Source organism: Pinus tabuliformis, chromosome 3_2, assembly GCF_031772625.1.
Source record: "Pinus tabuliformis cultivar Carrire ecotype Pingquan chromosome 3_2, CPIR1, whole genome shotgun sequence".
Lineage (NCBI taxonomy): Eukaryota > Viridiplantae > Streptophyta > Pinopsida > Pinales > Pinaceae > Pinus > Pinus tabuliformis.
Genome location: NC_142302.1, coordinates 640,788,179 through 640,932,357, shown reverse-complemented (window position 1 = coordinate 640,932,357; position 144,179 = coordinate 640,788,179). Strand labels below are relative to the sequence as shown.

The 144,179-nt window shown below is 37.4% G+C and overlaps 1 protein-coding gene across 1 annotated transcript; it reads left to right on the top strand.

Annotated features, from left to right (window-relative positions):
* The first annotated feature begins 81,622 nt into the window (after positions 1 to 81,622).
* On the top strand, positions 81,623 to 140,808 carry LOC149182242 (uncharacterized). Its single transcript, XM_089414500.1, has 3 exons — positions 81,623 to 81,671; positions 81,880 to 82,126; positions 139,818 to 140,808. Exons 1-3 carry the CDS (start codon positions 81,623 to 81,625, stop codon positions 140,476 to 140,478), a joined length of 957 nt encoding a protein of 318 aa, XP_089270626.1. The 3' UTR covers positions 140,479 to 140,808.
* Positions 140,809 to 144,179: the final 3,371 nt, after the last annotated feature.

Below are 144,179 nucleotides of genomic sequence, written 5' to 3'. Positions count from 1 at the left end.
CTCCCAGGATTGAATGAACTTCGGATCCTCCTAATAAAGCATTTCACCCGATAAACGACCTCATACTTTAGGGGGCAACTGTTATAGACATTTTTGTGCCTTACATCTATAAGCATGAAATGTCCATAATTCAAGGGATCCAAAGTCCCTAAAGATGTTGTTACAGCTCCTAAAGGAACAAGGTCAACCAATGACAGCTTCTCCCAGAAGTTCTCCACCAAAAACCACTCAGAAATAGTCAATTCAGGATCAATTCAGAGGCTCCACTAGCTGCTTGCGTTGAAATGCAGAGTCTACACTGGCTAGGTGCACTGCAACGCAGGTGGAAGCACTACTAGGGTGAGCTGAGCGGGAAATGACAAATGGCAAGCTCATTCAACGAGGTGGAAAGACCATGGAAGCTTCCAAAATATTCTTCAATGACACTTGCCTCAATGAATTCGACTAGTGATGAGTAAGAGGTTCTAAACCTCCAAGTGGAAGCAAGAACTGATAGAGAGAAGCCACAAGTCAAAACATAAGCTGACTCATCCTCTCTGCTTACATCTATATATGGATCTCTCACCCAGAGGTTCAGGAGGCTGGAATTTTGTACTTTGCAGAGAATTGCTGTTGGTTTGAGATTGAGATTAGTACATTGGGTGATTTATGCTTTGTTGGAGGAAAGGAAGGGATTCCTTTGCTGGGAGGTAGATGCTGGATCGGAACTCACTTGGTTGTATCTCCTCTTGGACTTTATTATCATATCAATAAACTATTTGAGTTTCTCCTACATGTTGTGTACCAATGATGTTTTGTTATGCTTACATGTTTAGCTTAATCTGATCTTGAGCTTTTTATGAATGTATATCTGTATCTTTGTGTAGTTTCTCTCTCTTGTGATCTTGCAGGAATTCGGTGAAGCTGGGCCGGTGAAGGAGCAAAGAGCTGGGAGCTACTGAAGAGAGGAGTGATTTGGATCGACAAACTAGCAGAAGACACAGGTTAGTTAGATCCTTCTTCCTCATTTACATTTCATAAAGAAGAATACTCAATTAGTTTACCTCGTTTGTTGCTAAGGCACTATCACACCTTAGAGTGGGATAGGGGCATTCCGAATTGGATACTTTTCCCAACAATACTCACAATATGTCCTTGTACTCCAGTTGAAAACCAAGCACAAAAACATACAAAAAATCCTCAATGAAGTGTTGAAAAGAGTTTCTCTCACGAGAAAATTGAGAAAATAGATTCTCTGATAAAGTAACAATTGTTGTAGATAAAACTAGAAGGCTAGAAAACCTTTGACTAGGCTCTCTCCATGCTAAAAAGTGCATTCAACTTGCTATAAAACTATGACTATCTCTAGCACTAAAGGACTTGATTCTGCAAAAATTCCATGATACATTGATCAAATCAGAAAATTGAGGATACCATTGATTCCACGACACTCAAAAACCCCTATTTAGGCTCTTATTGAGCTCAAAAAGGTTAAAAATTGACCAAGACATGCTTTTCCAAGCAAAGCTCTACTATTTTTCCTGGAAATTGGCAAAAAATTCTAATTGCGTGACAATTTTTCCCTTTACACAGTTTGTCGAGTGATAATTTTTCCTGGCAACAGAAAGATTCATGTCACAAAAGGTGCATTTTTTTGCCTGTTTAAATTCACTAATAATCCTTAAGAGCCAAATTAGGGTCATATTATGTTATCTAGCCAGGGGCTAGGGATAATTGCCCGCCCACACTGGTTTACCTCCTATTCTATCGAGATGGGGTCACATGTGGTTCAATATGGCTGGGGGTCGGGACCAACTATCTTCCCCCACCGGCTTTGGCTCTGCTGGTGGTCACATGGGTTTTGATGGAACTAAGGGCTAAGGCTTATCCACCCGACCCTTTTGTCTAACCCTCCATGCGTTCCTGTGGTGAGTCCATATGACCAAGGTTTGGGGCTTAGTCCCTGACCTCTCCATTATAACTCCCCCACTTGGTCCTATGGTGATCACCGAGATCAGGGGCCAAGATTTGCTGCCCAACCCCTCGTCCTAATTGCGTCGACATTTGACTTTAAATTTAACTAACCTCCCGTTATAGTTAAGAACTAACTCGGTGGTGTAATGGTAAAGTTAGAGGTTGGTCTACCAGAGGTCTAGGGGTTGAACCTCGCCGAGGCCCTTGGGCCCATTATAAAAATTTTAACCAACCATAGAGGGCCATGTGACACCCTTCAATCGGGCCACGTGGAAGCCTCTTATTGGGCCACCTCAAAGCTAACCACTAATCAAAATGAGCCACCTGCACTTGTACGGTGATGCCATGTGTCAAAACCATATTGGTTCATCGTTATCCATACCCTACACAGTCAGTTGATGACGTTAGCCGTACAGAGAGCCCAATCAATCTTGTTGTTGACATTTTAGTTGTTGGTCAAAAACTTTAGATTGCCATAACTTCTTCATATGACGTCATATTGAGGAGATTCAAGTGTTGTTGGAATTGGGATGATGAACACTACAACTTAATGTCAATTTCGAGAGATTGTGAGTAATTTAATTTTTGAGCCTATTTTTGATCTCTAGATCATACCTCCCCATTGGGAACTTTTGGAACTCCAAAATTCTATCTCCAATAAAAAAATAAGTGAGGAAAAAGATCATTTACTTTCTCTATCTCAATCCTTATTATGTTTGAATTGGTGCCTTTGATATCTAATCAAGGTACTCCACCTTGCCTTTATGTGAAGTATTGTGGCTTGCTGCAATTTTTCTAAACATGCAAGAAAAAAAAATTGATGGATGGAATTTGAGCATTCTGTCCAAAACCATCATTCTTTGGCTCAAACGAAGTTCACCTTTATGAACCCAAACTTCATTTTCCACCTGGAAATCATAAGCAACTCAATGCTTTCCATGCATTGATTTTTACTTTGCTTTGTTGTCCTCAAGCTACACTTGTACTCTTAGATGCATTGGTTGCATTTGTTCAATGACATGCTTAGCTTTGTCCACATTATCATGGTCATCTTCTGCACAATATTTACCAAAGTTCAAATTTGAAAACAAGGTCACATAGAAATACTTGTATAAGTGATTTCTTGACACAACTATAGACATACTAGATGAAATACAAATACTCATCCCAAAAGTCCAAAACAAATGGACTCATCATCAAGCCAAAATAACATAACATGCCAAAGAAAACACACTTGTTGTATATAAGTGATTGTACATTACTTCACTTTACAAAGTACCCAAACGGGAATATACAACAAGTAATTACAATTTTACAAAGCAAGCAAATTGTACAAAATAGTATACCCATTCTTTGCCTAACCAAGCTTATAGGTTCTCTTTCTGCACCTGCTTTTCTTCTAAGGTTGTAGAAAATCTATGATAGGTTAACTCGATAATGCAATATAAATCAAAGCAGAATACCATAACCTACTTCTACTATCAATTTGTGGAATCTTAGAGATTGAGCTGAACAATATAACTAGAAGAAGAAGAAACAATGGCACAATACACATGAAAATACTTTGGGGAAAGTCTCAGATAAAACCCCACACTCTTGTATTATCATACATGGTGGAAATACATAGGAATTATGCAAAGCCTTAGCTCTCACAGCTTGCCAACTCTCAGTACAATCCTCACAGATGCTCAGAGGCAATCTTGGCTTCTCTCCAGCCTTCCTCTCTACCCTCCAAGCTCCTATTTCCTTGTGTTGTTCCTTGTGGATGATTCACCTATTACCAAGTGGAAAACCAAGCCTTCAAAACTGCGCAATCCTCAAGGATGAATCCTTGACTGCATGCATGAGTTTTCTCCATGAGGAAACACATGCAACTGATAGTACATTGTCCTTGAACATTAATCTCAATTGGGTCTTTCTCATAATATACATGCATGAGTTTCTGATGAGGGAATGTTCAGTTAACTGGAGTAGCACTAGTTGATGGCATTAATGCATCAAATGGCTGTTAACTCACTATTAATTCATCAAACAGTTTGGAACTAATTTAACTGGAATTAACTCAGTAAACTGAGTTAACTAATTACAACTAAAATATAACTCAATCTTATCTCCTTAATTTAAGGGATAACTATTGCATGACTTCAGAAAGACTTCTAACTTGAATTTCTCCAACTAATTAGTTTAAAATAAATTAATTAATTATTTCCAAGTAGCTATTAAGACTAAATTCGTTTTTAATTCGCAATTTAATTCAAGGAAAAATTAAATTGGAATATTCTTGTTGCCATATTTCAACACTCCCTCTCAACAATAAAGGGATTATCTGCCACCCTGATCTTGTCTCTACAGAACTCGAATTTACACTTTGACAATGCCTTTGTCAAAATGTCAGCATCTTTCTCCTTTGTCGAAATATATTGCAACAACATGATCCTCCTCACTACACAGTCTCTCTTGAGTCGAAACACATGTGACTCACGATCGAAGGTCTCAAAACCTTTCGGCTGCTCTATGTACACCTCTTCCTCAATCTGGCCATTGAGGAATGCAATCTTCACATCCATCTGATGTATCTTCCAACTCATCTGTGTTGATAGTGCGAACATAGATATGATATATGAGTACCTTGTGATAGGAGCAAAAGTCTCATCATAGTCAATCCCCTCGACCTATGAAAAGCCACGAGCAATAAATCTTGCCTTATGCTTCTCCACACTACCATCAGCAGCTTGCTTTACTTTGTAAAGTCAACGAGAACTCACAACTGACTTGTTCTCTAGTCTTGGAACCACGTCCCAAACACTGTTACGAACTATGGAGTCATACTCCTCCACCATAGCATCAACCCAAATCGACTGCTGCACTGCTTCCTCAAAGGAAGATGGCTCGGTCTCAACACATTCCCCAGTAAGGGCCATGTATCTAGTGTACTTCTCAGGTGACCTCCTCTGTCTGCGCTGAGAAGATGGTGCTCCCACATTCTCTCTCGCATCCTCCAACAATCTGTTAGCTTCTCTTGTGCACTTTCGTCCATCTCTGGAAGACTCTGCTTGAGTGGATGTCTCCACTCCTAGAACCTCTGCATGTGGCTTCTCTGCATCAGTCTGAGGCTCCTCCTCCTTAGGAACCAACAGTTCCTCCACAGCCTATAGTTGGAGCTCCCTCTCAACGAAAACTCGCATGGCCTTCTGCTCATCAAACTTGATATCTCTGCGAACCACTGTCCTCCACCTGGTAGGCAAGTACACCCGATAGTTGTGAGGTGTATAAGTGTACCCCACAAATATCCCCAACTATGATGTCGGCTCAAGCTTCTTCTGTGCATCCTTTGTCACATGGCAATATGCCAATGAGCCAAAGATCCTGAAGTGACCCACATCTAGTCTCTTACCAGAGAAAGCTTCCTCTGGTGTCTTCATCCCAAGTATGTGATGTGGGCTTCTATTATGAAAATAGACCATTGTGTTGCATGCCTTAGCCCACAAGTGAAGTGGTAGGCCTTGGTCAGGTAGCATTGCCCGCGCTACCCCTACAATAGTTCTGTTCTTCCTCTCGGCCACCCCATTCTGTTGTGGGTTATGAGGTGCCGTCAACTCTCGTTTAATTCCTTCCATTGCACATAAGTCCTTAAACTCTTGAGAGACATATTCTTCATCGTTGTCGCTTCTAAAGGCCTTGATATTCTTCCCTTACTCTTTCTTGACCAAAGCTTTGAACTCACAAAACTTTGTGAAATTTTGGTCCTTCTTCTGCATGAAATAAATCCAGCATTTATGAGAATAGTGATCAATGAAAATAACATAATACCTTTGCTTTGATATGGATGCCGTCGAGAATGGTCCACACGAATCAGTATGAACTCGCTCTAAGATAGCCTCTGCTCGACTGGCTCGATCATGAAAGGAAGACTTGGTGTACTTTCCCAAGCTACAACCTTTGCATGTGTCAACTTGCTCAAGTTTACCTTTGGGAAGTCTTGTAGATATCTATTGCATTATCTTTGAAGCCCCATGATGCAAATGGCCCAACCGCCCATGCCACAAATCGCTAATGTCTTGGATTTGCACCAATTCTTCTTTCGTACTCAATGCTGCACAATCATCTACCTCTAGTTTATAGAGATTCTTCACCTGAATCCCTATCCTCTTGGTCTGACCCGTGGCTATGTGTCTTAGGAATGCCTTTCCTTTACTGAAGACAACATCGTAGCCTTTGTCCTCCAACATCGTGACCGATACCAAGTTCTTCTTCAGTCCAAGCACATACATCACATCTGTCAAGGTGAGAGGAGCTCCATGCTCCCTCTGAAAAGCAACCATGCCCACTCCTAAAACACTATACCTTCCGACGTCACCCATATTTATGCGCATCTTGAGGTCTTTCTTCTCCAATGCACTAAATAAATTTTTATCTCTGGTCATGTATAATGAGGCTCCACTGTCAAGATACTAGACACAACCCATCATCGATGACACCATGCATGTGATGAGGGTAAAGTCCATTTCAAATTGAGAGGCTAATGCCTCACCTTCCGATCCTTCCGAGGATCCCTTCTTGGACTTCTTCGATGGGCAATTAGTCGCATAATGTCCCATCTTGTGACAATTAAATCATCTTACTTTAGACATGTCACCCTTCTTCCCTCCATGAGAAGAATTAGATTTGAAATGGGAAGCCTTCCCCTTCCCTTTCCTTGCCTTACTTTCTAAGGCCAAATTTTCTTCATCATCATTCTTGGATGAAGAACCATCTCGTGTGCTCCTCATGATATCCTCCTGCATAAGATTTGACCATAGTTGTTCCCAATCCAACAATTTCTCCCTTCCATTCACAGAGTCCTGGTAGCTATTCCAACTCTTTGGAAGGCCAAGGAGAGTGAGGCTCACCATATCATCATCAGCAGTAGTTATTCCCACACTGCCAAGCTCATCTCTGCAGGTGGTGAGCTTGTTCAAATATGTGGAAATAATATCACCCTTCTCCATCTTGATTCTTCGAAGCTTATCCTTGAGAGCCAATTTCTTCTGATTGTTACTGTTCTGGTAGAAGTCCTTCAATGTCTTCCACATTGAAAATGGAGTATCCTTCCCATGGAGACTCGAGACAATATGGTCTCGAACTCTCTCAAGGATGATCCGTCTCGCCTTTTCCAAACACTTCTTCCACTTAGCCAACTCTTGTGCATTACTTGAAGCTGGCTTTGGGATTTCTTGATCAATGAATTTCTTCAAGCCATTGTCTTGTAATACAACCTCCATACTATCTTTCCATGCTATGTAATTCGAGCTACCTTCCAAGGCATACTCGAGTCTCAAGCCATAGAACGCCATTGGCCAACCTTGAAGTATGATATGAATTCAATTTGCACCCGCAACCTCGAACTTCAAACTTCGAATTCTGTTCTCAGTATACTGTTCACAGCTCTGATACCATGTAGAAAATATGTGATAGGTTAACCTGATAATGTAGTATAAATCAAAGCAGAATACTATAACCTACTTCTACTATCAATTTGGGGAAGCTTAAAGATCGAGCTGAACAATATAACCAGAAGAAGAAGAATCAATGGCACAATACACGTGAAAATACTTTGGGGAAAGTCTCAGATAAAACCCCACACTATTGCATTATCATACATGGTGGAAATACATAGGAATTATACAAAGCCTTATCTCTCACAGCTAGCCAGCTCTCAGTACAATCCTCATAGATGCTCATAGGAAATCTTGGCTTCTCTCCAACCTTCCTCTCTACCCTCCAAGCTCCTATTTCCTTGTGTTGTTCCTTGTGGATGATTCGCCTATCACCAAGTGGAAAACCAAGCCTTCAAAACTGCGCAATCCTCAAGGATTAATCCTTAACTGCATGCATGAGTTTTCTCCATGAAAAAACACATGCAACTAATAGTACATTGTCCTTGAACATTAATCTCAACTGGGTCTTTCTCAGAAAAGACATGCATGAGTTTCTAATGAGGGAATATTCAGTTAACTGGAGTAGCACTACTTGAGTGCATTAATGCATCAGCTGACTGTTAACTCACTATTAGTTCCTCAAACAGTTTGGAACTAATTTAACTGGACTTAACTCAGTAAACTGAGTTAACTAATTACAACTCAAATATAACTCAATCTTATCTCATTAATTTAAGGGATAACTCTTGCATGACTTCAGAAATACTTCTAACTTGAATTTCTCCAACTAATTAATTTAAAATATATTAATTAATTATTTCCAAGTAGCTATTAAGACTAAATTCGTTTTTAATTCACAATTTAATTCAAGGACAAATTAAATTGGAATATTCTTGTTGCCATATTTCAACAAAGGCTGCTTTAGGAACTACATCATTTCCACTTTACCACCTGTCACTTTCTTTGGAAGGGATCACATGACCTCTTTGTCCTTCTTGGGATGAAGTTTCAGATGGAATTTCCAACACTTTTCAATATGGTGCCCATTCATGCTACAATGGGTACCAAACTGTTTACACTTGCCCATTGACAAGGAATTCTTCATAAATGAGAGAGTTTCATCATATCTTGTCCCAAGGATTTGTTCCATTCTTTTGAACTTCGCCTTACCTTGCTTGATCAAGTGCTCAAAAAATATCTCAAAATTCACAATTTTTCGGATTGGTGTGGAACCTAAAAAATTGTGTAGTACTCGTCATCCTAAATCCAATGCAACACGTTTTGGGCGAAATGGACACCGTATGCTCGCAGAATCATGTTTTGTTCACTGTCTAAAATAGGGGAATTTTTGCAAAATGTGATAGCTCAGTCAGCGGTCTGTATTACTGACGTGGCGGTGACTATGCAAGTTGAGGTGGCAGGTTTGATTGGTCAACAGGCCTTTGGTGAATCATGTTGTGCCAAGTGGCACGATCTCATTGGGTGCAGTTGGAGGTTTTTGATTGGGTGGTTGGTAGCCAACCATGCCCCCACACGTGGCCTAGCCAGAGGTCGGCATGTGGCATCCTGGGGGCCACCAAAATTTTGGGTCAAGGTACAGGCAGTAGCGACAGGAGTCAAACCCTCGACCTACAAGTATTAAGACAAGCCACATAACAATACGTCATCTGATAAGTCTTAACCATCATAGTCAGCGGCATATATTTAAACCTTATGTGCACACCAATCCAGGAAAGGGTCAGCCCTTCTACGTGCCACCACCACGTGACCACCAACAAACAGAGCGGGGGGGCTGACTGGTGAGGGTGGGCCATTGGCCTTAGCCCCAGGCATGTGGCCCCCATGTGGCCACAATTTGCAGGATTTAGGGGTTAGAGGACATTTATAATGTCTGACAATTTTGCTCGAAATTTGGAAAAATTGGTGCTCCATTAGCGCATTTTGGGGTGAATTTGTAGGATGGTGCCAAATTTTGGGGAATTTGTGGTGCGATTAACAAAAAGACTTGGATAAGTCATAAATTCTTCAGTTTTTTACCAAATCAGGAGCAGAAAGAGACTACACAAACATTTTTGGCCATTATGGAGCCATTGGAACAAGTTTCAGAGCTATCGGAGCATTGTAAACTGATGTATTCACATTTTTTAGCATAATAGAGAGGGCCAAACTATTGGAAGCTAGACCAAGGAGACGTAGCCCAGGAGGGGTGAAATCCTTCATCATGTGCTGATGTGATACTATTTTGAGAAGCCCGTATCTCTATGAAAAAAAAACTATCTTCCACATACATGAAAACAAATACCATTTGTTCAAAGATAGAGTAGAATATATTGTGAGAGACCATGGGAAGAAACTAAATCTGTCACTTATTAATGCAGGGGAGATGAAAAGACTAGTGAATTCGAGCAAGAATTTTGTGCTTCTAATGACCAATCCCAAGGATGATATTGATAATGAAGCTTTTCATGGTTGTGACTAAAGAATGAAATCTAAATTAGTTGATGTTTTTAACCAATATGATGATATGTTTCAGGAACCACAAGGATTGCCTCCCAAGAGAGGAATCCAACATGAGATACAGTTGCAACAAGATAGTCCTCTTCCTAACATTGGCATGTACAGGATGACAGTGATGGAAAGTGCAGAAATTATAAAGAAAATTGAAGAATTGTTGGATAAAGGGATCATCAGGCCATGTTCTTTGCCATGTGGATCACCTATTACTTTGGTGCCAAAGAAGGATGAAACATGGCACATATGTGTGGACTTACGTGCATTGAACAAGATTACGGTAAAGAATTGTTACCCACTGCCTAGAATAGATGTTTTACTTGATCAATTGAAAGATGAAAAACATTTTACTAAGTTGGACTTAAGGAGTGGCTGCCATAAAATTGGAATTGCTAAAGAAGACATGTGGAAGACAACATTCAAAACAAAACAAGGTTTGTTTGAATGGCTAGTTATGCCTTTTGGTTTATGTAATGCTCTTGCTACTTTCATGTGTGTGATGAATGATGTGTTGAGGCCATTTCTTGATGATTTTTTTATGGTCTACATAGATGACATCTTAATTTTCAGTAAATCTCATGATGAACATGTCATGCATGTGAGAAAAATACTTGATGTCTTAAAGAAAGAACAATTGTATTTAAAGATGTCAAAATGTGAGTTTGGAAAAACTTCTTTAGTTTACTTGGGTCATATTGTTGGAGGAGGTGAGTTGAAAATGGATCCCTGCAAGGTTGATGTCATTTTGAATTGGCCAAGGCTCAAGACAGTTGCTGAGGTAAGTAGTTTTTTGGGAGCAGCCCAATATTGGAGGAAATTCATTGCTAACTTTTTTTCTATAACATCTCCTTTGCATGCATTGACTAGTGCGAAAAATGTTTTCTAGTGGGGAGGAAAACAACAAAAGGCCTTTGATGCATTGAAGGAAAAGATTAGTTTAGATCTAGTACTTTCACTTCCAAACTTGAGACAAACATTTGAGATCTAGACGGATGCTAGTGACTATGCCATGGGTACTGTCCTCATGCAACATGGTAAGCACATCTGTTTTCATTTGGAAACTTTCAATGGTGGAGTGATTAATTATCCTACAATGGTGGAGTGACTAATTATCCTACATATGACAAGGAATTGTATGCGTTGGTGAAAAGTGTGAAAAAGTGGAAACATTTCTTGATGGGTAAGGAAACAACCATTCACATTGATCATCAACCATTGCAATACTTGCAATCTCAATCTAAGTTGCAGCAATCAAGGCACTTCCGATGGATGGGTTTTCTTCAACAATTCAACTTGGTAATAAGGTATAAGAAATGTATCTATAATAAAGTTGCTGATATGATTTCTAGGCCTATTATTAGTGCAGCTACTTTACTCAAGCATAATTTTGTTTTGCATGAAAGTTATATTGAGTAGTATGCATTATACAATGACTTTCAGGAGGTTTATGCAAGCTTGAGTCAAGGTAACCAAGTAGAGGAATTGGATTATCATTTGCATGATAACTTGTTGTACCATCTTGGTAAGCATTATATTCCATAGGGAGAAAGATTTAACATCATAATAGAGGCACATACTTCTCTTATTGCTAGTCATTTCAGTGTACGTAAGAAGGTGGCACATATACAAAGGTATTGTTATTGGCCTCGTATGCTTGAAAGTGTGTCACATTTTATTAAAGGATGTTCATTATGTGCAATCAATAAGCCTAGCAATAGGAAGTTAGGATTGTACGCACCACTTCCGGTTCCTTCATGAATGTGGGAGAGTGTTTCTATGGATTTTGTAGGAGGTCTTCCATTGTCAAAAAGAGGTCATGATTATTTGTATGTAGTTGTGGATAGGTTCAACAAAATGTTTATTTTTATGCCATTTAAAAATAAAATTACAGCTGAACAAATTGCTTAGTTATTCTTTTAGAATGTATGGGTGCATTTTGGATTGCCCTTATCCATTGTTAATGATCGAGATTCCCTCTTTGTTGGGAATGTTTGGTCAAGCTTGTGGGGATTCATGGACACCAAATTGAAAAAGAGCACAACATTTCATCCACAAACAAATGGTCAAACAGAGGTGGTGAATAGGACAGGGCTACATCTTTTTTGTGGGTATTGCAGAGAGCATCCTAAGTTGTGGGATGAACAATTGCACTACATTCAATATGCTTACAACCAGGCCAAGCACTCTTCAACTCAAACATCACTATTTGAAGCATGTTTGGGATACTTGCCTAAGTCTCCTTTGGATTTTATTTTTGGAAAATATGTTGCTATTAATGGTCATAGTGACATAGACAAAGCAATAAGGTTCATTGAACAAATCCAATTGGTACACCAAAGAGTTCAAAAACAGTTGGAAAAGAGCCAAGACAAGTACAAAGCAAGGCACAACAAGCATCGTGTAGATCACAAGTTCTAAGTCGGTGATAAATTTTGGCTTCACATTAGCAAAGAGAGACTCCAAGGAGAAGGTAAAAAGCTAAAACTAATTAGATATGGTCCATTCAAAATTTTGGAAAAGATTGGTAACATTGCCTTCAAGTTGGATTTGCCTTCATATATGCAAATTTATGTTGTTGTTAATGTTGAAAACTTAAGGTTGTATGAGCCTCCTTCGATAGAAGATCAAGGAGAAAATGTCCAAATTCCTTCCATTGAGGATTTTTCTCCTGAATTCCTTGATGAACTACAAAAAGACATCATCCTTGATAGAAGAATAAGGTCTTCAAAATGAGGGAGTGTGGACTACCTACGAATGGGGCTAAAAGGAACAAATCCTTCAAATCCAAATGGATCGAGATTGGAAAGGTGAGGGAACTATACACTCACATGCTGGAAAACTGAAAGTGATATTTTGGGGTCAAAAAGGCTTCCAGTGGGGAGGAATGATAAGGTGCTAAAAAAAATAGCTCAAAATTCAAAGTTGTAGGATCGGTGTGGAACCTGAACAACTGCATAATTCTCGTCATCTTTGAACCCGGTACAACTTGTTTAATGCGAAACACACATCGTATGATCCTAGAATCATGTTATGTTCACTTTTCCAAACAAGTGAATTTTTGAAAAACGTGACAGCCGAGTCAGTAGTTCGTACTACTAATATGGCGTTGACTGTGGAGGTTGAAGTGGTAGTTTTGATTGGTCAACGGGCTTTCGTCAAATCATGTTGTGCCAAGTGGCACGATCTCAATCTTTGAGTTGTATATATTATTATGAATATTCTAAAATATTTTGTGAATGTTAAATCTTTACCATCTACTTAATATTTTTTATAATTAAATTGAAATACGAAAAATCCTATTTCAAAATTCTATGTAATAATTAGATAAGTATAAAAAAAACTATGGTGTTGTTAATTTTTATTAAACGTTTGATAAATAAAATTTTAATATACAGTTTGAATGCACGTGTAAAGCAACTCCACCTTTTATTGTGTTGTTATTTTTAAAGTTTTGACTCGATAATTTTACGTCTACTTTTGGTTATTAAAAGTAGAGATAAGAAAGGATATGAGTTGCTCATTGAGAGATTGAAAATTCCAGGATTTTGTGTTCCATTTGGAATTATTAGGTGGACATAGAAAGGACATAGAATCTTTTTTTATTAGTCCCTGTCATCCAAGCATGGACTATAGTAATTGGAAGCAAAGAATATAGCATTATTTGAGCTGCTTTTAATCCCCGTTCATTAGCTATAAACAAAGTTTTATTCCCCGCTCATTAGCTATAAACAAAGTTTTGAGAGAGATGTTGATTTTTCATGTTATTTGGCCTCTTCCCAGAAAACCGAAGCTAGAGGCCAAACAAATAAGCTAATCTAAAGCAAAAACAATAGGTTATATTTTTTTTTTTTGATATTTTCAAATTGTTAGTCCCTGCAACCTAAACTAATGTTAGCATTATTGGAGGGCATTAAATGTTATCTCAGCATCCAGGAACACCTTGGTATATACCAACATATAAGCACAGCAGGTCCCTGACCTGCTGCAACACATGGCGATTTCACCCCACATCTATATTGCATGTGAGTGCATGTTTGTCCGGTGGCAAAGGCAGGTTTCAGTGTGACGGTGAATCACAGGAAGGGCACACAGCCTGCAACAACCCTGAGGCACATTAAGGTCAGTTCACTGAATTGAGATGGTGAATCGACACAGTCACGGTGTTGTTGTTGGCGAGCTGCGAGTTTCCCTATTTGCAGCCTCCGTCGTAACTTCCGTCTGTCCAGGCAGAAGCGTAACTTCCATCTGTCTAGGTAGAAGAGGCAGAAGCATAACTTCCATCTGTCCAGGCAGAAGAGGAGGTTTCTATCACCTTTCGTACTGAAGACGTGTCTGGGAGCATGCTGAATTACATTTCAGAACGCCACGGCTCCCCTTCCATCCATATAAGCCTGGGTTTATTCAGTTAAGGATCACTTGATTTATGGAGTTGCCAGCCTTGCCATGCCCGCAACAATATTTCATAGGCAAATAAAGGAAGGAAATACTTACTAGCGCAGAAGGCCATGAGGTTGAACCGCCAGGCAAATCTTTAAGGCTGCTCAATCCTTCTGACTCAATCAATACTTCTGGGCTAGACGTCAAGGCGCAACTTCTTCCTCATTCATTGGGACTAGGCAGTATGCTCCTTTCGCTTCCTTGCTCTACTTATCCTCACTTTGCCTTTGTTCATCTGAGCAGAGCGTGTATAGAGATCTTCTTTGTAGAGAGCATAATGGATTTAGGGTGGTATTTGTTGCTGTCTCCAATCCCTTCTGTCCTTTTTTCACTTCTGTTTCCCTGTCCCTCTAGCTTCGAACCTTAATGCATGTCTCTCTCTTTTCCTAGGGGCAACTTGTTTCATTGAGGATCGATCCGAGTGGAAGCCCACCTCCGTTGCCTGGCTAGCGTTCATAAGAGAACCTGGCGCATATATAATATGGTGTCTTTGTTCCACATCTTTCTATATTAGGCAAAATACATAAGCAAGGTTTGGTAGCATTCGGTAGCAAGGTCTGGTTCTCTCTATCATGTCTACTAGAGACGAGACGAATGACTGGTTCCTGGGATTCTGAAAACGAGACGAATGAATAGTTCTGGTCCCTAGGATTCTTAACCTTTCCCTCCGCCCTCTGCACAACCTAGTTCGTTCAGCTCAGCCCATCTTGCCTGTATCTATCTACTCATCCGGGAGTGTTGGCAGCTGGATGAGACAAAGCGCAGAAGGCCATGAAGTTGAAACTGGTGCACGTGCAGTGGGCAGTTGGATTATCCTTCTGCCTCCTGTATTGACATATGACCATGATACAATGTTAAGTGGCATGGTTTAGGCCCTGCATGCTATGCCATGGAGAAGGAGGTGAGGCATGTGGCGCTCATGGGAGGGCCCACATGGAGGTGTTTTTATTTTTAGTTTTTTAAGAGCTTTGTTTCCTTTTAATGCTAAATTACATCACTAATATACCCTCTTTGGTCATTGCAGGTTATACTTCTCTTACTGGTGTACAACGACCTGGTCAGGGTTAGCTATCGCTGCTTTTCGGTGCAACTGAATATATCTATGTCATGTTTTGGTCTCTGTCTCGTTTGTTTATGTCCGTGTATGGAAGTGCTTCCCTTGTGATCCGGGTGAATTATTTGTGGTTGCTTTCTTGTTTGTGCCTGTTTCATGTCATACGTCTTGTGTGTGTTGTATATGTGAAATTGTAAAGTTCTAAAGGTTGGAGGCTGAATTGAATTTGAATCTCCGGGAGCTTGAATTATAATTGTAAAGTTCTAAAGCTTGGAGGCTGAATTGAATATGAATCTCCTGGAGCTTGAAATATAATTGAAGAAACTGAATGGGGAGTTAAATCATGCCACCACGCTGAATGCCAATTCCTAATATATTCCATTGAGGTATTTTATTTATTGTTCATTTTCTTATAAATGTTTTCGTAATCCTTGGACTCTTGGCTCAAACCGCCCTCTCTTTATTTTTGTTCTTCATCCAGATTCTTATTAAGAAAATGTTTTGTATGTTATGCATGGTCATGCCAGCTTGCCACTTTATTTGGTTGTATTTTTCTTATATTCAGGCAATTCATGCCCTGCATATTGTCAAGATATATTGTAATTAAGCCATACTTCTTGGCTCACAGTTTTTCAGGAAGTCAGAATGGTATTTTTTTTGGTTGCATAATTTAGTTACTCTGTCTAAATGTATACACTTGGCATCACTATTCTTTTGTTTTACTTTTGAAGAGAGTTACCCCTTCTGAGGGTTTGTATTCCTCTGTTACTGCTATATATTTTGGCTTAAATGATATAAGTGAGTGGGTTCTCTCAGTTATATTATAGTTCTCTGTTTGTGTACTATACCGTATAAGATTAGAAATTTATAATATATTAATCTCTTATTTTCCTTTAATTAGTTCACTCTTGTATCGTGATTTGATTACCAAGAATTACCTGTTTCATAACTATTAGCAGAGTTTTATGATTTTGGGGCCTAAATGTTCTTTTAAATCTAAGAACCGTTGTGTATATGGGATTGATGTTGTTCCTTTTTGGCTATAGGGTTGAACATTGAGCCATGTATCTCTCGACCAGGTAAAAGACCCCTTCCCTTCTTTTTTCTTACAAGTCCTTAAAGTTTGATCCTGGCTTTGTAATGACTTCAGAACTCGATCAATTATAGTTTCAAAAATATTATTTAAGGCCCTTGAATCTACAAGCAGCATTAATACAGTCCAAGCTGATGGGGAAGATGACCAGGGAGCAAAAGAATAAGTATAAATAAAAGCTTACTTGATCAATTATAGTTTCAACAATATTATTTAAGGCCCTTGAATCTACAAGCAACATTAATACAGTCCAAGCTGATGGGGAAGATGACCAGGGAGCAAAAGAATAAGTCTAAATAAAAGCTTGCTATAACCAGTCTCCTTGGTATAAAGACATAGCCCATTTTCTCATCACAGGCCTTTGCCCACAAGGGCTTTACAAATCCCAGAGAATCTCTTTGAAGCTCCAGGCTGCTAGGTATTGCGCTGTAGGGACTGAGCTTCACTGGTATTGCCATGATGACTTTCCCTACTTGGAGTCCATAGTGAATTTATAAACTCAGTTACTATTTTCTTATCGTACTTCAAATAAATCTAAGCTTAGAACCATTTCTCCATGTTGTATGCCATTAGACATCCAATTTTCCAGGCACCATATATTCCTGGAGAGCATCCACAGGTGTGCAAGCTGTTATAATTTCATCCAGTACAAGTGCGATCTAGTGTCATGGGCTCTACCCAATACATTGAAGGTTTTATTTATGCATGTTTTGCTTTGAGTCGCATTTTACTCCTTTGCACATATTTTGATTTGTTTTACATAACTCCGGGTGAAAAGAAAGCTCTCTGTGCACTCCTCCTACTGACACCATCACACCAGGGCAGAAAAGAATCCTACCCCACTCAATGCAGGGACTTGCTGCCTCGTAGCTTCCCTTGTTTTGGAGCATAGAATCTTTTTTTATTTTGTACTAATTTTTGGAGCGGGTGGAAATAGACAATGCAATAATATTTAAGATAATATTGAAATTTTTTAGTGTCATTATTGTTATAATAAAATTATAATGGAATGATCTTTCAATAATTGAATTTATTAATTAGACACCAAATACTCAACCATATTTACTTATTTATTAATATATGTTTTTTTAAAAATATTATTTATATTTATTTACCATGTTTTAAGTAATTATAACAAAATTTATTATGTTATTTTTTTTAACTGAATTTGGGTGGGACTGTAACATTCATTCCTCCCAATCATCTAAGATAAAATTTAATTGAAAAATGGATATTATTTATTTAAAATTTGGATATTATTATTTTAAGTTTCAACTTTCATTTAAAAAAAAATCAATTTAAATTACAAAATAAAATTTAAAATTCAATTTTCCCTAGTGAGGGTGGAAAATGAAGCAAGTTAGGGGTTGGAGGGGCGAGCCTACCACCCCACCACCTCAGGGTTCATTACCCACAACTAGAAGTGTGTGATGCTTAACACAATATTACTAATATGGAGAACCAACTACATGGTTTCATTCCTACTATAGTGTATATTGTTCAATTTTCCGAACCATGAGGCGTGGGGGAGGGGAGACAGACTCTTTATGGAGGTGAATCCATTTCCTTGGAGATTTTACATATGATTTTATGATTTGGAACTTGTTTGGCCTTGCTATTAAGTCTAAGGAAGAATGGGCATTCATTGGTGTTGCGTCAGTGAGTGGCTCCTAGACATGGAGAATATTGAAGGTTGATTGTAGAAGATCTTCAGTAGGGTGGGGGATCCTATCTAGTGGCATATTCAAATAAATTAGCCATGCCCTCCGAAATTGGCTTCCACATCGAGATTTATCATTACTACGCTAACTCTTCATCTATAACTAGAGTGGCTAGCAGCTTGGGATACATTATCAGTGGTAAATTTTATGCTTGTTAGCTTCTATTCTACCCTTTCTAGAGTTCATTTTATGGTTTTTATCTCATGCCTATGGTTAGTTCTCTCGAGAGTCTCTGAAAACTCTTCTTGCAGAGAATGACTCAGAACTTGTTGATTAGTCGAACTTGCTAGCCTCCTTTTACCTTTTTCTATTTTGGTTGTGGTGGATTTTATTGGGAAAGCATGTTTTGGGCACTCTTCCTCTTCTGGTCCGTTTTATTAGTATTATGTTTTTTCTCTAAATCCTCCCTCTACAATGAGTGATGCCTAAAATCTAGTTTGTGTTGCTATTCTATCTTGGTCATCATACATCGGCAACACATGTGCAACCATCGAGGTGTGGGTGGTTTAGGCCCCTAAAGAAGACCTCGTGCCTAGGCATAGGCAGAGGAGGCCCTTACCATTTATAATTTGGCTTCTTCCTCCGAAATTCGGATGGAAATTTGTTACCTTAAATCCTTATCTGTTGTTGATCGGCAAGCCTTCTCAGATTTTGATATTATTGATGAGGTTTCTTAATGGGTTCCTAACCATATCCATATTAACGGATGACAGAAGAAATACCTTACAACTATAACATTACATTGGCACTTGAAAACCATCATGGGTCATGTCTTAAAAGAAAAACAGGAGAAATAATACAACATATTTACAACATTGAAGGATATCAAATGTGCTTAGTTGTATCAATGTTTTCACTTGAAGCTATAAATCCCAGGATAACTCACTTGGAGAACCACCTTCAATGTGGAGAGAAGCATACAACCCCCTTGGGCTCCAGCTCTAAGAAACCTACCCTAGTGACTTTCGTCTAAATGATGTTTTTGCTATGTACTCCTGTAACACTTTCGTAGTAAGTATGTTTTAGATAAGACTATTTGTTTCCAAAATCTATTAGGGTTTTCTCAAAATTTATCGTTGATATGTTATTAATAAATCTGGTTTCCCAGGCGGTAGATTGAAATCAACTATAAATGGCTCAATTCAACCATGAATATCTAATTGATGTATTGATATTTTGTTTTTTTGAGGAAATGCAAAATTACACAAAAAAATTTAAAATTCAATTTCCATTTTTATAAAATATTTTTTAAAATGATAGTGGAGGCAGGTGTGGGGGTTTTCTTTTGCCCCAAAGGAACTTAAGGGCAATTCACATGGAAACTAAGAGTGCTTTCTAATAAATTGCTAGAGGCACACACTCTTCTATAAGGAATTATTGTCACCAAATCTATCATCCAAGTCATTTCCTTGTCCTTGGATACTCTTTAGTTATAATGAGGCACATCTACAAGGGATCCAAATTGAAAGATTTAAGGCTTGAACAATCTTTAGCAGAGTTTTTATGTTAGTGAGAATTTTGGACTGTAAGGTAGAATGGATCTTTGTTAAAAGCCAAAATAATAAGTTTACTAACTCACAAGCCAACTTGGTCATTAATCTAGTAAAAGAGCGGGGATATTTATTCAATGGATTACTTGTCAACCAACCTAGACCATAATCCTTACTGAGCACATACTTACACTCGGGGGGGAGGGAGGGGGGGCAGGGGTGTTAAATTAGTATAAAACAATATATTTTTTATTTATTCAAATATTCATCAACCATAAGAAAAAATCCACATATGATATCTATTAATTGTAGAACGTGGAACATGAGATTTATGTGGAAACCATTTCTATAAAAAACCACAACACTTCACTTTATAATTATTTCTAGGAAACAACCTATTAGAGACACCAATCCTCATTTGTATAAACCTTAGTAGGAAGCAACTAAGTCATACATATCTTTGGAGATACCATGTGCCAACACTAAAAATATTCATTGGCACCAACCAATTGGAGACACCAATTCCCACCACTACAAATATTCATAGGCTTTAACCTACTAGAGACACCAATCCGCAATGCTAAGCCCCAAATTAGGAAGAGACACCAATCCCTAGTGCTAATCACCAAATTAGCAAGAGTCACCAATCCCTTTGTTTGAGCAACAACTCTTATTCAGTGTGTTCTCTCAAAATCAGACCCTGGAAGGCTGCTGACCAGGAAGACCTTAAGTAACTATTTCAAACCTACTTTAAGCCGAGGCTTAGCCTCCCCAACCTGAGAGGGCTCTGTCAAAGGATTAATGTTTTTTATTATGATTAAGATGGCTAACTCTTGTGAAACAAAGATAGAAAAATGTGAGTGGTTGAAACACAGTTAGAAGGTATCCATTGGGCCTATGGAGTCACAATCGTTTCAGTATAACAATGATATCAACCTTACATAGAAGTCAGGGCATTTAGATTTCTACCATTCAGAACACACCAGAAACATATAGGGCACACAGTTTATAAATATGTGAAGGAAATTAGAGCACATACAATGATTTCTAAGTAATCACACACCTATACCACTGCGAATATTGAAGAGAAGATAATACACAACATTCTGAATAGTAAACTCCTTCTGATTCCTGAGAAGTAAAGTCAAGTCTTGTATTACTAAAACAGAGTCATATACATAGCACAATAGTTCCAATTTCTCTGAAATTTTCCAACCCTGAGTACATTGTTGTTCCTGCTATATATAGAATTCTTTACAAGACTGAGATTCCTCCTCCAGCATGAGGGGAACTCGAAGTCTGCTTGCTATGACACCTATTCAAACTTTAACTACTTATTAAATGTAACAAACTGCTAACTAGACGTTTTAGAAACCTAAGACAATTCGGAGTCTAACTACAGATCATGCTGGTAATAACATTAATTACAATCAAATCTCGTTCTCTCACATGTGGTCTCCTTCAATTTAGTTGTGGTGGATGTTCGAAGCTCCTTACTGGTCCTTAATGTTTTATCCCTTTACTGCTGCTGAGAAGTAGGAAACTGTCCTGTTTTTATGCTTTTGGTTTCCTCAAAGATATTCGGAACCAACTAACCATGTTGATCTTCTTTTAATTACCCAGCCATCTATTTGAGTGCCACGTTCCTCATGTGTTGTAAGCTTGACCCATATACATGTGTGATGACAAAGCCCTTTTTAAAGCTGATTGAAAAGTCATTTACAATACTATCATTTGTATAACAAAAGGTTTAAAATTCATATAACTTCTTTCCATTTGTTTTCCCGTGGCTGGTTGCTTGCATATTGTAGATGATATTTTCTGAGCTTTCCTTTCAAAAAATTCCCCTTAGTCCTTCAAAATTTTGTCGATTGAGCTTTAATTATGCCGCTACAGCAGTTTCGTAGCACGCTACGAAACTGCTGTGCATTATGCGTTCTTTTCAGCAGTTTCGTAGTGCGCTACGAAACTGCTGTGTAATCACAAAACACATTTTAACACCAAAATCTAACTGAATTGAGCCTCTTTTATCTCTGGATATCCTTCCATGAGACTTCAGCATAATGAAGGTTTGAAATACTGGCACTGCTCAATCTTCGATCCCTGCCTCGCTTGAATGGTTGCCTCACTTGATAACTGCCTTGCTTGATAACTGCCTCGCTTGATGTACAATGCATTCAAATTGAACGCTTGTAGATTTGTTCCTCATGCAATGAATACAATCATAATTATGACTGTGAATGTCTGTCTCTTCTTGAAACTTGCAATCCAAGTGTACCAACGTACCTAACGACTGTAATAATGAAGATAAGCGGTTGGACATGATATGTGAAGTGTATAAGCTGATAGTGGATGATGCAAACATAATTGAATTTGACAGATCTGACAGTTAAGAAAGATTTTCTACGGATTGCACGAATCTCTGATTTCGTAGCGTAGTCAGTGTAAAATCTGGTTTATGCGCTACGAAATCACCTAAAGCATGTTGCACTGCGAAAACACCTAAAAATGATTTATGCGCTATGAAATCATCTAAAGATGATTTAAGCGCTACGAGATCATCTAAAGATGATTTAAGCACTACGAAATCATCTAAAGATGATTTAAGTGCTACGAAATCACCTAAAGATGATTTATGTGCTACGAAATCACCTAAAGATCTTTGTAACACATAATAACCTTTGAACAAAGCTGACACATGGAAATTGTGTGAGTTATGAGACCAGTGATGAATGAGAATGAATAGTTGACCTTTATTTAAGCATACCATCAAGACTCCTAAGACTCAGACTCTAAGGAAAACAAAAATCAAACCTAGACTAGCACCAGACCTTTACCATCAAACTAATGTGAGCAATTTAATTAGAATTCTTAAGTGATAACAGTGGCTCCACTTGGGATAGTGTGCTCCTGTAGTACACTAAGAACTCGCAGGTCCAGTGCTTCATCCATTTTATGACAAACATAGATCTGCTTGACGAGCATCTTTTTCCAGCTTCTTGGGCCTTCACCTTAGTCTTAAGCCTTCTGTTAAGCTTGTCATTATTTGCAACAAAAGAAAAACTGATAAAACGGGTATATACAATGTTGTGAGAAACTGATAGTATTTCAAACAATGATAATGCTTTAAGAACCTGCCATTAACAGGTCCTCCAGCATATGGTTTTCCATCAATTTCTTTCAGAATGTAAGTTTTGTTTCCATGGAAAGAAGAAATTTGATACGGGCCTTTCCACAAATTTTCAAATTTACCGCGCTTACCTTTCTCTTCGATTCTTGCTTCCCATTTCAACACTCTATCATGGATCTGAAAAGTAACTTTGATCTTCTTATCAAATTTTCTCTTGATTTTATTCTGACTTTGTTGATGACTGTCATACACCTCATTTCTTTTCTCCTGTAAGGCTATCAGCTGATTGATTCTTCTTTGTACAGCATTTGGTTCCTCCTCTAATCCTTGAATTAGCTTCATTACAGGTACTCCAAGTGATGTTGGAAATATGGCTTCAGCACTGTATACTAACTCATATGGCGATGTTCCAATGGATCTCTTTGTACAAATCTGGTTAGCCCACAAAGCATACTTCAATTTCAAATGCCAAGCTTTCTTGTTTTCTTGCAGCACCTTCTTGATGATCCTCACAAGGCTTTTGTTTGATGATTCGGCAAGGCCATTTCCTTGCGGATAATAAGCAGTAGAGTGTCCAAGAGAAATGTGATACTGATGGAAAAAATTAATCATCTTCTTGGACTTAAAAGCTTGAGCATTGTCAGTTATAATCTTCATTGGGCAACCAAATCTTGATAATATATTATTTTCTAGGAAAGAAATAATCACTGAATCATTTGCTTGCCTTGTTGGGATCACTTCTATCCATTTGGTAAAGTAATCAGTGGCTGTGAGAATCCAGCGATGCTGACCTGATGAAGGAGGATTAATTTCCCCTATAAAATCCAATCCCCATTGCTGGAAGGGCGCTTCCACATATATAGGAACCAAAGGAAAAGGCACAAGCTTCCTCTTTCCTTCAAATGCTTGACATTCATGACATGTAGCTACCTTTTTATAGATATCTCTGAACATAGTTGGCCAAAAATATCTAGTCCTCAAGACCTTGTTTACAGTAGCTTTCCAATAGTGATGTCCTCCACAATCTCCCTTATGGAATTCATCTACTTTATCAGCTTCTTCTTCAAGGAGACAATTTAACAATATCCCTCCTGCATCTTTCCAAAACAAATTTTGGTCATACAAAAAATATCTTAAAGATTTCAGCTTGACAAATCGGGCTTTGGAATTTGAAAGATTAGAAGGGGCTTTATTATGCTGCAGAACAAATGCTACGTCCTTGTACCATTCTGAAACCAAGAATTTTTCATTTATTTGGACCAACTCCTCTTCATTTTCAGAAATTTCTGAGATCTTTGTACTCAAATTAATGTCAAGACAGTCCAAATTTGATTGTGTCAGCAACTTGGCTAAGCCTTGACCCTTTACCAATTTGGTGGGTTTAATTTCAATGTCATACTCTAACAATTTTGCTATCCACTTGCCCCTTTTTCCATCCGCATGAGCCTGTGTTAGAATATCCTTTATAACAACATTTGGAACATAAGCAACAATGTGAGAATGCAAAGCTTAGATTCTGAAATCCTTTATTGCTTTCACCAAGGCGTAAGCTTTCTTCTCTAGGATATTTTACTTCAGTTCAACATTAGCTAATGTCTTGATAAAGAAAGAAATAGGTTGTTCAGTACCTTGATTTCCTTTTTGCAGCAAAACTCTAACAATTGTATCCTCAGAAGCAAATGTAAAAATAAGTAATTCCTTGGTAAAATCTGGGCTAATAAGTATTGGTGCTTGTGTGAGTCCCTTCTTGATCTCCTCAAAATATTTCTTTGCTTCGGCTGTCCACTTAAAGTCTACTCCCTTTTTCAACATCTTTGTTATATTCTTGACAACTTCAGCAAAGTTAGGAATGAAGCGTCTAACAAAGTTGACTTTTCCAAGAAAGGATTGAATCTCTTTCCTACTTCTTGGCAGATCTAACTTTTGAATTGCACTAACTCTATTAGGATCAATCCTAATTCCTTCTTCAGAAATGATATGACCAAGAAGTTTGCCTGATGTTAAAGCAAAAATACTTTTAGTGGGATTAAGAGAAATACCAAACCTTCTACATTTCAACAAAACTCTTTCAAGGTGCTTCAAATGATCTTCTTCTCTCTTTGAAAAAACTGTGATGTCATCAAGATAAACCACCACTGATTTGTCCTTTTCCTCAGCAAAAGCAATATCCATTGCTCTTTGAAAAGTGGCCCCTGCATTCATGAGACCGAAAGGCATCTTGGCATACATGAATGTTCCCCATGGCGTTGTGAAGGCTGTCTTCTCTTGATCATCTGGATGCACAAGAATCTGATTGTACCCTGAGAAACCATCAAGCATAGACATCCTTTGTGAACCAACAATGTTTTGTAGAATCATATCCATCTTGGGAAGAGGATAATTATCTTTCAATGAAGCTTTATTCAGATTTCTGAAGTCTATACAAATCCTGATCTCACCACTCTTTTTTCTAACTGGGACCAAATTAGCCAGCCAATTTGAGAATCTGATTGGAACAATAATCTTAGCATCAAAAAGTTTTTTCACTTCCTTTTCAATCAATGGCATAAGGAGAGGATTAATTCTTCTTAACTTCTGCTTGAAAGGTTTTTCATTCTCCTTAATAGGAATGGTATGCTGTATAATTGAGGAATCATATTGTTTCAAATCAGCATAGCTCCATGCAAAAACATCAATGAACCTTTTCATCATCTCAACATATTTAGCCTTCATATCAGCTGAAAGAAATTTCGAAATCTTAACCATCTTAGGTACAACTGAATCCCCTAAATTGCAGCTTTCTACTTCCTCCTCATCAGCTTGTAATTTTGGAGCTTTGAACACATCATTTTGATCAAACAATTTCTCAAGGGGAATGAGACCCTTTGGAATTAAGTTGTTTTTTAATTGTAAGACTTCAGACTTCTCCTTTGATTCCACAAACATATTTTGCTGATCCATTTGAGTGCTCTCAAATTCTTCCTTTAACTCAATGAAATTCTTTACCTGTTGATCATCCTCAAAGACCTGCCAATTAGTGATGTTATCTGGTATAACTGGTCGATGACGAACCTCCACCTCATACTTTTCAGAAGAGTGCATAGGAATAATAAAAAGACTGGCAGAAATAGCAAGAGAATCTGCAATAGAGTTTTGGTCTCTGGTTTTGATAGTAAAAGAATAAGCCTGAAACTTTTCCAACATATCCAACACTAAGTTTCTATATGCCCTCATCCTTACATCCTTGGTTTGATAAGCACCTTCCACTTGTTTAATTACCAATTCAGAATCTCCACAAACAACAATGTTTCTAGCCTTCAACTTTAACAAAGCTTCTAAGCCCAAAATCAGAGATTCGTACTCGGCCATATTATTAGTGCAATCAAAATTTAGCTTGTAGGAGAGAAACTTACTTTCATTATCAGGACTTGTGATCCAAATCCCAGCTCCTGCCCCTTCTCTTCCTGCTGATCCATCAAAGTATAATGACCACCAACCTATTGTGTCTTTTTCATCTCCTTGCTGATCTCCTTGACACTGATTTTCTGAAAGCCTCTCTTCTGATTCATCTCCAACTGATTCATTGAAAAGAATGGCTGATCCGAGACCAGTATCAAATGAATAAATAGGAAAGTTTTGAGGTTTATCTTTACTGCTTACCATATAAGCCATTCTGGTCTCTCGATACAACCTTCTTTGCTCACCAAAAACAGGGATAGTAGCATAGGTAAGGTCCATCTGCATCGTGCCTTTGATCTTTGCTGCCCACGATCTTGAAAGAAGCATCCCAAACTTAGGTGGGATGTCGGCCACAACAATTTCCATGATAGTTGTCTTTGCTGGAATTTGTGTGAGCCCCACAACGACATCTTTAATCAAACCAATGCATTGAACTCTTTTTGAATCAAAGGAAAATAAATCCTTATATGGTCTAGTTACCTGTAATCCCAATCTTTCCATGATCACCTTGGGCATAAGATTATGAGATGCCCCTGAATCTAACATAGCATTATGTAAGGTCATATCATGAATGCTTATGCTTATGTAGAAAGGAGGAAACTCTTCATTTTGTTCATCTTCAAGTCTTGGACCCAAGTAAATAATAGGATTATCTTCTTGCACATTTAAGATATCAGCTACTCCTGGTTGTGAATTAAGCATTTCAACAATCTTACTTCTGTATTTGTCTACCTTGAGAATTTCACTAAAGGGGACTGATATTTTGATTTTTGCAATCTCATTCTCAAGGTTAAAAACAGAAATAGTTTTCTCAATTTCTTTAGTAGGGGATGGAGCTTGAATATCCTTTTTTCCAGGTGGAGAATCATTTTTACCTTCAACAACCTTTGAGTTGTCTTTCTTGTCTTCAACAGCCTTTGAAGCATCCTTCTTGGGCTGTGCTTTGCTCGCTATAATGGGCATGTTTCTATTCCTGAGATTGTACTGCTTTTGCATCTCAAAGATAGCATGCTGATAGCCCTTTAAATAATCTGAAGGTTCCTCTCCTTGTTTAGTCATACTGGACTCATCATGTTCTTCCTTAGTCAAGAAGATACCTGGCACTTCTTCATCAAGACAATGGATGGACTCCTCAGGAATTTCAGGTTCATCTTCTTCATCAACCAAGTTTTGCTGGAAAGGAGGTCTTACTGGAGGATCAGGCTGTTGATTCCTATTGTCTCTTGGCCTTTGCTGATTTTGAGGTCTTCTGAACTGAGGATTTCTAAATTGAGGTTCCTGCTGCGCTGGAGGAGCAGAGGTATTCCCAAGAGCCAACCGATCCATCAGTTTTTCCATGGTCTTCATCATTGAATCAAACTTATCTTCTGGAGCTGAAGTGGAAGGTTTCTCTTCTTCTTTCAATTTAGCTTTTTCCATCTTTGATTTTTTGGCAGCAATCATGTTTACTTCCACTTTAATTGCATCGTTTTGGATGTTAGTAAGAGTAGCAGAATCCCTTTCTCTAAGTAACAGAGAAAAGTCAGAATCAAATGCTTCGGCATATCTCAGTTGTGTCAAGGCTCCAAGAGGTTTCAAATGGACTGGAATGGAATTGTATATTTTATTAAACCTCTTGGATAAGTTTTGAACGGTTTCATCAAGTTCTCTTCTAAGATTGTTGTATTCAGTAAGGGCTTGGACATGATTAGTTCTGTTTCCCCACTTCCTTAGAAAACTATCTTCAAACTCTGCCCAACTGTGAATGCTTCCAGCTGTAAGAGCTTTAAACCATTTTCTAACCTCTCCAATGAAAGTTTGTGCAAACAATCTTAGCTTTACATCCTCATCATCAACTTCCTCTCTGTCAACAAAATCATTGAATCTGTCTACATGTTCTTCTGCTGTGATTTCTTCATCCCCACCCCATGTTGGAATTCTAGCAGCATATTTGCTGGGAAGGTCATGTAACACAGCAGGGAGGGCTAGTGGAGCATACCTAGCAGGTATGGCCATAATTAATGGAGGAACAGTGATGATAGGTACTGAAGGGATAGATGAACCAGAACTGATATGAGGTGGATTCCCTGGTGTCTGAGAACTACTAGGACTAGCAGAGGCAGAGGATAAGGTGCTGATACGGAAAGGACTATTTGGACTTTGCAAACCACTGACAAATGTACTCCAATTTGGAAGGGGTAGACCAATTTTAGATTTGAGTAAGACTTCAAAAGGATCAAGTTCTTTGAGTTTATTTAAATCTTCCTCTTCTAACAATAATTCAGAAGTAACAACCTCCCAAAATTCCTCCTTATCTTTTTGTGACACTAAAGACGAAGTATCAATTCCTCTTTTTTGTAAATCTAAAATAATTCCAATGAGTTCTTCTTCGTTTTCAGACCTCAACAACACCTCATGAATCTTATCATCAACAATTTTGTCCTCAGGACTTCTTGAAAATTCAGAGAGCAAAGATTTTGAAAAAGATGGAGTACCTGGTGTTTCAGTAAATCTTTGTCTGCTCCTTGAAATGGTGTTTGGATTGTCCACAGGAGTAGGTGGATCTGGGTCAGGATTGCTCCATGTATATCTCCCTCTCGAAGCCACCTTTTAAACTTTTGAAAATGTATGGAGTCACCAAGGTAGATTGCAGCCTCGAAAAGTCTTCTGAGCTCCTGCTACCTTCAGAAGTTCAGTCTCTTGATTTCGGGAATGAATAATCTTCAGACTCCCGACAGATGCACCAAAATGTTATCTCAAAATCAGACCCTGGAAGGCTGCTGACCAGGAAGACCTTAAGTAACTATTTCAAACCTACTTTAGGCTGAGGCTTAGCCTCCCCAACCTGAGAGGGCTCTCTCAAAGGATTAATGTTTTTTATTATGATTAAGATGGCTAACTCTTGTGAAACAGAGATAGAAAAGTTGAGTGGTTGAAACACAGTTAGAAGGTATCCATTAGGCCTATGGAGTCACAATCGTTTCAGTATAACAATGATATCAACCTTACATAGAAGTCAGGGCTTTTAGATTTCTACCATTCAGAACACACCAGAAACATATAGGGCACACAATTTATAAATATGTGAAGGAAATTAGAGCACATACAGTGATTTCTAAGTAATCACACACCTATACCACTGCAAATATTGAAGAGAAGATAATACACAACATTCTGTACAGTAAATTCCTTTTGATTCCTGAGAGGTAAAGTCAAGTCTTGTATTACTAGAATAGAGTCATATACATAGCACAATAGTTCCAATTTCTTTGAAATTTTCCAACCCTGAGTACATTGTTGTTCCTGCTATATATAGAATTGTTTACAAGATTGAGATTCCTCCTCCAGCATGAGGGGAACTCGAAGTCTGCTTGCTATGACACATATTCAAACTTTAACTACTTATTAAATGTAACAAACTGCTAATTAGATGTTTTAGAAACCTAAGACAATTCGGACTCTAACTCCAGATCATGCTGGTAATAACATTAATTACAATCAAATCTCATTCTCTGACATGTGGTCTCCTTCAAATTAGTTGTGGTGGATGTTCGAAGCTCCTTACTGGTCCTGAATGTTTTATCCCTTTACCGTTGCTGAGAAGTAGGAAACTGTCCTGTTTTTATGCTTTTGGTTTCCTCAAAAATATTCGGAACCAACTAACTATGTTGATCTTCTTTTAATTACCCAACCATCTATTTGAGTGCCACGTTCCTCATATTCTGTAAGTCGGACCCATATACATGTGTGATGACAAAGCCCTTTTTAAAGTTGATTGAAAAGTCATTTACAATACTATCGTTTGTATAACAAAAGGTTTAAAATTCATATAACTTCTTTCTGCTTGTTTTCCCGTGGCTGGTTGCTTGCATATTGTAGATGATCGTTTCTGAGCTTTTCTTTCAAAAAATTCCCCTTGGTCCTTCAAAATTTGGTCGACTGAGCTTTAATTATGTTGCTATAGGAGTTTCGTAGTGTGCTACGAAACTACTGTGCATTATGCGTTCTTTTCAGCAGTTTCGTAGCACGCTACAAAACTGCTGTGTAATCACAAAACACAGTTTAACACCAAAATCTAACTGACTTGAGCCTATTTTATCTCTGGATATCCTTCCATTAGACTTCAGCGTAATGAAGGTTTGAAATACTGGCACTGCTGAATCTTCGATCCCTGCGTCGCTTGAATGGATGCCTCGCTTGATAACTACCTCGCTTGATGTACAATGCATTCAAATTGAATGCTTGCAGATTTGTTCCTCATGAAATGAATACAATAATAATTATGATTGTGAATGTCTGTCTCTTCTTGAAACTTGAAATCCGAGTGTACCAAGGTACCTAACGACTGTAATAATGAAGATAAGTGACTGGACATGATATGTGAAGTGTATAAGCTGATAGTGGATGATGCAACCATAACTGAATTTGACAGACTTGACAGTTAATAAATATTTGCTACGGATTGCACGAATCTCCGATTTCGTAGCGCAGTCAATGTAAAATCTGGATTATGCACTACGAAATCACCTAAAGCATGTTGCGCTGCAATAACACCTAAAAATGATTTATGCGCTATGAAATCACCTAAAGATGATTTATGCGCTACGAAATCACCTAAAGATGATTTATTCGTTACGAAATCACCTAAAGAGCTTTGTAACACATAATAACCTTTGAACAAAGCTGACACATGGAAATTGTGTGAGTTATGAGACCAGTGATGAATGAGAATGAATAGTTGACCTTTATTTAAGCATAACATCAAGACTCCTAAGACTTAGACTGTAAGGCAAAAAAAAACCAAACATAGACTAGCACCGGACCTTTACCATCAAACTAATGTAAGCAATTTGGGAATTAGAATTCTTAAGTGATAACATAGTGTATATCACTTCTTCAGAAGATGATAACATTCTCATTACCTTCATTGAGTCTACATGTTACTTCTATCTTCTCTATTTTTTCTCACTACTTATATCTTCACTAATTTTTCTCATGATTTGTTCCTTCATTAGGCCTAACCAAAATTTCAATCTCCAAATAAAATTTATGATGACTCTCCCAAATATTTTCATTATTTATCTCTTCCCAATAATCAACTTATACAACATGTTGTTGACCAAAAGGTTACACTCAGGGGGGTGGGGGGATGAATCAGTATGAGATCAATTTTACTATTTCACAAATTTCCATAATACAACAACCACAGAGTAATGAATAATAATCATCATATCATCAACTATAACAATGCATTAGAAAGATATCACCATATCAAAAACATATCAAGAAACCATCACATCACAAAGAGACACAAACATTTTAGGTGGAAACCCATACAGGAGAAAACCACCAATCTTATTCTTATTCATCTTCATTTCATTACATATATTTATAGGCTACAACCTGCTGGAGGCAACTACCCCCAAGAAATGCAAGTTTCCACTTGCGGTAGGATATAACCTGATTGAGGCACCAACATTGAATGAATGAAAGCAACAACTCATTGTAGGCACACTATAGGCTACAACTTGATTGAGGCAGCAACCTTGATGACGTTCGGGCTCCAACCTACTCTAGGCTCCAACTTGCTCTGGCTCCAACTTGATTAATGCTTAAACCTCGGTGGAGGCATCAACCTCTTTCTTCAACTTCCTTGTGGACATCTATTTCATATCATTTTCAAATTGGATCAACTCTCATCATATATCACTGAATCAAATGTAATGTCATAATTTGTAACCTATAATTCCTAGCATTTCATAGTCCACAACCATTGTTACAACTTGCAATCACTACCACTATAATAACTTCCAACCATTATCATTGCAATAAATTGCAACCTCTATCACTGTAACCACTGTTTTAAATACTGCCAGAAACTATCATGTTATTTCTCATACTCTACTTCTACCAATTCATCAATCTGGTCACTCAAAATCCTTCTTGGAACTTATTTTCTTATTGCATTCAAAACCATTGCACTATTCTCATAGTGTAGATTTTACTTTTAGATTCAACAAGTTATGTGATATGCTAAACCATAAGACAAGAATCTACTCTACCCTTCAGCAGAAACCAAAATTGATCGATGAAAACAATAAGTAGGAAAGAAAGAATATCAATGGCACATAACACAATATTTCTATGGGGAAAGAAACTGATAAAAACCCTAACTATCTATATTGCATTAACTAGAAGATTAGAAGAAAATACAATGCTTGTTCCTCCTGAACAATTCATGCACAAGTATAATCTAACTCTCCGCCTCACAAGCCAGCTCAAGTGAATAGTTAGCCAAATATGTTGTCTGCCAAGCCCCTACTTCCTTGCACAATTCCTGAGAGAATTAGCCCATATTTAATTGGGAAATCCTTCTTCCATAACTGCACTATCCAGCCATAGGTCTTCAACTGATTTCATAAAGCAATTTTACAACTCAGAAAATTAGACAATTGATAGTACAATGTCCCTAAACTCTAATCTCAACTAGGTCTTCCTCTGAACTAAAATGCATGAGTTATTGAGTGAATCTTCTGTTAGGTGGTGTTGTATTAGGGATGCACTGGTGCACTACTCCACTACTAGACCTCTACTAGTTCCTCCAACATTTAGAACTAGTTTAACTTACTATAACTCAGTTAGACTGTGTTATCTAATTACAACTCCAAATAACTCAATCTAGACCCCTAAAATTTAGGGATCACTCCACATAACTCCAGATAGACTTCCAACTCGAATTTGCTAAGTCAATTAAGTCCATTTAACTTAATTAACTATTACAAGTCACTGAGAAGATAATTTGAATTTTAATTCAAAATTTAATTCAATGACAAATTAAAATGGAATTTCTTGTTGCTATTTTCAACACATAGCCCCTCAAAGCATACAGAAGGGATTATGGTTATCAAGTGTCTAAATAGCATCATGCCCCTATGGGAAGATTCGTCTCTAAGATTTTATCATCCAACTTCTTTCAGAACTCAATCTGGATAAATAATGCTCTCAAAAACTCAAAATAATTAAATAAAACTACATATTAAATTAAATATGCTACAATTTGCCCCTTTCTAGGCATGCTCGATAGAATCACCAATTATGGTGCGGGTGCTACAATTTGAACACCACCATTTGAGTTATTTATGTAACATAATAGAACCATATTTTTAAAATAAAATATAAACCGACCTGTCACCTCTTAGGGGCCGAACCTCCAACCTCATATGTATAGTGTGCATGCCTTACCAACTCAATTGCCTAGGTGTCAATTGTGATATCATGTTGCACCAATTGTCTTACTACAATAATACTGCCTCCAAATTAGGAGAATCCATTAACACTTCAACCTTTCAAACAATATTCCATGTCAATCCATCGTGGCTTTAATTTCAACTTCTCATAGTGACAATTAGTCAAAGTTCGTGGCTCAGTGAAATTAACATTGCTCATATGTATATTTGTGTGGACGAAGACAAAGTTATTGTGGTTATCCTTTCACATGAACAAACCTATGTGTCTCGTTGCAACAATATCAATAGTGATCATATATATTCACGTGGATAGAGACACAAACCATCGTGGTTGTATTAGCCACCTCTTACGCGAACATACCTCAAACTTTCAACTTCACGGAACCATAACTCGAAACAAACACCTTCATAATGAAATCCTTGGACTCTTCTTCAAAAATGATTTCTTTGTATTCTTGTTTGAATGAATGATGTTTTAGACTGATGGATGTGCACATATATATATCATGTAAGTGGTCCCAGGTGTTTGTAAAGATGACAACGAGCTACGTCAAATTTAGCTTGTAAAAAATAATTTACCCATTGTATAATGGATAAGGTTGACCATGTAACCCTTCTCGAAGTTTCCAGATGACCAAGATTTGGACCAACCTTAGTACACTTGATATTTGCCCCATATGAACATCTGATCGCCCCATATAACTTGAGGGTCAGTGGTCATCTACATGACAATTGCAACATGACTTCATCATGCCAAATCGAAGCATGTGAAGGGTGCCATCTGTCACGTCTTTTCTAACTTTATGCCAACTAGTGTGTCAAATCACCATGCCATGTGGAAACCCCTAGTGGTACCACATCACCAAGATGACATCCTATTTGCTGATGGGTTATATTGATTGTATAATCATGCCATATGTCATTAATCAATAGGTCCACATGATCGTCAAACTAGATGCTCCCATGTGTCTTCATCCAGTTAGGTTGATAGGGCCGATTAAACATCATGTATCTTTAACCTCATCCACCTATTGATATTTTAAGAGTGACATTGATTGGCTTGAAAGATTCACGCCATTTAAGGCCATTAAATAGTGTGAAGGTTTACATGGCCAAGGCCAGTGATTTCTTTGTCAATGGTGGATCTAGTCCAAACATGCACACTAGTTAAGAGATCAATATTTGGGTTTTCCCCCTCAAGTTTTAACGCTCAATTAATATTGGTTGCCCATAACTTCTCATACAAGAGGTTTTTCTTATTAGGATGTACTATTGGAAGGTATCAATGAGACCTACACAACCATGTTATTTTTAGGATATTTAGGACATCATAACTACATAAAAAACTCAAATAACTTCAAGCACCTTTAACTGCTCTTGATGAGAACCTATAAGAGATCCAACTTTCATATTGCTTCTTAGAGAGTCAAGATGCTTCTTTTGTCACCATAAGTATTATTGATGTTGTCTCATACATCCCCTTTGACATCAATGTAATCTCCCCCATTATCATTGATGGCAACACCATAAGACATTGATGGTCATTGATGTCATCCAATCACAAACTCCACCTGCACAAATGCATTCATTGGTTAATTTCAATGTCTGCAATGCCTCTCTCACTAAATGCATTCCTCATTAAATGTCAGTTTTTGCATCAATGTCTATAATCTCTCCCACTTTGACATCAATGTAAAAGGGTCACGAATATATGTTGAAAACTTCCACGTTAATGATCTTGCATAAGTATTTTTCCATAACTTGTCTCTGGATGATCCTATGGACTTGACTAAATCATGCTTCCTTCCTGCTACTATGTTGTTATTCTAGAAATATCCCCTTGAGACTATGCTTCCACTTCTACTCATAACTACCTCTATACCCCTCTTCAGACCATGCATCCACATCCATAGTACCTATCATCATGCATTCTCTAATTGATTGTGAAACATGTCAGCTTCACTTATCCTTTTTTACATCTAAGATATCATTAGAAAATTATGTAAGAGTCATTATCCCAGAGGCTTGAACATTCCTACTACCAACCTTACTTATCATTTGCATGCCATGCTAATTAATGTAAGAATCACTACCCTGATATAATAGTTGATTCTTCAAGTTTTTATTTGACAACTATTGGTATTGAAGAAGCTTTCTCCAAGGGATTATATATGAGGAGGTTGACCTAATCAAGGTCCTCTTTCACCTCTCCTCCATTTATTAGCATTGAAAGGAAGTCATTCTATTTTGTACCATCTAGAGTTGAGTCTGCAATCTCATGCTATATGACCTTCATTGTGACATATGTGGCATTCAACATCAGGCTTCAATATTTGTGGAAATGGTTGAGTCATTCTTTTAATTTTGTCCACATTTCTCCATCTAGGTGCCTGATCATATCCTCTATACTTGACAACATTATAGGTTATACAATCTTGTGCTTTGTGTCCAAACTTAGTACATAGAAAATAATACCCAAAAAATTTATTTTTATACCTAGACATATAAGGAGATCTCGATCTTCTAAAGTTACTTCATGAAGGAGCCATGTTCCCTTGTTGAGCAACACTTCGTTTATTATTTCTAGCGGATGCTTTGTGATGAACCATTCTACCTTCTTCATTTTTGCTTGTGAATGTTCTGTGAGGGTCCATATCTATTAGTTTATTTCTAGTACCTGCTCCATTCTTCGTAGTGGATGCTTTGTGATGAGCCATATTCATTGACTTCCCTGCATTATTTCTGCTTGTGGATCCTTTCTCTTCATTCTAGTTCCTTGAAATTTTCCCTCTCCTTGAAGTCTGTCAAATCACCATGCCATGTGGCATACCCTAGTGGCACCACATCACCGAGATGGTATCATCTTGCTGATGCGTCATGATGGTTGTGCAATTATGCCATGTGTAATTCATTAATAGGTCAATGTCATCATCAAACTAGATGTTTCCATGTGTCGTCATCTAATTAGGCCAATAGGGATGATTAAAAATCATGTATCTCTAACCTCATCCATCCATTGAGATGCAAATAATGCCATTGATTGGCTTGAAAGATGCACACCATTTAATGAAATTAAATAGTTCGCATGTTTCCACACACTCGCCCTTTGGTTACTCTTTTAATGGTGGATATACTTCGAACATATACACTGGTTAACAGATTTCATATTTGGGTTTTTGACCTAAAGTTTGAACCCTCAATTAATAATGAAATTTCAAATGGCCATAACTTCTCATCTGAGAGGAATTTGTCTAAGTAAGATATATTGTTGGAAAGGTATAAATAATACCTACACAACCATTCTATTTGGAGGATCTTTAGGACATCATAACTACGTCAAAAACTCAAATAAATTCAAGCACCTTTAACTACTCTTAATGAGAACCTATAAGAGATCCAACTTTCATATTACTTCTTAAAGAGTCTCGCTGCTACTTTGGTCATCATAGGTAGTATTGTTAGTGCCTCATACATCCCCTTTGACATCAATGACATATTTTTTTCATCAATGGTAGCACTATGTGCAACACATGCCATTATCGAATTTGGAAAGTATGTTTCTGAAATATTTACATTAGATACTTCTATATCTCTCCCTAAATATACGAAAATTTCACAATCTAAAGTCCAATAAAAGAATTTATCTTGAAAAATGAAAACTAATTTGTACACTAATTTTAGGACCATTTAGAGACACTAAATTCTAGTGGGCATATCTTCAAATTTATAGTGAACCAAAGTCTGAATTTTTTATTTGAGGCACTTCTATGTGTCTCCTCGATCTCAGAAAAATTCACAGTCTCAAATGTCCTAGGAAATTAGTTATACCAAATATGTCAAGTTGCATTTTTGAAATTGATTTCAGGACTATTCAAAAACCCTATCTTCCACTTGGCATATATACAAAATTATAATGAATAAATTTCTTAACTGCTCTCACTTACATCTACTCAAAATTTCACTCTATGAAATATCCTAGAAAATAAGTTATAGTGAAAATGCAAAATTTCATTGCTTGAAATTGATTTTAGAAGCAATCAGGAATCCTAGCTTCCACATGATATATACAAACCATTATCTCAAACTTTTATCACATGTACGAGAAATATTTCCTCCACCTCCTCAAACTTCTATGGTCTAAAATTTCCTAGAAAATAAGCATGTGAAAATGCCAAACTGGCCTATTTCAAATTAATTTTAAGAGCATTCAGAAACCATAACTCCCACAGGTCATTGATCTTAACTTAAACAAGAATGCAAAAAATTACAGATATAATCATAAACACAGAGATGCAGCACTTCATTTCATTAATATAAAAATATTGAATTATGCTTACAAACAGAATGGAAATAAGATAGCTCGAGCGATGGTGGCTTATCTCTAAGAGGAGATATGGAGGCTACATGCCTCTTAACTATGTTACAATGAGGCTCAAGGGTCTACTTATGATTATAAAATATGAAAAAACCATAAACAACCAAAACCATAACCCCAAGAGATGTAACACCAAGAGTTTGTGGGCCCCATTGGGGTTAGTTTGGCAGCGAACTTCTTGGGGTCATAACCTGGTCATATTATCTCTATTTAGCGCATACAATACCTTGTAGTAAAGGTCCCTCTGAGTACTACAGGTTTTTCCATAGGTCAATTCTTATGGCCATGGAATTTCCGTAGACCCCCCAAAAAAATGTCATTTAGGGGGTCAAAACTACTCCAGAAGTTCAGGACCCGAAAAAATTGCTAAAAATAGTAACTTTTGAAATGATCAAGGAAACAAATGAAACTGACTAGGGTGTCTAGGTGGAATAGGTGGGTAGCCACCAATATCCACCTGGATCATTCCTACCCCCAAGGAAGCAAATGGTCCCCATTGCATGTAGAGCCTCCATGACGTGAGGAAATTTCTGTTGAACCTGGTCCCTGGTGAACCACTTGGATTGGTGAAGGAGTTGGCCTACTTTAAAAAATCAATATAGTTGTATCCTCTTTTGGTTATTGTTCTTGATCTATGTGTCCATGATCTAATCATTTGTGGCATGTTCCATGCAGTCCGGGTTGAGCTCTGTTGATGTGATTTGTTCTGCAATGTCAGATGTGTCCAACAATGGTGGAAAGTATGGCTGAAGGCGATCTACATTGAACACTAGATGCAAACCAAGGAATGGTGGGATGCTGAGCTAGAAGGCATTGTCACTAATGGCCTTGGTGATTATGTATGGCCCATATCAGAGTGGGCAAAGCTTGGGATGGGGTCCAACAAGGCACTCCTTCTGCAAATGTAGCCAAACTTTGTCGCCCATCTGTAACTTGTCTGGCACTCGAAGTTGATCATGATGCTTCTTGTACTTAGCATTGGATCTGTCCAATATATCATGGACCTGTTGGCAGATATGTTGAATGCGCTCAATGAAGTTGTTAGCCCTTTCAGCTTTGGACTGAACTTGAGCCGAATCTACTTGAGTGGCTGCAAATGGTATGGTCACATCAATGGGGCATAATGGCTAAAATCCCAACCCTACCTGAAATGGGTTGTGGCCTCTTGAGTTTTGGAGAGTTTTGTTGTAGCTATGATGGACATAGGGGATAATTTCATCCCATGTGTGTGGATGCTTCGAGTTGTACATGTGAAGAATGTGCACGATCATCTTGTTGACAACCTTTGTTTGGCCATAAGTCTGGGGATGGAAAGAGATGGAATTAGTAAGTTTTGTATCCAGCATTGACCAGAGAATTGAGCAAAATGCACTCATGAATCTGCTATCCCAATCTGAGACAATGGATTGTGGGATCCCAAAGTGTACCCATACTCACTCGAAGAAGAGCTTAGTAGTGGCCTCTGCTGTGATACTCTTCTTGTAGGCCGCCATGATGGCCATCATAGAGAATCCATCAACGACCATGAAAATGCAATCGTTGACGTGCTTAGTAGAAGGAAGGCCCAACATGTAATCCATGCAGACAGATTCCCAAGGCTGGCTAGGAGTAGGTAGAGGAGTATACATGCCTTGCTTCTTGATGTTTAGTTTGGCAATGGCACAAGAGGTGCAGGATATAATGTACTTCCCAACAAATTGACGAAGTTCCGGCCAATGAAAATACTTCTACAATACTGCCACTGTTTTCTCCACTTCGAAATGTCTAGTAACCTGACTCTAGTGCGCCTCCCAAATCATCTTGGCATGCTCACTTGAAGGAGCACAAATGTGTCCCAGGTGGCATAACCGTGCATCCTAAAGGTGAAAATTTGGAGCTTTCTTCCCTTCCAAGAGTGTTTGGTATATGCTGCTGAATTCTGGATCGCTCTTGTAAAGATGCAGCCACCCCGATGTCTCGTGCCTAGAAGAGTCAAGCATAAGGATCAGTGCCATGACCGTTGGTCAGCTGAGGCAATAAAAAACATTATTGGTGCTTCCCTTCTTATACTTAATGTTCAAATGGAACTATCGCAAATAGGTGAACCATTTCTGACGGCGATCGTTCTGCAACTTCCCTTCTGTCTATATGAACTATAGAGGTCGGTGGTATGTGTGGATGACTTTTTCCTTTCCCAGCATGTAATTCTTCCATTAACAGCAAGCCTGCACAATGGAATACATTTATTTGTCATAAGTGGGGTACTTTCAGATTGTGTCAGAAAGTGCCTCACTATGGTAAGCCATTGGATGCCCATGCTGAGTAAGAACTGCACCAATAGCATAGTCAGAGGCATCTGTCTCAATCTCAAATGGTTTTTGAGGGTCTAGTAATGTGAGCAATGGTGTAGAACATTGGTGATTCTTCAAATCTGAGAATGATGGTTGTTGGATTTTCGACCAAAAAACTTTGCTTTCGCGCCGCCCATGGTGACTTGACTTAAAGGCCAAGTGATATGAGAGAACCCCAATACGAACCTACGGTAGAAATTGGCAAGACCCAAAAAGTTTTGGAGCTCTGTTAGAGTAGTTGGGGCTGGCTAATCCCAAATGACTTGTATCTTGGATGGGTCCACATGTACACCCAGTTCATCAATTATGTACCCCAGATATTGAACCTGGGTTAAGCCAAAGGTGCATTTCTCCAAGTTAGCACACAACTTGTGTTGGTGTAGGGCTTGAAGGACTTGTTGAATATGGTGGAGGTGCTCTTCCCAACTTTGGTTGAAGATCAAGATGTCATCTAAATACACCACCATGAATTCATTGGTGAAGGGTCGCAAGATGTCATCCATCAGTCTCATGAAGGTTGCAGGGGCATTCGTAAATCCGAATAGCATGACCAATCATTTGAAAAGGACCTCCTTGGATTTGAAGACAGTCTTCCACACATTAAAGGGTTCCATAGGCAACTGGTGATAACCTGAATTCAAGTCAGTCTTGTTGAAATATTTGCCCCCCTTGAGCTGGTCCAAAAGGTCATCAATCTGCAGGATTGGGTACCTATTCTGGATAGTGATCTTGTTCAATGTCCAATAGTCAATACAGAGCCTTGAGGTCCCATCCTTCTTTTGTACAAATATGATTGGGCTCCCACAAGGTGATGAGCTTGGTATTATGTGCCCTTTCTACAATAGTTCTTAAATCAACCTCTTGACCTCATTGTTCTCTAGAAGAGAGCATCGATAGGTCAGTCCATTGGATAGTGACGCAGCCAGGGTGAGATCGATGGATTGCTTGACCTAACAGTGTAGAGGTACCCCTATGGGTGAGGCGAAATATCCTTGTACTCCTCCACGATCATTTCCATCTACTGCTGCTATGTAGAGAAGCCCTGCTTGGAAGCTGTGTCTACAACCTTCTTCTTTCCTTGGGCAAAAATCATAAGGAAAACAAATTTCCTAGTCTGGGAAGTGATCTTACTGCATTGTTTTGCAATGATCAAAGAGATGGTGGTAGGCGGGGCTACCTCCGGTATCCTGTACAACTTATTAGCCAAAGTAATAATCATAGAGTGAGGTCTAGACTCATATACAACATGTCATTTCCACAAGTATGGCTATCTTAACAATACATCAAAAAATTCAAGAGGGGCAAAATCACACAGTACCTCATTCGTGAAGGTCTTGATGTTGTAGAGAAGGCGACACTACCGGCTGACACAAAGATCTCATCCTTGGTGAAGCCACCCGATGGTGTACGGTTATAGATGTGCTATAGTCTTTAGGCTGAACCACTTCATGACCTCTATTGAAATGAGTTTCTTTTGGCTCCTACTTTCAACAATGAACTGCACCGGAGAACCCTTCACCCACATATGTGAGTGGAAGAGGTGTTCCCCCTCCTCTGCATATTCAGGTTCAATCTTCTAAATCTTAGTGGTGGCCACGGTGGCACTGCGATCCACGTCAATGATGTGCTTCCCTTTGTCATCTCCCTTATCGATTTCTGATTTAGAGTTGGAACCTACGTCTGATTTGGAAGGCTTCAGCTAGACTAGTAGTGACTCCTTGGCCTGACACTCATATTGTGAGTGGAGCTCTTATGGAATTCGCACCATTTTACCATGTCCTTGTTCATCTTCAAGGTGTTTTTATTTACCTGTAGCTTCAGTAGGTTGTCCTGGGTAGCGCCACCTTGAATTGGTCCTCTGTTCTGTGATTTGGGGGCGCCTTTCCTTGCAACTTTGGATTCGTAGATCAAAATTCTTGGTTCTTCTGCTTAAACTTCTGCTCAATCTTGACAGCGTACTGATACATTGTGCTTAGTGAGGAAATGTTTAGGAACTCCATCTCGTCTTGGATGTACTTGCGTAAACAACCTCTTACTTGAGCACCAAATTCCGCTCAGTATCCTTGATGCCCAGCTTCGTGCGAATGGTATGGAAAGTATTTGTGATCCAGGTGGATGTTGGTGGCCACACTTCTATCCTGTTTGGACCCCCACAACTGTCTCTTTCAGTTTTTCAGTTTCCGTAATTGTAGCACAATTTACTATTTTTAGTAATTTTTCAGGTCCTGAACTTTCAGAGCCGTTTTGAGGCCCTAAACAACGTTTTTTGGAAAATATGGGAGCAACATCAGTCCATGGGTCAATTTGTCTCTTCTAAAGTTGTATTGCTAGGATATATCTTTCTAACGAGCTATTGTACGCATCAAATGAAGATCGGGTGACAAAGTTACGACCCCGGGAAGTTGATGTACCGACTTACCCAAAACGGGGCCCACAATTTGGCGTTTCATCTTCTAGGATTAGGTTTTGGGATGTTAAGGGTTTTCCATTGTTTCTCAACAATAAATAGGCCTTAGAGCCTCATTGTAAGATAGTTCAGAGGCATGTAGCCACCACATCTCTTCTCAAAGATAAGCTACCATCGCCCTAGCTGGTTTATTTCCATTTCTGTTTATAAGAATATTTTAGTATTTTACATTAACGAAATGAAGTATTCTTTCCACTACATCTCTGTGTTTATGGTTATCTCTATAATTTGTTGCGTTCCTATTTAAATCTGGATCAGTGGTATCAGAGCAGTCTGCTTTTTCTCTATTTTTCTTTGCATCTCCCCAACGAGGTCGGGATATAAGGAGTTAGGGCTTGAACTGGTCAAACCTTTGCAAGACCAACCTCGCAAATACAGACGACCTCCCATGGCGGATGAGAAGAAAGACGAGAGGGCAGGAGATCCTATCAAAATCTTGCTTGAAGAAGCCCTCGAGCAACAAAGGAACGTGATGATGGACAGCTTTGCCCAAATCCTTTAGCGGCTACCCAAAGGCGACGCATTGGCTTCCAACAGTTACTCTGGAAATGACACACTGTTTAAGGTACAATTTAATTTTAAAATCCCCATATTCAAGGGTCAGATAGACACAGATGCTGTAGATAAATGGTTAAATTTGCTAGAGGGTTATTTTTCTGTTCATGAATTTTCGAGTCGGGAAAAGATTGTTTTCGCTCTTCTGAAAGCAGCACCCCACGTCAAGGACTGGTGGGAAACCTACTGCAAACAGAAGGATGGAAGTATGGACTCACTATTCTCAGCCGCACCCACTTGGAATTAATTCCGAGATTCCATTAAGGAGCAGTATTACCCTGTCAAAAGCTACGAGGACAAATACATAAAGTGGACCACATTGCGGCAAGGAAGGGAGCAAGATGTGCCAGAGTTCACAAACATTTTTCATACCCTTCACACACAGTTGGGTATCAAATATCCTGAGCTGCATCTAGTACTCAAATACCACGGTTGCCTACACAGATACATCCAGGAAGAGAGGGAGTTCCTGAACATCTCCTCGCTCGGCACGGCGTATCGATACACTGTCAAAATCGAGCAAAAGTTCAAACAGAAGAATGAGCCCGAAGATCCAGACGAGGGGGAACATCTTTTCCACTCACAGATGTGGGTGAAGGTTTTGTCGTTGCAATTCATTGTCGACAGTGGCAGCCAAAAGAACCTCGTTTTAGTAGAGGTTGTGAAGTGGTTGGGCTTACCGACTACACCACACCCACAGTATTGGGTGGCTTCATGAAGGACGAGATCTCAAAGTTTTCCAACAGTGCCGCCTTCCCTACAGAATCAAACCCTTCACAGATGAGGTATTATGTGATGTTACACCTCTAGATGTTTGTGATGTATTATTAGGCCAGCCATACTTGTGGAGGCAACATGCTGTGTATGATTCAAGGCTTCGTGCTGTCATTATTTCTTTGCGTAATTCATTATCCAAGATACTGGAGGCAGCCCCACCCGCCACCACCTCTTTGATCACTGCTAAGAAAGGCAGCAAGCTCATCTCCCAGACTAGGAAATTCATCTGTTTGGTTCACTCCTGAGGTAAGGGGAAGATCGTCACCACATCCATGACCCCCGGGAAGGGTTCCTCCATGTAGCAGCTGTAGCAAAGGGATACGGTCATGAAAGAACACAAGAACAACTTCTCCTCACCCACAGGGGTACACACAAGTTTCAGGTGGGTGACAAAGTTTGGTTACATCTGCAGAAAGAATGCCTTACAAGAGCCCATCAGAAGCTCAGACCACTTCGACATGGTCCTTATAGCAGTACCAAGGCTGTGGGGAACAATAATTTGGAGCACAACATTGCTCCATTCCTTCGCCTCCAACAAGTGTTCAATGTGGACCGTCGTCGACCATGCTTCCCACCATTACTGGACACATCAGAGATTGCAGAACAAGTTCAGCAGATGGAGGAACTCAACGCAATGGGGACCATTGCTTCCTAAGGGGGGAGGAATGATCTAGGTGGATGTTGGTGGCCACCCACCTATCCCATTTGGACCCCCACAACTATCTCTTTCAGTTTTTCAGTTTCCATAATTGTAGCACAATTTACTATTTTTAGCAGTTTTTCGGGTCCTGAACTTCCAGAGCCATTTTGAGGCCCTAAACGACATTTTTTGGGAAATATGGAAGCAACATGGGTCCATGGACCGATGTTTTTCTTCCCAAAGTTGTAATGCTCAGATAGATATTTCCAACGAGCTATTGTATGTGTCAAACGAAGATCGGGTGCCAAAGTTACAACCTCGGGAAGTTGATGTACCAGCTTACCCAAAATGGGGCCCACAATTTGGCGTTTCATCTTCTAAGGTTAGGTTTTGGGATGCTAAGGGTTTTCCATTGTTTCTCAACAATAAATAGGCCTTTGAGCCTCATTGTAAGACAGTTCAGAGGCATGTAGCCGCCACATCTCTTCTCAGACATAAGCTACCATCGCCCTAGTTGGTTTATTCCATTTCTGTTTGTAAGCATATTTCAGTATTTTACATTAATGAAATGAAGTATTATTTCCGCTACATCTCTGTGTTTATGGTTATCTCTGTAATTTGTTGCGTTCCTATTTAAATCCATATCAATTTGTGAACTATGGCATATCTTGGTCCCTTCCCTCGTAGCGTGGTCCACTATATGTATTTGTCTTCATAGCTCCCAAAAGGGTAATATTGTTCCTTGATGGCGTCTCTAAAATAATTCCAAGTGGGTGTAGCTGAAAACAATGAAGGCTCACTCTCATCCTTTCGTTCACAATAGGTTTCTCACCAATCCTTGACGTGTGGCATGGCTTTAAGAAGTGAAAAGGTAATCTTTTTCCGATTGAAAAAGTCATGAACTAAAAAATATAAACTTCCAATAAATTTAACCATTTATTTATGTCGTCTACAGCTATCAGGCCTTCAAATATGGGAATATCAAAGTTCACTTGTACCTTAAAAGGAGCGGCTCCTCTGGAGTGGCTATTGGATGAAGATGCATCGAATGTGGGTAGCCGTCGAAGGATCTGGGCAAATTTATCCATCATCGTGTCCCTCTGTCACTCGAGGGCTTCCTCGAGCAACATTTTGAAAGAATCTCCTACCCCGTCATCTTTCTTTTCTTCTTCCATGGGAGGTCGTTGGGTTTTGCGAGGCTAATCTTGCAATAGTTCAACTAGATCAAGCCCTAACTCCTTATACCATGACCTTGTTGGGGACATGCAAAGAAAAAACAGAGAAAGAGCAGGGCGCTATGATACCACTGATACGAACTTAAAAAAGAATGCGATAACTTACATATATAATCATAAACACAAATATGCAAGATAAAAACACTTCATAAATCGTTAATAGAAAAATATTGAACTATGCTTACCAACATAATGGAAATAAGATAGCTCGGGCGATGGTAGCTTATCTCTTAGAAGAGATGTGGTAGCTACATGCCTCTGAACTGTGTTACAATGAGGCTCAAGGGCCTATTTATTATTAGAAAACATGAGAAAACCCTAAACAACCAAAGCCCTAACCCTAGGAGATGTAACACTAAGAGTTTGTGGGCCCCGTGGGGTTAGTTGGGCAGCCAACTTCCCGGGGTTATAACTTGGTCATATTATCTTCGCTTGCCATGTACAATACCTTGTTGGAAAGGTATCTCTAAGTACTACAGGTTTTGCTACAAGTCGATGCCTATGGTTGCGGGCTTACTGCGGACCCCAAAAAAATGCCATTTAGGGGGTAAAACTGCTCCGGAAGTTCAGGACTCGAAAAAATGCTAAAAGTAGTAAATGTTGAAATGAACAAGGAGACAAATGAAACTGATTGGGGGGTCTAGGTGGAATAATAGGGTGGCCACCAATATCCACTTGGATCAATCATATCTCATAAAGTATAAAAAAACCATTGTCAGAAATTTTGATTACATCTACCTATATATCTTACCTTCATATCAAAATTCCACACTATGAAACATCCCAAAACATAAGTTATAGAAAAAATGTCAAAGTGACCTAAAATCGACTTCACACTCTCCCTTTTTGGAATGATATTCAATCTTTTCTCATCCACTTCTTCAAAAGGATACTGTGTATTCATCCACACACTTTCTCTCTATACTTTCTCTTTTTATACTTTATCGTAACACTTCATGAAGGGACATGTTAATTCAAAATGACATGACACCCATCAATTAAATAATTAATCCCCTTTTTATTTCATTTTCCCACATACCATGGGCTTCCAAACCCATGGTTTTGAAAACCCCATTTCACCTTTTACACTTTCACATGCTACCCCTTTTTTATTATACTTGTAATGCCTTAATATGACATTCATGACAATATTAATCAATAGTTCCGACAACCCCATCCTCTTGCCAAGTGTCATATCAACAAAGCATCATGAGGAAGCACCATCGACTACATCATCACATCCAATGGATAGTGGTACCATTAATTCAACACATCCTTCCACGATGGATTATATTTCCACTAACTTGGGCATTATTCATTCTTGACTTTACCCACGTAACATCTGTGGCATATATCCAACCATATTCACGGTCTATTCAATTCTAGAGAGCTTGTATTTGGGTGAATTTAATGTTCATTAGAAATTGAATAAGTGCTTTGGCTTGGTAGGGAAAATCCACATCTTTGTGAATTTTATAGGGGAGTTCATCTTACTGCTCGCCTTCACAATTCTGTTATGGGATTTGTCATGTATTATGGGTAGCTACAATCCACTCATAGTTCCGTTCATCAACATGAAAGCATAATTCAAGAACTACATACGGATATGGAGGCCTTGGAAATTCGTTTGAAAATAATGGAGGGTAATTTGAGTTCTAGTGTGGAGGTTCTAATGATTATACTCTTCCACTTGAAATTCCAATTAGACCATATATCTAACACCAGGTTAACATGTTGGTGAATTCTTAGTACTCTCCTTCTCAACTTGCAATGAGTGTTCATAAGGTTCTCTTTGAATTTTGCATGGATACTCTCTATTCCATTACAACATAGGAGTAGTCTCCAATATTCATGGAAACTCCTCCCAACTATCCAGCTCACTATATTGTCCCCATTTTGAATTTCCTCTATAGCACAACTAGGATGGATTTTCAGGGTATGTGATGGCCAAGCCACAAGAGCAGGATTACATCATCATGGGTATTAGAGACGTTTTGAGGGATTTTATGGGATCCGACGATATTCACTTGGTGTATTCTATCATCCACACAACTTGCTTTTGGTTCCATTACATTCCAATAATTCTCGTAAAACAGGGTTACTATTGAGGCGGACTTAATTAAGTTTAAGGTGGTGTTCCGAGAAGAATATTTGATGGAACGCCTTGTGTAATAGCTCATTGGACCTAAAATGAGAAGATTTATAGGATGGGATGATGAGAAGTGACTTCTACTGGCCAAAGAAAGTATGGTGAGTGATTTAGCATTTTCTCGAATTAAAAGTGACTTTAATTAGTCACTTAATTAAATAAAAGAATGGGAAATTATTAATTGAAGGAAAAGGGCCAAAAGTGACTTAAGTGAGATAAAATAAAATTAAAAATCACTTATATGGAGTCAAGGGGGAACTTCTAGAATAATATTAAAATATTCAAAAAAAATACTTCTAGAAGATTGGAGATCGATCTATCGAGTCTTTAAAACAAGGAGGGGGAGATCATTTGGCACATCTTGGTTTGACTGTTTATTTGATATAATGAAGTTTGGAGAATGGAGTTCCCAACTTCAACAAGCCCCACGACACCCCAGGATGAAAACCCTTGGGTTTCCTTTTGTATTTTGGATGAAACCCCAACTCACCTTTGAAGAGATTTCATCCAGAAACCTCATGGAGTTTTAGAGTTATTAGCAGATTGGAGTGGAGATCACACAGTTCTCCAATTTGGGCACCATTTTTATTACCATTTTGGAGACCATGACCAACATTTCAACCTCATTTCTTGGAGTTCATATTGTCTATTATGGAGCAGATCTTCAACCATTATTAGTCATTTTAAATATTTGTCGTTGTTTCTCTAGTTGTTTATCCTAATTTGGCATATAATATCTTATTCCAGTGAATAATAAGGTTGATTGCCGGATCAATATTGTTTGTGTATTTCTTATTGAGTTTTTTCAAAGAACCTTGATGTAAATTTTATGGCAAATTATTTGTTAAACTTTCTGAAGAATGAAAAAGAGGAAAAGTTTATAAATCAGGATACTACAGTGGTATCAGAGCTAGTTTTCGTGCCAGCCTAAGGGTTTGCTTGTTAGAATTTTTTTGGACCGAATTTATAAATTGCAGGTGTTGGAGAAAGAAACTTAATTTCAAGGAGAAGTTTTGAAATCAAGATTGATACCTAATTGTTAGGAAGACGGAGATCGTAGTTTTTATGATTTTTTGGAGCATCTCTATATGAGCTTCTTTACTTATTCAGACCAAGTTCACGAGAGGTTGAATTCTTCATTCTATTTATAAAATAAAAATTCATTGGGACATAATATTTATATATTTTCTCAAGGTAGGAATCAATGTCCACAGGTTGAGTCAAATCTTTTGTTGAAGGGGCCGAAAGATAATTTTTGTAGGGAAAATACTTTGGCCTAATTATTTATTGAAAGGTTATTGCTTGGCTTTAAAAGAAAATAAAAAATAAAAATAATTTCAGCTAAAATTTTAATTAAGGGGGAGTAAATATTATTTAAAGGCCCAAATATTTTATTCTTTATAAGGCGAAGAGAAATACATTTTGGTGTGGAAAGCATAGAAGTTGTAGCCTAATATTTATCCAAATAAATGTAAATTTAGGGTCATAAGCATAAAAGCTGAAACCAAATTTTTATCTTGAAAGTCGATCAACATTCCTTTGGAAGGGTCGAGTGTACCGTTCTTATTGAAGAAATTAGATCCTTGAGTATCAAAGTTAATTCTGAGCATTAGTTTGAAGAGGTTGAGAATCATTCTTGTTGGTTAGGGTCGAGGACACTTCTTAAGCCCAAATACCCTCTCAATGCATAGGGAAATTTTCCTTAGCTTGGAGAGAGCCAAAATTAGCGAATTCCTTAACAAAGATCCATTAAGTAGTTAAGACCAAATTTTAACCTCAAATTCTAAAAATGAAATCTAAAGCTAAATCATTCTTCTGAAGTGGGATTATTAGCATCATTATTGGGTTTTCTTATATGAGGGATGAATTTCTCATATGAAGGCTCTTATAACAAAGGTCGATTAATTTGAAAGGCGAATGCGTAGTTTATGATCTGGCGTAAGATCAAATTTCTATCCATTGGCAAGAGAACATTGTCCTATCAATTCATTTTCTAAATATATCTCATAGGATCAAATATTCTCAATGTGGAGATGACTATTGTGCATTACACTGATTAAGTTTGGAAATGTATTTCTAAACTTAGTATTATATTTGCATTATTTATTGAGTTTTCCTGTCTGGATACTAACAACAAAGGAGGGGTTGTATTTTGGAGGGAACCATTCTCAATTGCAGAGAATTCTTTGGGTCAAGTCACTCATATTATCATAATAAATGTGATTCCAATGCTAAACCTAAAATGTCACAAGGAGGTCACTGGAAATTGTCAGAACAATAGGTTGATTTCTCAGAGTTTGTGGTCATCTTCAAGCTGGGTTTTATTCTAATTACAAGATGAATTCTATTCACTGATATTGGTTGAGTGTTTACCTTTCTGTTGGATGATTTTACTGATGGAGGGGAATGTTTTATACCTTGCTAACTAAGAATATACATTTGAGGTTGTGTTGAATACATAAAGGGGGTTAGTTCCTTACTGTAGCTTTCTCAGGCTACTAATATTTAATGTTGAAGCAAACTTTGCATTCAAGACTCATTTGGTTGTATATATATAGCAATTTTATATGTCCATTATGTTTCATTTTTGCATTTGCTGAGTCTAAGAAGGGACAATGTGTTCCTAGAAGATTGTTGGTATTTTCTGAAGTTATGTTTTAATGAGAAGTGGTGTTCTAAGACTGTGTGTTCTTGTTGAACTTAATAGAGTCACCATATCATTATTCTAAAGGCATTATCTTAGTATTTGTGCCAAAATTATATGTGTGTTTGAACAAGAACTAAGTAAGACACCTACAACACATTGCCTTCAAACCATTTGACAATATCTCATAGTGAACCATAACTGTATAAGCTCATAAATTTTGTGGCTTTTCAAGTTACTTTGGGAAGGAAATTTTAATAGCGCATGCCAAAATTATAATTGAAATGTATGTTTAACAAGTTTATTGTGAGATAAGTGTCCTTGAAAGTAATTGTGAACCTGTTGATATCTTGCACTACGAAGTGATTTAATTGTTGGCCAAATTAATCTTTGGAGGTCGAGTTCACTTTGTCCTGAGCCTCAACATATTTTCCCTATATGTTTCACATAGCTTGAGATATGGTATGGGTACAATGTGTTATTGCAGAAATCAAATGAAGCTTATTAGAATGGTTAAGGGTTTTGCCTTATATATTTTTCTTGCTTCAAATGTTATGGGCATTAATTGTTGTTGACAATACCTTGAAGATCAGTGACAAGGTCCTATATAGTTGATATTGAGAGCCCATATTTATGCATTGTATTCTTGTAAAATCCATCTATTGTATGTTGTTGACTTTGAGAGTTATATTGAGTTTGTATGTGGTTGTTGTTATAACTAGAGTTATGACAATGTTGTTGATATGCCCTTGCCAAAGCTAGCATGTAGTTCTTGTTGTTGATCCTAGTCAGTGTTTGTTTCTAAGTATGATGCAGAGACTCTATTGAGCTTGAGGTTGTGAGATGAGTTGTTGAGTTACCATAATAGAGTGCGATTTGGAGGCTGTGAAATTAGCTAAGTGTATGAGTTGACCTTGATATTTGTGTTGTTGATGGTATGTTGATTTGCAAAGATTGATGTCTTAGAGTTATTACTGTTTTGTCATTTTAGTGCTTTTTCTTAAATAAAGTTGTGCCACAAGAATTTTGGTAGATAAGCTTTGAAATTAATAAAGGCAATTAAAAATATGTAATTTTATTGGCTCATGGAGGATCCATCAAGGATCTAGAGTGACTTGGCCAAAGGCCAACAAAATTTGTATGAGTCAAGGAAAAACACAACCCTTAGTGTTGAGCTTGTCGCTAGAAGAAATTTATGAGAATAATTTTTAGAGGATTCAGATCTGGGAAGGATGAGGAGCCAAAGAAAAAGTAGTCTCGAGAGCCCTCGAGCAAGAGAAAAAATCTAATGAGAAAAGTGAATATCTGCTTCAGCTGTCAAGGATTGTGGACACCAGATCACACATGTAAAAAGGGCAAAGAAGTAGATGAGACTCCAAAAATTGAAGAAGAGAAAGAAACGGTAGAGAACTCTAGTCTATTGATTGAGGGAAGGATTGAAGGGTCCATGGTTCGACAAGAGATGCATGAAAAATGATCTAACTTGCATGATTACAAGGAGAGACATGAATAAAAAATGGTTGAATCATGTCATGAGTCTACTCTTTTGGAGATCCCATTGAAGACTCAAGAAATGGTGATGGATAAGTCCATTGGTTTTCATGAAGACACCCTTGGAAGGCATGAACAATCATATGGAGATGTTGACAGTAGCCCAAACATGCATCCATGTTTGACAAATGAGTATGATGAGCAACAGATTGTCCCCATGAGTGGAAAAGACCAAGGAGGATACAATCAGGGTGATGAGATATTGATATAGCATGGAAAGCACACAAAGGAGTATGAATCAAATAAGGATGTTGGGCATCGTGAGTCATCCTTGGAGAGCTAGTTTAGAGCTCAGGTTGGAGACATGGTGGAGGTGGTTGAGCATCTATCTTTGGGTTTACCCATTGATGAGGTGCAAATAGATGCAAGGGCTTCGAGTAGGGCTACAACACTTTTAGTCAATAGCCATCAGGATAAGATTGAACATTTTAGGGCAGATCTTATGGAATTGAAGCAGAATATCTAGAAATTCAGAGGCACAATTTTGTAGCAAAACATTGAAATCAAGGATCTTACGATGAAGTGTGTTGAGTCAGCAAGCAATTTGTCCAACATTGAGGGATAATTGAGGTTCCTAGCAAGGTGACAAGGGGAGTAGACCTTGGAGATATAGAGTATCCGTCTCAAGGAGTATGTAGTGAAGGATAGTAGCATTATTTTCCCAACTTGGTCCTTTCAAGAAAAACTGACAAAGTTTTTCGGGTGGGTTTTATTGGTTGATTGTGTGGAGCAGTATGAATTGATCACAGAGCAACATGGGCATAATGGACTTGTTCCATGTACAAGCATTTAGGCATTTGATCCTTCCCATGGGATGGATTGGAAGGAAATTACGATTTGGTACTCTATTGATGGGACGACTCTTAGGATGACATTCTTAGTTGGGGGCATAGCCCAACATGAGCCTTTATACACAAAGAGGGATGGAGGGACAATATGGTATCATCACCCACATGTCCTAGGGCTTAGGTTGCATTGGGATCTAGATGGATCTATTGATGGCGAGATTGGTGGAAGGTTTGCTTAGGATCTTGGCATTGAGGGATCCGTTTACACCTTGGTGGCACAGAGGCATGCTTTAGCCCAATGGTTCATGTGGGATCCTAGTATTAGTGTGAAAATGTCTCTGCTATGGACATATATATATTGCTTTAGGAAAATAAATCTTGAGGTGGAAGGACTTGTGATGTCCCCATTTTCAGTTTCCTCTATAATAAAACCAGGATGGATTTCTAGGGTATGTGATGGCTAGGACACAGGAGTAGGATTACATCATTAGGGGCCCAAAGGTGTTTTGCAAGATTTTATGGGATCTGATGAAATTTTCTTGGTCTATCCTATCATTTGCATAACTTGGTTTTGGTTCCGTTGCATTTCAATAATTCCCGTAAAATGAGGTTATTATTGAGCCTCAATTAATTATGTTTAAGGTGGCATTCTGGGAAAAATATTTGATGAAAAACTTTAGTGTAAAAGCTCATTGGAACTAGAGTGAGAAGATCTACATGATGGGATGATGAGAAGTGGCTTCCAACAGCCAGAGAATTCTGGTGATTGATTTACCATTTTCCCAAATTAAAAGTGACTTTAATTCTAGTCACTTAATTAAATAAAATAAGGATAAACTGATTAATTGAAGGAAAAAGGCCAAAAGTCACTTAAGTGAAATAAAATAAAACTAAAAATCACTTAGATGGAGTCAAGGGGAGATTATAAAATAATATTAAAATAATCAAAATGAAATACTTCTAGAAGATTAGAGATCTATCTATCGAGTCTTTAAAAGGAGGAGGGGGAGATCATTTGGGACATCTTGGTTTGGCTGTTTATTTGATATAACGAGGTTTGGAGAATGAAGTTCCCAACTTCGACAAGCCCTAGGACACCTTAGGACGAAAACCATTGGGTTTCCTTGTGTGTGTGAGGTGAAACCCCAACTCACCTTTGAGGAGATTTCATCCAGAACTTTCACAGAGCTTTAGATTTATTAGTAGATTGGAGTGGGGATCACGTTGATCTCCAATTTGGGCATCATTTGTATTAGTAGTTTAGAGGCCAGGACCAACATTGCAACATCAATTCTTGGAGGTCATATTGTCTATTTTGGAACAAATCTTCAACCAATATTAGTCGTGTTAGATATTTTCCATTGTTTCTTAGGTTTTTGATCCTAATTTGGCATGTAATATCTTATTCTAATAAAGAAAATAAGGTTGATTTCCTTATCAATATTGTTCATATATTTCTTGTTGAGTTTTTGCAAAGTTCCTTGGTGTAAATTTTATGTTAAATTATTTGTAAACTAAACCGGACAAAATTATAAAATGGGATACTCCACTCACCATCCCAAGTAACTATGTTTTTACTTATGAATAATGTTTAGTTATAATACTTTTTTGTATCATAAGGCCATGTATGAATATCGGATACCTTTGGATTTTGTATGGGTTGTATGAAAGGGGAAAAGCAATCTCTGAAATTCCCTAGTTTCATATGGAGCTTTTTTCTATGTGACTCTTTTATTTGTTTTATATACAACTTTTTATATAAACAAAAAATTACAATATTTGTTTAAAAGAATATTTAAAATAATGATTAATTTTTTCTTTCAAAATTCTCAATGTGTGTGTACATTCTAGACATGATAGGTGAATAATGAGATTTTATTTATTTTATTTTTCTATAAAAGCTATAATTTTATTTATATGATAAACAAAATTACAATCTATATATGTGTCATAGCATTCCAACGGTTGTAAGTTGTTGCAAAATTTGTGACCCATGAGAAAAACATCATTCCCTTTTAGCATGAGGGAGATAGTAACTTTATGTACTTTACAAAAACTAGCAAGGTAATTCTTCTTTTCCTCCATTATGGAGTTTGCATGATAAGTGGGAGGGATTTGTGTTGGGTGTTTATATAAGATGGAAGCCAAAGGGATAAACATTTGTTTATGCTACATTCATTCCAACAGAAGGAGGTTCCTTCCAATTGATAGATGTCCGTCCAAATCATAATTAGGGTGAAGGGGTTTGAGATGTATGATGAAGTAAGTGTTTTCATTCTTATTGTGGATTGATGCCTATTAGCATTTACCAATAATTTAATTTATATGGTTCGGCTAGTATATATAGTTTATTTAAAAAAACGTGTATATTATATAAAGCAGTTGACAAAAATAATCCTATGGCTATTTAACATCTCAAATAGTTCCATTTTTCTACATTTTGGTGTTTTTCAAGTATATGTTTTAGTTAGTTTATATGTTTCAATTAGTTTAGAATCCATCATTTGCAAGTTTAAGATGTGTAGCCTACACAAATCCAAATTTCAAGGTTTTGAATCCATTCAAGCATTCAAAAATGCACTTTAAACAGTGAAATCTCTCTCTACCTCTCAACCACACCCATATGTAACCAACATAGATACACATTAACCACAATCTATCAAGCACCTAGAGAAATCAAATATGTTGAGATACAAAACTTTTTGCAAATTTTATACTTTAAAAAAAGTTTGCACCTCAAAAAAATTGATTCCTCTTAATATTCAATAATTATACGATTAAAATGAATCTATACTTATCCCTTACTTTTTTTTTTTGTTAGGAAAAGTGCTCAAGACATGGTTCTCTCCTCCTTAAGAATGAGGAAGTTAGGAACCACATTCTCATTCAATATATTTTGAAGGTTCAAGAGGAGGCATGGTGTTTAAACGGTTGGGCCACATGGGTTTCGAAAGGACACAAAAATACTTGGTTTTTCCACAATTATGATTCCAAAAGGAAAAAGGAAGATACAATTTGGAACATATGAGATGGTTAGGGGAATCTGTGCTCAACTTAAAAGGAGATTCAACGGGAGGAGCTAAGATTTTATAGTCGACACTTTAAAGAGGGGTTTAGTTTTGAAAAGAAAATGCATTTCATCAAACTATTTCCAAAAATGGTTGACTTAGAAGAAGGATTCTAGTTGGGACAATGTTACAACTCACTCTTATGGTTTGTGATGTTGTACTCATGGCCTAGGGCAACCCCTCCTTCCAGACCTGGTCCTAAAATTTAAAAAACAGTGTTTTATCCCTTATACACGACATTGCCCTGAGTTAAACACGTGTATACACGGGTCTGTGTATATCCAACCCGCGTGTATGTATTAAAACACTTAAAAAAATATAAAACTCCTTATTTTCGGGTGGAGATTGCGGGTTTTACCTGCTGATCACCTGTTAGTGCCCGTGGCCCAACTATTCCCAACCAACTCCTAACTAAAAAACTACTTTGGAGATGGTATAAAAAGACCTCAAAGGGAAGGCCTAAGGGAGGAGAGAAGAGAGAGAAAGGTTATTATGCTGAGATTTTTCCCTTGACCAGGTCTGAAGTCCCTTGTGCCTTCTGCACTTCCCCCATTTTGTACAGGAAACCTTTGTTTCCTTGTGTGTTGATGTTCATCCACCATTTATGACATCATGGAGAGAGTCATGGAAGGAGTTTGTTAGAGGCTTGAGGCTGGAACGGATCCGGAAGGAAGCTTTGCTTGGAGCCTGCTGAAGGTGACTCAGGTGAAAATATTCCTTTTTATGTACATTATTTGTCTATAATAAAAGAAACACATGTCTTGGTTCCCGAAATGAATCTTCTTTATGTTAATGATATTCATGTTTACAATTCATATGTAAATGGTTGTTTGGATTTCATAACTAACTACCTTTCTTTATAACATGAAGATGGTTTCTTTATAAGTTTTTGTCCATATACTGCTGTGTTCTTTGAATTGTTTGTTTTGTAGGACAAAAGAGAAGAAGGGAACTTCAAGAAGGGTTTGGACCCTAAGGGCCTTCTCAAACGTAGGACCAAAGGTATGTACCCTTATCAAAGAAATTGCTTACAATAGTATAATGGCTGTGTGAATGCATGTTTCTTTGAATAGATAACTTTCAGTCTGCTAGGGTTTCAACCCAAAAATCCCTAGGGGAACATTTCCCTCTATCAGAATTGGCGACTCCACTGGAGACAACACTCTTGTTGTTCCTAGTTTGGGTGTTTTTCAAGCCAATGAGGGCTTAGCTGCCTTGTCTGCGTGCTGTTACTGTCTGGTCTGTTCTTAAACTTTAAGCTTTGCCAATTTCTTCAGTTTGTTTTTTTTTATTTTTCTTGAAGCTTTTCATATACGCTGTTTTTCTAAGATACAGAGGCATATATACGCTTGTTTCTTTGAGTTAACCCGCGTATACGCAGGTTTACTCAGATAGAGTCGCGTATACACGCAATCTGTACTTCAGTACAGTCACATATATATTGCAATTTTCAAGATTTATAAATCTTTTTAGTCTCTGAAGGTTTGTTTGGCGATTTGAGTCAGTCTGAAATAGTCATTTTCCAGTATCAATTATTTGTTTTATAGCGATCATCTTGTTCTGAATTCTCTCTGATTATAAGGAGTATTGGTCTTGTTTTTTGTTGATTGCAAGCGTCATCGTTTTTTGCTAAAGCACGCAAGATTTCTTGCTAGGAATCTTGGCTGCTCTGTTTCATCAGGGTAGGAAGATTGATCACAATTTTTGTGTTAATCTTTCTTTTGGTGACTTTTTGTTTGCTTGACAAAATCGCTTTTTGTGACCATCCACTTCTTTGTTTCATGAAAGTTGTTGATTGACACTTTCTTGGAATTTGTCTTTTTGATCTTTTTGGTATTCATTGCCAAAGCTTTCATTGTTGCTTTTGATTGTTAAGAGCGATTGCAAACACATTTATTTTCGTTGAGTTTTCATCCATTGTGTGGTGTCGATTCGCAAAAGTGTTTAATTACCTATTCTTCAATCACAAGTTTCAGTGTTGTTGAGATAATTTTTTGTTAAAAGACTTTTTTGTTTGTTGCTTTGAAGAAAATCTTTTGAAAATCTTAGTTTTGCTTTCTTGAACATGCTTTTCATTTGGTTTCCTTTTAGTGAAGTGAAAGTGCTTTATGTTTGTCTTAGAACTTGTTTTTAGTGTTTAGATGAAATGAATGGTAGTATCTCATATTCCACCTAGACATTGTAAGTGTCAAAATAAAGTTTGATAAGCAAGCAACTTTCATTTTTGTTTTTAGAGTAGTTTTAAATCTTGCATCCGCATATATTTGTTGCATTAGGATAGATTTGCATCCCCTTTTAGGCATACATAGCTTTGTTAGCTTTTGGGAGTGTGAAGTGTGAATTAACGAAAAGAAAAGAAAAATTTGTTTTATTAGAAGTACCTCTAAACCCTATAGAAATTGCTCTTCATCGAAAAAAAAAAGTGCACGTGCATGTAGTTAAGTTTTTATTAATTTCTTTTGCGTCAAAAATCACCACTAGTTTCACTTCCATTACCTTGTGACTTAAAGAACAGCCTAATAAAATCAAGCGCTAACTAAAATTCACTAGAACTTTTTGTTTTAGTCAATTACACCAACAAGATTAGGGTTTTAGGGCCTTGGATTAGGCGAGTGGAGAGTTAACTCTCCAAGGCCATATAAACATCAAACATAGGAGTCTGAATAATGAGAGAAAATCCAATAACGTTAGGAAGACCAGGAAAGCTCCGGATCGAGGAGTTAAGCACAAGGGTCTGTGAAGACAGGGAAGAGAGATACCCCCTCTCCTACTTGTCCGAACTTACCTCACGACTGTTCCACCTGGATTCTGCAACGAGTTGGTATCCATAGTTACTACTCCTAGGGAACTACACAGGTGGCTGCGGAGGGTAATCCCGTGGCACCTGAGGTTGACGTTGCATCACTCTCGACAGTACTACTGGAGGGTACCCTTGCGAAGCTTGGGGGCTTGCACGGGCACAGGCTGTTGTTAGGAGGTCAGCGTAACTTCCTTTGATACCTTCGCTGATAGGACTGGGCCCTCATCATCCCAAACTATCTTCGGAAGGCCCCTTAATTCAATTTCTCATATTTTGGTGTCTGGTCTTAATCACCCAGAGCGGAAATACTTGGAAGTTGTTTGACTGGCTGTATCTTTAGGGACTTTATAGTGTGTGCTCTGTGCTCCAGGTTGGCCTAGCTTTCAATTTTTTGAGTCTTTAGTTAGATCATAACAAAAAATTCAAAGTGGCTGACCGATCTCCTAGACGGTCTCGAAGACTTCGTGGTCTTTCGCCACCAAGTTTAGAGCCTTCTCCTAGAAGGCGCAGAGGCAATACTACCGTTGCGTTCCATCCCATGCCGGTTGACGCATCGGGGATTGATCCTCCTCTCGGGGGCATTAGTGCTCAAGCAAGGCCTGGCACTTCTGAACAAGAGAGAGACACTCCAGTCCTTTCTCGAGTTCTCTTTCAAGCGGAGAATAACATAGAGGTAGAATAACTCGCAGAGTCGTTAGCAGCTCCGAATTCTCCACTACCATCTAGTCATCCAGACGTATTACAATACATTGGGACTCTGATGCATAGACTGTCAAGTCCAGGTTACGCTACGCGCTTACCATCGATGACCACTACTGGAAGCATGGCTTCTACAAGTTCTACGACTATGCAAACTCCAACATCGGTGCAAGGGGGAGGAATGATTTCCATCTCCTCTGCTTCCTTGTTCTGATCTTTTGCTAGCACATCTTTAGTTGGATCTACCTCCATTCCGTCCATGAGTGGAAATGCCCAAACCAATGCTTTTGCTACTGGATTCTTCCCATTTGGCACCCACTCACAGGGTATTCCATTGGTTCCGTTTAGTGCCGCTACATCCATGATGGGCGGATCGACTTCATTCCAGGGTTTTCCTTTTGGAAGTGGTCATATACCACATTCCAACTCGACGGTAGGATCCATGCCTTTTTCTTCTATAGGACAAAGCAATAGTCCTTTCCAAGGTTGGACTAACCCTAGGGTTAGTAGCGCGGGAACTGGGAATCCGTTTATCGGCCAACAAGGGAATAGGCCGTACTCCACGGTTAGTTCGTTTCAAAGTATTCCTCCCCTTGCTTCGGCTTGGAATCCGTATCAGGGGTTATCAACTCCTTACAATCCTTTAGGAGGAAACTTTGCTGGTTATGGAGGCTATACGGCCGGAGTTGGCCAAACTCCGAATTTTGTTGGATCACAAGGCTTGCCTTTTGGTTCAGCCGGTTCTACTAGTTACTTTGGGCAGCCTGGTGCCTCCCAAATTCCAAGAAAATCTTTTCAGAACTTTGGGAGTTCTGCCCAGTCTGGGTGGAATCCCCAAGGTCCTCCTAGACTTCCATTTCTGGCAAAGTTGAACTTGCCAGATCTCACTAAGTTAAAAAATGACCCAATAAAGTACAATCCGGCCTAGCCTCCGGTCCCAACCAAACTCCCCTCGGACATTCCGAAATTCGAAGGGAAGAGTGGTGAAGACCCAGGCAACCATGTAACCACATTCCATTTGTGGTGCTCATCTAACTCCCTTATCGATGACTCGATTAGGTTGAGACTCTTTCAACGCACCTTGACTGGTAATGCGGCCAAATGGTATATAGAGTTGCTAGGGGGTAGCTTTACATCTTTTGCTGACTTAGCGAATATTTTCTTAAATCATTTCCAGTTGCCTGTCCGCTATGATGCCGAAACTGAACTTCTAGCCACCTTTCGTCAGGATAAGGCAACCCACATTTCTGGCCATATTTAGGAATGGAGACGGAGAAAGAGGCTCATTAAAGCCGAAATCCCTCCGGAGTACCGTCTCGAGTGGTTTTTGAAGTCTTTATAACCCGAGATCTCCAAGGATGTCTCCATGTCTAGGTCTATTCTGAGGAGCAAGCCATTTTTAGGGCCCAACAATTAGAATTGATCTACTCTCAGTCTGGGATCCTACAAAAGTACTTGCCAGATGCTCCTGGATTTAAGGTTGACGTAGTTAAGTCGAAGCCAGGTCTGCACGCGGATGGTATCGTTGGGTCAGTAGACAAAACTACCGTGAACTTGTTGAATCAATTGAAGCAGTTGTCCTTGCAAACTGCTTCTAACAACCAAGTCACATCGTCTAATCCCCTCGCTTCCCAAACTTCTTCAATTAACACCGTCCAATCTGATAACCCCAAAGGAAATCAAAATTCCAATGGGAAAGAGAAAGGATGAGGTAAGAAAAAGAACCAGGATGGGAAGCCTGATGCAAATAAATCTGGCAACAACACTGGTGGTGGTAGAAACGAGTCGAGAAAGAAAGTCAAGTTTCCATGCAAGTTGTGCAGTGGAGACCATCTAACTCATCTCTGCCCTAATATTGAAGACGCTCAGTGCTTGATAGGACAACAAGGGACTTCTAGTTCTCAAGCTATGGTAACCAACCCGTTTCCCCAAGGGCAGCAACTTCTTGCTTGTGCGAGTTCAAACCCTGGAACCTCTGCAGGGGGCAACCAGGAAGGGGAAAAATCGTCAAACGTTTTCATGATGGGTTCTAACGTCCATGTGGCTACTCGGTCACGTGATTATGGTGAAGTCGAAACTTCCAAGTACAAGACTGTTCCCGGAAGTACTGACCTTCATATTGAGCGACCCCCTGTCGAGACTATACCACAGATACCGAAAGGTTCCGCTAAATGCGCGACTATTAATCCTAATGCTAGGGCTGCCCAGAATTACTCCATTGTGGAGGATCTGGCTCAGAGTCTGTGCGCCATGTCCGCTTTAGAGGTTCTCCAATCGTGTCCAGCTCAGAGAAGTGCTTTACTCTCCACGATTGGAGCAGTCGATCCAGCTAACTCTTTAGTGCTCACTTTTGACATGTTAAATGTCAAAAAGCGACTCCCTCATCATATGGCTTTCCAAATAAATTCCACATACCGAAAAATCAATTTTTTTCGCACCATTATAGATGAAAGAGCTTCCACATGCGTCATGTCGATGTCATGCTGGAAGGCTATTGGATCGCCTTCGGCTGTTCCTTCACCCACCGTCTTGACTGCATTTGATGGTCATTCTCATAAGCCGCATGGGATTATCCAGGCCTTTCCTCTATGTGTTGGGGGAAAGGTTGTTAGTATTGAAGTAGAGGTCATAGACGCTGACCTAGACTATAATCTCCTATTAGGAAGGAATTGGGTATATGAGATGGATGCCGTTGTTTCGACTATGTTTCGTGTCATTTTCTTTCCTCATGAGGGGAAAATTGTTAAGGTTGATCAATTGGACTATTGTCTAGTCGATCCTCAAGCAAGCTCTGACTCTACTGTCCCTTTAGTGGATAACCCTTGCCCGCCGACTGAGAATTTAGGAGTAGGAATGTATTCCTCATTAATGGGTACATTTGATCTTCCCTCTCCTTTCGCTAAAATCAATGCTATTTCATCATCTAAGGAGTCTCCTCGAGAAGAGTTCTTCCGAACTCATTATTTTTCAGACCCTTGGACCTTGCCTTCACCTACGACCACATTAGTTGAAGGAAAAGTAAATAGAATGGCATTCCCTATATCTGCAGCTGAGCTTAGATATCAATCTATCGTAGACTCTGCAGACAACCACTCTACTCCTTTTTCCAAAGAGGAGTTAGATGGTCATGTTGCCCCAGCTTGGAGCCTCGATTCTACCTCTGTCTTGGACTGCTTAGATTCGGTTTTACCTTCTGAAGAAGCAATCCTCGAAGTAATGATGGGTATAGATCGACCTTGGGAAGACTTACATCATCTTTCATACTTTCTTCCTCCATTGCAGGAAGTAGAATCTAGATTCTCCGAGCTCCTCACTAGTGATGTTTGTACGGTGTCAAACCCTTTGGCTCCAGCACACATTCGTGCCGAAGGTAATATGTCGGTAATTTCAAAAACGATACCTATAAACATCTCTAGGGACCCTAACGTCATCGAGAATATCTTCATCAGAATTGAGTGTTCCCCTGAAGAAATTCAAATTTACACCGACCTATTTAAGAAATTTCGTGATGTATTTGCTTGGTCTTATTAAGAAATGCTTGGCATTGATCCTTCTATAGTTCAAATGAGATCAAGGCGTATGAAAACGCGAAACCGGTTCGTCAAAGGCTTTGGCCGATTAACCCTAGGAAAGAAACAACTATCAAAGCTGAGGTTGAGAAGCTGCTAAGGGCGGGTTTTATATACCCTGTTCCTCTTACTCATTGGGTTTCTAATCCAGTCCATGTGGATAAAAAGCAAGGAACAATCCGAGTATGCATCGATTTTAGGGACCTAAACAAGGCTTGTTCGAAAGATAATCACCCCACGCCATTCATTGATCAGATTATCGACGAGTGTGCGGATAATGAAATTTTTTCCTTCATGGATGGTTTTTCGGGTTATAATCAAATTTCTATCTGTCTTGAAGATCAACATAAGACAACTTTTATATGTCCCTGGGGTACCTTTGCATATAGAAAGATGCCTTTTGGTCTTAAAAATGCTGGAGCCACTTTTCAGCGGGCCATGTCATATGCTTTCCACGACATCAAACATGTCATCGAGGCATACTTGGATGATCTCGCTACTCGTTCTCGAAAGAGAACTGATCATCCTAGTCACCTTCGATTGGTTTTTGAACGATGTCGTTTTTATAAAATCTGGTTGAATCCCAACAAGTGCATTTTTGCGGTTACGTCCGGTCGGTTTTTAGGGTTCATCGTGTCCAATGAAGGGATTCGGGTTGATCCCTTCAAGGTTGAGGCAATAGTTCAGTTGCCTCACCCATCCTCAATTCGACAACTTCAAAGTCTTCAAGGGAAGGCTAATTTCTTAAGACGGTTTATAGAAAACTATACCGAGATCACTAAAGGGTTCATGCATTTGCTATAGAAAGGAGTTCCATTTGTGTGGGGCGACTTTGCGTAGCGGTCATTTGATGCTTTGAAAAAAGCATTAGTCTCTGCCCCGCTTTTGAGTCCACCTGATTATGGTAGAGACTTCCTTTTATATCTCACGGTAGCAGAATCAACCATTGGTATGGTTCTCGTTTAGGAAGACGATGCTCTCACCGAGCATGCGATTTATTATTTCAGCTGAGGCTTAATAGGTCCTGAACTTCGCTATTCTCCAGTTGAGAAGTTGGCCTTGGCAGCTGTCCATGCTGTCCAGCGGCTCCGTCATTATATTTTTCTATGCAAAACTTTTGTCTTAGCGGTGGTCAATCCATTCCAATTTGTCCTCAGTAGGCGAGTGATTGGGGGCAAATATAATTGATGGATAGTCATTTTGCAAGAATTCAATCTCGAGTTCTTGTCTGCCAAATCTAAGAAATCCATGGTTTTTGCAGAGCTAATTTCTGAGCTACCTTGTGGAGAGGATACTGTTTATGAGGAAAGTTTTCCCGACAAACATTTATTCCTCATCTCTTCACTTGACTCTTGGTATGGAGATATCATTGTTTATCTCTAGACTTTGAAGTTTCCCTCTACTTTCTCCAAGGATGAATGCCGAAAATTACGTCACCTGGCTAAAAACTATGTTATCATTGGTGACACATTATACCGTCGAGGGGTTGATTCAATCCTTCAGCGCTGTTTAACCTTAGAGGAAGCAGAGTTTGTGCTCAATGACTGCCACAATGGAGCTTGTGGCGGTCATCTATCAGGGCTTGCTACAGCCCAGCGCATCTTACGTGGCGGCTGTTTTTGGCCTTCACTTTTTAAAGACTGCGTGGAAGTGGTCAAATGTTGTCACCCGTGTCAAATTTTTACTCGGAAGATGTGCGCGCATCCAGCTCCTCCTTTTCCTGTTGTCACCGTCGGTCCCTTTACTAAGTGGGGTATTGATTTTACAACTTGTAATCTGCCTTCAGCAGCGAATCACAAGTACATTACCGTGGCTGTAGACTACTTTACGAAGTGGGCTGAGGCCATGCCTACTTATAAGAACGATAGTGACACGGCAACATCGTTTCTTTTCAATCAGGTTATCTCAAGATTCAGTATCCCAAGAGAGATTGTCATTGACCATGGCAGTCATTTCCAGAATCAACTAATGTCCGAATTAGCTTTTAAATTAGGTTTCTGCCAGGAGCATTCATACCCTTATTATCCTCAGGCCAATGGACAGGTCAAGGCAGTCAATAAAACTCTCAAGACGATACTCCAACGGACGATCGATAAAAATTGGTCCAATTGGCACATTATGTTGTATTTGGCTCTTTGGGCATACCGAACCTCCATCAAAATGGCTACTGGTTTTACACCTTTTCAGTTGGTTTATGGGATGGAATCTATCTTTTTGGTTGAATGTGAAATTCCATCTCTTAAGTTAGCTGTTGAGCTCCTTCCTGAGACTTCAAGTCTCGAAGAGTGCCTAGTTTACTTGGAACATCTCGATGAGCAGCGTCGAGATGCCGCCACGATGAATGAGGCTCATAAGAAAAGGGTTACAATGCAGTATGATAAGTCTGTCCGTCCTCGAGTCTTTACTGAAGGTGACCTTGTCTTGGTCTATGACCAAGATAAAGACACCTTGGGGGCAGGAAAATTTAAGCCTATGTGGTACGATCCTTTCATTATTAAACGAGTGTTAGAAAAAGGGTTGTATGAGTTAATTGACTTTAAGGGAAACAAGCTGGCGGAGCCCCGAAATGGGCTCTACCTAAAGAAGTACTTTTCTTAGTTTTGGCCAGGCAATGGCTTCTTTGTATTTTATGTATATTTTTACATATATCGTCGAGAGTTTTCTGATATCAACACTTTTTGCTCTGTTGTGGCAGGTGTTGATGGATGATTTGGTCTATTTTGGGTTCGTCGATGGTGCTAGTCGGCACACTTGGAATCTTGCTTCCGCAGCTTAGGTACTCTATTATCCAACTAGTCAATTGATGGCATCAAGAAGTGTGTGCATCGGTCCTGCTTCAAACAATATGGCCGAGTATACTACTGTTATTAATTTATTATCCGAGGCAATCTCTCATGAGATCGACTCGTTGGTAGTGTATCTTGATTCTCAATTGATAGTGTCTCAATTAAATAACACTTATCGGGTACGGGATCCATCTTTATATCGCCAGTATTTAAGGTTGAGGTTGTTGCAAAGATCATTTACTTATATTAATTATTTGCACATTCCAAGATCTCATAATTGGTTAGTTGATTCTATCGCTAGTCAGGCATTAGACTGGCACATCAATCATTCATCATAATAAATTCAAGCATCAAAAAGTCAAACTGTATATATATATATATATATATATATATATATATATATATATATATATATATATATATATATATATATCGTAAAGCGTCTCGAGTGTACATATGTGTGTCCAAAAATATACAAAATTGGGACTCAAATGCCCATAATCATGTCTAGCATATCTAATGCCTCGACTCAGGATGAGCGTCTAATTATGTAACTATAGCATTGGCCACACGCCAAAAAATGCGAACCCAGTCACGTGGCATGCCAACCACATGACGCTGCATATCCTCAGGAAGGTCCTCTATGACGGCCATCGGTACTCAGTAGCTCAGTCTCGCCAAGTGTCACTGGACATTGTTTAGAGTCTGTTCTGTATTAGCAGCCACCTCTTCGGCTCCTCGGCCGCGCCGTCCATGCCGCGGGAATACATCTGGTCGTATAGGCCCAATGTCTGGAACATGATCATCATATCAGTCATTTGAATCTCATCAAAAAATATTTTTCAAAATGCATCATTATATTTGAAAAATCCAAAAAATCATAAAATAAAAAAAAATCTTACCAATCTCGCCCCATGCTGCATTTGGTGGTAACGCTAGATTAGGATCTCCTCGGAAATCCAGCCCAGCATAGGGGTAGTCATCCACGGCAATGATTTGCTGATCCCACCAGGTGAAGAAGTCATCGTCGAAGGCAGTCCTTGGGACCTCCCCACCCCCCAGACGTTTCATCAGATCAGCCCACCGGCCCATGCGTGGATCGCGTGGGGTGCTGATGGAAACTGCTACCCTGGGGCGGAGTGCGGGAACCTTCTCGAAAAGAAAGTACACAGGATAGTCCCATATCCAAAGTTCTTGGTCTGACCCCTCCTGATAGAAGTGAGTTGGCTCTTCATGTTGGCCAGAAGAGGAGTACACCAGTCGAACACAGTAGTGAGACAGTCAACTGCCACGCTCATGTTTAGCCGTGATGCCTGATGCAGAGAGGATGATTCGTTCACTCGAGCCATGGTGAACAGGATAATCCTAAGTGATAAAATCGCCACATGTGTGATGGAAATCTGGCTCCCAACCTTCTTGGAATGTTCCGAGAAGTATATCTGTACATAGTCCTCTATCGAGAGGCTACTCCGTGTCCTGCCCCGGGACTGTACTACCTCTCCCCTTCGGGAAAGGCCCGTGATAAAATAGATATCCTCCACTTCTACCTTGAGTGGCATCTGATCGATCATAAAGGCTTCCTCATTGACATCCCAATAATCAATGAGTATCTCAAGCAGACGCGTGTTCGCTTTCATATTCGGTAGTTTGAAAAATTTAAGCAAACTGCATCCCCGTAGTGCATATAATGCTTCTATATTGTTCATAACTTCATTGTCTACCGCTGCGTGCTCTCTTTTGTGCCATGTGACAGGAATCCTGAGAAAAAATCGATTTAAAACCGTTAGTTTTTGTTTAAAAATGATTCGTGGCGTATACGCGGGTCCCTGTGCACACAGTAGCGTATAGGGCCCACGTGTACGTGGGTTCAATATTACCAACCCGCGTATACACCGCGAGAAATTTTTTGACAAAAGTTCAACGGTGAAACATCAATCAAAAATCTTAAAACCTATCATAATCAATTGCAAGCTAAGTATAAGAGTTACCTGGTGGTTTTCGACGAATTTGGACGGTTGAATATGGCTGTGGAAATTTTGCTCCTTTTGCTCCAAATATTTTGCTCTCAAACTCAAATGGTAAAAATGGTGAGTCCAAAATGCTTTTTATAAGTTTTGAAAATGCAAAATTTTATTTTGTTTGGCCTCATGTGACTTTTAACTTGGGAAGTTTGGAATGTCGAGATTGGTCTGTTTTTCAAGACATTTTGGACAATTTTTAGTTTCAAGACGGTTCCATGACTGCTGACCCATCATGGCAGGTATTGTTTTCTCACTGGAATATAGGTTAGGGACATCATTTTTCTGTTGCATTATGCATACTAGCCTCGATTTTCCGATACATCTACCATAGGGTGGATCCCATCGTGTAATGGTTCGTAAGCCATCTTCACTCACCAATTCTTTAAATCATGACATGATGGTAGAGCCATCCTTTACATGGGCATCCTAGTTAGTACCTCGCTGACATTTGTTTCCCATGCTGCTCCGATTTAAGTAGGCTCAGGAGTCCTCTGTAGTCCAGCCATGACTTATGCGTTGAAGACTCATTCCTCTTAGCTTCTCCGCTTTGTTCTGGCCTTATACCCTAGAGGCTCCTTTGTGTTGAGTTGTACTACTGCATTGCATGTTGACCACTTGCACCTTTTGGCCTAGAGCCAACTTCACTTGGACTCGTGTTTAAGCCAACTTTTGACCATGACGTCTGCAAAACCAACCTTGCATACCTTTGACTTCTACAGCTTGACACACCTTGACCCGTGGAAGGAACATACCTTTGAGAGTCACTGACCAGTTTTCACCTCCCTGCATTGAGCATAGGAACGTTCCTTTCCCAGGAACTAGATCATCTGTTTCACTGACACTCGTTCTTTCCACTGTACCATAGCATTCTTTTATTCTTTTTCCAGCTTAACAAAAAAAGACAAAAAAATTAAATATTCCAAAAAGAGCGGGAACGGGACATTATTTCCATTTATTGTTGGCAGCTAGAGTCAGTCATGTTGCCCTTGAACAAAGCACTCAACATAAAGTCTCCTCTACATGGGTGGGATTTAGTTTGACTTAGGTACGCCATAACCTTGTCATTGAGTCAGTTCTCCCTCGATTGGTTATCTCTTCCAATCATATGGAGGGTTCGTTCGTGCCTCCTGCATGGCGATCTTATACAGAGTCATCATATACTGCCACATAGTCACATTGAGTCATGCTTTTGTTCAAGGGAAGTTAGCATGAGTCGGCCTCTCTGCGGTGTCTCCTGACTCATTTTTCAGTCGGCCATCCCTGGTTGTCAGTGTCATGTCTATTATCACATCAGCTATATTGGTCCTTTACTCGTGTCAGTTTGAGAAGGTCCCCATTGACTTCTTGTTGGCGGGTCTTGTCCTTATCGACGACGACATCTTGCTCTAAGGACAGGCCTAGAGCCGCACCCTGGCCCTATTTTCATTATTGATAGGTCACCTTGTGCTCAGCATCGTTCAGTATCATGGGTCTTTGACTGAGTGGTTTCCCTTGTGTTCGACGTCAGCTTACATTATCACACATTGGGATTCGTGCAGTACCTTGGTTTCCATTTGACCCTATTGGTGGATACCTCACCTCTGTGTCAGCTTTCATTATTGGTTGGTTCAGAGGGTTTCTGTCGTGCGCTAGCCACATCTTGTGTACGCCGGAAACATACTTCGGTTTGGTTACTACATCTTTTTTCGTCTGATTCCTTCCACATTATTGGCCTACGGGTTACACTCGCGCTAGCTTGATGGAGGATGCCTTAATGCCTTCCTTCTAGCGGATCTTTCCCTATCGACTCCGACTCATTACTCTGGGGCAAAGATCTAGAGTCCATTTGGCAGTACCTTGGGTTTTGCAGTCATTAGTGGCAGATCCTTCGCTATCGACAGTGGGAAACCATCATTGTCTCCTGATCGATAGATTCTTATAGGTGTTCGACTCCAGCTCATCTATTCACACTTGTTAGATTGTACTGGGTAACTTGATGCTCATTATCATTATCGGTGAGTAGTCTCGCGTTTGTTAACGGTATACATCAATGACCGGTAATCAGACAATTTCTCACATGGTCGACTTCAGATCATTTATTCCCATGGTGTATAAATGTACCACGGCGGTCGGTGAAGACCTCAGGTTGTATCAGCATTCATTGGTTCACTTGACAATTGCTCTTGTTGCTGCTAGTTGATACCACTCCACTATATATGTTGCAGTCAGTCATGGCGACATTTTATATGCTGGCACCTGAGTTTGCAGTGTAGTACCATCCTATTCCATCATGTTCAGTTGGTACCTTTTGGGATCAGTCTCTGATATCAGTGGTCTGTTGTATCTTTCAGCATCATTGACAATCTTATATGTGATATTCAGACATGTACTTGTTCATTATGATCAGATGATCCATTATGTATCTTTCAGTCATTTATACTTGTATACTTAGTGGATCCGCTTGTACTTGATATGCGGACATGCTTTACTTTTTCTGAGCATGGGTATGCCCGCCTCAGACAGTGTTTCTTTCTGAGCTCTTTTGGTGGCTTGGCATGCTGAATTCTGGTGAAGTCCTCCTCGGTTTTTGACAGAATTCCTTTCCATGTACTCGCATAATATATTTTGGCCATCATGTACCCCTTCTGACCTCATATATTAGGGGGCATCTGTTACAGCTCCAAATCTCACTCTTATGGTTTGTGATGCTGTACTCATGGCCTAGGGCAACCACTCCTTCCAGACCTGGTCCTAAAAGTTAAAAAACAGTGTTTTATCCCTTATACGTGACATTTCCCTGAGTTAAACGCGTGTATACGCGGGTCTGTGTATATCCAACGCGCATGTATGTATTAAAACACTTAAAAAAAAATAAAACTCCTTATTTTCGGGCGGAGATCGCGGGTTTTACCTGCTGATCAGCTGTTAGTGCCTGTGGCCCAACTATTCCCAACCAACTCCTAACTAAAAAACTACTTTGGAGATGGTATAAAAAGACCTCAAAGGGAAGGCCTAAGGGAGGAGAGAAGAGAGAGAAAGGTTATTATGGTGAGATTTTTCCCTTGACCATGTTTGAAGTCCCTTGTGCCTTCTGCACTTCCCCCATTTTGTACAGGAAACCTTTGTTTCCTTGTTTGTTGATGTTCATCCACCACTTATGACATCATGGAGAGAGTCATGGAAGGCGTTTGTTAGAGGCTTGAGGCTGGAACGGATCCGGAAGGAAGCTTTGCTTGGATCCTGCTGAAGGTGACTCAGGTGAAAATATTCCTTTTTATGTACTTTATTTGTCTATAATAAAAGAAACACATGTCTTGGTTCCCGAAATGAATCTTATTTATGTTAATGATATTCATGTTTACAATTCATATGTAAATGGTTGTTTGGATTTCATAACTAACTACCTTTCTTTATAACATGAAGATGGTTTCTTTATAATTTTTTGTCCATATACTGTTGTGTTCTTTGAATTGGTTGTTTTGCAGGACAAAAGAGAATAAGGTAACTTCAAGAAGGGTTTGGACCCTAAGGGCCTTCTCAAACGTAGGACCAAAGGTACGTACCCTTATCATAGAATTTGCTTACAATAGTATAATGGCTGTGTGAATGCATGTTTCTTTGAATAGATAACTTTCAGTCTGTTAGGGTTTCAACCCAAAAAGCCCTAGGGGAACATTTCCCTCTATCAGACAACCCATTTCCAAGGAAGGATTGACAGGGGTCCTAAAATCTTTGGCCAGGGACAAGAGCCTTTTTACAAATGGTTGGTTTGTAGAACATTTTCTACATTTCATGGACCTCATGGATAAAGATATGTTGGCGGTTCTAGAATAACCTAGGAATCTATGCTCGATATTGGGTTCCATAAATGCTACTTTTATTTCTCTCACCCCCCAAGTGTATAATGAATATACATTTTCCAAATTTAGGCTGATTTCATTATGCAATATGGTGTATAATATGATATCAAAAATCATCGCCAATCGGATCAAATCCTCACTATCTAAGCATACCACTCCATAAGAATTTGTCTTCTTACAAAACATATAAATTCAAGACATGTGGCTTTAACTCAAGAATTACTTCATTTTACTAAAACATGTAAGATGAAGGTGTGTCTTACAAGGATCGACATGGTAAGAGCTTATTATAGTGTGGATTGGGAGTTTGTTAGATTGATTCTCCACAAGATTTGTTTTTGTGTTATGGTTGTTGGGTGGATTATGACCTGTATTACGTTTGTGAACTATGTTATTATCCTTTTTTTGGTCAAGTAAGTATGGAGCCTTCTATTAACCATAGAAGTACATTACATATGTTACATGTCTTTGCAAGTGCAAAGACCTAAATAAGAACCCATCCTGTTGTGGGATTGTTAGCAACAGGAAAAACAAAGCCAAGATCAAACCAATTCACACGGATTTCCAAAAACTTGAAAATAGGAAGGAGTGTTAAAATCCCAAGGACTCTCTATCATCCACTGACAACTTTAGAGCTTCTACTAAACTAACAAGCCCCTCCAAAAGTCGCATAGTTCCGATAAACATCCACTAATCCAGACCCGACGGTAACACAAACCACAGTTTTAATTTTTTTTAAATCCACCCCTCTAAAGAAATGACGACATTTCTTCACCGCTGATCTATCCAAGATCCAACGGTCACAACACTTCCTGACTATGAGACATGCTCCTCGATTGTCAATTGTCGATCTCGCTCCACTAGATATAAAAACTCACACGTATTTCAGTCGGTTAACTTGCGCACTTCAAATCCACCCGAAAAGCGGTTTCCCTCTCTCACCTTGTTGATACGTGTCACTGAGTGAGTGGAATCGGAGCCAACTGGGAAATACCATTTACAGCTTTTCCTTTGCCCGAAATCCACTTGTGGGTTTCCCAACCCATTTCTACTACTCCAAACCCGACGGTAACTCAAACCAAAATTTATAAAAGTTTGAGATCCACCCTTCAAAAGAATCGTCGGCACTTCTACACCATTGATCTATTCAAGATCCAACAGTCACAACCCTTCCCGACTTTGAAACAAGCTCCTCAACTGTCAACCGTCGATCTCACTCCACCAGATCAAACGACTCACACCTATTTCAGTCGGTTAACTTGCACACTCCAAATCTACCCGAAAACCAATTTCCCTCTCTCATGTCGCTAGTATGTGTCACTGTGTGTATGGAATCGGAGCCAACGGAGAATTACTGCTTATGGCCTTTCCTCTGCCCGAAATCCACTTGTGGGTTTCTCCAACCCACTTCTTCTCATTAACTTTCGGGTAACTCCCTCACCCAAACACCATAGATCTGATTCAACCGAGATCTATCAGTCCAAAATTAATCTCCACGCCACTGCGTCCTTGGTCTTCCTTCACTGTTCTCGACCATCTGCTCAAATCCGTTGGAATATTGATGCCAATACAATTTTCGGACTACTGCCAATCAACAAGCAAACAGTTTAAGCAACCATGTACTCTCGCCTCTTTCCTAGGCCTCATCGATCCAGCCTGTCGATCCAACACTCCCTATCTTTGGCAGCCTGACAGAGGTAATCTCTAACAATTTGCCTGTGAGTATCAGTTCCCAAACGAGCCGAGTGTCCCTTTCCTTACTGATCACTCCTTCATTCGCCAGATGATCAACTAACATATTAGCTTTTCTTTTTACATGGACAAAGTGTAAAATTTTTAAAGTTTGCAGGTGGGTATAAATATAGAAAAAGACCTGCGATAGCCTCCAATGTTTCGACACTTTATCCGGTGTTGTACCATTGCATATTTTCTTGGATGCTCTAATAATAAATTCTGAATCTGCTTCAATGATGACATTATGCGAGTTTGAGTTCACCAAGATTTCTAGGCATTGCTCTAAGGCCATGAGTTCCGCCATGTTATTAGTGGCCTTCCACAAGTGGCGATGCAATATCTCCTTTATTTGTCCCTATTCATCTCTTATAACAACCCCAAAACCAGCTAACCCTGGGTTTCCCTTAGACACTCCATCTATATTGACTTTTACGAAACCATGTGGAGGAGGCTTCCAAATATTTATATTTGCATTTATTTGGCTCACACCCTTAATTATGCCATGTAGGCCTATAGACTGGAGACCCAAATGCAGTAGTATACACGCATCTTGGGGTAGAGGAGGGTCCGTGGGAAGTTTCCGTAGCGAGCTTTTGACTGTGTCTTTGAGTTGCCTTGAGATTTGATCAATTATGTGCCAGGGCTTGCTTGCTTTGTTCTTGAAAATCCTACTATTATGTTCTTTCCAAACATCCTAGATAACAAAGCCTAGAACCAGAGTCCAGGCTTTATTAATGATTTCATTCCCTGAGAGGTTTTTCCTGCAATTCTTCAGAGTGTTCGAGATGCTGAGTCTATCCCTATCAGTGTGCCTAAAGATTGAAGCCACCCATTCCCACACGGTAGAGGTGAAAGGGAAGAGGTTGAGAAGTTGATCCATCGTCTCCTCTTGTAAGCCACTTAAATAACATTTGGATGGGCTAGTGAAGCCTTTTTTCAGGAGATTCTCCCAAGCTAAAATTTTCTTTTTATGAACTAGCCAAATCAATAACTTTATTTTCAACCAGTGGGGGCTATGCCAAAGATTCTTCCATACCTGATCAGGGTTTTCGTAGTTAAACCTTGTTACTACCTGTTTAGCTTCTTTGAGGTTGAAGTTTCCTTCGGTGTTCCTTCCCCATCTTAGTTAGTCAGGCAAGGAGGAAACCAAAATCATCCTATGTTCTAGCTCCTGAGCAAGAGAGTTATCCTGGGCCTTCAGAGGGCTCACTTAACTGTGGCCTAAATCCTTCCAAATTTTCCATTTTCCATTGTTCCTTACCTGGTCCCAGAAGTCATTTACCATGTGTAGACCTTTGTTATCAGTATCATGCTTGAGAGATGCTAATTCATCCTTATACACGTTGGGTTCCTGTTGCCAGTTATCCTCCCAAAACCGAGCCAGGTTCCCATCTCGGATCTCCCAGAAACTATGCTGCTGAACAATACCTTTATTTTCCTAGGCAAGGTTCCAAATGTGGGAGCCCTTAATATGCCTTGACATTCGAATGTGATCCTTCTGTTGCCAATCCTTGGCATATTTTTGTTTCCAAAGCTTGGCCCAGGGTGTTGTCAATTCCTTGTTCCACCTCCACCAGAGTTTAGCTCCCGAAACTCTACTAAGGGTTTTAGGGTCATGAAGCCCTAGACCGCCATGGCTCTTGGGTTTGCAGATCTTGTCCCAGGGCACTAGAGCCCATTTCTTTTTCTCTTCTCCTCTGCCTCATAGAAAATACCTTTGTATGCTCCTGATCTGGTGTTGAACTCCTTTAGGAGCAGGAAGAACTGAGAACATGAAAATGGGAATTGCCTACAAGACAACCTGTGTGAGCACAAGGCGCCCTGCCAAATTTAAAGACCTACATGTCCATTTTTTGATCTTGTCCTGAAGTTTATTTATTATTGGTTCCTATACTCCCTTGCTTAGAGGCTTATCCATGAGAGGTATGCCCAGATATTTGGAAGGTAACCGGTCCCTTTGAAACCCAAGAATCCTCGTGATGTTTCTCTGAATAGCAATGTCAATGTTAAAGAAAAAAACTTTTGATTTGTTGAGACTTACCTTTGTGCCAACTGCCATAGAAAATTCATTTAAGATTTGTTTGATCACTCTGGCTTCCCTGACTGTGGGTATGCCCTACAACATTGTGTCATCCACAAATTGTTGATGAGTATTTGCCTCTCCATCCATGGTGAGTTTGATACCCTGGATTATTCCTTCATCATTTTCCATTTTAATCGCTCTACCTAGCCCTTCCATCATTAGAATAAAGAGGAAGGGTGAGAGCGGATCCCCTTGTCTGAGAACTCTGGAGGGTGTGAATGTTCTTAAAGGAGCACCATTGAGTAGGATGGAAAAACTGGTCATGGTAACTAGTGCCATAACCCATCTTATCCAGTTTTGGTTGAAGCCATATACTCTTAGAACTACCCTTATATAAGACCAACTTAGCTTGTCGTACGCTTTCGCTAGGTCCAGCTAAATGATCACACCATCTTGTTTGTTTCTTTTAAGAGAGTGTACCACCTCATGAGCTTGTATGATGTTATTGAGGATTTTTCTTCCTTCCACATAGGCCGTTTGCTCCTCTGAGATGAGAGTTGGTAAGACGGGCTTGAGCCTATTGGCGATCACCTAGGAAATAATTTTATACACCACATTACATAAAGCTATGGGTCTAAATCCATCTGGAGTCATGGCTTTTTCCTATTGTGGGATTAAATCTATGAAGGAAGCAGTAAGAGCCTTCAGAACCTTTTTGGATCTTCTTGAGTCTTCCACCACCTCAAGGATATTATGTTTGACTATTTTCCAGTAGGCTTTGAAGAAGTATACATTGAACCCATCCGGGCCTGGAGCTTTTCCATTTTTCATTTCATTAATCACTTCACTGACCTGCTCTTCTAAAACTGGCCTGTTAAGATTGTGGTTGTCCTCTCTGGTCACCAGTTAAGGGATGTACTGAGTGAAATTGTTGATGACCCTGGATCTATCCACGAGAGGCTCCTCTGCTATACTGAGGAAGTGTTGGACAAGGACAAATTCCATATCTTTGTGAGAGGCGAGTTCTATCCCTTGAGAATCTTTGAGCTTTGTGATTCTATTGTGTGTCGTGTGATCCATAGTGGATTTATGAAAGAACTTCATGTTTCTTTCTCCCTCTCTAATCCACTGCACCCTCGACTTTTGTCTCCAGAAAATTTCCTCTTGCCTACACTGATCTTCCCATTCTTCTTGCAGAGAGTCAGCTAGCTTTTTCTGCTCCTCGGTAAAGCCATCTATGATGATAATCTGATTGATCTTCTGGAGTTTCTGCTCAGCTTCTCTTTTGGCTTTGAATATATTGCCAAATTTATTTTTGTTCCAATCTTTAAGCCTAGATTTGATATGTTTAAGTTTCTGTTGGAGTAAGAACATTCTAGTGCCTTGAATATTCTGATCCTCTCTCCACCATTTGTCAATATTTTTGGTGAATTGAGGGTGAGAGAGCCAGGCATTTTCAAATTTGAAGGGTATGTTTCTTGGTGTACACATAAAAGTGGCTTCCAGTTTTATAGGCCAATGGTCCGAACCTCCAAAGGGAAGAATAGAAGCTAACATTGCAGGGCCTGAAAGAAAGAGGTCCTCTAAAATGATAAATCTATTGAGTTTAGAGGCGCCTTGTGAAGCCCCTCCCCTCTTGTTGTTCCAAGTGAAGGTCCATTAATTGTTTCAGCATCCACTAACCTTATGTTCCTTATGAAGTTCTGGAAGGCCATGGAGTCTTTGCCTAGCTGTCTGATACCGCCTTTTTCTCTGTAAGAGATCTTATCATATTGAAATCTCCTACAATGATCTAGGGCATTGTTGGGTCCCTATAATACTAGTGATTACCCCATTACTATTGTAGTTATACCCCTTATTTATATTTTTGTGCCTCTATTACCGCCATATTGTTATTTCTGTGCCCCATAGAATCCCTCTATTTTTATTTTTGTGGCTTTATATTATTATTGTTAGGTCAGCTGGATTATATTGTGACTCCTTAGACTCCTATATATAGAAAGGAGGTTTTGTCATTTGTATCATCCAAGAATTGTTCATTTATGTAATGTAAAGGAGGTTGCCCCCTCGAAGAGGCTGAATTCTAAGGCGTTGATCTTTCTTTTCTATCTTTTCTTGAGCTAGTTTCATAAAATTTGGTATCAAAGCTTTGGATTCTAGGGTTTCGCTGCTCCAAACAAGTCATCGTGGCATTTTTTCTATAACTTTTTTCTGTGTTGTTTCAGAAGTCGCAAACAAAACCCATTTGAGAAGAAATCGCGCTAAATCTTGGGTCCAAATTTCAGAGCTTTTCACGCGATATTTTCGGAGATATGATCTAACAATGTAAACTTTGAAACGAGAACTGATACTGTTACCCGTTTTGTAGAGGTGGCAAAAAAATGACCCGATTTCAAAAGTGTTGATGCAGAATACACATGTTTTTTTTAGAACATGGATTTTGGAACTTTAATTTTTTTCATGTGCATTAAGTTTTAGAATGGTAGTGAATGGTAGTGATTTTCATCCTGATTTTAAAAAGTGAGTACTCTGCATCACACCCTTTTTTTAAAAGACCTATTTTTTGAAAGACCGTTTTTTTAAAAGACCTAATGTCTGAAATGTAAAAAATTATTTTCTAAATTTGATAGTTTTTGAAGTCGTCATTGTATTCATATTTTCTTGTTATTTATCTTAAATTTTTTTTTTAGTGGGGTTTTTATTGTTTTGCGTTTTTAAATTAGAAAGTCGATAGTTTGAATTTTAGATAATCTACATATTTAGACATCCTTAACTAATTTTTCAATCCACATGAAATAATTGTTTCTAAAAAACAACATTTTTTAACAATGGACATAAAAAATAACCATTTTTAACATAAATATAACAAAAAAACTAAACGTTTTGATAATTTTTTGCTAGAATTAACATGTCAAAATCACAATTTTTATACAAAAATATTAACTAAAAATGGTCAAATAATAGTTTTTTTTATGAATTTCATGTCAAAAAGATAATAATAACTACTTTTTTTTTCAAAAAATAATGATTAACTTAAAAATCAATGCAAAAATCACATATTATCAATATTGAACGTATAACAACCCTAATTGAGTGTTTATTCTTCTCATAAAATGTCAAAGTCAAAACATTGCAAAGCTTGATTTACAAGCATAACTTAAATTTAATCAACAATGTCACGTAATCCAAACTCTTCGTCCTCTAGAGTTTCATCATTGTCCTCTTCCACAATATTTTCTATTTCATTTTGCTCATTTTTCTCTTCTAATGGGTCTTTGATGTCTGCAAATCTCCCAATATATGTCTTTCCATACATTCCATGTAATGGTGGTTGGAGTTCCTTTGCCTTTTTTGCCACACGTGATTCACTAAAGTCCCCTTTCTTCAACCCAATTTCTTGCATTGCATCTGGAAGAAATTGAAGAGCATTAATTCTTTGCTGAATGAAATTGCATTGTAATGGATCTTTCTCAATTGCAATGCAATTTCTTCCTTTTTGAAGGCAGCATGCTAGTGTTGTACCTAATTATCAAGCACAAAAAAATAATGAAGTAAATTAGTACACCTTGGAGATGTTGCCATTTTCCTAAAAAAAAACACATAAATTAGTAAATAAAAAAACATATTAATATATACCATAAATTTTTTATTTGTATAATCAAAATTGCCCTCCCCCTGCCCCCGACCCACCCCCACGCCCCCCCCCCCCCTGGCCGCCCCGCCCCCCTCCCCCTCCGGCCTCCCCCGCCCGGGCCGCCCCGCCCCCTTCCTCCTCCCTCCCCCCCCGGGCCGCCCCGCTCCGCCCGACCCGGCGGTGGGTCGATTCCGGGAATCATATATCTGATCATATTGAATTACTATATTGCATTTTGTTCACGAGTTAAAAGTTTTTTATAGACTAAGAGTCATTAAGTCAAATATCATGGATTTGAGACTTCTGCGATTTGCAATCTGAGTGGTTGTATCTTCCGGATTCATCGCATCTGTTGTTTTTGTGCATCGACGTTTCGAACCAACCTCTGTGGTTCATCATCAGGATGAGAATAAGTGAAGAAGTCAGAGATGGGAGAGAATGAATAAATAGATGAGGAGAAGGGAAATTGAAGCGTCGACCAGATCTGGAAGAGGTCAATTCATTAGTTTAGGATTGAATTAATTTTATTAGAATTTATTATGATATCATTTTTCTCTTTTATTTTTGTTTTTATTTTTATCATGAATTATTAAATATGCTTAACCTAATCAAGTTTTTGGATATGAATTGAAATAATGGTTTATTCTTATATAAATATTTATGTATATTTATATTACTTGTTTTCATATATTAAGTTTTAATATAATATCTATGTAGATTTATATTGTTTGTTTTGATATCATGTATATTTATATTTCTTATTATTTTAATACATTATGTTTTAATATAAATGCCTATGTATTTTTATTCCTCTATAATATTTATGAATATTTATATTGTTTGTTTTTAATATATTATGTTTTAATATATATAGCCATTTGATTTAGCCACGTAATGATATTTTTTTTTTGCTAATTTTGTAATGTACATTGAACAATAGTTATGCTATTGTTTGTTTTTAATATATTATGTTTTAATATATATATAGCCATTTGATTTAGCCACGTAATGATATATTTTTTTGCTAATTTTGTAATGTACACTGAACAATAGTTATGCTTTGGAGAAATTTGGGCAGCCAATTGAGATGGGTGAACACATGTATATTGAAAATACTTTGAATAATTTCTCTCAGTAAATAGGAGAGTATAATTTCTCTCAGTTGGCCCATATGAGCCAAATAAAGTGTTCAATGGATGAAAAGTATAATTTTTCTCAATTGGCCTATGTGAGCCAAATTAAGTGTTCAACGGACGAAAAATCAAGAGGAAGTTAAGTACCATGATTTATAAAGGTTGAAAATTGTCATGTGAAGGCAACAACTTCTTCTCTGACGATCTCCATACTTCTCTGATTATCGTGCACGTTTTGATTTACAAGTAAAGTAACTGACTTCTACTTGTAGTAAGATTTAGCCACTACTTGTTTTTTTTTATTATTTCACCATCTATTTTGAACTAACACTATTTTTCAATTTTGAATACCTCTTCCAATAGTGAGACAATATCCCTTTCTTTTTTTAATACTCTGTCATCTGTTGTCATTTTTCAAAATTCTGCCTTCTATTTTTGAATATTCTGGCATCTAGTTTAACGATGTTTGTTTTTTTTTTCTAAATCCTACGGCTATTGGATAATTTTTTTAAAACTCTGTCATATATTTTTGAATTGAACATTGTTTGTCGGCATCATGAATTGTAACAGCTGTTGGGTTTCAACAAAAACCCTTTTTTCTTTAGATCGACTACTGCATTTTTAGCAATAACTGTTTCTTGCCATTTCTTGTTCATCTGCAGTGTCTAGATAGGGAAATATAATTGAATAACAAGCACATTGTAAAATATTGGTAGGTTATGAAGAAAAGGTTCTTTCTCCACCTGAATTTTAAGGCTGAAATTTTCATCTTTACCGTAAACATCCTTTTTAACCATTAAGATAAAAAGGAAAAACTCTTTTAAACATCATCATTTTCCTATGAAGTAGAGTTTGTCCTATAACTGGAAACTCTCTTTCAGTGAATGTATCTTTTAGGATACAAACATTATAATATTGGACTTTCTTTAGCCCTGTCAAACTTACGAACATTATAAGGTTAAAATTTCTTTAACTCTTTCAAAGTTACCGCTTACAACCACATGGCCAAGCGCCAACCAGATCTTGAGTCATCCCTTGCTACTTGTCAAATCGAGCTCTCTTCAATCTCCAATTGAGTTTATAAACATAAATATTGTTGAGCAACAGGAACAGCATTTAGCTATAAACAGCAGAATCGGCTTTGTATAATCTGACATATTTTTGGATCATGCTCTAGTGACCTTCACGTAGCTCGAAAACAAGTAGCAGTGCCTTTCACATTGACCGAATTGTTGTGATCGCTTCTCTTTAGCTTTCTTGTGTGCGGCCACTTTTCTCGCACGTTATGGCGCTGCGCCTAAATATTTCATCGTGTTATCGTGTTTCTCGCACGTTATGGCGCTGCGCCTAAAGATTGGTATTGAAAAGTACGTTGATTTGATGCGTATGGAATTTTTGTTTTCCGTGGAATATGCTGGCTAACGCACGCTATCAACGTTTTTCGCAGCCTCACTAACGCATCCTGCAGGTTCAAGAGGTCGCATTACCTCTCTTCCCTTATGCCGATTTCGCTCCAACGCGGGTTCTCTTCATTTCACAAAACATTATTGTAAATTTCTCGGATATATATCATGTTTAACATAATCTTTTAGGCGCAGCGCCACCCCCGGGCCGCCCCGCCCCGCCCGACCCAGCGGTGGATCGATTCCTGGAATCGACCCGCCGCCGGGTCGGGCGGGGCGAGGCGGCCCAGGGGTGGCGTTGCGCGGCGGCGCCGCCGGGTCGGGCGGGGCGCCGCCGCGCAGCGCCACCCCCGGGGCGCCCCGCCCCGCCCGACCTGGCGGCGCCGCCGCGCAGCGCCACCCCCAGGCCGCCTCGCCCCGCCCGACCCGGCGGCGGGTCGATTCCAGGAATCGACCCACTGCCGGGTCGGGCGGGGCGGGGCGGCCAGGGGGTGGCGCTGCGCCTAAATGATTATGTTAAACATGATATATATCCGAGAAATTTACAATAATGCTTTGTGCAATGAAGAGAACCCGCGTTGGAGTGAAATCGGCGTAAGGGAAGAGAGGTAATGCGACCTCTTGAACCTGCAGGATGCGTTAGTGAGGCTGCGAAAAACGTTGATAGCGTGCGTTAGCCAGCATATTCCACGGAAAACAAAAATTCCATACGCATCAAATCAACGTACTTTTCAATACCAATCTTCTCACGTTGGATCATGCTCTAGTGACCTTCACGTAGCTCGAAAACAAGTAGCAGTGCCTTTCACATTGACCGAATTGTTGTGATCGCTTCTCTTTAGCTTTCTTGTGTGCGGCCACTTTTCTCGCACGTTATGGCGCTGCGCCTAAATATTTCATCGTGTTATCATTCTTTAGACCCCACATGGAAAAAAAACATGTATTTCTGAGTGCTATTCTTGAAATGTTTTATGAGCAATGTTTTTTGTGCCATTTTAGCATTCATGTGGAATTGGGGCAGCAATTGGTAATTACGCTGCCAATTCTCCTAGGATTAATCAGGGAGGGATTCCGTTGACCCATATGAATGTAGATTTTTAGGTGATAACCTAACTCTGTTATTTTAGGTAGTTTAAAAATTGCAAATATTAAATAAGCATTGCCATCCAACGAGCAATCGAAATGAATATGATTTGTCATGTTTTCAAAGGATCAAGCAATATGAGAAAGATGCTACGATATCTATTGTCTATAAATGATTGTGGAGGTTCTCCTTAATGAAATATAGGATACTATAATATTATGCATTGGTCTTTTTGCTATGAACGTAAATTAGGTTATCTTTGGGTTACATATTGATAATATTAATAGACATATTAAGCAATTATGTCTTATTTGTTAAGGGTGAGCATCGTTAAGTCTTTTTAGGATTAGTGCTAGCATGAGTTTTTAGCCATGTTTGGCATATTATCTATGTATGTATGCCTTTGGACTTCTGTACACTTTCATCTAATGATGATGCAATATAGGGTGCGTTATCTCTTTTAACCTGCTGATTTGCACATCTGCTTAGCTGTAGATTCACGTCCAATAAGGACCCAAACCACTTAAATTAGGGATACTCTTAGATTCCCTCGAAGGTTCACACCAAAGGTGTTTTAAGATTTTCCCCATAACAATCTCTAGTGCAGAAATCTTCCTAAAATTGGCCGACTTGGCACTGATTAGATTAGACTTTGTCAAATGTAAATGTAGTTTGTAAAATTTCAATGTTGATCCATGTGAGTCCATGTGAGCTAGGCCATAAGTAGAAGGAAGTCTATTAAATTTTCAAAAAAAAATTATAGGTGAACTAATGCATGCAACAAGTTGAGTAGCTCCTTCCGACATTGAATGGGTAAGGGATGCCTTTTGTTAAGGCCTAAAGGTGTATGTGCACTTACATATATGTGCAATTTCAATATCCTTAAAACTACACAATCAAATTGATAATTTATGTTAATATAATTATGATAGGGTGTCAAAATTTTAATTAATGCAGGTAGAAATTTAACCAGTAATTATGTTTATATTTTATTTTTAATCAAATTAATTAATTAAAAATTGTTATATAAATATGTTGTATGAATATGAATTATTATTTTTTGGGCATGAATATGAACTATGATTTTTTAGACATGTAGTATTAGTAAGTCATTGTATTAATATATGATATTGTAATGAACTTTGTTTTTAAGAATAGATTGTTACGTGTTTTCTTTTTCTAATTTTAATGTTTAACTCATATATTAGTTATTGTTACAATAATAATAATATTAATAATAAAGTTATAATATATTTAATTTTTATAATTTTGGTGATGTGAGATGTATCACGAGATAAGTGTTTTGGTGTCTAAGGAAACAAGATACTACTTTTTGTTTTTATGATATAAATGTAATTTCATGAATGTGTTTTGCCATTTATACATAACACTTGAATAAATTGTTAATTTTATTATTTAATTTTAAAATAGGTTTGTAACAACATTAATCAATGAAATTGTATTTATTAAAATTGAAAATTTATTTGGTGCCTCTTTACTAAATCAAGAGTTCACTTCAAACCTTTGCTCTCTAATCCCTCAATCCAATGTAGAACAATGGGTAAGAATACAATAGCCAACCACAATCACAAACTACCAACAATAGCCAACCACAATCACACAGTACCAACATGTCATTGCTATTTTTTACTTCTTTTCATCTTTCTTTAATTATAAAAATCCAATCAACAAAGTAAAGTTCCAATTTTTGGTCGACATTTATCAACGTAGGCTTCTCTATCATATGACCTATCCCTATCAACCTAGATTTCTCTATCAAATGACCTATTCCTCTACCCATTGTTTTGACGTTGGTTCATGTTATATGATAAATACTTTGGGCATGTCTCTTGCATCTTGCATGATACACAAATTTGCATCTTGATTCCGGGAATCGACTCGCTGCCAGGTCGGGCGGGGCGGGGCGGGGCGTCCCGGGGGTGGCGAGGGAGGGTGGGGTGGGCCGGGAGGGGGAGGGGGAGGGGGAGGGAGTGGGGTGGGGCGGCCCGGGCGGGGGGTTTCCGGGGGGGGGGGGGAGGGAGGGGGAGGGGGGTGGGGCGGCCCGGGGGGGGCCCGCGGGGGGAGGGGGTGGCCCAGAATGATATTCTACCAGAAACATTAATGTGTTTTTTCCTTAAAATTTAACTTTGTTTGAGACATAAAAAATTGGTTTTATTAGCATTTTTTAAAAAGTATGAAAATTGACCCTAAAAAAAAAAATCATTATTCCAGTATCAACACTTTCGTTCTGAAGCTATATTTTGCAGGAAAATTTCGTAGAAAATTTCGTAGTCACTGCCATTTTTAAAACAGCCGCAAAATTGACACCTAAAAAAAAAATTCATTATCCCAGTATCAACACTTTCGTTCTGAAGCTATATTTTGCAGGAAAATTACGTAGAAAATTTCGTAGTCACTGCCATTTTTAAAATAGCCGCAAAATTGACACCTAAAAAAAAAACATCGTTCCAGTATACACACTTTTCGTTTTGAGCACTGTTTTTGTGGTTTTTTTGGGGTTTTTGGGCCAGAGTTCCCGTTTTTAGTTTATAGTTCCCGTTTCAAAGTTTACATTGTTATCTGAGGAAGTTGGTCTTTTTGCAGACTTCTGAATTACATCTAAAACAGGTGACCTGGGGAAAATTGTCATAACTTTCTTTCTGAGCATTGGATTGACATTTCATAAGAAGGTACATAAATAGGACAGACTGTAGTTTTCTTGTATATATTTTTTAGAGTCAGAGGTTGAAACAGTGACACGTCGCACTTCATACAAGTTCGCTCTACTGAACTAGTCTATAATCAGGTCACTGCGGGAGATTGTGCATAACTCTTTCTTGGAGAATCCAATTTGGATCAGACTAGTGGAATTGGAAAGAAGACATAGAAGGCTATTACAGGTCACAAGTTTAGAACTAGATGATTCGAAATTACAGAGATACATCAGATTCAATATCAGGCTTCTACAAAGTAAAAAAAGGTGTGTAGATTTTTTTAAATTTTTGCTTAAACTTGGTTTGAAAATTTATTTTGAAGGAATTCAAAGGGCATAGTAGAGCATTGTTATCGGTAACTGATGCCCCGAGGAAAGAAAATGCAAACACCTAGTAAGGAACCTGAAAGCTCTAGCATGACTCATGAAGAAGAGGAAGAAATGCAACATGATATATCAAAATTACAAGACCAAGTGCAACAACTGTCCCTTGCACAAAAAGGAACAAAATATAAGATGGATGGTTTAAAGAAAGATGTAGAAGCTAAGATGGATGGTTTAAAGAAAGGTGTAGAAGCTAAGATGGACTGTTTAAAGAAAGGCGTAGAAGCTAAGATGGATGACATGGAAGCTAAGGTGAATGGCATGGACACTAAAATTGATGGCATGGATGATAAGATGGAAGAATTGAAGATAAATATGAATAAGTTGCTACAAGAAATGGTCACTAAGGGTGAAAGAGTACTAAAGGAAACTCATGATGAGAACAAAAGAAATGTTAATCATGATTCCATAGACTCTAATGTTGGATCGAAGACTCACCATGTTCCAAAAATCGATATGAGGAAGTTTGATGGCAAGGATCCCGCCACATGGATATTACAGATGGAGCAATTCTTCGATCTCAATAATGTGCAAAACACACAAAAGGTACGTATGGCAACTTTATATTTGGAACCAAATCAGTTTGTATGGTATCAATGGCTTTGTTCTCGTAAACAATTTATCACTTGGGCAATTTTTACGGAAGAATTGATAGCACATTATGAGGATACAAAAAGCAACACTTTTTTTAGCCAATTGATAAGTCTCAAACAAAAGGGTTCAATAATGGAGCACATTGAGGAGTTCCAAAAATTGAACATAAGGGTAAAAGATATTCCAGAGGAGCATAGGATTGATGTGTTCATAGGGTCTTTAAAGGATAATATCCAACATGATGTGCGCCTTTGGGAACCTGATTCATTAGAGAAGGCATTCAGGTTAGCAAGAAAAATGGAAAGCAAAATTATGGCAACTAGGAAGCATACCATTCACAACTATAAAGACGGAAGTGTTGTTGCCCATAGTCTTCCACAACCTACAAGGTTGACACCACAACAATTGGAAGAAAAAAGAGCAAAAGGGCTTTGTTACAATTGTGATAGCAAATACACAAAAGGTCATAAGTGTGCTGAGAAGAAATTATTCTACATAGATTGTGAAGAGGAAGAAGAAAAGGAGCAAGAAAGGTCAAAAGAAGAGGATATATTCCAGGAACAAAGCCTAGATGAAGAACAAATAAATCCGACCATATCTTGTAATGCATTGGCGGGAATTACCACTCCTCAAACCATCAAGATAGAAGGACAAATCAAGAAGAAAAAGGTAATAGTGTTGATTGATTCAGGAAGCACCCACAATTTTATTCATTGTAGGGTAGCAAAAGAATTGAATTGCTTCCTATATCCAGCACCAGAGTGTCAAGTGATGATTGCAAATGGAGGAACAATAAATTGTTCTGGAAAGTGCCATAATATCAAGCTATCCATGGGAGAATATGTATTGACTAGCCCAATGCTTTCCATTCCAATGGGAGGTGCTGATGTTGTACTAGGAGTCCAATGGCTACAATCCTTGGGTACAATAGCTTTTAATTTTCAAGAACTTTTCATGAAATTTTCTGTGGAAGGAAAGGAAGTTGAATTAAGGGGTATTGCAGGGAAACCAGGAAAGATAATCAGCTCTAATGGCATGACAAAGCTTCTAAAAAAGGAGCAAAGAGGTGTAATTGCACAATTATGTTCGCTAGATGTTTCCACATTGGAATCATCTATTTCTCCAGATCTCCAAAAAGTCCTGGACAATCATTCCAAGGTATTTGAGACTCCCAAAGGTCTCCCACCTATGCGTGATCATGATCATGCTATTCATCTGATTCCAGGAAGTGTTCCTCCAAACATCAGGCCGTACAGATATCCCTATGTCCAAAAAAGTGAAATTGAACGTATGGTTGCAGAAATGCTAGAGGCTGGTATAATTCAACCGAGTCAAAGTTCTTTCTCAGCTCCAGTAGTATTGGTGCACAAGAAGGATGGATCATGGCGCATGTGTCCAGATTATAGGGAGCTCAACAAGCTCACTATTAAAGATAAGTTCCCCATTCCTGTCATTGATGAATTACTGGATGAATTGCATGGATCAATTTACTTCACCAAGTTGGATCTTCGTTCGGGATATCATCAAATCAGAATGAAGATTGAAGACATTCCGAAAACAATATTTAGAACTCATGAGGGTCATTATGAATTTTTGGTCATGCCTTTTGGCCTTACCAATGCACCTTCAACATTTCAAGGTTTGATGAATTCAATTTTCAAACCATTCCTTAGAAAATTTGTGTTAGTATTTTTTGATGATATACTAATCTACAGCAAGTCTTGGAAGGATCATGTTGAACATGTTGACAGGGTGCTACAACTATTGGAGGAGAAACAATTATATGCAAAAAGATCCAAATGTTTCTTTGGAGTCCAGGAGGTGGAATATTTGGGTCATATTGTATCTCATGAAGGAGTTAAGGTAGACCCTAGCAAAATTAAAGCCATTAAGGAATGGAAAATCCCCACATCCATAAAGCATCTGCGAGGATTTCTTGGGTTGACAGGGTATTATCGCAAGTTCGTTAAGAATTATGGGAGAATAGCAGCACCTCTAACAACATTATTCTCATGGACTCTGGAAGCAACAAAGGCCTTTAAACATCTTAAAGAGGCAATGTGCCAAGCACCGGTCTTAGCTACACTGGACTTCACAAAAACCTTTATTGTGGAATGTGATGCTTCAGGAAATGGAATTGGTGCTGTTCTAATGCAAGATGAAAGACCCATTGCTTTTGAAAGTCGTCCAATCAAGGGAAAGTTTTTAAGCAAAGCTATTTATGAGAAGGAAATGTTGGCAATACTCCATGCACTTAAGAAATGGCGACCCTACCTAATGGGAAGACACTTCAAGGTAAAAACAGATCATGATAGCCTTAAATACTTTTTAGAACAAAGATTATCCTCTGAAGAGCAACAAAAGTGGGTCACAAAGATGTTGGGTTATGACTTTGAAATCATCTACAAAAAAGGGAAGCAAAATGTGGTGGCAGATGCACTCTCAAGAAAGGATGAGGATATGGAAGCATTGTTGTGTGCCATTTCTATTATCCAACCAGATTGGATAAACGAAGCAAAGGAGGAATGGAAGAATGACGAAGAAGTGTGGGCACTTATTCGAAAGCTACAACAAGATTCCAGTACTTCTGATACATTTAGCTGGCAAAATGATTCGTTATGGTACAAAGATCGCTTATACCTCTGTAAGAATTCCCAGCTAAAACAAAAGATTCTTATGGAATTGCACACTTCTCCCTTAGGAGGGCACTCAGGATTTTTAAAAACTTACCACAGGGTTAAGAAGGAATTTTTTTGGGATGGCCTTAAATCAGATATTCAAAAGTTTGTGGCGGAATGTTTGGTTTGCCAACAAAATAAAGTTGAAACAATTAAGACACCGGGTCTATTACAACCTTTATCCATTCCAAGCCAACGTTGGGAGGAGGTTTCAATGGATTTTATCACAGGTTTACCCAAGTCTGAGGGAAAGAGTGTCATCATGGTGGTAGTTGACAGACTTACCAAGTATGCACACTTTTGTGCATTATCACATCCATTTAAAGCCAGTACAGTTTCTACTGCATTTATGGAAACAATTCAAAAGCTACATGGAAACCCAAAGATTATTGTAAGTGACAGAGATCCCATTTTCACTGGAAATTTTTGGACAAAATTATTTTCTTGTCTTGGTACTCAGTTAGCTCATAGCTCATCTTATCATCCTCAATCTGATGGGAAAACTGAGATAGTAAACAAATGTTTGGAAGGATATCTTCGTTGCTTTGTATCTGATAAACAGACACAATGGGTCAAATGGTTGCCTCTGGCTGAATGGTGGTATAACACTTCCTTCCATACAACAACAAAAATGACCCCATTTATGGCACTTTATGGGTATCAACCACCATCCATCACATCATATTTAAGAGAAAATTCTAAGGTTCAGGCAGTGGAACATCACATCGAACATCAACAACAAGTCCTCCAACTCTTAAAGGATAACCTCGTGTTGGCACAAAATAGAATGAAACAACAGGCAGATCAACATCGCAGTGAAAGAAGTTTTGATGTAGGTGATTGGGTATTCCTACGGCTACAACCATATAAGCAAATGTCCCTAAAGCAAGCTAAGAAGGATAATAAATTATCACCAAAGTATTATGGGTACAAGGTGTTGCAAAAGATTGGTACTATGGCATACAAATTGGAGCTTCCTGCAGCTTCTCGATTGCACCCAGTTTTCCATGTTTCATGTTTAAAGAAGGTTATAGGCGACAAGCTCCCAGTTCAAACAATATTTCCAGAACTTGACGAGGAAGGAAAAATTATATTGGAACCGGAAGCAGTCACAGAAACAAGAACTCGACAGCTACGAAATCGATCAATTTCAGAGTATCTTATCAAGTGGAAGAACTTATCTGCTGAAGATTCCACATGGGAGGATGAAAATTTTATGCAGAAGTATCCAGAACTACTCAAGCATTGAGGACAACACTTTTTTGAAGGAGAGGGGCATGTTGGGTCCCTATAATACTAGTGATTACCCCATTACTATTGTAGTTATACCCCTTATTTATATTGTTGTGCCCCTATTACCCCCATATTGTTATTTTTGTGCCCCATAGAATCCCTCTATTGTTATTTTTGTGGCTTTATATTATTATTGTTAGGTCGGCTGGATTATATTGTGACTCCTTAGACTCCTATATATAGAAAGGAGGTTTTGTCATTTGTATCATACAATAATTGTTCATTTATGTAATGTAAAGGAGGTTGCCCCCTCGAAGAGGCTGAATTCTAAGGCGTTGATCTTTCTTTTCTATCTTTTCTTGAGCTGGTTTCATAACAGGCATACTAGGGTGTCTTGTTGTTAGTTCCTTAAGGGAGGTGAGAAGCTTGATTTTATCTTCTAGCTTTTGAGGTCCATAGACATTTTTGATCATGTATATCTTCACCTAAAGGTTGACATACCAAAGAAAGATAGTTCCTGGATGCTTCAACATCCAAGATTCCAAATTTCTGGGGATCCTAGAGCGTAAGAACCCCCCCACCAAGTTATTTGCTTTAACCTCTAAATACTCATACTTGATTAGCCATTTATTATGAATTTCTCTAATCTTATCCATTGAACATTTTGTCTCCTGAATAAAAACCATATCTAGTTTTTCTTCTTTTATTCTATTACTGAGATTTCTTTGTTTCCTTCTATTTCCTATGCCTCTAATATTCCAAGTTGTGAGGTTCATTAAGAAAGGATGGTAAAGGAATGACTGGTGAGATCTTTCATCTTTCCTGAGTTGATCAAGAATTTCCCACATTCGTTCAGCAACTCCTTCTGTCTTTTTCTTCCTCTTTTCCTGCCTGGGTTCTTTGGATATATGCCTGTATCTCCTCCACCATTTTGACCCCTCTATGCTCCTAGCTATCATGATTTATTTTGACTCCAGAGCCCTTCGGTTGTGATCTCCATAGGAAGAGTTGTTCAACCTTGTCATATTCCTCTTTTGGCAAGGAGTCCACTCCTTTCGTCATCCCTTGTTCCAGAAATTTCTCTAGATCTATATTTTCCCTTTCTAGAATTTCCTGCAGTTCATGGTCTTCCATTCCCACCTCACTTGGAGTCATCTCATGGTCCCTAATTATCTCCATATTTTTTGGTAGATCCTCCTTTTACTGGTTGATTTCTATGATATCTTCCATGCTAGCATCCCTTTCCTTCTTAGTGAAAATGTTCTCCGTTTCCTGGTTAGTTTCTTTATTCTATCTTCTTCTTCTAGGATCTTAAAGCTATTGTGGCTCAGCAGTCTTTCCTCATTGATCTTTTTTTGTGGCCGCTTCCTGCCTTTCCCTTTTCTCCCAACCTTAGTGAAACACTTGGGATTGTTATCTGCCATTGTTTTCATATTTCTCCCCATATTGTTTGTTGGGCAGTATTTGTATAGTTTCCCATGTTCATGGCATTTGAAACACCTAAATGGGATGTGCTCATAGTCCACCGCTTGCACCCATTCTTCATCATATACTTCTAAAATTGTCGCATCCTGAAGTGCTCCAGATAAGTCCATTTCCGCACATATCTAGGCGAAGGAGGTGTATTTTCCTTTCAGAGTCGCATCTGAGATCTTTAGGAAATGCCCCAGTTTGTTGCCTATTGTTTTCAGAGATTCTAGTAGCCAATAATCCAGAGGAAGGGAGTATAGTCTAATCCATACTAGTACCGATGTGAATGTTTCACATTCTGGGACAAAGTTCATCATCCATGGCCGCATGTAGAGGCCTGTAGCCACGTAGAAGTATGGTCCTCCTTCGAACACTCTATCTTTATCCTCTAGGCTTGTGAAAACTACTATGAAGAAGCCCTTAGATCCCAGATGAAGGTTTATTTCTCCCTTTGGTTTCCAGTGGCTCCTTATCCATACGTGCAGCGCCCTCTCCGTTGGCCATAACCCCATGAATTTTCATATAACCGCATATTTCGCCATGTGTTCCCTATGCGCTTCTAGCGCTGGGTCAATTAAGATGACTCGGGGAATGATGTTTGACTTGGGTTTGTGGTTTTTTGACTGCTACCCCCTTTCTCCTTCTCCTTACTAGCTTCCTACTGATCCCCTTCCTATTCATGAGGTCTATTTATTCCCAGTATTTTCGTGTTGCTTTCCTCTGTTGTCTTCTCCAGAGGTTTCTTGAAGCACTAGTTTCTAGAATCCTTGCTTCTATCCATGATTGCTTGACTGTAGGAGGGAGCAGCACTCCCCCTGCGCCTCCCTCCATGGTACCCAACGTCAAACCCTAACGCCAACCCTGGAACAAGTTGCAGAGCCTCCCTGAGTTTTGAACTCGTGAACTATGTTATTATCATTAATGAGATCTCAACAAATTTCTTCAAGGCATGTAGAGGTCCAAGACAAGGATGCTCTCTGTCTCCATTGCTTTTTCTTTTGGTCATCGATGGTTTAAGAAGAGGTATCAAGGAAGCACGATTAAAGGGTACTATTATTGGTTGTATGAACACCAAGAATATAAATATTTCACATACAATGTTTGTAGATGACGGGATTTTCATTAGGTAGATTTCTATTTTAGAATGGACAAAAGCAATTTTTCTCTTATTTTGATAAATAAGGAATAGGTGGTGATTAAGCAGATAGAAGAAATCCATGAGGTGGCCATGATTACAATGGAGGGAGAGTTCAAATATCCAGGTTTCTGTTTGAAGCCTAACGAATATGAAATTAGGGACTGGGAATGGTTGATAAGAAAATTCAAGCATAAATTGTCTCTATGGTCGAACAAGTGGTTAATGATGGGAGGGAGGTTGGTCATGATCAAAGTGATTCTTCGAACTATTTATATTTATTGGATGCACCTCTTATATCTTCGTAAAGGTATCTTAAAAATAATTGATTATAGCTAGGTTCATTTGGGTTGTGCCTAGATCCACTCAGAAGATCCATTTAATTTGTTTTGAAGTGCTTTGGAGGCATGAGAAGGATGGAGTATGGGATATAAAGGACACAAACTATTTTAGTAAGGCATTAATTGTTAATAATTTATGGAGATCTTTCCAGGGAGATGGTATCTGACAACATGTTATAAAGGAGAAATATTTAAAAAACAAACAACTTGTAGGATGGATTAAAGATGGGGCGCCAAAGAAGATAGTGGCATCATATATATGGAGAAGCATGATGAGAAACAAATACTGGCTTCTTGGCAATTTGAGATGGGAGGTTGGAAGGGGGAATATGACAGTATTCAATTTAGACGCTATTAAAGGGGTGGAAGGAATGCATACTCTCTTTGTTCCTATCCTAGAGTATTTACGTAATAATAGGATTTTCTTTTTAAACCTACTCTCTTCTGATCGAGGATCTTCCTCTGTTACAGGTTATTGGCTTAATGCAATTGAACTTGGTCTGCCAAAGGACCTATCAATAGAATGGGCATGTTTCACAACACAATTATGTCTAGCAGGTTCAGAATTGACCGAGAAGGAATAAAAGCTGACATGGGAAGGTGTCATGTATAATGAGCAGATCTTGGTTAATGAAATTTATAAGTTCATTTCTCAAGGATGTGGCCTAGTCGATAAAGCTTGTTTGTTTCATAAGATGTGGAAATCAGATATTCCTCTCAAACTAAAATGTTTTATGTGGTTGGTGGTCCACAAAAAGATTTTAACTTGGGATAACCTCCATAAAAGGGGCTTTCAGAGTCCCGACAAATGCTCTTCATGTAAAGAAAATTCTGAAGACGTGGAACACCTATTCCTGTCTTATCCTTATGCGATCTCGGTCTGGAGTGGGGTTCTACAAACACCCAAAATTCATGTTGTTTGGAATATGGCTTCCATGGAGAGGTGTTTTACACAGTGGTTTGAAGTTTTCAAGACACATTGTTCCTTGCCTTTCTATATTCTGTAGGGTATTTGGAGAAGTAGGAATGAGAAGATTTTCAACCAAACATACCGAGGTATTAGAGGTACTTGTTTAAATATCTTTGCACATTTTATGGAGACTAGGCTTATGAAGGAGGAGCAACCAAGGAGGTCTATTCTTATCAAGGAGTTATGGTCATCCCGTTGTCTTTTTTGATGGGGCATCTTCCAATAGGGTCTATAGAAGTGGAAATTATTTAGTTTTGAAGTCGGATAGCTTCTTTTATTTTAGTTGGTTTAATGGTATAGGGTCAAATAATAGAGTTGAGCTTATTGCACTATGGGGGGCTCTTTTATGTTCTCATTCACTGACATTGAAGATTTAACTGTGTTTGGTGATCCTAAGGTGATTTTGGATTGGGTACAACTAAGAATACAATTTGGACAACCTCCCCCCATATTTTGGATGACTTTTTAGAGATTGACCTTTGATCATGTCTATAAAGAGCATAATCAAGTGGAAAATCTTCTATCAAAGAAGGGATGCAAGTGTTTGTTTGGAAATATCTTTTATTCAGTTTTTGACCAAGGATCCCTTTTAAGGTCAGGCAGTTTTAATTTATAAAGGATTTCCTGGACAACTTCATGTGTTTGGTCTTTTATTAACCGTCCTCTAGAACCCATTTTTTTTCCGTGTTCTGTTTGAACAATTTTTGTCAGAGTTTTCATCATGAAAAACTTGTAGAACATACACAGTTTATCGTCTCTCGAGATATTGTTATAACATTCAATTGCCTCAAATAAATGTATAGATTTTTAGAATAAGTATCGTAAAGAATTAATGTATATTTTTTTAGAGAGATCTTGTATGATTCACAAATGTAAAGAAATGAGAAAAGGAACTCGAATATATGTATCTATTTTTTTTTGGGGAAAGTTTTCGTATTGAAAAAAGAGAGCCACCCTCATTCACAAAGAAATAGGCTGATTTGGGATGACATCATAAATCCGTGGTGGGTGACCCAATGCAATGTACCATCATAATGTCATTTGAGGCTCAGCATTTAGGATAAGCTAGGGTTGCAGTCTCTTCTTATTTCCTGAATTTGTAAAATCAATTATGCATGATCTAATTTTTCAATCAGTCATTTTCAAAACATTTTACTAGAAATTTGTCAGTTATCTCTTATACGGATTTCATTCTACTACTACCTGGCTTCATTTTAGAGTATTACTTGCACGCGCGAGGAAGAACACTGTGCTTTTATGATGCCATAATGCTGTGGAATTAAAGTTTGACGAAGACAGAAGGGGAATGGCAGATGGGAAACCTAATTCCGTTGTGGCGAAGACAGAAAGGGAATGGCAGATGGGAAACCTAACTCCGTTGTTGCTTTCAAGTGACTTAATTTGCGGGGTTCTGCCAAACCGATAAGACTTGTATTTTTTAATTGGATAATGAGGTGGAGGAATTGCTCCCACAGTTAAAAGTGATCAGAATCCAGGTAAAAAAATTTCAAAAAATCTTATAAAAGGAATGTTTGAATCTTGTTTTTGATAGTAAAAATAGATTCAGCACCATCAAAAACTTTTAAAACATTTAAAATTTTGAAATTTAACAACTATAACTTGAATTTACAAAAATCTTTACCAATTTTTTTTTAAATATAACCAAAATTTTTATAACTTTCCAATTCCTCACACTAATTAAAGTAAAGCTTTTTTTTATCTGATTACATTCCAGTCCGGACGGGTATAATATAAAAAGCAAAAATTTGTCCATGCCATATAAATATATTGGTCAATGTCCTTCCATCATTAGGATGCATTGTATAATTATATATCCATTAAATATAAGAATCGTTAATTTTTTGGAAGCTTAATGTCATATTATTATTAATGGACGTTTTTATAGTTATTATATTTAGTAGAGATGAGTTAGTGATTCGTTTTTTAATATTTGGTATAGATTTAACTCTTTCCGTGCATTAAAAAATTTAAAGTTAAAATTATAAATTTTCAAGATAAAATTTTAACTTATATAAAGTATTATAATTATCAATAAATAATATTGTTTTAATATTGTTTTTTTAATTATTTATAGAATTATGAATACATAATTTCTTAATATTTGAATGAGCTCTTTCACTTGAATATACAACCTTTTAATATTTAAATGAGCTCTCTCATTTTTTTGGGTTTTCCATGTTTTGATAGCTGTAGTCTAATTAGCTAGAGGAATTGCGCGAAAAGTTATCGAAATTCTAGTCATATTTAGAGGAAAAGGATTTTTGTAAATCCAAGTTATAGTTGTTAAACTTCAAAATTTTAGGTACCCTAAACGTTTTTGATGGTGCTGAATCCATTTTCACCATCAAAAACACGATTCAAAATATTGCCTCTACAAGATTTTTTGAATTTTTTTTGCCCGAATTCCGACCACTTTTGGCTATCCGGACAATTCCTCCGCCTCGGTAGACGACTCCCTTTTGATATATAAGAAAAATCCAATATGATTGAATTTTTTTTAATTATATAATATTATAAAATAAAAAATAAAAAATTATATTATAATTTGAAAATAAAAATAAAATTATTTGAATTATTTATTTTTTAAATAAAATTATTTATATTACTTTTAAGTAAATAATAATTTATAATTGATATTATATATAAATAAATTTTATTTACATTTTTTTAAGTTATTATTTAAAAATTAATAATAATAATAAAACTAGTATATTTTAAAGTTAGGGAATAGGGAACATGGAAGTAAATTAAGATGACTTTTGATGATGATTAAGAATAAAAAGGTATTGATGATACTTTTTTAAAAACATCAATGAATACTTGTGTTTAACAAATATGTGATGCTTATATCATTTCTATATGGGTCTATCATGTGAAATCCATGTCACTTCCTTGACCACATTATATACAAAATAAATGTATCTGAAATATATGTGGACCAAAAGAATCTATCTACTTCAATTTTTACTAGTTGGAGAAGATGAATTATTTCCTCTCTATGTATAAAGGGTAGATTTGAAATCTAGAATGAGAACTCTTGATCATCTGCCAGTTCATTATTTGTCCTAATACCATTACTATGCTACTTAACCTAGGACCTATATGAGAAAAAATGGGTAACGTCAAGTTTAAACTTGTTATAAGAAAGAACTAAATGATAAACCATGAGTGGATGAATCCAAAAACAACTTGAAACTTACTAGGAAATGCATGAAATGACTAAAACCATGAGAAAAAAGATAAATATATATGAAACGTGAAACATTGAGGGAGGGAATTGATCTCATAAAGAAAGGCTATTTTGAAAAAAATGAAAAATGCATGAAATTTGCCAATTATAATGGACACCAAAATAATTTTTTGTGTGGTAAATGTTAACAAAGTTAACTTTTCCAAATATATGTTTAGTAGCTTGTATAGTTATATTTATTGTTTTTCTTTTATAAGTGATTTAAATTTGTCAAAATTTATTTATTGGGATTGAAATCAATTACATTAAGTTTACAAGTGCAATGTGAACATTTCTAGGGTATTGTATGTACATGTATGCTCGTGCAAGCCTTCAATTCTTAATGTCTAGTTTATTCTCATATTAAAAGAATTAAAGAGGTGATTCACCCCTCCCTTACTCAATACCCCATCTCGCCATCTCATCTTACTTAATACCAATCTAAAGAGTTTTCTAGTGAACACCCATGACTATACTAGAATAAGTTCAGAGGGGTTGTTATTGGTTGCTGAATCTATGAAGCATCCTAGTGATATAATTTCTCAAGGTGAGGTTGAATGGGGGATGTGTAGTATCCATATCTATCTGTATTTGTTTATTGTACTTGAAATCATGGTACATATGTAAAAATGTGTTACACCTCGAAAAAAACCTTCATTTAGGTTGAGGAATACTAGTAATACGCCTTCTGCACGGTAAATGATTTTGGCATGCCACCAACAAGAATTATGAATCTCTCTCCCTGAAAAATCATAATAGGTTGGTCAATCATTAATAGGTTATGAATGACATGATCATGAAATGCATGATGGAAGCTTCTCTTACGTTACATAATAACTATGAGCGTAGCCTTGTGGAACCAAATAACTATGTGCGTCCTTTGAGTTAGACAAACTTGAAAGAGATTCACTCACACAAGAATTAACACATTGATCGAAGTTGAGGTGGATGGGAAGACAAAAGGGGAGGTTAATGATTTTAAAAAGGGTTTGATTAGTGTTTTTTTAAATGTTAATGCACTTTGTCATGTTAGTGTAATAATGAGTTTAAGAATTTCCTTTAATTTTTAGTAGTATTAAAGTTTATGAATTTAGATGTATTAATTAAGTGCATAATGCATGGTAAGCCTTTCACTCTAAATTTTGATGTGCTTTGAACAAAAAATTAAGACCAACCAAAACATTATTACAATTTTAATGTAATTAATTATAAAATATATTAAAATGTAATAGCTAACAAAAATAGTTTCAAATAAGATGCATAAATTGTAATATTTCTATTTTCATATATATATATATATAGATAGATATAGATATATAGATATATATATATGTGTGTGTGTGTGTGTGTGTGTTTATGTTATTATTTTAGATGAACTTATAAACACAAAGTTAAACTACTACAAATTAACTATACATAATGAGTACCAAAGATATATGTTCAAAATCCATTATTATTATGTGATCAAATGCACAAGTGAGTAGCTATAATGCTACTGTAGTTGTGTCATACATACATGTACATATAAATGATCACATGAACTTTAGGATGATGTTGTGTTTAAATTAGCCTTAATTTGCTTAAATTAGTACAATCTAGTTCTTCAAGCATACATATGTGTTCATGCTTCTAACACATTACTAGTATGTTGTAACGGCTACAACCACCCTCCAAAATTTTTCCTTAGCTTCGTTTTGGAGCTTCCCTACCGACCATCCTCAGCATCATGTCTTGCACTGTCAAGCACATCAACTTCAGTTGTTTCATAGAGTCGTGTCAGCTTGTGCATGCAAGTTTGTTCCACCTCTTTCACAGGCTGATTTCCGGACTTAGTGTTAGCTGTTGGTTGAGCATCTCCCTCTGAGAATTGCGCAATTCTAGAGAGGAACCAACCTTCCCTCCAAAAATTACGCAAACCCAGCTGGACAGCCAGCTGGGCTCCAGAATTGCGCAATTCTTCCTAACAATATTCCTCTAAAAAATTGTGTAATTCTTCCTAGGACAGTTGTTCAACCCAGAAATTGCGTAATTTTGGGCAGCAGTCACTTGCTGCTCCCAAAAATTGCGCAATCCCTTTAAGACAGCCAGCCTAGAAGCTAGCAGAAATTATGCAAATCACTTAGGCAGCCTGTTGGGCTCAAAAATTGTGTAATGCAGTCAGACATGCTTCCTTGAGAAAATTGCGCAATCTGACCCATGACAGCTACTCAATCCAGAAATTGCGCAATCTTGGGAGACAGTCACCTATTCCTCCGAGAAATTGTGCAATCCCTCTGGGACATACAGCTCTGCTCAGCCGAGGAACAATGCAGATTTTCATCGTAGGCTCGCAGACTGATGCATGTGCCTTCAAGTTGACCGGTTCCGTCCTGGACCGAGTAAAATTGATTTGCATGCATGGACTGCTTTTCCCAAGGAAGCATGCAAGGGCATCCCTATATTTAGGGATATATTTTTAGTAGTTGGAGGTTACATGCAAGGATCATTTCAGAAACCTCTTGCCAAGTGTCGCTTTTCCTAGATTTGTGGCATGCGCATCATAACCTCGATCTTATCAAAACTCATCAACCAGAAGCTACAATGTCAAATACATCACATAACTAGTAAAAAAGAACAGTATCAAGTGATTAAGCTCAATAGATTATTAGTTGAAAACAAAGTTTGAATCCTAATGAGATCTTTGGCATGTTTATTTATACAAGAGGGTAGCTACTAACAACTCCATAGAAAATAGGAATGTTTGTCTCCCAAAACTTGAGAAGGGTGGATTGAGATCTTCTTTAACTGCACTTTCTTGGCTACCAATGACCTCGAGCTAATGAGAGAGAGTGTGGTGATTTTGGATGATTGAGGGAGTTAAGGAGGTGGAAAACCTCCTAGAATCTCTCCCTGTTGTCTACTTCGAGCTCCTGCATTGAAATCATATCAATATTGCTTCATTTCTTGTATTTAAACCATATTAGCCCACATGACATAGAAAACCATCTTTTACCCCTTTCACTAAGCATAGTATAACCAAAATTGTAAATAAATGTGAGAAAGAGATAGTTGTAAAGATGGAGTATGGAATTATGACCCTTAAGATGTACCTATTGATGAGCCTCATCATCACCCACCTATTGAAATTGTTTCTTATCCTCTAAGAAACTCAGTCATCTATGTCCATGTCCTTCACGGCCCTTATAGGCCTCCCTGACATCCCAAGGCTCCTCAACTGTTGTGCCTTATTGAGGATAGAAGCTTGCATTATTTTCTATCTTTGTCCACTTCTTCCTCTCCTCTGCTTCATTTATTCCTTCCTGTAGGCCTAGTAGTAAGGGTGGACTAAACTTGAGTCCAATCCAATTGACTTTTAATATTTGCATTACTCAACCTTTCAAGAGAGTGATACTACCTGATCTGGAGACTGTGGGGTAAGGCATTCCACCTCCTTTGGCAGGCTTGTTGGCTTTCTGTCCCTAACAATCTAAGTGTGTCTTTAAAGTGTGAGATGGCTTGTTCCTAGGTGGTAAGGTATTTGGGTGCTAGGTCAACATCATTGGAGATAATGTTATAATTGTTAATGTCAACCATTGGGTTGATTAGCTCTACCATGATATAAAGTTTTTCCTTTTCTTCCTTTGCCATGACTTTCTTTACTTACTAAGCTCTTTCCTCCTCATGATTCATCCAGGATGGTAGGGCCATCAGTTGTCTATCCCCCAATTTTGCATTGGGATCCAAAATATTGCTATCAGTTAAGGTTAGGTTATGAATGTAGAACTCAACCAATTTTTCTATATCTTCTATGCTAACCTGGCTGCAAAATTCAATAAACTATTTGTAATCTCGAAATGGCATAGACCCATGTTGTGCTAAGGTCTTGATTTGGAATTGCATCCTCTTCTTTGAGAAAGAATGCATAAGTCTTGGATCGTTGTCTTCACTATAATTCCTCCATGGAGAGGCTTTCCATTGTGGCCAGTTGAGTTTCCTTCTCCTGCAGCTTCTCCCTCAACCACCTATTTTCTACCTGTAGCTACTCCCTCATTATGGACTCCCTCTCTCTTAACTCACTTAATCATTTACCCATCTCAAGGACCTTTTATTCCATGAGTCCCACATCTTCCACATTTCTAGACTAGAAATTTGCATACATTTGTGGGTCTTCCCTCTTTCCGCTTCTAGCTTAAAGAAAAGTGGGACTACAAATTTTGGGGGAAAAATTCTCCCTCCAATGAATTTATAATAGGAGCTTAGACTAGGTTATGGACTAGGATCCTAGAGCTCTGGGAAGTCCCCTTCAAATGTTTTTAGGGAAGCTACTATCTCCTGTAGCTATTGTGTCACATTTTCCCCTCTTGTTTCACATTCTACCCCTCTTGTAGCATCCTATATTCCTCCTGTAGCACACTTTGTTTTTCCTGTAGAACACTTCATTTTTCCTGTGATGCAAATTTGACTTAGTTTAGGAGTAGGTTGACCTCCAACTTGGACTCCATTATCAAGGGCAACACATAGGCCATTCCAATCATCATTTTACTTCACTGAAAGATATAATAACATTAGTTTCTTTATCATAGATTTAGCACAAATAGAACATTGATTTAAATGTAAGTGTGAACTAGATAGGTGATGCATGAAATCTCGAGTTATGATTTGGTAGGGTAGTTTTCTATTTACAAATGGATTTGGTAGCTAGATGGTTGACTGAAAAACAGTGTAGTTTACTTTCTGCAAGTAGTGTATCTCTTGTTTTCTTTCATGAATTGATTCAATATCATTTACAAGTTAATAGCATCTACAAGTTGAGGTTTAAAAAGCATTTTCCTTTTTGTCATTAGAGCTAGCTTTTGAATTGCACCTTCAGTAGTCAATTTCCTTCTAATTCAGTAGAAATAATGGTCTTGGAGCACTATTGATCAAATGTCCTAGTTGAGGGTGGCATGAGTAGAATCCGATCTACTGTGTATATAACACTATCACCTCGAAGTTTGTATGAAACCCAGGTTGATAAATAGAGTTGAGGAGCCCTTGGGAGTTGTAACAGTCTTGGTGAAATACTAGGGCTCACCAAAGACCTAAGAATCATGGGCCGCACTTAATGAAGATAAGACATCAGAATCAAAGATTGAGAAAGTTCCCTCATGTTTCCAATCAAATAGTCCATGTCTTCAAGAGAATAATCTGAAAAAAGAGGAATATTTCAATGTCATGGTAGAAGAATACATGAAGAATGGTCCATATGAGAAAGTAAACCAAGAGCATGAAAGCTATATTGAGGTTTGGTTCCAGAAAATCAACAAGATGGAGCATCACTCTCTTCTTCAATTGTGCTTGATATCGTCAAAGTCAAAGCATTTGGTCTTTGAAATTCAGGTACATGTCAAAGCATATATTTCAAGCCTACACATCAATTTATTTGTCATCTTGATGTGCACATGGCTCCATTGGAAGTATTCCTATACTTGAAAGAGATTTTGTTTTTTCAAGTAGAGTAGGATAGAAAAAAGAAATAAAAAAAATGAAAAAGTAAGAGGAAAAATAAAATCTCAAGTGAAAACCTCCTTTGAGGCGCCTAAGATTGGCTCATTTATTGAAAACCTCCATGAGGTGGTCAATGGGTTGGAAAAAGAGAAAATGAAAAGATCCTAGGTGAAAATGTCCTTTGAGGCGCCTAGACAGACCTACTAGTTGAAAACCTCATTGAGGCAGCTAGTAGGCTTAAAAGAAAAAAACGAAAAGATGAAAAAAAATCTTTGCTCCATGTATCTCTCTCTGAGGAATGCAGATGATCTCCAACCTTTGCAAGCACCAAAAGAAAGTTAGTACCAAAAGAAAAGGTTGGTCAAAATTTTAGTCAAAGGAAGTCAAACTTGAACTTTCTCCCCCTTTGCTCAAATGCTCCAACAAGACCAATTCCATGTCAATCCATCACCCTCATCTATTTACAACATCCACCCATCATTCCCAAGCCTTTCTCATGCATTTTCCTCACTTTCCTAAAATGCTATAGGAGGGCTCTATTTTGCTATAGGAGGCCAAAATACATAGAGCAGAAAATTGTTTTTATCATATCTTGAAAACCGTGCATCCATTGGCTAAGATGTTTCATGGGGAGATGGATATCGATGATGGTTACATGTTCAAGAAATTTCAACTAATTCCAGTGCACACGTTTTGTGAAATTTACCTCCATCACCTACAACCAGTTTTAAGTTTACTTGAGATTCGTGCATCCATTGAAAACAATTTTTTATGGGGAGGCTCATAAGGATGATGGAAACATGCTCAAAACATTTCAGGTCAATTCAATCTATTGTTTGAGAGATATGGATAAAATAATTATGCTACAAGGGGTTGTCCTGAAATGCTACATGAGACAGATCTGACTGGAGAAAGAGGCAAAAAGGTCATGTCTCCTTTACGAAATGTTGAGATAGGTCCACCATGGTCTCATAATTCATTTTCCACACCACTTGGCCTCTTCTCCACCCTCATTTTGACCTCTGTCCATGAAAAATCTCCATTTTCATCCCTTCGTTCATTACTTTCACTACAACAAAGGTTTTATATCCTTTTCCATAGATTGATCATGGATTATTAGTGTTTTTGGAAGCATTATCTGAAGGATATTGTTGTCATAAAAGTGTTTATGTGACTGTTACAGGAAGAACTACATTCCTATAGAAATTTTCAATTACCTTACAAGACCAAAATTGATAGCACTAGAATGAAGAACAAATCATCTTGAAGATATTGGACAGTCATTTCCTCAATTTTGGGCAACTACAGGACCTCTACAGAATGATGCAAGATCATTGTTCATCTCCAACAACAACCTATGATCTATGATGGCACCTATATTTTGATCACATGAATCATGGAACTTCAATAAAAAATGAGAAGATTCCATCCATTGAAAAACAATTGATGAAAGTGACATTTTGTACCTCAAAGAGAATTCCAACAGCTTCATCAATGTTCCAATAACCCCATGCAAGCATAGTGTCAATCATCCACTACAACACTCACATAATGATAATCTCAACAACAACATTTTACCCAGGGATGTGAAGCAACAACAACAACAACAAAAGACCTAGAAGACCTCTAGATTCAAGGCTATTAGCAATAGGATATCTAGTAGATTATCACATGCAGCTTTAGGAGCATTCGTAGTAGCTTCAGAACCACCAAAGGCTACTTCAACACTCATATTAACAGCCTCAATATCACTTGCAAAAACACATCAAGGGTAGGGCTCATGTATGCAATCCTCTAAACCTTTCTTACTAACTTATCTTAGCTTGAAAAACATTGCAATTGTATAAATGAAAAGGTTTTTTATAGACAAAATTAGTAGTAGAGAAACATTGGCCTTGTATAGCAGTTAACTTCACATTTCCACCAAGACACCCACACATGTGGGAGAAGAACAAGGCAAAAGTGAAGAGAAATTGAGAAAGAGGGTGGTAATAATTTAGTTGTGATGGAGGACAAGGAGTGCCAAGGGGTAGGTGAGGGCCCACTCAGTTAACAAAAAAACGCTCTGAGTTTATTTTCATGCAATGAAAAAAGAGAAAATTTTGAAAAAAAAAAGGTGGACCCACCACCTCTTGGCATGCAAATATTAGTTGCTATAGGAAGGGACAAGTTTTCTAGAGGAAGAAACAAACTTCTAGAGGAGGAACATAAATTCTATAGGAAGAAAAAAGTTGCTACAGGAAGGAACAATTTGATACGGGAAGTTATCGGAGTGTTGCAAGAAAACAAATTTTGTGTAGAACAACCACTAGAGCCCTTGAGAGCAAGGAAATATTCAAAGGAAATGGCAAGTGTGAAAACAAATATGTTAGAACTAAAAAACGAATTGCTACAGAATGAAGAAAGAGTGCTACAGGAAGGGACAACAACAACTCAAGAGGAGGGAGAAGGTCCACAAGGACTCCAAGAGCCCACTCCACAACCTGGTATTGGATCCTATTACAAATTTATTACAAAAAGAAGTATAACTCACTAGTGGATGAAAATTACAAAATCCAAAGAAGTAGAGGATGTGGGCCTCATGGAGGAAAAAGTGAAAGAAATGAGAAAGGAATTGAATGATTTAAGGCTAAGGGAGTATGTCATGAAAGAGAAACTATAGTTAGAAAACAACAGGTTAAGGGAGAAGCTATAGGAAAAGGAGGTACAACTTGCCACCATGGCAAGTTTTTCCATGGAATCCATCCAATGCAGGAATCCATCCAAATCATATTCCAATGAGATAAGGAAGATAATTTCATGAAGAACAATAGGGGAAGAAGATGGATAGGTTGCTCAAAGGATGAGCTACAATTTCAATAGGGGGTGTGATGGGCCTCCAAATTAGACACAAATTAAGCCCCATCTAACATTTCCTAGGCACATAAACGCTATTTTAAATCTCTCCTTCTACACTTTATAATGTTTTTTAACTGTAATATGTTCATTAGGAAGTTTTAGAGATAATTTAATATTTGTGCCTAATATTATTTATTTTGTAGAATATTGTGAGAATATTGGACAAATTATAAAGATTTGGAGGAGGAGATAATTTAGGGACTTGATCCCTACTACAGGAGGATCAATATTGGATAATAAATCAACAGGATATTATGAAATTATTTCATAAATTCTGGAGCTCCAGTGATTGAGAAAATCTAGAAATGTGTTCCCTGTCATTTAATGCATATTCCTAGTGTTGGGAACTAGATCTACTATTTGAGGGATTTTGGAGGGGTAAGCTTCCTCCTTTCAAGGATAATTCTTCTTGGTCATTTTTTATAAGTACCAATTCAAATTTTCGTCTGGGTGGATGTATTTATTAGCCTTCTTGTGGAGAAAACTTGTGTTTTTGCAGTTCCACTTTCAATTCTAGTAGGGATACACTTGGTTTGATTCAAGTAATGAAGTTTGGTGCCATTGTTAGCTTCTAAATCTTGGTCTCTTTCATAGGACTCTGAGTATCCTTGGGCTTGGCCATCCTAGGAGCCTCAGAGCCCTTTTGTATAATTTTTTTTTCACTTCTTTTCACTTTTTATTCACGTGCATATCTTATTCTTGTTTTTCCTATTTCTGCATTTAGTATTCATGCTTATTTTATTGTAGCATTGGGTTAAATGATTGAAGTGAGTTGTTTTTCAGGTTAATTACAAAGTCACAAGCATGATTCATCCTTATAATATCTTTTAAAATGCATATTCATCATTGAGCTACTTAGATTGGTTTACTAGTTCACAAATCTAGATCTTCTGGAAGTCCCTTGTAGCAAAAAGTAGTATTTTTCTGCTGTTTTTTATAACATGTTAATGAGCTTCAATTGAGTTTATTCTGTTTGTATTAGGTCATAAAAAAATTCAAGTTAATAAAAAATTTACCCCAATTCATTTTCACTTGATTAGGTTAGGCATTTGATAGGTTAACTAGCTCACTTGTTCTTGAATTTTCAGTTTTTAGAGTAGTATTTTTCTGCTATTTTTTAGCACGTGTTAATAGGGGTATTTTGGAGTGATTCCACTTTGAATGGAGTCCTAAAACATCCTACTTAATAACAAAATTTTTCCCATCCCATTTTCATTTTATTTACTTGGCCATTCGGTGAATTATCTCGTCCAATAGAAATTATGTATCGCTTGTAGCAACCTCCTATAACACTCCTCTAACACATGTAAACTATACCATATTTTCTCCAAAATCTTGGTTTTTGTCTCTTAGGATTGAATCATGACCCCTAGGCTCTAAATACATGATTGAGGAAGAATAAGCATCAATTAGGACATGCCTTTTTACAAAGTAGATTAGGCCTATTTATGTGAATTCATGCTCTTAGGATTCCAATTACATATTGTTGTTCTTGCCTAGGATTAACTTCTTTTCAAAGTAACATTTCCATTTCTGCAATTATTTAGGTTTTGATTTCACGACATTCATTAAACCAGATCAATGAAAGAAGGACATATTATATGTTTCACATATAGTGTTGACACCTCTTAAGTTTGTACGAACCCCGGGTTGATAATTTAAGTTTGTAGCCTTGGGAGTTGCAACATTCTTGTTGAAATATTGGGACTCATCACCATGCTTGATAAAAATATTTCATAGCCAAATATAAAAAAACTGTTGGGTCCCTATAATACTAGTGATTACCCCATTACTATTGTAGTTATACCCCTTATTTATATTGATGTACCCATGTAGTGCCCATATTGTTACTATTGTGCCACATAGAAGCCCACTATTGTTATTGTTGTGCCCTACAATATTATTGTTATGTAGGCTTTGATTGTATTGGGACCACTTAGACTCCTATATATAGAAAGGAGGTATTTTCATTTGTATCATCCAAGAATTGTACTTTTATGTAATGTAAAGGAGGTTGCCCCCTCGAAGAGGCTGAATTCTAAGGCGTTGATCTTTCTTTTCTTTCTTTTCTATCTTTTCTTGAGCTAGTTTCATAACATTTGGTATCAGAGCTTTGGATTCTAGGGTTTCGCTGCTCCAAACAGGTCATCGTGGTATTTTCGCTATAACTTTTTTTCTGTAACGTGTCAGAAGTCGCAAACAAAACCCATTTGAGAAGAATTGGCGCGGAACCTTGGGTCCGAATTTCAGAGATTTTAGCGCAATATGTTCGGAGATATGATCTAAGGAAGTTGGCCTTTTTGCAGACTCCTGAATTACATTCAAAACAGGTGACCTGGGGAAAATCGTCATAACTCTCTCTCTGAGGATCGGATTGAAATTTTGTAAAAAGGTGCAGAAAGAGGACGGACTTTAGTTTCTTGTATGTGTGTTTTAGATTCAAAGGTTGAAACAGTGGCTCGTGGCACGTCGTACAAGTTCGCTCTACTGAACTAGTCTAAAAGCAAGTCACTGTGGGAGATTTCACATAACTCTTCCTTGGAGAATCCAATTTGGCTCAGACTTGTGGCATTGGAAAGAGGACGCAGAAGGCTACTACAGGTAGCAATTTCAGAACTGGATGATTCGAAATTACAGAGATACATCAGATTCAATATCAGGCTTCTATAAAGTGAAAAAAAGGTGTGTAGTTTTTTTTTAAATTTTTGTGTAAGCTTGGTTTAAAGGAATTCAAAGGGCATAGTAAAGAATTATTATCGGTAACTGATGCCCCGAGGAAAGAAAATGCAAACACCTAGTAAGGAACCTGAAAGCTCTAGCATGACTCATGAAGAAGAAGAAGAAATGCTACATGATATATCAAAATTACAAGAACAAGTGCAACAAATGTCACGATCACAAAAGTTAACAGAAGCTAAGATAAGTGGTGTGGAATCTAAGATAAAGGGCATGGAAGCTAAGATGGATGATTCAAAGATAGATTTGAAGAGAGACATGGCAGATTTGAAGATAGATTTGAAGACAGATTTGAAGAGAGACATGGCAGATTTGAAGATAGATTTGAAGACATATATGGAAGAATTGAAGAAGTTGCTACAAGAAAGTGTCACTAATGGTGAAAAGGTAGTAAAGGAAACTCATGATGAGAACAAAAGAAATGTTAATCATGATACCATAGACGCTAATGTTGGATCGAAGACTCACCATGTTCCAAAAATCGATATGAGGAAGTTTGATGGCAAGGATCCCGCCACATGGATATTACAGATGGAGCAATTCTTCGATCTCAATAATGTGCAAAACACACAAAAGGTACGTATGGCAACTTTATATTTGGAACCAAATCAGTTTGTATGGTATCAATGGCTTTGTTCTCGTAAACAATTTATCACTTGGGCAATTTTTACGGAAGAATTGATAGCACATTATGAAGATACAAAAAGCAACACTTTTTTTAGCCAATTGATAAGTCTCAAACAAAAGGGTTCAGTAATGGAGCACATTGAGGAGTTCCAAAAATTGAACATAAGGGTAAAAGATATTCCAGAGGAGCATAGGATTGATGTGTTCATAGGGTCTTTAAAGGATAATATCCAACATGATGTTCGCCTTTGGGAACCTGATTCATTAGAGAAGGCATTCAGGTTAGCAAGAAAAATGGAAAGCAAAATTATGGCAACCAGGAAGCATACCACTCACAACTATAAAGACGGAAGTGTTGTTGCCCCTAGTCTTCCACAACCTATAAGGTTGACACCACAACAATTGGAAGAAAAAAGAGCAAAAGGGCTTTGTTACAGTTGTGATAGCAAATACACTAAAGGTCATAAGTGTGCTGAGAAGAAATTATTCTACATAGATTGTGAAGAGGAAGAAGAAAAGGAGCAAGAAAGGTCAAAAGAAGAAGATATACTCCAGGAACAAAGCCTAGATGAAGAAAAAATAAATCCGACCATATCTTGTAATGCATTGGCGGGAATTACCACTCCTCAAACCATCAAGATAGAAGGACAAATCAAGAAGAAAAAGGTAATAGTGTTGATTGATTCAGGAAGCACCCACAATTTTATTCATTGTAGGGTAGCAAAAGAATTGAATTGCTTCCTATATCCAGCACCAGAGTGTCAAGTGATGATTGCAAATGGAGGAACAATAAATTGCTCTGGAAAGTGCCATAATATCAAGCTATCCATGGGAGAATATGTATTGACTAGCCCAATGCTTTCCATTCCAATGGGAGGTGCTGATGTTGTACTAGGAGTCCAATGGCTACAATCCTTGGGTACAATAGCTTTTAATTTTCAAGAACTTTTCATGAAATTTTCTGTGGAAGGAAAGGAAGTTGAATTAAGGGGTATTGCAGGGAAACCAGGAAAGATAATCAGCTCTAATGGTATGACAAAGCTTCTAAAAAAGGAGCAAAGAGGTGTAATTGCACAATTATGTTCGCTAGATGTTTCCACATTGGAATCATCTATTTCTCCAGATCTCCAAAAAGTCCTGGACAATCATTCCAAGGTATTTGAGACTCCCAAAGGTCTCCCACCTATGCGTGATCATGATCATGCTATTCATCTGATTCCAGGAAGTGTTCCTCCAAACATCAGGCCGTACAGATATCCCTATGTCCAAAAAAGTGAAATTGAACGTATGGTTGCAGAAATGCTAGAGGCTGGTATAATTCAACCGAGTCAAAGTTCTTTCTCTGCTCCAGTAGTATTGGTGCACAAGAAGGATGGATCATGGCGCATGTGTCCGGATTATAGGGAGCTCAACAAGCTCACTATTAAAGATAAGTTCCCCATTCCTGTCATTGATGAATTACTGGATGAATTGCATGGATCAATTTACTTCACCAAGTTGGATCTTCGTTCAGGATATCATCAAATCAGAATGAAGATTGAAGACATTCCGAAAACGGCATTTAGAACTCATGAGGGTCATTATGAATTTTTGGTCATGCCTTTTGGCCTTACCAATGCACCTTCAACATTTCAAGGTTTGATGAATTCAATTTTCAAACCATTCCTTAGAAAATTTGTGTTAGTATTTTTTGATGATATACTAATCTACAGCAAGTCTTGGAAGGATCATGTTGAACATGTTGACAGGGTGCTACAACTATTGGAGGAGAAACAATTATATGCAAAAAGATCCAAATGTTTCTTTGGAGTCCAGGAGGTGGAATATTTGGGTCATATTGTATCTCATGAAGGAGTTAAGGTAGACCCTAGCAAAATTAAAGCCATTAAGGAATGGAAAATCCCCACATCCATAAAGCATCTGCGAGGATTTCTTGGGTTGACAGGGTATTATCGCAAGTTTGTTAAGAATTATGGGAGAATAGCAGCACCTCTAACAACATTATTGAAGAAAGATGCATTTTCATGGACTCCGGAAGCAACAAAGGCCTTTGAACATCTTAAAGAGGCAATGTGCCAAGCACCGGTCTTAGCTACACCGGACTTCACAAAAACCTTTATTGTGGAATGTGATGCTTCAGGAAATGGAATTGGTGCTGTTCTAATGCAAGATGAAAGACCCATTGCTTTTGAAAGTCGTCCAATCAAGGGAAAGTTTTTAAGCAAAGCTATTTATGAGAAGGAAATGTTGGCAATACTCCATGCACTTAAGAAATGGCGACCCTACCTAATGGGAAGACACTTCAAGGTAAAAACGGATCATGATAGCCTTAAATACTTTTTAGAACAAAGATTATCCTCTGAAGAGCAACAAAAGTGGGTCACAAAGATGTTGGGTTATGACTTTGAAATCATCTACAAAAAAGGGAAGCAAAATGTGGTGGCAGATGCACTCTCAAGAAAGGATGAGGATGTGGAAGCATTGTTGTGCGCCATTTCTATTATCCAACCAGATTGGATAAACGAAGCAAGGGAGGAATGGAAGAATGACGAAGAAGTGTGGGCACTTATTCGAAAGCTACAACAAGATTCCAGTACGTCTGATACATTTAGCTGGAAAAATGATTCGTTATGGTACAAAGATCGCTTATACCTCTGTAAGAATTCCCAGCTAAAACAAAAGATTCTTATGGAATTGCACACTTCTCCCTTAGGAGGGCACTCAGGATTTTTAAAAACTTACCACAGGGTTAAGAAGGAATTTTTTTGGGATGGCCTTAAATCAGATATTCAAAAGTTTGTGGCAGAATGTTTGGTTTGCCAGCAAAATAAAGTTGAAACAATTAAGACACCGGGTCTATTACAACCTTTATCCATTCCAAGCCAACGTTGGGAGGAGGTTTCAATGGATTTTATCACAGGTTTACCCAAGTCTGAGGGAAAGAGTGTCATCATGGTGGTAGTTGACAGACTTACCAAGTATGCACACTTTTGTGCATTATCACATCCATTTAAAGCCAGTACAGTTTCTACTGCATTTATGGAAACAATTCAAAAGCTACATGGAAACCCAAAGATTATTGTAAGTGACAGAGATCCCATTTTCACTGGAAATTTTTGGACAGAATTATTTTCTTGTCTTGGTACTCAGTTAGCTCATAGCTCATCTTATCATCCTCAATCTGATGGGCAAACTGAGATAGTAAACAAATGTTTGGAAGGATATCTTCGTTGCTTTGTATCTGATAAACAGACACAATGGGTCAAATGGTTGCCTCTGGCTGAATGGTGGTATAACACTTCCTTCCATACAGCAACAAAAATGACCCCATTTATGGCACTTTATGGGTATCAACCACCATCCATCACATCATATTTAAGAGAAAATTCTAAGGTTCAAGCAGTGGAACATCACATCGAACATCAACAACAAGTCCTCCAACTCTTAAAGGATAACCTCGTGTTGGCACAGAATAGAATGAAACAACAGGCAGATCAACATCGCAGTGAAAGAAGTTTTGATGTAGGTGATTGGGTATTCCTACGGCTACAACCATATAAGCAAATGTCCCTCAAGCAAGCTAAGAAGGATAATAAATTATCACCAAAGTATTATGGTCCGTACAAGGTGTTGCAAAAGATTGGTACTATGGCATACAAATTGGAGCTTCCTGCAGCTTCTCGATTGCACCCAGTTTTCCATGTTTCATGTTTAAAGAAGGTTATAGGCGACAAGCTCCCAGTTCAAACAATATTGCCAGAACTTGACGAGGAAGGAAAAATTATATTGGAACCGGAAGCAGTCATAGAAACAAGAACTCGACAGCTACGAAATCGATCAATTTCAGAGTATCTTATCAAGTGGAAGAACTTATCCGCTGAAGATTCCACATGGGAGGATGAGAATTTTATGCAGAAGTATCCAGAACTACTCAAGCGTTGAGGACAACACTTTTTTGAAGGAGAGGGGCATGTTGGGTCCCTATAATACTAGTGATTACCCCATTACTATTGTAGTTATACCCCTTATTTATATTGTTGTACCCATGTAGTGCCCATATTGTTACTATTGTGCCACATAGAATCCCACTATTGTTATTTTTGTGCCTACAATATTATTGTTAGGTAGGCTTTGATTATATTGGGACCACTTAGACTCCTATATATAGAAAGGAGGTATTTTCATTTGTATCATCCAAGAATTGTACATTTATGTAATGTAAAGGAGGTTGCCCCCTCGAAGAGGCTGAATTCTAAGGCGTTGATCTTTCTTTTCTATCTTTTCTTGAGCTGGTTTCATAACAAAAACAGACGAAGATAATTGGGGAAATAGGAGTTAAGGTGACAAGAGAGAGGGGTATGAATTCCAAAACAATGAGGGGGATTTTAGAGGAAAGATAAGTGGAGAGAGAACAAATCAAGAGAAGAAGATGCCGCACCATAGTCGAAATATAAGCACACTAAAAAACAAACAAAAGAACCAACTGATGCAACACAAAATTACTTGAAATCTAGCAAGAAGCTTTATGGAGATACATGCCACCATGATCACCCATCGCCATATTAAAGGACAACCAAATGTTTCTCTTTTCTAGTGAAACTTTTGTGATAACTAAGTGTAGGGAGGCTATGAGAACAACCAATACTACCCAAGCTTAGAAGGAAATGAAATTCCCAAGGAGAATGTGAGAATGAGGGAGGGACAGAAAGGAAGGCACTAGGCTAGAAGCATGTTGTGTGTGGAGGTTACTAAACCAAACACAATGTAGATTATTGTCAAAAATAACGAAAGAAAGAAACATTAACTTCATCTTCCTATAACCAGCTAAAAAAACAAATGCACAATGCCTTGAATCATAGGTATCATTCCCATACAAAAATTCATTGCATCATCAATGTGGAGTGATGCACATTTGTGCGAGTCTATCACTGAGTGGTTTTGTACCAACATTTAATGGTGAGGAGTTGCCCCTTCTAGAATCATCTAGCGCATCTGCAAGAGGTGTGTGTGTGGAGGATAGCTATCCATCCTTACTTTCACTTCCCTCCTTTCCTTGGATGTCTCTACACATGACCACATTAATGTCTAGGATGGACACCACCATTTGGGATATTTTAAATAAAGTTCTAATTTAGTTAATTCTTATGTTTTTTTTTTCTAACAAATTGAGATGTATGATGAAGTAAGTGTTTTGATGTTTACCAGACATTTAAATTATGTGGTTGGGCTAGTATATATAGTTTCTTTAAAAAAAATATGTATATTATATAAAGTAATTGAGAAAAGTAAATTCTTATGGTTAAATAATTTCGAATAGTTTCATTATTCTACATTTTGACTCATTTTTAGGTAGATATTTTAGTTATTTTAAGTTGTTTTAGTTAGTTTAGAATCCATCAATTGCAATTTTAATATGTGTAGTCTACACAATCCAAGTTTTAAGATGTTGAATCCATTCATGCATTCAGAAATGCACTTTAAACTATTAAATCTCTCTCTCTCTCTCTCTCTCTCTCTCTCTCTCTCACACACACACACACACACACACACACACACACACACACACACATACACAAATGGAACCAACATAGCTTCCTCTTAAGAATAATCTATCAAGTACCCAAAGGATTAAAATCTCGTGAGGTGCAAATATTTTTCCAATTTTTACACTCTAAAAGAAGTTTGGAACTCAAAAGATTTGATCCGTCTTAATATTTGATAATTCTATAATTAAGATGAATATATACTAATCCTTGACATTTATCAATTTTGTTAGGAAAAGGATTTAAAAAATGGTTCTCTCCTTCAGAACTGGGAACCAAGCCCTCATTCACAAAGAACCCCAGTGTTTGATTTGGGATGCCACCACATGGACTTGATACATGTCTATGTAATCCATGATGGGCGATCCAATGCGATGTAACACCACGTTATAATTTGAGGTAGAGAATTTAGGATAAGCTAGGGTTGCAATCATTGTATTCTATCTATTATATATTTTGGAAGTTTTTCTCGCATATTCTCCAATCTAATTTGTTCATAATTTGTTGCAATCACAAGTTTAAGTTGTGAAATCTCCACAATGGAAGTACCCCACAATTGTTTCAGTGTTGAATCCATATATGCAATCAAAAAATGGTTTTAAACATCAAACATCAAAATTTGACTAAACGGTTTTTGACAAAATTTGAGCCAAAAATTCCAAAATATATAATGATTAGACAATGATATTGCAATCTATTCTTATTTCATGAATGAGATAAATCAATTTTCATAATCACATTTTACTCAAAATTTCTTGGTTATTTCTTGTACTGATTTCATTCTAATACTTAAAAAATAAAATAAAAGGTATAGTAAGTCAGCAAGAATAAAAGGAAAGGCATAAAAGAAAAAAAAAAGGTAAATTATTAAGAACAAATACTAAGTTAATTATCAGTCAAAAGTCAATTATTTCATTCTAATACTATAGGGCTTCACTTTAGAATATTAGTTTCACGCATGAGGAAGAAGACTTTGTGTTTTTAGGGTGCGATACTATGCAATTAAAGTTTGACTAAGACAGAGGGGCCATGGAAAATCGGAAACCGTAATTATATTGTTGGTTTCGAGTTAATTAATTTTTGGGTTTTGCGTTGAAATTAATTTAGATTGTATCCCAGTTGTAGAGGGTGAACAATGTATATGGATTTATTTGTCCATTAACGAGTGGGGGCAGTATATTCAACCTGTTTTGTAATGTACTTGGTTAAATCCAACAGGTGGATGTTATCAGGAAATCTAGTGTCTATGCAAAGCTACTAGTCCCACTAAGATGGGTAGCTATCTTAGAAACAAACAGATAAAAGTTACTTTCGTTTTCCTTTATGAGAAGTATATAGGAGAGGATCAAAGAATACCAACCTCGATCTTTCGCTCGGTTCTTTGCTTGTTCCTTCTCCTCAGCAACAGGTCTTTGCCGCTTCTCCCTTGACCACTCTGCTTCAAAGAGTACATGTAAAGTCAAAGCAGTATAACATCTTCAAAGTGCAGAGATCAACAATCATAAGCAATATAGGACCAGATATATATTGACCACACAAATGCATATGCTATCAGACATACAAGAATGTGGAGGAAAACTTGAATAGCTTTATTGATATAAAGATTAGAAGAGAGGATTAAAACCCATTGATCTGACCCAGTGTCATCTTCCCAGCATGAAAGCCCTTCTTCACCTCATGAAAAGCTTAGATCACCCAACACTATGATATTCCACTAGGAAACCAACAACACTTCCTTACAAGATACAAAATTCTAGCCTCCGGATCTCTGGGATGAGGGATCCATATATAGATGATTGTAGGGAGGTGAGTTAGCTTCTGGGATTTTGGATTAGTGTCTTCTCTCTGATAGTTCTTGATTCAACTTGGAGATTGATGATCTCTTACTCATCCCTGGGCAAATTCAGAGAGGCAAGTGTCACAGGAGAAGTTTCTGGAAGATTCCATGATCATCCACCTAGCAAACTATCTCTGCCATTTGTCCATTCTCGCCCGTCGCACCCTACAAAAGGGCTTTCTAGTATGCATCGCACCTTTTACACTGGGAAAGTGAGATGCATTGCACCCTTAGCACTGAGGAACCTGTATGGTCCAGTTTTGACCAGTTCTATTAGTTTTCTGTGGAGAACTTCTGGGAGATGATGTAATTAGTTAACCTTGTTCCTTTAGGGAATGAAACAAAACTTTTAGGGACTTAGAAGCCCTTGGTTTATGGACATATATGATTGGGGTTGCAGTGCCCAAAAATGTCTATAACAGTTGCCCCCTAAAGCATGAGGTCGTTAATATTTTGATGTCGGGTGAAATGCTTTATCATGAGGATCTGAGGTGTTTTCAAACTGGAAGGTGACCTGCAATAAGATACAATACAATACATTATCTTCATAATATTTTCATGATCCAGCTGAGGTGGGCATTCCCATGCTCAGCTTTATAAATTCATTTTCATGTACATAGGACAGACAACCGTTTGTGTGGCAGACTGATGATTCTGATAGAACCATCTTCCTTTGATTCAGATGATCATCTTTGTAGCAATGATGTACATTTGATGTCTCTATTTTCCTGAATATATCGCAGCTCGGATGGATGAAACTAGATCCGGGGTCTTCAAACTCGTCAAATCTTCACCCGAATTACAAGTCGATCCATGTGAAAAATGTTCTGGAGTCGAACATGGAAAGGAATTGTCTGATTACTAGCCAATGATGTAAGCTATTAATAGGCGTGAGAGGAATCATCGATAATGATTATGACCCTCAAGGTACGATAGTACAATTCGTGTGGTGCGAAAATGGGACTTGGCGTCGAACACCACGCAAAATCTCTCGGTCGAAGGCCATTGATGTAAACCTGTCGTCGAAAGTGAGAAACTTGCCATTGAGGCATGCAAGCTTCAAAGTACTGAAAGGGTTGTTCCTAGGTCTACTTCTTAGATAATTAGCTGATGTCGACAATAAGTGACCCGTCGTAGGAGGGCCTTAATGAATCCCACAATTATGACACGGAACGGAGCAAATGACTTTTGGAGGTGAAAACGATCTGATGATACAGGGTTCAGGGTGGCGGTCATGAAAGAATGAAGCTTAAAGGTATTGTAGTAGATGAGACACAAGATGGGTTGGTGAATTCTCTGATCGACTTCTCTTGAACATATCAGTGACACTGAAATGGATTGGTAGTGTTAACCCCAAAGATGGATGGTACGTGGACCAATGGTAATATGACCGATGAACGGAATAACCCAACCCAACTCAATCATGGTGATGGAGTGAAAGTTTCATGTTCAAGAGTGACTCGCTACCAATAAAGTTTCTTCAAGTTTTCTTCCCAGTTTTTTCCCAGTCATTGCTGACTAGTACCTCTTTATTTTTATCAAGCTTGAGGAGGATAACATATGCTTGTTCTATAATTTTCCCTTTGGGTAAACCCGTCGCTATGTTTTAATGAGCTTAGCGACACAGAAACTCGTTCTTATCTGTATGGACAAGTTTGTCGCTATTGGTTTTAACGAGTTTAACGACAAAGACAAATCGGTCCTTTTTCAATTTTAGAGAGTCTGAAAAGGGATGGAAAGGAAACTCCAGTGATCCTTTTTCGTCATGTAATCCCTTAAGTCCGAAAAAGTATAAAATGATCCAAAAGGGATGAATTTTCGATAGTTTTAACCAGCCGAACAAGACAAGCGCTCGATCTTTTTGTGTAATAATCCCACAAGTCCAAAAAGATTAAAATCTAGAGGAGGGATAACACTTCCAGTAGCTTTAATGAGTTGGAGAGGCCAACTGCTCGACAATATTTTCATATTTTATGAGTCAGACGAAAAGAGCTTAAAGGAGACTCGTTCTTTGAGGAACGAGTGATAATTTCAAGTAGCAACTGATTCCAGGTAAGGTTTGGAGTTTTCCAATCATGGCAGTGTCACAAGGATGGCTAAAAGAATCACTCTTCGCGGCTATTCCTCAAAAGGGGTAAACAATCAAATGGAGGTGAATGATCGGCTAAAATAGAGTCGAGGTGATGATGAGAACACGACAAAGGCTCAAGAGCTAATGATAATGCATTCACAATGGTTATTTACTAGAAATTGGTTCATTTTTTAATGAGCTTAAACTCTAGGGGGAAACATTTTCTCATTGCTTAGCTTTAATTTTTAACGAGCTTGAACTTCACATAAAAACTGCTCGTGCCAGTCGTATGATAAGGACAACTCATCAGTAGATTCCATTTTTATGGAACTTGCACCTTTCGAAGCTTTGCTCCATATCCTTTCATTATGAAAATTAGGAACGACCAATCCTACGAGTTTAAAGGGTTTGAGAATCTACAAACTAAGAAAATAAATGGTTGTTCTTCACTTGCACGGAAAACGTTTTGCATGCCCCCAGGTATAGTGAAGTAGAGTTTCCAGGTTACCCTTCAATTTGCAGACAAAACATTTGTTCTATCAGGAAAGGCCTACCTTCTGACGGAGGTATATTATTCCAGTCTAATACACTCTTCCTATATGGATGGGCGTCGGACCAGTCACATTCCTCCGCGAAAACCTACTCTATACCTAGAGTTTTCCTGCCGAAGCAGACCAAGGTGCATGCCCCCTCAGTTTCAGTTCTGACCCCCGAATTACTCGCGTTCTTCAGGTGGAAGGACTAGAGATTGATGAGACATTCCTTGTGTAAAAATACCATTTAGGGATGGCATTTGACAATTAGCTATGTGTGAGCTGGGGAACGAAAGCTGGTCTACGAGCTGGACCACTAGGCCTTCATGCAAAAAACACATTACTCGAAAGAGTGAGGAGACAATGGCTCCCATGCTATAAATATAGTCACGCCCAAGAAGCAGATTATAATCTAAAGGTCCTTGGACTACCATTACATTCATATAAATGGTTTTCCTTCTCAAAGTTATAGGAAAACTTGGAAGGATCCCTAGCAGTCGACTGGTTCCTTTATCAAAGCCTGTTAGATTCTGCATCTCAGGCAGAAGCGATGGCAAACCAAGCGCTTTCCAAGCAGTTGAGGAAAGGATTCTCACAGAAGCCCCCTCATCTATGATGGTACCAACCATGACCATTCTGTAGGTTTGAACAATGATTCAGAATGGTACACTAGCCAGTAAACGGGGTCTGCCTAGTAGATTCCAATCGAAGGTGGGACCGAATAAACGGCCGGGCATGACTCTGACGAACTTCCTTCCTGTGGTAAAGGAATGGGTAGATTGCCCACATGTTCATCGGAGTCTGTGTTTACGAAAAGAATTTGAACGGTGTCGTTCTCATTCTCTTTGGTGATTGTATCATCTGCAGATGGACTTTCCGAAGACAAGATTGGGTCGACTGCTGCCTCAACCTTTTGACTTTCATTTGGTATGGATTCGGCGGGTTTATCTTCAATGATAGATGCTTTGACCAACCACAAAGTTGTGTCGGTCGGATTTTCAACTAGTGACGGACTCGGAAAGCGTTTCTTGTATCCAGGAGGAAGCCGCAGCGGTGAAGCGGGATGATTATCCAAGACTCTTTTAGCTTTTTCCAAGAAGGGACAATAGTGGACGACATGATTTCCTTCGCACAGTTTGCAAGGAAATTTACATCTTCCTTTTTGTCTAGAGACTTCATTTTCACTAGTTGATGGTGTGCTTTCAAGATGAACGTTAGAGGTTGATGACACTCGATTGTGCAAACGAGGAGACCAGTCCCTTAAGATCTGGGGGATACAAGGACAATCTCGATGATAGTGGTCCCCTTTGCAAATGACCCATGGAGATGTAGGTCTGGACAGTGCCATGTGTGGATTTTCGCTAGATGATGCACGATTACCCCTTTCTACCTTCGGCTCCTTCTTCTTCTTTTCCTTCTTCTCCTTCTTAGTTACTTGATTTTTTGCTTTACCAGCTTCATCAAGCGAAGAGGAAGGAGGAGAGGGAGAAACGGACGAAGTAGAAGGTTGAGGGTTAACTCTAGTATCGTCTAGTTGCTGACTTGATTGTTCAGGAATCACGGTATTCTGAACGTCGGAGGTCGAGAAGAGCCATATTGGCAAGCCAATCGTCAATCCTAGAAGTGACAATGTGGCCATATGAGGTGCACCAACATCTCCCCAGGAGGAGAAAGGACCAGGATTTCCTCCAAGGGGAAATCCTTGGTTGGTTGACTCCATTTTCTCAACCTAAGACCAACGAGGGAACAGTGACGTTATTCTGATTAAAGTAAATTTTAGACTCTTTGACACAACTTTCTTTTTCAATTTTTAAGATTCAAGAAGAAACAAAAGATGACTCTAGTCACCTTCGATTTTTAATGAGCCTGAAGTGACAAGTGCTCAGATGGACCTTTTCCTTTAAGGAGTCTGAAAAGGAACGAAAGAGACTACTCTAGAAATCTAGACAGAGGGTTTACCGAACCAGTCACAAAACTGCAGAATACTTTTTACGGTATGGCAGTCAATCTTCCGAAATGTTGTTTTCAGTGCATTGCGATCGATAGGGCGACAGACACGGATTCCTATGGATAAAGGATATAGCCTATTGTGGTCTCCCAATATATACTCGACGGTACATGGGAGCACAAGTCCGTACTAGCACTTGTTGTCTCAAAGAGGAGGAATCACCCAACCTACAATGAAAGCGATAGTTACCAGGCTTTACGATGCCAGAATACGTCTCTAGCCTAGACTTCTAGATGTTGTGCATTAGGTTCCAAAGTGTTTTTATGTTCATTTAATTTATTTTACAGTTGATCTTTCTTAAGAAATTTTCCTTTTAGGTTCACCGCATGATGTAGATATACAATTCCTAAAATGAAATCTAAGATGATAAACAATCATTTAATCTTCTTTTTGCAATGAAAATCCTAGCTACTAAAGAAAGAGAGATGATATTCATTCAACATAGAGCAGAGAGCACACACTAGATGCACTGTCCTAAATCAAACCTACAAGAAGTCTAAATGAAAATTCACATGCATGTATTTTTTTTCCGCTTTATTAATGTGTGAATGACATAAAGAATGTTGAGTACAAATATGAATTATCTTTTCAAAGAGACAATACTAACAAATTTCTCTTCAAAAACGAAGGGAAGATAACGACGACACTTTGCGACTTTGAATTGAAAACTTCTTTCGACACTTGAAAAACTACTAATTCAAATCAAATACAAGAGTAACTGTATAATCGACCATCACAAACAATAGGATACTTTTGTTTGACTGAAAACGACACTTGCGACACTTCCAAATCAAAAGACGATAGTTTGATTACGCTACTTTTTGTAAAAGAGAACTGTAAATGGCGCACAATACATAAAAACATTCACAATTATTTGTACTATGGAGGCGGAATCATGGAAAGGAAGGGAGTTTCCACAGTGGTATACTGATCACAGACAGCAAAACTTCTGAATAAAGTTGAAGAGAGTGAACAAAGAAACCAAAATCTGTAAGCAGAAGAGGTCTTATCTGATCAGCGCACCTGCAACACAGGGAAAGTGCGATGCAATGCACCTACTACACATGGGAGGTGCGATGCATCCAGATTCCCAAGAGGAGAAAGTGCGATGGTCCAGGGACGAGACTTCAACTTGGTTCTTGGTCACAGTTTGCAGCTTAGTTCACGAATTTAGGCCGAGCTAATGATAGTCAGTAAATAGAAATCACAGGGGCTGATCTAATGAGGTTACTAGAGCCACCACTAGGGCAATTAGGATGTTTGCAAATCGATTGTTCAGTTTATAAACAAAACTTGGAGATAGATTGAAGCAGCATTGATCTACTTTGGACTTGCATAGCAAATGCAGTTTGAAGGCTAGCTGGCTTAACTTCAAGCTCCGTCTGTAAGTTTATAAAGAAAACAATTATAGACAAGTAAACAATCTATTCGGTCCCCAGTGGAGTTGCCATTTTGTTATCGGGAAATCTAGTGTCTATACAGAGCTGCTAGTCCCACTAAGATGGGTAGTTGTCTTAGAAACAAACAGATAAAAGTTACTTTCATTTTCCTTCATGAGAAGTAGATAGGAGAGGATCAAAGAATACCAACCTCTATCTTTCCCTCGGTTCTTTACTTGTTCCTTCTCCTCATCGACAGGTCTTTGCTGCTTCTCCCTTGACCACTCCGCTTCAAAGAGTACCTGTAAAGTAAAAGCAGCATAACGCCTTCAAAGTGCAGAGATCTACAATCATAAGCAATATAGGACCATATATATATCGACCACACAAATGCATATGCTATCAGACATACAAGAATGTGGAGGAAAACTTGAATAGCTTTATTGATATAAAGATTAGAAGAGAGGATTACAACCCATTGATCTGACCCAACGTCATCCTCCCAGCATGAAAGCCCTTCTTCACCTCATGAAAAGCTTAGATCACCCAACACTATGATATTCCACCAGGAAACCAACAACACTTCCTTACAAGATACAGAATTCCAGCCTCCGGATCTCTGGGATGAGGGATCCATATATAGATGACTGCAGGGAGGTGAAACAATGTAAACTTTGAAACGGGAACTATAAACTCAAAACGGGAACTCTGGCCAAAAAACCCCAAAAAAACATCAAAAACAGTGCTAAAAACGAAAAGTGTGTATACTGGAACGATGTTTTTTTTTTTAGGTGTCAATTTTGAACGTGTTTTAAAAATGGCAGTGACTACGAAATTTACTACGAAATTTTCGTGCAAAATATAGCTTCAAAACGAAAGTGTTGATACTGGAATAATGATTTTTTTTTTTAGGGTCAATTTTCAAACTTTTAAAAAAATGCTAATAAAACCAATTTTTTATGTCTCAAACAAAGTTAAATTTTAAGGAAAAAACACATTAATGTTTCTGGTAGAATATCATTTTTCTTTCCTAAGTATAAATTTAACATGTTTTCAACCACAACATGCTAGATACAAAAGAAATTGAAAATTTTTCAACTATAAAACTAAAAAAACATGACATTATGAACAAATTATATCACTGACACTGCGTCCACCGCCTAACCCCCGCCCAACTGTACCCTTCCCCAGTCCCCATCCACCCCTACCCCTGTGCCCTACCCCTACCCCCCCCCCACTCCTTACACCCTACCCGCGCCCTACCGTTACCCCCCCCCTCGCCCACACCCTACCCCCCACCTTACCCTCCCCCCTCCCAACCCCCTACCCTTAACCGCCCCCTACCCCCCCCCTCGCCCACACCCTACCCCTCACCTTACCCTCCCCCCTCCCAACCCCCTACCCTTAACCGCCCCCTACCCCCCCCCGCCTTACCCCCTACCCCCTACACCCCCCACCCTCCCCCCCAGCCCCCCCACCCTCGCTCACCCCCTACCCCCCCTAGTCAAAGTGAAAATTGCCACTTCAAAGATCACATCCAATGTTCTTTCCAACCACCTTCAAGACTGCTCCAAACAATCCTACTTCTATTATCTCTTATTACTAAAGCATGGTTACAAGTGTTTTACTTGTTTTATGTGTATTTTAGTGCCTTTGGCCTCCTAAGTTATGGCCTGTATCTCTAACTACTTTTGATTCTCTATCATAAGTTGCTAGCAATTTCTTTATAATAAAGAATAGTGAACAAATCTGATCAAAGTGAATCTACTATTACTAAAACATGGTTACAAGTGTTTTATTTGTTTTGTGTGTATTTTAGTGCCTTTGGCCTCCAAAGTTATGGCATGTATCTCTAATCTACTTGTATTTCACAAATAGATGTACTTTTTTTTCTATGAATGAATAAAACTTTGGTTTAAAAGAATTATATATATATATATATATATATATATATATAAAATAAACATAATTAGTATTCAAAAAACAATTAAAATTTAATGTAAAAAACATAAAAATTTAATTAATACAGAAACTGTAAATTATATATATATATATATATATATATATATATATATGATTGAATGACTAAAACTCAAAATTTAATGATAAAAAATATAATCTTATTTTAAAATATACTTTAATTAACATGAAAATTGTAAAATTTAAATAATTGGAACAAGACTCTTTAAATTTACACCTTATTAGCAAAATTAACAAAATTGTTAATTTACCGTAAAAATAAAACTAAAATTCTGTAGTTACAATTATATATATATATGATTGAATGACTAAAACTCAAAATTTAATGATAAAAAATATAATCTTATTTTAAAATATACTTTAATTAACATGAAAATTGTAAAATTTAAATAATTGGAACAAGACTCTTTAAATTTACACCTTATTAGCAAAATTAACAAAATTGTTAATTTACCGTAAAAATAAAACTAAAATTTTGTTCAAAAGCAAGCTAGTTTCTCATGTTTTTCCAAACAAAAGACATCCACATTATATACTATAAAACTATTTCACTTTAAAAATTTAAAATTGCCAACTATATGTAGTATCGTTAAAAATTGAAGTAATTTTTTAGAAATATATTATTAAACATTTTATAATTTAATATTAAAAATTTTCAATATTTATAAAGTTTTAAGATAATATAAGTTTTTTCTTCAAAATTCTCACAAAATATGCTCCTGGGTCGATTCCCGGAATCGACTCCCGGAATCTACGTCGATTCCGGGAATCGACCCAGGAGCATATTTTGTGAGAATTTTGAAGAAAAAACTTAAATTATCTTAAAAGTTTATAAATATTGAAAATTTTTAATATTAAATTATAAAATGTTTAATAATATATTTCTAAAAAATTACTTCAATTTTTTAACGATATTACATATAGTTGGCAATTTTAAATTTTTAAAGTGAAATAGTTTTATATTATATAATGTGGATGTCTTTTCTTTGGAAAAACATGAGAAACTAGCTTGCTTTTGAATAGAATTTCGATTCCGGGAATGGACCCAGGAGCATATTTTGTGAGAATTTTGAAGAAAAAACTTAAATTATCTTAAAAGTTTATAAATATTGAAAATTTTTAATATTAAATTATAAAATGTTTAATAATATATTTCTAAAAAATTACTTCATTTTTTTAACGATATTACATATAGTTGGCAATTTTAAATTTTTAAAGTGAAATAGTTTTATATTATATAATGTGGATGTCTTTTCTTTGGAAAAACATGAGAAACTAGCTTGCTTTTGAATAGAATTTCGATTCCGGGAATGGACCCAGGAGCATATTTTGTGAGAATTTTGAAGAAAAAACTTAAATTATCTTAAAAGTTTATAAATATTGAAAATTTTTAATATTAAATTATAAAATGTTTAATAATATTTTTCTAAAAAATTACTTCAATTTTTTAACGATATTACATATAGTTGGCAATTTTAAATTTTTAAAGTGAAATAGTTTTATATTATATAATGTGGATGTCTTTTCTTTGGAAAAACATGAGAAACTAGCTTGCTTTTGAAGAGAATTTTAGTTTTATTTTTACGGTAAATTAATAATTTTGTTAATTTTGCTAATAAAGGTGTAAATTTAAAGAGTCTTGTTCCAATTATTTAAATTTTACAATTTTCATGTTAATTAAAGTATATTTTAAAATAAGATTATATTTTTTATCATTAAATTTTGAGTTTTAGTCATTCAATCATATATATATATATATATAATTTGCAATTTCTGTATTAATTAAATTTTTATGTTTTTTACATTAAATTTTGATTGTTTTTTGAATACTAATTATGTTTATTACATATATATATATATATATATATATATATATATATATATATATATATATATATATATATATATATATATATTTAATTCTTTTAAACCAAAGTTTTATTCATTCATAAAAAAAAAGTACATCTATTTGTGAAATACAAGTAGATTCACTTTGACCAGATTTGTTCACTATTCTTTATTATAAAGAAATTGCTAGCAATGTATGATAAAGAATCAAAAGTAGTTAGAGATACAGGCCATAACTTAGGAGGCCAAAGGCACTAAAATACACACAAAACAAATAAAACACTTGTAACCATGTTTTAGTAATAGTAGATTCACTTTGATCAGATTTGTTCACTATTCTTTATTATAAAGAAATTGCTAGCAACTTATGATAGAGAATCAAAAGTAGTTAGAGATACAGGCCATAACTTAGGAGGCCAAAGGCACTAAAATACACATAAAACAAGTAAAACACTTGTAACCATGCTTTAGTAATAAGAGATAATAGAAATAGGATTGTTTGGAGCAGTCTTGAAGGTGGTTGGAAAGAACATTGGATGTGATCTTTGAAGTGCCAATTTTCACTTTGACTAGGGGGGGTAGGGGGTGGGCGGGGGTGACGGGGTAGGCGGTAGGGGATGGGGGGTGTAGGGGGTAGGGGTAAGGTGGGGGGGGGTAGGGGGTTGGGGGGTGTAGGGGGTAGGGGGGGTAAGGGTAGGGCGCGGGTAGGGTGTAAGGGGAGGGGGGGGTGTGTGGGGGGAGGTGCGGGGTAGGGCACGGGGGTAGGGGTGGGTGAGGGTTGGTGAAGGGTACAGTTGGGCGGGGGTTGCGGGGGTGGGCGCAGTGGCGAGGGGCAGCCGCGGGGAGGGGTTGGGGGGTTTGGGGGGATGGGGGGCGGGGGTAGGGGGATTGGGGCGCGGGAGTGTGGGGGGACGGTAGGGGGTAGGGTGAGGGAAGGGGAGGGGGGCCCGGGAGGGGGGGAAGCTTAGGAAGCTTCGTTCAAACAGAAAATTCCGCTGAAAACAAACATCTAGCGTGGCATGCAAAGGATGGACCACGAATAAATACAGAGTTGGCGAGCGAAACAAAGAGAAAACACAGATTTGATGGATGCAGGGAGTACAATAACTTGGTAATCATATCGAGGGATTTGTCATCATCATCATTTTCGGAGATTGGATCAGGCGTGTTACTTTAATTATTAATGTGTAGTGAATCCAGACAAGAGATCTCTCGTGAGAGGAATAAGTTAATGGGGCCGGGGCTTCAATGTAGTCGTCAGGGGGTTGTGGGGGGCGCATGGGTAGGGGCTCGCCCATACTTGCCTAATTGTGCACTTAGTCTCATTATCCCTCACCTGACCTCCCGCTCGCCCATCGACCCGCCTGCCCGTTAGAGGTGGCTGGGCAATTCTGATTATACAAATAAAAAATTTATGGTATATTTTTGTTGTTAATTTAAGTTAATATGTTTTTTTATTTACTAATTTATGTGGTTTTTTTTAGGAAAATGGCATCAAGGAAAATTTCTTTGAATCTTTCTGGACCAAAGAGTCTTAAAGGTGTATCTTCAAAAAACATTGGTGAACGAACTCCACCTGAGCTCATGCCTACAAATATTTCAAGTGCTTTAAGTGATAAGAAGCTAATCTTAGATTGGAAAAGTTCAAAATAGGTGAAATTTCCATCAAGAGTCTGGTATGTGAAAGAAAGAGAGAGCACAAATGTGATTTTCGCATTGATTTTTAAGTTAATTATTATTTTTTGAAAAAAAAAGTTGTTATTATTATTTTTTTGACATGAAATTCATAAAAAAAACTATTATTTGACCATTTTTAGTTAATATTTTTGTATAAAAATTGTGATTTTGACATGTTAATTCTAGCAAAAAATTATCAAAACGTTTAGTTTTTTTGTTATATTTATGTTAAAAATGGTTATTTTTATGTCCATTGTTAAAAAATGTTATTTTTTAGAAACAATTATTTCATGTGGATTGAAAAATTAATTAAGGATGTATAAATATGTAGATTATCTAAAATTCAAACTATCGACTTTCTAATTTAAAAACGCAAAACAATAAATACCCCCCTAAAAAAAAAAAAAATTAAGATAGAGAACAAGAAAATATGAATAAAATGACGACTTCAAAAACTATCAAATTTCGAAAATATTTTTTTACATTTCACACACTAGAAAATTAAAAGTCAAAAAATAGGTCTTTTAAAAAAAGGGTGTGATGCAGAATACTCACTTTTTAAAATCAGCATGAAAATCAATACCATTCTAAAACTTGATTTCATTCTTGAACATGAAAAAAAATTAAAGTTCGAAAAACCATGTTCTAAAAAAAACATGTGTATTCTGCATCACCACTTTTGAAAATCGGGTCATTTTTTTGCTATCTCTACGAAACGGGTAATAGTATCAGTTCCCGTTTCAAAGTTTACATTGTTGTGAGTTAGCCTCTGGGATTTTGATTAGTGTCTTCTCTCTGATAGTTCTTGATTCCACTTGGAGATTGATGATCTCTTACTCATCCCTGGGCGAATTCAGAGAGGAACGTGTCATAGGAGAAGTTTCTGGAAGATTCCATGATCATCCACCTCGCAAATTGTCTCTGCCATTTGTCCATTCTCACCCATCGCACCCTACAGAAGGGTTTTCTAGTATGCATTGCACCTTTTACACTGGGCAGGTGAGATGCATCACACCCTTAGCACTGAGCAACTTGTATGATCCAGTTTTGACCAGTTCTGTGCAGTTTTCTATGGAGAACTTCTAGGAGATGATGTAATCAGCTGACCTTGTTACTTTAGGGCATGAAACAACACTTTTAGGGACTCAGAAGCCCTTGGTTTATGGACATATATGATTGGGGTTGCAGTGCCCAAAAATGCCTATAACAGTGGCATATACAACCCCCGTGGATTAATGGATAGATAGCTCCATAGATATTGTTCATCGTTGTAAATCACAAGCACTTGAGCATGCATGTGGGGCCCCACAAGCAGAGATAACATCGACATTGTTAGTGGTCAAATTCTAGAATATTTAAAAATTTTGATAGATTAAAGTGAAGTCAAAATCAATTGTTTCACCCCACCACACACCTATACCTTTCCACTCGACCCTTATCTACAAATGCATATGAAACACGCTTTCTTTTAGTAGCCAATGTAGTGGTTGAAAGCATGATGAGGGTTCGTATATCTCTACACTCTCAACTTTTCCTCACTACAAACCTTCCTACAGTTTTTGCATTCCTCTGAAACTGATCTCACTTCTCCTCCTTCGTGATGAACATCCAGAGCTTCCCATCCCTCAATTTTAGATCCATTTCTATTTTTATAGTAAGTGGCATTAGCACACCAATTCTTGCATCCTCCTTTCCCCAAACCCATTCAGAAATTCAAATTTGGCATTCTTCGCTTGCATGTATGACTCACACTTCCTCCTCCTTCTCCTCCACTGTTGTTGATCCCACCACAGAAAGTAGTTGTGATTATCCCCATGATGGTCTCAGATATGATGTGTTTATCAACCATCGTGGCTGATGACACACAAAATACTTTCACTAGCTATCTCTACCATCACTTTCTTTCGTAGGGATTTACAATTTTTTTAGATCAACATGAGTTCTACACATTTAGAATTTTACTTCTACATAAGTGTTGAGGAAAACATAAATAATGATGAGAATCAATTCGTAATAATTATATTTATTTACATATTATTCCCATCCACTTTTTTATGTAAAGACTTGCTTATATTATAATGAGAACTAAGTTCCTTCAAAACTTAAAAATAAAAAATCACTACACAAATATCTAAAAATAATGCACGAATATTGTAACCATATCCATAACTTATGGAATAAAATATGTGATTTAATTATCAACATAAATATTTCATTAAATTTGGAATTAAATATTGGATATAGAATTTCAAAATAACAAAAAATGGCAATTTTTTTGTGCAAAGGCTGCGACAACACCTTCACGTTATGGTCTAGTCAAATGTTTGAAAATTATTTTTTTAGTAATATTGAAAAATAAATATGTAGTTTTCAAAGTTAAATATTATAAGTTGGACTCGTCATGCTAAACTAATAGTGGTCAACAAGAAAATCCATTATTATAGTCTTGCTTCGCAAGGACTAATAAGTAGCCAATGTTTTCAAATAATAATGAATTATTTTCCTTCATTTCTTCAATTTTCTCTCTTTAGAGAAATGTCTTTGGTTTTACTATCTAGTCATTAGATGTTTTATACATTTTCATAAAATTATAGCAAATTTGCAAACCCCTTCTCATCTTTTTGAAAGGTCTATAACATATAATTAGACTTTAGTTATAATTAGACTTTTTGAAAAGTCTGTAAGCTATAATTAAATTAGCTATGATCTAGGTAAAAGACCGTATTTTTTCAGATCTCATTTTGTTTGTGTTTCTCTGTAATCATGGGGACATGCTAGAGTTTGATTGGACCTTTCCACATCGCTCCATGTCTTCGATCTTTAGTTGTTCGATCATTGCATTATTTTCTCTAGTGTTTTTGTTCAATCTTTTGACTATCCCATTGACATTGGATTGAGAGGTTAGTTGGTCTAATGAGTAAAAGCATTGGTCCTCTTTATCTAGGATTTCAAAATTCATTAGAATGGCATCCCTTTTTGGTTGCGAAGACCATGTGTCTAGCTAGGGTATGAATTTTGTCATTTAAGAAAATCTACACTTTATTGGGAACTTCACACTAGTATATTTGAAGATATTATTAATGAAATAAAAGATTCTTCAAATAAAAGATTATTCATGAAGATTTATAAACACACCTATGTTGAGCCAATAGAGAATTATGTATTGAAATTCAAAAAACAAAACCTAGGAAGGAAAACAAACAAGGTAATAGTAAGAGAAAAAGTGGTGAATTTAATATGTTTGATAGTTGGTTCAAGCTCAATGATGGCTAAATATTGCGGCTAGGGTAAAACCTAGCTATTGTCAGATTCATAAGTCCATTGCTTTACTTAAGACTTCAACCAGAGTAAAACCAAACAAAACCTAGGAAGGAGGTCAAACAAGGTAATAGTAGGAGCACAAGTGGTGAATTTAATAGGTTATATGGTTAGTTCAAGCTCAATGATGGCTAAAGGCCTAGTTATTGTTGGATGCACAAGTCCATTGGTTTACTTAAGATTGCAGCCAGGGTAAAACCTAACTATTGTTGGATGCACAATTCAATTTATTTTTAGAGGAAAAAACGCTACCTCCCTATATTATATAAAAAATATAATACATATTACATGGTTCTATTTTCTATATTTTCATTCATCTTTACATCAAAACCATTTCTTATTGAAAACTCTTACATTTGCTGCACAATAGTTCTTATTATCTATATTCTTCCTACATATCGGAAATAATATTACCTATACCAAAAATAATTAATAGATATACCTTCATTCTATTACTATCCTTTTACTCGGGATAATGATACATGGCTTATGACTATATGTCCATGCCTTTATGAATAATTTATACCATCAGCATTGCTCATGACTCCTTGTTCGAAAGTATGGAAATAGAACTTACATGAGTCCCTTGTTATTCCTCTTTTTGGAAGTAAATCAATTGTCTTGTTTTTCTCAATGTATATGTGGTCAAAACTTACTTGTTCGAAGGTGCTTACTGGTGTTCTAATGCTCTTCATCTAGTTAGTTAAGATGGGTGGACTAAAATTATTGTAGCCCTTCACCCATTCTATGATTCCTTAGCATCGCCACATATCCAAATCTGTTCTATACCTAACCATTTAGCCACAATATGGACTCCCCATAGAGCAATGACTTCAAATTTACTATTAGTTCCTTTTCCACCTTCCCACTAGATGTGGAAGAATTTTCCTGGATCAATATATATGGTTGCACCACATCTACACTCTCTCCTAGAACATGTGCCTTCAAAATTACCCACAAGGAATGCTTGCCATATGTCTCTCATTTTGCATTTTCTATTGTAGTTACTCTCCTTCTTCGGTCATATTTAATTGAAATTGGCCACTGTCCTTATGACATCCTCACAGATCACTACTCCTTTTTTCTCAAATGTAATTGCATTACGACTACACCATATGTACAAGAAGATATACAATGGTAGAGATTTTCATCTATGATGCTTTTTTATCCATGACTGTAGACATGAATATAGTGACTGAAAATGTCCCATAGGTGTGATATTGTAATTTTCCAAGACCCCATCCAATAGTTCCATCGCATATGGACAATGGAGAAACAAATGAGTTATGTCTTCTGTTCCCCTCATGCAAAGGAGACATATGCCAGGCCAAGAATATCCTAGCCATTGAAGGTTTTTCCATGTCAATATTAGGTCATGTATAGACATCCAACTAAAGAATTTAATTTTGTTAGGAAGATTCCACTTCCAAATGACCTAAAAATATATAGGAAAATAATGTTCCCTCTCCTTCTTAAGCAAACTGATATATATGTCTTTTACCAATAGATGACCCTTTTTTAGTGTGCCACCTCATGACATATGATCTTGAAGATTTGTAATATAATGCTCCCAGTCACCTACATATTGAGTTGGCATCTTTAAATCCCCTGCCTTATACCATGCCTATTGATCCATATAATAGGATCTTCTATAGAAAATATGGTCAAGAAAATAAATCTCTTTTCCATGGATGTGATTGAGTATATGGGAAGATAAAGAGGGATTTCCAGTCATACCATTTATAGAATATAGGCCTCTCTTGATCTTGGATCCTTCACTGACCTCCCAGCGTACATGTCCCATAAGGTATTGTAATGCTTGTATCATGCTTCTCCAGATGAAAGATGCCTGTGATTTTTTTTTGGCCCCATTATTTACACATGTGGTGAAAGATTGTCCAAACATGTATTTATCCTTAATGATATTTGACCAGATGCCATATCAGGATACATCCCTCCATATATTTTTTTTATTAAAGCTATAATGAAAGTAGAGGGATCTATGACCCCCCATCCTCCTTCAATAGGTCTAGCAATTTGTGACCACCGTACCAAATGAATATTACCATGAAGATGGGTCCCTGCTTATATAAAGCATCCCATAATGGATTGTATTCTTTTGATTATTCCACAGGGAAATATAAAAAGATGCATCCAATATACATATAAATTTTGAAGCATCGATTTCAACATTACCATTCTTCCTCCCATTGTCAGCCATTCGTGTTTCCAACAGTCCAATTTCTTTTGGAACTTTTCTATCAACCATTCCCAATCCCTATTCCAGTATCTACTCAGCTTTAGCCTGAAACCAAAGTATACAATACCGTCACCAATATGGCTAGATGTAACCCCAAAGGGCTCACAGATTTCCTTAATCACTTCCTCCTCTTTGCCATTATGTAATAGGTTAGAATTTATGCCATTCATATATAATCTCGTAACATCACTGAAATATTTGATGATTTTTTTTATAATTATCCTTCCATCAATATATGCTTGCCCTTCGAATAATAAATCATCAAAAAACATTAAATGAGATACATATTGTTGTCTGGAAACTCTAACCCCTAAATTTCGACTGTTGCCCCTTGTATCCCTAATTTTCCTACTCAAAGTGTCTATCACTAAGAGAAATAACAAGGGTGAAAAAGCACAACCCTGCCTCAGTCCTTTGTATGCAAAAAATAAATTAGAGGGAAATCCATTTATAATCATGACAAACTTTGTTGTATTTATGCACCCCATTATCCATCTAATGTTCAGAGGTGACATGCCCACTTTAATTAGTACCAGTTTTAGAAATTCCTAGTAAATGCAGTCATATGCCTTAATCAAGTCCACCTTGAGGAGACATGAATTTTGTCTACGATATTTAATGGAATGAAGAAATTCCTGACCAATACCAATGGAATCCTGTATATGTCTTCCCTCCATGAACCTGAACTGTTCTTTAGTGATAATTTTAGATAAAATCAATTTGAATCTATGGGAAATCAATTTTGATATCATTTTGTAAATTAAATTGCATAGGGATATCATCCTGTAATCAACAAATTTTGATGGATTCTTCTTCTTAGGATCAATACAAGAAACGTGGCATTGATGGCCCTCGCGATAATACCCATGTTCCTAGATTCCTCAGCCACTGCCTATAGGTCAGGTAACATCAGGTCCATGAAATATATGAATAATTCGACCCCCCAATTGTCCAGACCCAGACTCTTCTCCTTCGCGCATTCCTTTAATCTCTCAATCAACTCTTCTCTAGAGATGGGTTGTCCCAATTTATCGTTATCCTCCTAGGTAATCATATTAGGGACAAGAGCAACAAATTATGATTGGTCTAAATATGAATGATCCTTTACCATAAATAGCCCCTTGAAATGAGATAGAACAGGTTGTTTCAATGAAGATTGGGTAGTATATACTTTCTCTTCTAATTCCCAAATCTTTCTTATGGAATTGAATTGTTTCCTTAGGTTAAATGTTCTATGAACGTATTTGGAGTTTTCGTTTCGGACATTTATCCAGGTGGGCCAACTTTTTTGTCATATATCTTCTTCTTTACCCTTTAGAATCAAGTTCCTTTGGCCCTCCAACTCAGTAATCTTGTCCCGATAAGAGTTCGAGAAATAGAGAGGGTCCACAGGGTCGTTCAAGATCCTAAGAGAGTTTTCAATCTCCAATAAAAGTTTATGTTCCTCCAACTTCTTGCCTTTAATCCATAATCAAGGCCTTTTTTCAATATTTTTAATTTCTGAAAAAAGGATGACATGATGACATGTGGGACTACGTATGAGGGATAATAGGCCTGTTCGAAACATTGATAACCAATGACTTGAAATCATCTATGTGCGTCCACCTGGGATTGAATTAAATGGATAAGACTATAACATTGATTTACTTATTTTCAAATTCTAGACCGTAATGCCTTTTAGTTATTTAATCTTGAATTATTAATTTATTTTTATGTTTTATATTATAAGATATATTAAAAATTTTAAAATTAATTAAAATTGTTATATTATATTTAATTTATATTTGTTTAGTAATTCTTTTTCATATTTATATAAGTATAGTTGAAATAAAAACTAAAAAACTATAATATATCAAATGGTTACCAATATAAGTGTTAAAAATGATTCTAAGAATGAAAACCTCCCTTTAGAGTTACACTAGACATTATAATTTTGACCAACTATCTAGGGGAAAGGGAGCCCCATAAAAGGATGGACATGAATATTAAGTTATTAAGGGAATGACCTAGGACACCATCCTTAGAGTAACATATAAATAGATTAGTAAGTAGAAAAGAAAGATCTCAAATTATTATATACAATGATTTAATAAAAACTCATTCATTTCAAAATTAAGTTAAAAAGATCGGTTGAAATGGTTTAAGAAATAAGAAAATGCTACAATATTGAAATCCAAGACTACATTTAAATGTGGATGAATATTATATGTCAATGTTGATAAATACCTAATAAAACAATAAAAAAAAGAAATTTAAAACTATATAAAAACAATATTTATCCAAAAACTTTAAGTTGATTTCTAAATTATAAAAATACTTAAACATGCACATATGTTAAATTTCACATATCATTGTTATGAATGAAAATATCAAAACAAAAAGAAGAAAACATCTCCTCAAATGTGATCATCAACCATTTGATAGTTTAAATATGACACATTCTTTTAGACTCCCCTTTTACATGCGCGCCATGGTTGAACTCGTTTAGTCAAGTATCTATAACATAATCGCGTTTTAAAAAAAATATTTTTAAAATTTAATATTGTGTTAGAACTTTAACAATAAGAAATAAAATAACATGTAAGACTTAAAATAATATAAGAAAAAGATATTATTTGATAACATAAGAAAGATATTATTTGATAGCATAAGATTATGCTTTTCCACTTTCATGAGTCACATTTTAAAAAAATTCATTAATTTTCATACATGGAAAATCAACCTTATCCAAAATCCCCCATAACATTAATGAGAACTCTACCAATTAACCACTTGTATAAATACTTGTGATTGGTTAACCACTTTATTCATGAGTAAATTTGCATAGAAAAGGTAACAAATTCTTCTTTATCATTTAATCTAAATCTTATATATATATATATATATATATATACTCAATTTCTCTATTTATATATATAATTGGTTATCTAGGTCAATATAGTATGGTTTATTCTACAACTTAGTATGAGGAGGAAAATGTGTAATTCCTTCTATGATAAACCTCAAGTTGACAACTATACCTTTTACAATAAAAATGAATTAATCTCTAAATAGAAAAATAATATCAGCTATAACAAAAATAAACAAGATGAATATACCTCTTAAGTAAAACATCAGTAACATCATTATAAACAAGATGAATATACCTCTTAAGTAAAACATCAATAACATCATTTTCATTGTCCTAGCTATATTAGTTCTTGATATTTCACTCGGAGGTAGTAAGAAGGTGATGTGGTAAAAATATTTTACTTTCAATCTCACTCATCCATAAAATATGTAAGGTAGTAAGAAGGTGATGTGGTAGAAATATTTTACTCTCAATCTCACTCATTCATAAAATATGTTAGAGATACATAGAATAATTAGAAGTAAAAAAAATACTTATATTTTCACCTATCTTAGAGATACATAGAATAATTAGAAGTGAAAAAAATACTTATATTTTCGCCTATGTTAAAGATACATAGAATAATTAGAAGTGAAAAAAATACTTATATTTTCACCTTTATGTATAAGAAAGTTATATAATTTTTAAAATATTTGAATATAAAACTTAAATAAACTATTTGAATATCTATCTTAAGCAATATGTTTCAATATTAATGTCATATTATTTTATATAGATAAGACGAAAGTAAGAAAAAATTAAATACTACAGAGATAAAGGATAGTTTAAGTCCTCCAAAAGTGCCTTCCATCGTCAATTCAAGTTTGACCTTAGGACTTAACCCCACTCAAACCATTCTCATTAATAACCAAAAGAGAAGAAACATTTAAATGTGTAATAATAATAAAATTCAATGCCCATGTCAGTATTCTACATTTTAGTGTTTTTTTATGGTATATGTTTCACTTAGTTGAGATGTTTTAGTTACTTTAGAATCAATTAAATGCAAGTTTAAGTTGTGTAGTCTAAGTAATCCAATTTTTAAGGTGTTGAATATATTCATGCCTTTAAAATTTCAAGTTAAACAATGATGTATCTCTCTATTTCCCTCTCCTTCATCTTAACCACAATCTATCAAGCACCTAGAGAAATCAAATATTTTAAGATGCAAACCTTTTTCCAAACTCTACAAAAAATTTGCACTTCAAAAAATTTGATTACTCTCAATATTTAATAAATCTATGATTAAAATGAATCTATATTAATCCCTAACATTTATCAATTTTGTTAAAAAAATAATTCAAACCATAGTGTTCTCCATCCCTACAAACTATTTAGGCCTCAAAAATGAGTCTATATTAATCACTCACATTTATCAATTTTATTAGGAAAAGTAATAAAAAGGGTGCTTTCCTCCTTGAAAACTACAAAGCACATTCTCATTCATAAAGAACAACTTGGCGTGTCTAATTTAGAATTACATCACATGGCCTTGATACGTGTCTGTGTGATCCATCACCTGTACCTCATGATGCCATTTTAGGCCAAGCTTTTAGGTTAAGGTAGGGTTGCAGTCTCTTCTTATTTCCTGAATTAGATCAATTCAAATTGCATAATCTAATTTTTCAGCAAGGCATTTTCAAAACATTTTACTCAAAATTTATCAGTTATCTCTAGTACTGATTTCATCCTAACACTACCTAGGTTCATTTTAGAGTATTACTTTCACGCGCGAGGGAGAACATTTTGTGCATTTATGATGCCCTACTGCTGTGCAATTAAAGTTTGACGAAGATTGAGGCGGAATGGCGGATGGGAAACCCTAATTTATGTTTGACGAAGACTGAGGCGGAATGGCAGATGGGAAACCCTAATTAAAGTTTGACGAAGACTGCAGGGGAATGGCAGATGGGAAACCCTAATTAAAGTTTGACGACGACTGAGGGGGAATGGCAGATGGAAAACCCTAATTAAAGTTTGACGAAGACTGAGGGGAATGGCAGATGGGAAACCCTAATTCTGTTGCTGCTTTCAAGTTACGCAACATTCGGGGTTCTGCGAAAGTTACAATATTTCTATATTTTTTATCCGATTGGATTCCAGTTGTGGAGCAAATGCACACGAGAATACGTGTCGGGCCCACACGCAGAGATGAAGGATAACGTTGATGCCCTTCATGGGCGGCCTCGCGCGATAGGACGAAGGCATATGGACCCCACACGCAAAAACATAACATAGCGTGTATCCTTATTCCAGATTCTAAAATATTTGAAAATTGTCGGCAACCCTTATCCCGATTGCAGATTCGTTCAACTTGCTGACATGGCTATTCGGATCCACCTGTTTATCTCCGTTTCCATTGACGGACGTTAATGTTGATTACGAATGTATTTATCACCGGAAAATAGTGCATCCGGAACCTATCCCTTAACGCCGTACAGCTGTTAATGGAGGTAATGTCCTTCCCTTTACGTGTCTTGACGTCGTGTCTGGACCTGGTGGAAAAATAGTGATGGTGTTGTTTTCCATCTGTAACTTAATTAGTAATTTAATTAGGCTGATAGGATTTTTTTATGTATCAACAATCGTCAACACTTTTATCTTATTCTGTTTGATCATGTAAGACACTTTTAACGGTTGATTTGAAGTGTGAATGTTTTTTTTAAATATTGGTTGAGTTGCCTTTTTTTCACAAAATATTTTTATTGCTAGATATCATTTTTGGGATTCAACTGCGTTAAGTAAGTCATTCAAAGTATGACCATTTTTATTGCTTTTTGCTTTTCCTTTGTTTTAAACTTTATTTGTAGTCTAACTTATTTTAATTTAGTTTTATATTTTGTATATAATTTTTATTTTTATTTAGTTTTATATTTTGTATATAATTTATTTATGTTTTAATTTTAGAATTGTTTATTGGCTATAATATGTCTAAATGTCTAACTTATTTTAATTTAGTTTTATATTTTGCATATAATCTTTATTTTAATTTAGTTTTATATTTTGTATATAATTAGGCCGATAGGCCTTCCTATGCATCAACAATCGTCAACACTTTTACCCTGCTCCATTCGATCAGGTGAGACACTTTCAACCGTTGATTTGAAGTGTGACTGCTTTTTCCAAATATCGGTTGAGTTGCCTTCTTTTCACAAGATATTTTTACTGCTTTTTCCCATTCTTTTATGTCACTCTTGGCCTCAGAGTTAATCGTTTCTTTGGTCTGCCAGTTGTTGTTGCTGTGCACGTCGGCACCTCCGTCTGGCCCTGCTCCCTCGTCGTCATGAAATTCGTGGAACGCTGCCTCCTCACCCCAACCCCGAACCCCAATCCCGTATACACCCAAATCTTCCAATTCAAGAACAAACGCGGAATCGAACTCGGGACTGGCTGCGGCATCGCCGGAATGGGCCTAGCCCTGCTCGGCCTCAACGTGGTCTTGATCGACATCGCCCCCGTTCTGCTCGCCCTCAAACGCAACGTGAAGAAAAACACGGCGGCGACCTCCCTCGCCTTGGCCGGAAAACAGGGATCCGACGTTGGAAGAGTGAAGATTTCTCAGCTCTATTGGAACAACGAGAAGCAGATTCAGGTACTGAAGCCTCCATTTGCTTTCATTGTTGTCACGAATGTTGTTTATTTGGAGAATATTGTGGAGCCTTTGATTTCCACCATGAATGCCCTTTCTGGAGCGAATACTGTAATTCTATTAGGTTATCAGATACGATCTCCAGAAGCCCATCAACTTTTTTGGCAGATTTTTCCTAATTATTTCACTGTGGAGAAAGTACCCCATGAGGATTTGCATCCGGAGTATGCGTATGAAGAAACTGATGTGTATATTCTCAGGAAAAAAATGACCTAAGTGTGGGTAAAACAAGGTTTTCCAGGGTTTAGGGGTGGGGCACAAATTGTATATGGGTTATAAAGTAGAGGGCGCATAAAGTACCTGGCCCTATTATGCAAAAACTCTGATCAGATTGCCACTGGGGGAAATCTTAGGCAGATCCTATTTCCGGAACTGGGTTGTCCAATTTTGTTCCGCCGCAGGACAACGTTGCAGCTTTTGAAGTCGACATTCTTCGTTATGTGTGCGAGCATGAAGCCTCCCGGGCGAAAGGCGGCCGAAGAAGGCCAGAAAAAGGGTCACTATCATCTCCTTAACTGGTCATCGTCTTTATTTTCTTGATTTTCCAGATGGCAATGATTGGTTTGCATAGTCAAGACTGTGGAACACTAGCGTTTATATTTGCTACTTCTTTGCTTTTGAATGGGGATAATGCTCTGGCATTGCAGGGCTTGGTTTTGTTTTTTGTGGTTCTATTATGGCTCATGAATGGATGTGTTTATGGATTGAAATTTAAGGAAAATATGGGTTTACTGTAGCATATGAATGGGATGCATCCAAGCATTGAAATTTCAAAAGTTGGGTTTATTGTGCATATGAAATGGCATGTGTTCATGCTTTTGAAATTTTACTCAGAGAAAAGAAAAGATGGATTTGGTATTGCATATGAATGAGATGTATTCTTCATATATGCTTGGCCATCTATAGAGGTTTCTTGATTTTGGGTAATTAACTTAACCTCTTGATTTTGGGTAATTAACTTACTCTAAAATGAGATAAGACATTCAATGTGTTCCTGAAAAGTAATTGCACAATGACCCAGTCCAAGAAAACAAGATTTTCCACAAACCAATTAACTCTTCTAGAGAAATTCAACAATTCCAATTTAATAATCCTATCGGCCTCTCTTTGTACCTTTTGAGACAATTGCTGGTTAATAGCACTCCCAAGTCCCCGTGGATGAACTTCACACATCCAAACTATGAATTTTTTAAACTAATATATATATATATATATATATAAATAATTAATTGGTTAATTAATTAATTAGATTTCTTATATATATATATATATATATATAATTTAATTTTTATTTACCAAATATAATAATAATTATTTATATAATTTAATGAAAAATAAATATTAAACTATTTGAATTGATTTGATTTTAAATTTGTTTACTATTCTCTTTTTATTATTATAAATAGATGTATAAGATATAATTTATGGGGTACATTTGAATTTAAAAAAATTCAAAATAAAATAAAATAAAATAAAGATTGTTTTTAAATTAAAATGAGACATTTCATAATTATATGAATTTTTATTTTTTCACTTGAGAGTATTAATTAGGACTAGATTTTATAAAGAAGAATTTTTCATTTTTTTTTACAAATGTTTCAATTGTTTTTTGTTTTTTTAAGCATGTTCCAATTGCTTATGTCATGTCATCATTTTCTCTTTATTGTCTTTCTAAAGTTTAAAAGGGAAAAATTCAATATTTTCTTTTTCAGCATTCCAAAAATAGATATCATATGGTTGTCAATTTCTATGTTTAAAAGACTATTCTTTTTCTTTTTTTCTAGAATGATTTATAACATTAAGCTATATTTATTATAGGTGGTGACCTATGTAATGATAATGATAGTGTTAATTATTAAAAATAGTTTTTCATGATCCTAGTATTAAATTTATTTAAAATTTTCATGTTTCAACATCATTTAGTTTGGAAGGCTTTTACAAAAGTCAATATTGACATAATGGCATGCATACATGAACAACTCATAATTAATCCTTTACACCATACTTTAAAAGATTGCCAAAGTGTTTCTAATGTCATTAAACATTGAGGGAATCAAAAGAAAGATTTGTATTAGAGATCTTGAATCAAACTAGCATTTTGGATACAATCCTCAAATATTCTATGGTAACCATCATGAATATAAAATTGTACAAGAAAAAATAATTTATAGCACAAAAGGATCTCATTGTTCTTAGTATAGTTAGAATATATCTATTTATGTAAAATTACCAATCATGGCCAAAATCCACTAAATCTACATATTACTACCTCAAATTTAAGCAATAAAATAAACTCATTTACCTTCCACTACTTGACCTTGAAAGTTGGCATTTCATCCAATTTCTTAACAATATACGAGCTTGGCACAATAAGGATTATCACTAATGGAAGAAGACATAACCCAAAACATCTCTCCCACCCCCATAATCACAAAACTAAACAAATGATAGAGACCTTATAGATTCCATAATCATATAGTGTGATCTGGTCCTCCAACTACTTACCCTCATATTGCAGGCATTGAGATGTTAGAGGGAATTGAGATAGCCACTTTTCCTTTGTGTTCATTCTTGAAGGAAATAATAGAATTCAAAGAATTTTCTAGAATGGTAATGGATTTTTCTACAATAGTTCTCACAAATATTTGATAACCCTACTTGTAATAATGAACTAAATTAAAAGGTGTGGGATTTCCAACTTAAGCTCTCGAATATGCTTGAATCACCTAGAGACATTTAGATCTTCCCAAAAGAAATCAAACCTAATCACATTTGCTTAAATCAATTCAAGAAAACATGAAGTTGTACTAGATGACACACATTTGCTAGAATCTAATTATTTCACATAAAACATATGTTGATACAAAGCTAACTACACAGTCAGATCTTTGTGAATTGGAATACATCACTTGTGGTTGCTTGTATTATGGACTCGAAGATGGAATATAAAGAATACTAAACCTTCCCTTTCTATATCATATGTGGAATTTGGAAATGCAAGAATGTGTATTTTTTAGAATTATTCATTCGACATCAATTGGACCAATATTAATATATGTTCATACTTCAATGAGACTGGTCCTTGGGTATCCAAGGGATTGAAGAGATGCATCAAACAGGTGGACATTTGGCGTCGATACCCAGTGGGGTTTTTTGACGAGGTTGCAAATAAGAAAATTTGTGGGAGTGGTGCATATATAGTTATTAAGCTTGGACAATACTATAATTTCTACTGGTTCAATGGGATGGGCACCAACTCAAGGGCGGAGATCATTGCACTCTGGTGTGTATTATATCATGCAAAATGGTTATCCATAGAGGTAATGGACGTATTTGGTGACTCTAAAGCAATTATTGAGTGGGATGCAAACAAAAATTCCTTTGATCCTCCCATGCTTCCCTATTAGATGCAAAGGATTAAAAATATGTTCGGACTATTTGATGGGCTGACTATTACTCATATATTCCGGGAACAAAATGGGACTGTAGATGCATTATCAAAATTTGGCCATTGATATCTTCTTGGAGAGATAATCTACAGTGGAAATAACAATGATTGTTATCTTCAGTCAGGGATAATCTTCAATACATGATATAGAATGAGATTCTTTTGGTTTATTGTCATCAATGTTTCTGGAAATAATATACTTGTTGTGGTCATATATAGATATGATATTTCTATTTAAAAGATGTAGTTGTTGTTTTTGGATGATTTTTGATAGATGTCATATGGGATACATTGGCCATAATGTTAAATAGGGGCATCTTTGGTGATTAATGCAAGAATGATGATAAATACGAATATATGTAAATAATCTTATTAATAGAAAGTCTGTTGATTTTTTCCTTCTTAAGAAGAAGAAGAAGAAGCTAATTACACACTCCAAAATGAAGACTCTCTACTAATTCTTAACACA

Coding starts and splice junctions, on each gene's coding strand:
- LOC149182242 (XM_089414500.1), top strand. CDS start 81,623: ATGGCGCTGCGCCTAAAGATTGGTATTGAAAAGTACGTTGATTTGATG. Junction 81,672..81,879: donor AAAGTACGTTGATTTGATGC/GTATGGAATTTT, acceptor ATAATCTTTTAG/GCGCAGCGCCACCCCCGGGC. Junction 82,127..139,817: donor CCCGCCCGACCCGGCGGCGG/GTCGATTCCAGG, acceptor TCTTGGCCTCAG/AGTTAATCGTTTCTTTGGTC.